Genomic DNA, 139,821 nt, shown 5'->3' with positions numbered 1-139,821 from the left:
GGCCGGGCCAGTGGCTCACATCTGTAATCCCAACACTTTGGGAGGCCAAGATGGGTGGATCACGTGATATCAGGAGTCCAAGACCAGCCTGGCCGACATAGTGATACCCCATCTCTTCTAAAAATACAAAAATCCAATGGACGTGGTGGCAGATGCCTGTAATCCCAGCTACTCAGGAGGATGAGGCAGGAGAATCACTGAAGGTGGAGCTGAGATCAGGTCACTGCACCCCAGCGTGGGCGACAAGAGCGAGACTCCATCTCGAAAGAAAGAAAGCATTAAACACATAGTGATGTCCTTTCCCTCCCTCAAAGCGATAAGCAAACTGTGGACCCAGGTGGTGAGAACCGCTGCCGCTGGCGCCATGGAAACCTCAGAGAAACCCACAGACAGTGAGTGCCTGGGCTGAGGCAGTGACCAGACTCGGGACATCCCAAGGGGCCAGTCTGCCCCGGAACTCTTTCAGCCTTGCAAAAGGTCTGCCCAAGAGAAACGGCAACCCCACTGCCAGCTGACCTGACGTCTCAAGAAATCTGGGACCGGCTACCTGCATCGCGGGGGCACCCCTTTCTATACCTGCATCGCGGGGGCACCCCTGTCTATACCCGCATCGCGGGGGCACCCCTGTCTATACCCACATCGCGGGGGCACCCCTGTCTACACCCGCATCGCGGGGGCACCCCTTTCTATACCCGCATCGCGGGGGCACCCCTGTCTATACCCGCATCGCGGGGGCACCCCTGTCTATACCCGCATTGCGGGGGCACCCCTTTCTATACCCGCATCGTGGGGGCACCCCTGTCTATGAATTGCCTGCATGTGTGGAATATTAGTTGCGTGATTGGGGGTTATGAAGGCTTCGCCATAAAACGTGAATTCACACATTGATAACTGGCCACTGAGTCACTGTGAAACCTCCTCCTGGAGGGAGTCAGCGGAAGAAGACCCCAGGACAGACCCAATTAACAGAGACTGAGACAGGAGACAGAGGCACAGATGGAGAGGGGAGAGGGAGAGACAGACAAGAAGCCAGAAACAAAGAGAGACACAGCGAGAGGTAGACACTGGGGTTGGAGAGACAGACTGAGAGACAGAGAGAATGGGAGACGGGAACAGAGACAGACTGAGAAAGGGAAGAGCAAGATGGCGGTGGGGCAGGGGCACTGTGATAAGTGCCTCCATTCTGAGGGGCTCCTGCGCTTTGGCTCCCTTCTGCTGCCTGATTCTGAGCCCGAAGTAAGGCCACCCGTGCCGGCTCCCGCCTTTCTCTTCGGCTGGCTCAGTTTACTCTCAAGCCACCCAGTGAAGTTCCCTACAGCGATCCACCTCTCCCGGGAAAGGCTCTAACTCACTGGCACTCCCTCGCATCTCTGTCTCTCTCCTCTTCTCTCTGTCTCTGTCTCTGTCTCCACCGCCCCTCCCTCCCCCCGCCCCGCACCCCCCCCCCCTCGCTTCCCCCCTGTCCCGTCCAGCACCTGGAGGCTCTGCCTCTGAGCCCTGGGAATTCTTTCTCCCAGGCCGGTATCTCTCCTCCGGTCACCGCACCAGACTCCATCCAACATTTACACTTTCAGAACAGGAAGAGAAGCCCACAGGCAGGCAGAGGCCACACGGCCCCAGAGAGACCTCTGGAGTTGGGACCATCTAACTCAGGAGACAGAGGTGGGGGCCAGGAGCGGAGCAGAAAGGGACCCCTGCGGCTCCCTCACCCGATGTGCCCGGCAGCGCCTTGGAAGGGTTCTCTGACTGGTGTTTTTGCCTCGGAGGGGCCTCGAGGCCACATCCATAAAGCCAGGCAGCGGTGCTCCTCACTGCAGAGCTGCCAGGACCCGCCACAGGGCAGGCTGGCCTCTGGCAGACAGTGGCAAACACCCAGAAGAGGCCGACCTGCGGGACGGGGGTGGGGCTGGAGAGTGGGAAGGGCGCGTCTAGACTGGTGAGAGCCGCTCGGATTCGCACAAGCCCCCGCTTGTTTGCCTGTGTGTTGGGAAGAAGGAGGTTGGATCGGCAGGGCAGGGAGGGAAGACCTGGGCGGGACCCCTGACCACACCACCGCGAACTGGGCCCCAAACTGTCACTGCCAGGAAGACAGCCAGGCCCTGCCCTCCTCTGGCACTCAGCCCTGTGCCCCACGGGCACTCCTCAGCCCTGCGCCGCTTTGGCATCCCTCAGGCCCGCGCCCCTCTGGCGCCCCTCAGCCCTGCGCCCCTCGGGCACTCCTCAGCCCTGCGCCCCTGGCGCCCCTCAGCCCCGCGCCCCACGGGCACTCCTCAGCCCCGTGCCCCTCTGGCACTGTGCCCTGCCACTCTGCTTCCTCGAAGGCTCCCAGAGGACACACCCTTCCTGGACAGGGCCGGACTGACCCCGGAAACTCAGAAAGGGCGGAGGCCGAAGGGCCCGCTTTGCATTCCCCGGGTGGGGGAAGCGAGGGAGGTTCAGTACAAATGCTTGGGCCCACTGGGGAACAGGCTCCAGAGTCGGGTGCACTGGGGCCAGGCTGCAGCCAGTCAGAGGCCACGGGGTGGGAGCTGCGGGCTGGAGGAGCGCGCTGGGAGCTGGGCCGCGCTGCGGGAGCCGCCCGGAGCCATGAAAGCGGCCTGTCTCTTCCTGCTGGCGTCCCTGCTGTGCTCCAGGCGGGGTGAGTGCGGCGGGACGGGAGCAGTCCTGGGAGCTGGGGCTGCCTTGGGGACGGACTCCGGCTCGTGAGGTCGTGAGGGGCCAGTCCTCCGGGATCCGGGTGGCAGGGAGAGGCCACAGCCCCTGAGGAGGGGCCTGGAGGGGGCTGCCCGGCCGGTCCGGGTCTGGACCCAGCCTGTGTCTGCACCCCCAGCCCTGAGCCTGCAGTGCTACAACTGCGCTAACGTCCAGGGAACCAGCCAGTGCCAGACCAGCCAGTGCGTTGGGGTCTGCTTTGCTAGCGACTTGGTCTTCACTGTGAATGATGGCGGTGGTGAGTGCTGGCAGGCCCGGGGCGCGCGGATCTGGGAAGAGCCCTTTGGGGACCGCTTCGGGGGCTGTGCCCCAGGGCTCCCCGGCCTCCTGGAAGGAGAGGGGCTGTGGCAGAGGCCGGTATGCGTCACCCCGCCCGCCTCGGTGTCACCAGGCGTACCGAGGGGGTCCCCCCCCGAGCAGGGACTTGGGGCTGGGTGGGTGGGCCTCTGATAGGGCCGGCAGCCGAGAACCAAGGGCCAAGCCCGGGTGGAGAGGGTGGAGGAGAGGCCGGACGGGAGGGCAGCGGGACCGGGGCTGCCAGGCCAGGCACCTTCTCTCTGGCCCACAGAGAAGAAGATTACCATGGGAATCAAGAGCTGTGCTCCCTCCTGCGAGGACGCCTCAAAGACCCTACAGTCGCTCCGGCCGGAGAGTCTGCCCCAGATCCCCGGGGGTGTGGGGAACCTTCTGACTTCGGAGGTGAAGAACCTGGCCTGCTGCAACAGGGACCTTTGCAACGGGGCAGCCAGAGCCAGGCGCAGCCTCGGGGCGCTGGCCGGGGGTCTCCTGCTCAGCTTGGGGCCCCTCCTCTTGGCGCTGCTGTGAGGACTGTCCTGTAACTCAGGCACCACGGGCTCCTCCAGGAGCTTGACAGGGGCCTTGCCACGGTAGTGAATTCCACCCGGCACGCACAGTTGTGTTGGCCTCACACTAGCTCTCTCTTGCGTGCACGCACACTCGCACACACACCGGGTGCCCACGGTGTCCACAGCCTCAGACCCCAGAGTGCTCAGCAAACACGGGCTGTGCTGGAGTTCATCCCGCTCTGCTGCCCAGCGCAGGCTGGGGAGGGGCAGGCAGTCCAGGCCACTGTGCTGACCCCAGCCGCTCCTGCCACCCACCTGCCCAGTGCCCTGCCACCTGCCAACAAGCGCGCCAATCACCCAAGATCCAGAGCCCACAAGACCTGGCTGGACAGAGGCCTCTAGGAGAGCCCGGCGTCCAGCCCCTCCAGCCCAGCTCCTGGCAACGGCACCCGGCACCGCAGGCGAGGACAACAGAAAATAAACACTTTCCAGCAGCGAGCTTCCTGCTCTGTGAATGTCTTTCAGGTGGAAGGGTGGGGGGGGCGGGGGGGGGGAGTGGGGGCAGTGGAAGCAGTGGGGTGGGGAGTGCAAGGGTCTTCACCTGTGGCTACATCCAGCTTTTCCTTCAGCCAGACAATCCCGAATGGCTACTTCTTGGGGAGGGAAAGGAAAGGTAAGTGCATGGCCCCCTGCCAGGACCCAGTCTGGGAGGTGGCCCAACTCCTCCCACCAAGAAGCATCATCTTCCTCTACGCATGCTCTCTGCAGTCCCTCGCAGGAGCCCCACCCAGCACCTCCACAGGCCAGGCATCTATCCAGGTCTCCCCAGGTGGTGGCTGCAGTGCTAGGAGCCCCCTCGACAGAGGCAGGTACGCGGCCCAGGAGGGGTCTCTAGCCTGGTTCCCTTCCTCATCCTCCTTCACACTTTCTTCCCCTCCAAGCCTCTGCCCTGTGGCCCACACTCTGGGTCTAGAAACTCCCCCAGCCCACAGGAGCCACTCTTCCCTGCAGGACACAGGTGACAAGAGCATTTCCCCCACAGCACCTTCCCAGGGAGAAGAGCTCCCTCTCTTCCCTCCTTATGGCCCCTTGCCCTTCCAACCCCCTGAATGTGACCCCAGAAGCTCCAAGGGATTACCAGAGGCGGGGTCTGTAGGTCCTTGGGGAAACCGAGCCCTGCCCTCGGGCTGATGGCGTGTGACCACTGACCACTGCGCATCCAGATTAACTGTCCTCAGCCAGACACATATCCCAGCCAACCACGGCAGGTCAGAGGACGGACGAAGCCACCAGAGCAAGGGTGGCTGTCTCCCACACCCCAGGCAGTGGCTGGGAGGCGGGCACAGAGCCTGGGTTGGGGCTGTGAGGGGGCACAGCTCCCAGGGTGGGGGCCTTGGCGGTAGGGAGTGCCTAGTCCCAGGCTGGGTTGTGACCCAAACTCCTCTGGGCCCAGCCTTCACTCCCAGGCCCTGCCCTGCCCTGCCCATGAGGAGTCCGAGGAGCGAGAAGGCTGGGGCTGGGGCCTCAGGGTTGTGGGCACCCAGGCCCAGGAGCCTCCCAAGGACAAGGAGCCCCTGCTGTCATCCCCTGGGATGCAGGAGAAGGCCCGGCCCTCCTGTTTCTGGTTCTCTCCAGGGTCTCCTGGTGGTTCTAAGGAAGAGCAGCTGGGTCCTAGGGGACCACCTATGCTGGAGTTTCCATGTCCAGCCCTGATCCTTTTAAGAAAACCAAAACAGCACTTTGGGAGGCGGGGGTAGGTGGATCACTAGGTCAGGAGTTTGAGACCAGCCTGGCCAACATAGTGAAATCCCATCTCTACTAAAAAAAAAAAAAAAAAAAAAATTAGCCAGGTATGGTGGCGCATGTCTGTAATCTCAGCTACTCTGGAGGCCAAGGCAGGAGAATCGCTTGAATCTGGGAGGCGGAGGTTGCAGTAAGTAAGATCGCACCACGACAGAGCAAGCCTCTGTCTCAGGGGAAAAAAAGAAAGACAAGAAAACCAAAACAGACAGTTTCCAAAACCCAACCCCACAGGCCAAGTACTGGATTTCTCACATTTCTGAAGGTGGTGCCTGCCCGAACCACCTCTGTGGGGAGCAACCTTCAGGGGCCTGATCCAGCCAGGGCACCCCCTTATGCCATGGCACCCCCCCATGCCACGGCACCCCTTTATGCTGAGGCACTCCCCTATGCCGGGGCACTTTCCCTATGCCATGGCACTCCCCCATGCCCTATGCCAGGGCACCCCCCCATGCCACGGCACTCCCCCTATGCCAGGGCACTCCCCCTATGCCACGGCACTCCCCCTATGCCACGGCACTCCCCCCTGCCACGGCACTCCCCTATGCCAGAGCACTCCCCCTATGCCAAGACACTCCTCTATGCCAGGGTACTCCCCTATGCCGGGGCACCCCCCATGCCACAGCACTCCCCCTATGCCAGGGCACTCCCCCATGTCAGGGCACTCCCTCTATGCCAGGGCACTCCCCCATGCCATGACACACCCCTATGCCACGGCACTCCCCCATGCCAGGACACTCCCCCTATGCCACCGCACTCCCCTTATGCCAGGATACTCCCCTATGCTGGGGCACTCCCCTATGCCGGGGCACTCACCCTATGTACAGACGGACACCAGGGAGCCAGGGCCACCAGGACCTCTCAGACCAGCAGCAACTAACTGGCAGTTCCATCTACAGGTATGGGGTTCTGCAATAGTGCATGTGGAGCATGTGTGTGTGTGCTGTGTGTGGTCGTGTGAGTGCATGTGGAGTGTGTGTGTGCTGCGTGTGCCATGTGGGTGCATGTGGAGTGTGTGTGTGTGCTGTGTGTGCTCGTCTGGGTGCATGTGAAGTGTGTGTGTGCTGTGTGTGTTCGTCTGGGTGCATGTGGAGTGTGTGTGCTGTGTGTGTTCGTCTGGGTGCATGTGGAGTGTGTGTGCTGTGTGTGTTCGTCTGGGTGCATGTGAAGTGTGTGTGTGCTGTGTGCACTCGTCTGGGTGCATGTGAAGTGTGTGTGTGCTCATCTGAGTGCATGTGGAGTGTGTGTGCTGTGTGTGCTCGTGTGGGTGCATGTGGAGTGTGTGTGTGTGCAGTGTGGTCGTGTGGGTGCATGTGGAGTGTGTGTGTGTGTGCTCGTCTGGGTGCATTTGAAGTGTGTGTGTGCTCGTGTGGGTGCATGTGGAGTGTGTGTGTGCTGTGTGTAGTCGTGCAAGTGCATGTGGAGTGTGTGTGCTGTCTGTGCTCATGTGGGTGCATGTGGAGTGTGTGTGCTGTGTGTGCTCATGTGTGTGCATGTGGAGTGTGTGTGTGTGCAGTGTGGTCGTGTGGGTGCATGTGGAGTGTGTGTGTGTGCTCGTCTGGGTGCATTTGAAGTGTGTGTGTGCTCGTGTGGGTGCATGTGGAGTGTGTGTGTGCTGTGTGTAGTCGTGCAAGTGCATGTGGAGTGTGTGTGCTGTCTGTGCTCATGTGGGTGCATGTGGAGTGTGTGTGTGCTGTCTGTGCTCATGTGTGTGCATGTGGAGTGTGTGTGTGCAGTGTGGTCGTGTGGGTGCATGTGGAATGTGTGTGTGTGCTGTGTGTGGTTGTGTGGGTGCATGTGGAGTGTGTGTGTGCTGTGTGTGCTCATGTGGGTGCATGTGGAGTGTGTGTGTGCTGTGTGTGCTCGTGTGGGTGCATGTGGAGTGTGTGTGCTGTGTGTCATGTGAGTGCATGTGAAGTGTATGTGTGCTGTGTGTGGTCGTGTGAGTGCATATGGAGTGTGTGTGTGTGTGTGGTTGTGGGTGCATGTGGAGTGTGTGTGTGCTGTGTCTGGTCGTGTGAGTGCATGTGGAGTGTGTGTGTGTGCTGTGTGTGGTTGTGAGTGCATGTGGAGTGTGTGTGTGTACTGTGTGTGGTCGTGTGAGTGCATGTGGAGTGTGTGTGTGTACTGTGTGTGGTTGTGTGAGTGCATGTGGAGTGTGTGTGTGTCCTGTGTGTGGTCGTGTCAGTGCATGTGGAGTGTGTGTGTGCTGTGGTCTTGTGAATGCATGTGGAGTGTGTGTGCTGTGTGTCATCGTGTGAGTGCATGTGGAGTGTGTGCATGCTGTGGGTACAGGATACATGAATGCATGCATGTTGTATGCATGGCTGTGATGTGTGTTCATACTGTGGGTTTAGTGTGTGCATGCTCTGAGTGATGTATGTGCATGTACGTGGTGTTTGCATGTGGTGTGTGTGCATGTGGTGTGAGCACATGCATGTAGTTTCTGTGTGCATGAAGTATGTGTGCATGCATGTGCTGTGTTTGCATTTGGTGTGTGCACATGCTGTGGATGGCATGGGCATGGGGAGGAGACACGCAGACAGGCAGAGCAAGCACAGACCAGTGGAAGGTGTGCTCTGGCAGCCTTCTGATTGCTTTTTCCCCAGAACTGGCCTTTGCACCTCCTCCACTGGCCGCCCCACTTCCTGGGACCTGGAGCCGTGGCAGCAGAGGAAAGGCAAAGGTCCCACTGGTACCCATCCAGAGGGCCAGGATGGGACGGGGGCTTCAGAGGCACCCAGATTCTGCTGAAGGTGCCAGGCCCCTGACGGCAGCACAGGCGAGGGGGCTGGGGACACAGTGGGTGTCGAGTTTCCACCCAGCCCATAGTTCATAGATGTGAGTTAAAAGGCCCCCTCCCTCCACACCTTGGTGTTTACAAGAGAAAGCTCTTCCTGTGGGCCTGGGAGAGGCTGCTGGCCACACACAAGAGGAGATAAAAGTCTGTCAGGAAGGGAGTGCAGATTCCTGGAAAACAGGCAAAGCTCAGAGGTCATCTAAGGACCCTGGCCTCTGTCAACTCACCTCAGCCTCCTCTTTCTACATGGTTTGCAGCCCCAGAACCCCTCCTGCTCCAGGCAGTTCCAGGAAGACAGAAGTGAGGACCCAGGAGAGGGTGGAGCAGGGTAGGCAAGCTGGGCAAAGACCCCCTGACACCAGGGACCCTGTGTACAATGGGAGAGAAGACACCAGCGGACCACCTTCTCCCAACAAAGGCTCTGACCTCAACCAAAGGAGAAAAAGCAGTAACGCACTAAAGAGGGGTGCAGGGAAAAAGAAAGTGCCTTCAGACAGTGGGAATTGAGTGTGCCAGGGTCCTGAGACAAGCTTGGAGTACCAGGACCCCCATAAATCAAGATTAGCACCTTGTGCCTACCTGGGTTCCCTGTTCTGTTCCTTGGTCTATGTGCCTGTGTCTATGTTCCTTGGTCTTTATGCCAATACCATGCTGTTTCAATTACTGTGGCTTTGCAGTGTATTTTGAACTCAGGTAGTATGATGCTTCCAGCCTATTGTTTGTTTGTTTTGTTCTGTTTTGTTGAAGGCTGCTTTGGCCATTTGAGGTCTTTTGTGGTTCTATATGAATTTTAGGATTTTTTTTTTTTCTATTTTCTATTTCCATGGAGAATGTCACTGGTATTTTACATAAGAATGTCATTGGTCATTTTCTATTTCTACTTCTTCTGTTTTCTATTTCTGTGAAGAATGTCATCGGTATTTTGATAGGGATTGCGTTGAATCTGTAGATCACTTTATGTAGTATAGAGATGTTAGCAACATCAGCTCTTCCAGTCTGTAAACAGGGGTTAGCTTTCCATCCTGTGTCTTCTTCAGTTTCTTTCATGAGTGTTCCAGTTTTCAATGTACAGATCTTTCATCTTTTTGGTTAAATGTATTCCTAAGTATTTTATTTTTTATAGCTATTGTAAATGGAATTTTTAAATTTCTTTTTTAGGTAGTTATCTGTTAGTGTATAGAAATGCTACCAATTTTTGGATATTGGTTTCATTTCATTTTGTTCTGTTTTTTAGAGATAGGGTCTCACTCTATCACCCAGGTTGGAGTCATGGCAGCCTTAGACTCCTGGACTAAAGTGATCCTCCTGCCTCAGCCTCCCAAGCAGCTGGGACTACAGGCAAATGCCACCATACCCAGCTATGTACGTTGATTTTGTAGTCTACAACTTTGCTGAATTTGCTTTTTAGTTCTAACAGTTTTTTATTTGAGTCTTTAAGATTTTTTGTATCTAAGATCATGTTGACTGGAAACAATGATAATTCCACTTCTTCCTTTCTACTTTGGATGCCTTTTTATTCTTTCTCTTGCCTAATTCCTCTGGCTAGGATGTCCCGTACTATGTTAAATACAAATGGTGACAGTTGCCACCCTTGTCTTGTACCAGATCTTAGAGAAAAATCTCAACTTTCCTTTTCCCCATTTGACATTATATATATATATATATATATATATATATATATATATATATATATATTTTTTTTTTTTTTTTTTTTTTTTTTTTTTTTACAGAAAACCCCCCCCTCCCCCAAGATAATATTAACTATAGATTTGTCCTATGTGGCCTTGGTGAAGTTGAGGTTCATTCCTTCTACCCTTAGTTTGTTGAGAGTTCTTTGGGAGGCCGAGGCGGGTGGAGTAGGAGGTCAAGAGATCGAGACCATTCTGGTCAACATGGTGAAACCCCATCTCTACTAAAAATACAAAAAATTAGCTGGGCATGGTGGTGCGTGCTTGTAATCCCAGCTACTCAGGAGGCTGAGGTGGGAGAATTGCCTGAACCCAGGAGGCGGAGGTTGCAGTGAGCCGAGATCACACCATTGCACTCCAGCCTGGGCGACAAGAGCGAAACTCCATCTCAAAAAAAAAAAATTTGTTGAGAGTTTTATGATAAAGGGATGTTGGATTTTGTCAAGTGCCTTTTCTACCTCTGTTGAGATAATGATGGGGTTTTTGTCCTTGATTCTGCTGATGAGATGCATCACGCTTATAGATTTGTGAACGTCGAGACTCCCTCGCTTCCCTGGGAGGGACACCACTCGATCTTGGTGAATGATCTTTTCAATGTGCTGTTGAATTTGGTTTGCTAATACCTGGCTGAGAATTTCTGCCTCTGTATTCATCAAGAATGTGGGCCTGTAGCTTTTGTTGTTTGGTCTAGCTTGGTACTGGAACAGTGCTGGCCTCATAGAATGAGTTTGGAAGTATTCTCTCCTATTCCATTTTTGGGAAGCGTTTGAAAATAATCGATACTGTATCTTCTTTAAATCTTTGGTAGAATTCAGCAGGGAAGCCACTGGGTCTTGGGATTTTATTTATTTATTTTGAGACGGAGTTTCGTGCTTGTTACCGAGGCTGGAGTGCAATGGTGCGATCTCGGCTCACCGCAACCTCCGCCTCCTGCGTTCAGGCAATTCTCCTGCCTCAGCCTCCTGAGTAGCTGGGATTACAGGCACACGCCACCATGCCCAGCTAATTTTTTGTATTTTTTTAGTAGAGACGGGGTTTCACCATGTTGACCAGGATGGTCTCGATCTCCTGACCTTGTGATCCACCCGCCTCGGCCTCCCAAAGTGCTAGGATTACAGGCTTGAGCCACCATGCCCGGTCTGGGCTTTTATTTTTGATGGGAGACTTTATTAGTGACTCAGTCTCCTCACTCATTATTAATCTGTTTGGATTTTCTGCTTCTTCATAACTTAATCTTGGTTGGCTGCATTTCCAGGAATTTATCCATTTTTTCTAGGTTATCAGATTTGTTCATGGATAATCGTCCGTGGTAGTCTCTTATGATTCTTTTTGTTTCTGTTCTGTCAGGTGTAATGCCTCCTTTTTCATCTCTGATTTTTGTTTATAGTTAGTCTGGCTAAAGATTTCTCAATTTGTTTATATATTTTAAAAACCAACTCTTGATTTCATTGGGTGTTTGGTTCTTTAGACAGGGCCTCCCTCTGTCGCCCAGACTGGAGCGCAGTGGCATGATCACAGCTCACTGCAACCTTAACCTCCTGGGCTCCAGCAATCCTGCCTCAGCCTCCTGAATCGCTGGGACTACAGGTGCATGCCACCATGCCCGGATAATTTTTGTATTTTTTGTAGAGGCAGAGTTTCACCGTGTTGCCCAGACTGATCTCAAACTCCTGGGCTCAAGGGATCTGCCTGTGTGAGCCACCCAGAATGCTGGGATTACAGGAGTGAGCCACTATGCCTGGCCACATGGGTCTTCTCTGTGGTTTTTACGGTCTCTATTTTATTTATTTCGGCTTCTGATCTTTATTGTTTCCTTTTTTTGTCAATTTTGAGCTTTGTTTTGTTTTTTTAGTTCCTTAAGGTGCAAAACTGGTTATTTATTTGAGATCTTTCTTCTTTTTTGACGTAAGCAATTTCTATAAACTTCCCTCTTAGAACCGCTTTTGCTGTATTCCGTCTGTTGTGTTCCCATTTTTATTTGTCTTAAGAAATGTTTAAATGTCTCCTTTAATTTTGTCATTGATTCCTTGGTTTCATGTATTTGTGAATTTTCCAAGGTTTCTCCTGTTACTCTTTCCAGTTTTATACCCTTGTGAACAGAAAAGATACTTGTATGATTTCACTCTTCCTAAATGTACTAAGACTTGTGTCGCGGCCTAACACATTTTCTGTCTTGGAGAATGTTTCATTTGCAATCGAGAAGAATGTGTGTTTGTTGCTGTTGCACAGAACGTTCTGTACCTGTCCCTCATGCCCATTTGCTGTACACTGTAGTTCAAGTCCAGTGTTATGTTGATTTTCCTTCTAGATGATCCCCCCGTTGCTGAAGGTGGGATACTGCAGTTCCCTGCTATTACCGTATTGCTACCAATCTGTCCCTTCAGATCTGCTTTATGTATTTAGGTGCTCTCATGTTGGGCGCATATATATTCACAATTGTTATATCCTCTTGATGAAATGATCCCATTATCATTGTATCAGGACCGTCTTTGTCTGTTTCTACAATTTTGACTTAAAGTCTATTTTTCAATAGTTTTTTTTCTCAGATTCTGCAGGGATGAAAAGGTATTTTATCTGATATAAGTATAGGTCTTGCTACTCTCTTGGGTTTCCATTTGCATAGATTATCTTTTTCTTTTTTCTTTTTCCTTTTATTTATTTATTTTTTTGAGACAGAGCCTCATTCTGTCGCCCAGGCTGGAGTGCAATAGTGCAATCTTGGCTCACTGCAACCTCCGCCTCCCAGGTCCAAGTGATTCTCCTGCCTCAGCCTCCCAAGTAGCTGGGACCACAGGCGTGTGCCACCACACCCGGCTAATTTTTTGTATTTTTAGTAGAGATGGTATTTCACCGTGTTAGCCAGGATGGTCTCGATCTCCTGATCTTGCGATTCACCTGCCTCAGCCTCCCAAAATGCTGGGATTACAGGCGTGAGCCACCACACCTGGCCAGCTGAAGAAGTTTCTAAGCAAAGCACGAAGGTGCAGCTTGGTGCTCTTGAAAGCTTGTAGTGAAATTCATGAAGAGAAAAATGGTTTAAAGATGATGTTTTTCGTCAAAGGGGAATCAAAACTTAAAAGTTTGAAAACTTCTCAGCTGGCCCGTGCCGAAAGGAATGAGAAAACGTGTTCAGGAGAGAATCAGGGTGTAGCCAAGCCACCGCTGGATGAGATCAGCACAGCTCAGCCACCTCTGCGGAAGCCAGGTGCTGACGGTGAAAGAATGAGCCCGAGGCTGATGGTTTGGAGCCCGTGGGACTGCCCCATTCATCACAGATGCGGAGTGCAAGGGGCCTGGAAACAGAGTGGTTTCAAAGGCAGGCTCTGCCCGGCCTGGTGGGGTGCCCTCCCTGGACTTCCTCACAGCCCTCCTCACCGCCCAGGTGGGGTCCAGCAGGTGCTGGTGGGCTGTGCACTCAGCAGAGGTGTGGGGCATGTCTACCTCCACCTAGATGTCAAGGGGTGCCTCAGAAGGCTGGGAGGCCAGAGAACCACCATGGGACAGAGCCGCCGCAGAAAGGCCCCACGAGGGCAATGCCGAACAGAGCTTGGAGTCAGGGCCGCCTCTAAGACCTCAGAGCAAGGGGGCAGCTGGCTTAGGATTTCACACCTCCAGACTCAGACACAGAAGGGTGCAGAGCTAGGGCCGCCACAGAACAGCCACAGGGGCTGGCCTAGGCACAGCGCCATGGGCAGGGCTGCGCCTACCATCTCTGAAAGGCAGATCCCTCGACTGTCCCAGTGGGATGGGAGAGAAGTGAATCAGGCCAAAGAAAGACTCCTGGTGAGCCTTTCGATCTAATGCTGTTTGCCTGTTGCCTTTGTCCTTGCTCAGGACCTGCCACGCTTTCCTCTTTCCCATCTCTCCCTTTCGGAACAGGCTCGTGTGTCCTCTGCCCGCCCCACCCCTGCGTTCAGGAAGCACGGCCTCTCGCTTGCCTCTGCAGGCTCACAGCTGGAGGAGAACCGCCTCTGGGTGAATCGTACCTTGAGTCTCACCCAGCTCTGATTTACACCATGTTTCGATGAGACGCTCAGACTCCCACTATCGAGTTGATGCTGGAATGAGTGACAACCCTTGGTCTGTTAGGATGCAGTGAACGTATTTTGCATGTGAGGAAGACAGGAATTTTGCAGGGCGGAATGCTATGGCTGGAATGTCTGTGTCCTCCCAAAATTCCTGTGCTGAAATCCTAGCTCCAAGGAGAAAGTATCAAGAAGTGGGGTCTTTGGGGAGGTGATTAGGTCCTGGTGTCAGAGCCCTCATGAATGGCACTTGTGCTCTGATGAAAGAGGCCCCAAGGGAGTTCATTCACCCTTTCCCCAGGTGAGGTCACAGTCAGAGTGCGACATCTGTGAACCAGAAGGCAGGGGCTAGCCAGACAGAGTCCGCCAGTGCCTTCACCTTGCACTTCCAGCCTCCGGAGCGGTGAGACATTGGTGTCTGTTGTCGATAAGACACCCATGCTGTGGTATTGTGTCGTAGCAACCCCAACAGACTAAGACACCTTCCTTCCCCTTCCCCTTCCCCTTCCCCTTTTCTTCCCTCCTCTTCCAGCATGGAAGATATGGCCAAGGGGTTGAAGACATGAAGTCATGGAGATTGGGAAGCCACACTGAGGCACAGGCTGGAGCCTGGGAGCTGCACAAAGGTGTGGACCAGCGGCTCTGGCTTTCTAGGACATGCAGGTGGCAGGAGTAGAGGGGAGCCCCTCAGAATGCAGACCAGTAGGCCCCATTGCTGAGGGTGTCAGGGAAGGAGCACAAAGGGAGTGGACGGAGGCCGTGAGTGCGACAGGGAGATCAGTCATGTGAAGCAAACAAAACAAGTAAACACATTGAGGATAAAGGGGATGGAGTTCTCCCTGCTGGGAAAGACGAGTCTGAGAGGCTGGAGTTCTCCCTGCTGGGGAAGACGAGTCTGAGACGCTGGAAGGAGCCCTGCTGGGGAAGACTAGTCTGAGAGGCTGGAAGGAGCCCTGCTGGGGAAGACGAGTCTGAGACGCTGGAAGGAGTCCTGGGGTGCTGAGTTGGAACAGAGAGTGTTGGTGAGAACTCTTGGCTGTTGACTGGATGCACAGGTAGATACAGAGATACGGATGTGTGTCACGTATGGCGAGGCACACACGTCCTTCCCAGGCTGTCCACTGGGAGGACCCAGCGGCATCAACACTCTCACAGCAACGAGCATGCCTAGTGCCCACACCTTGGTTTCCAAACACCGTCCTTCACTGAAAGCAATGATTCCAGGGCTGGGAATCACTCATCAGAGCACAAGTGCCAGGGAAAGAACAAAATGAGCCTGGGACATCTTTTTGTGCCATAAAGTACAGACTTGGTCAATGAAGGATATGGGCACGTCCAAGGGTCACAGGGGCCGGCCCAAGGGGGCTCCCATGCCTACATCAGAAACCATTTTGCCATCAAAAATAAATAATTGGCCAAGTCTAGTGGCTCACACCTGTAATCACAGCACTTTGGGAAGCCGAGGCAGGTGGCTCCGTAAGGTCAGGAGTTCAAAACCAGCCTGGCCAACATGGCAAAACCCCATCTCTACTAAAACACAAATATTCACTAGGTGTGGTAATGCATGTCTGTGGTCCCAGCTACTCGGGAGGCTGAGGCAGGAGAATCGCTTGAACCCGGGAGGCGGAGGTTGCAGTGAGCTGAGATTGTGCCACTGCACTCCAGGCTGGGCGACAGAGTAAGATTCACTCTCTAAACAAATACATAAATAAATACATGTAATTCATGGATTACAGCCCTCTGAACACAGTAGGAACCCGCAAGCTGACAGTGTACATGAATGAACAAGGAAGATGAGAAAACTCACATTTTTTAATAGTCACGTACCAGCTAATGAATGCAGAAGGAATTACAGATATGAAGGTTGGTCCATGGGTAGCTCTCCTGGAGGAGGCTAATTTGGGGTGGTGAGCTGTGAGGCTGCTGGGTAGACACTTAAGGAACAGGAAATTGGTGCGATGCTGGAAGACCAATCAATTACAGGGGGAAAAAGGAGAATCTCAGGTGGAGAATCCTGGCCGACCCCCCAGGACCAGGGGCCCGGGCTGGCATGGGAGAAAGAATGAAGGTAGGGAGTGCATGTCTGCAGCATGTGGGGCAAAGGCAGTGACCACTTCCTGGAGAGGCAGAGGGGACGTGGGGGCTCTTAGTACTGCTCTGGAAGCTTTTAAGTAAGTGTTGCTTAACATTACTCAGACAGATTAGATAGGTAAGTGATATAGATAGATGGATGGATGGATAGATAGACAGAATAACATAACAAGCACTTGTAAAATCACCACCCGCATATGTCCTATTTTAACATTTTAGTTGCTTCTAATTCATTTAAAAACATGATCTGCTGGGTGTGGTGGCTCACGGCTGTAATCCCACGCTTTGGGAGGCCAAGGTGGGCGGATCACCTGAGGTCAGGAGTTCAAGACCAGCCTGGCCAACATGGCGAAACCCCATCTCTACTAAAAATACAAAAATTAGCTGGGCATGGTGGTGGGTGCCTGTAATCCCAGCTACTCGGGAGGCTGAGGCAGGAGAATCACTTGAACCCTGGAGGTGGAGGTTGCAGTGAGCTGAGATGGTGCCACCGCACTCTAGCCTGGGTGACAGAGCGAGACAGGGAGGTAACCCCATCCTTCACATGGGGCTGTCCTTGCCCTCAGTGTGTCTGTGTCTTTGCTAAACGTGCTTCACACACGGTGTCTGTCACATCCGTTTGAAATTTTACATCATGGCATCTCCCCACATGTGCCTTTGCTGTCGCTTTCTCTCTCGCCACTGTTTTGGGCACATGCTGGCAGGGATGGTGGTGCAGCTGGCATGTGACCCTCACATGGATGTTAACCTGCCGGTAGAGTCCACGCCTCATGGATCTGGGCTGGGCCTGGGTTGTAGTTCTGGGTCTGAGTCTCATAAGGGCTGGGCAACTTGGTCTTATGCCTCTTGGAAGCCCGAGGCAGCCATGTATGAAGTCCAGCTGCCCCTCTAAAGACACCAGGTGGAGAAGCCACATGCACAGGGAGAGACCCCGAGGGCGTACGGAGGAAAATCGGGGAACCCAGCTGATAGCAGGATCGAGGCCCCAGAAATTTGACTCCAGTGGAGCTGCTCCTGCTGGCCCGCCCTCCCCACCGCCATCCGGGCCACAGAGCTGCGAGGGAGGAATAGCGCCACACAGATGTCCCAGCCCTGCAGCCTTGCAGGCAATGGGAGGAGCCTCCCCACAAGCCCCCCACGGCTGCGTACGGGAGTTCTCTTCACCCCGCCACCTCCCCAGCGCTCGGTGGGGTTGGGCTCCTCAATGTCACACATGCGATGAACATGCTGATGTGCCTTGCATTGCACTTCCCTCATGTTAATGACGCTGGACGCCATTTCACGCTTACTGGCCATGGGACATCTTCTGTGAAGTGTTTGTTCGATTCCACACACATTGCCTCCTAGTCTGCCCGCCAGTTTTTCACTGGTTTGTAGAAATATGCGTGCGCATGCGCACGCGCACACACACACACACACATATACACGCACACACACACACATATACACATACACATACATGCACACACACATACACACATACACACACAGGCAGACACATACACACACATATATATACACACACAGACACACATACACACACAGAGACACATACACACACATATACACATACACATACATGCACACACACACACATATACACATATACATGCACACACACATACACACAGACACACACACATATACACACAGACACATACACACAGAGAGAGACATACACACACATACATGCACACACATACACACACATATACACATACTCATACACGCGCACACACATACACACAGACACATATACACACATACACGCACACATGCACACACACACAGACACACATATACACGCACACGCACACACACATACACATACATGCACACACACATACACACATACAGAGACACACATACACACACATATACACGCACACACACAGACACACACATATACACATACACATACATGCACACACACAGAGACACACAGACACACACATATACACATATACACACAGAGACACACATACACACATATACACGCACACACACAGACACACAGACACACACATATACACATACACAGACATATACACGCACATGCACACACATACACACAGACACACATATACACATACACATATATGCACACACACAGACACACATACACATATACACACACAGAGACACACATGCACACACATACACACACACACACACAGAGGCAGGAGGAGAGAGTGACGTGTCTCAGTTGGACATGGCTGCCACATACTGCCAGGCTTTCCATGCGAAGATTTGTTGAGGATTTCTGCGTTCATGTTCGTGAGCAAGACTGGTCTGTAATTTTACTTTTCTTTGTTCGGTTTGGGTATCGTGTTTTCCAGGAACTGAATCACGGCAGGTGGAGTTGCTGTTCCCATCACGCCTCGGCTGCGGAAGAGCTCGTGTGAGATGGCGTCATTTATTCCTTCCATGTTCGGTGGAATTCCCTGGCAAAGCCACCTGTGACTGGAGGTCCCACTGTGGGAAACATTTTAATGACAGATCCAGTGTCTTTAACAAATGTATCCAGTGTCTTTAACAAATAACAAATAATTGAGAAGCAGATCCAAGATGGCCGACCACTAACAGCTCAGGACTGTAGCTCCCAGTGAAAGCCCAGAGAACGAGACGACGCCACACTTTTAGAAAAATTTTCGTCACTCACCGATCAGCCGATTCCCAGTGGAGGAGCCCCACAGGTCGCCAGCGCGACTCTTGTGGCCGCCGCAGCGGTTTTGCCGTCTAGGCGCAGCAGCTCTTCATGCAGAGCCAACGGGACTGCTTCCCCTACTGACCGGAGTTTGGAGCTCTGGGAAGTCAGAGCCACTTGTTGCGGACTCAAGAGGGAAGCCAGACCAGAGATTCCCGGGCAGAAGAGCACCATCAGTCTTACCGCTGCTATTTAGGCCGCCACAGTGGGTTGCTCGGATCCCAGCACTGGGAATCAATAAGTCGGACGTCGACTCAGAAAAATAATTAGAAAGGAGGTTCATCTACAATGAAGGGAAAAAAACAGCCTAAGAAGGCCGAGTATACTCAAAATCAGAACCCATCAGCAACAGAACAAGCCCTGATGGAAAAGGACTCATCAGCAACCGAACAAGCCCTGATGGAAAAGGACTCATCAGTAACGGAACAAGCCCTGATGGAAAAGGACTGTGTTCCATTATCTGAAGTAGGCTTTAAAAGGTGGATGATAAGAAACTTCTGGGAGTTAAAGGAACTTGTTCTAACCCAATGTAAAGAAACTAAGAACTTGGAAAAAAGGTTCGATGAAATGTTGAAAAGAATAGACAATATAGAGAGAAATACAAATGAACTTATGGAGTTGAAAAATACAACACGAGAACTTAGTGAAATTTGTACAAGCTTAAACAGCCGAATGGATCAAGCAGAAGAAAGGGTATCAGAGGTCGAAGATCAACTTAATGAAACAAAACAACAAGACAAGAATAGAGAAAAAAGGATAAAAAGGAATGAGCAAAGTCTCCAAGAAATATGGGACTATGTGAAAAGACCTAATATACGCTTGATTGGTGTACCTGAATGTGACGGAGAGAATGAATTCAAGCTGGAAAATACTCTCCAGGACATTATCCAGGAAAATTTTCCTAATTTAGCAAAGCAGGACACTATTCAACCCCAGGCAATAGAGAGAACACCACAAAGATATTCCTCAAGAAGACCAACCCCAAGGCACATAATCGTTAGATTCACCAAGATCGAAACGAAGGAGAAAATATTAAGGGCAGCCAGAGAGAAAGATCAAGTTACCCATAAAGGTAAGCCTGTTAGGCTTACAGCAGATCTCTCAATGGAAACCCTACAAGCTAGAAGAGAGTGGGGGCCAATATTCAATATACTTAATCAACAGAACTTTCATCCCAGAATATCATATCCTGCCAATTTAAGCTTTACATTTCAAGGAAAAATAAAATCTTTCAGGAACAAGCAAGTACTCAGAGATTTTATTACCACCAGGCCTGCTCTACAAGAACTTCTAAAAGAAGCATTATACACAGAAAGGAACAACCAGTATAACCCTTTCTAAAAATACACCAAAAAGTAAAGAGCATTAACATAAAGAAGAATTTTTATAAACGAAAGGACAAAATAGCCAGTTAATATCAAATGGCAGCAACCCTAAATTTAAATTGACCAAATCTCCCAATTAAAAGATACAGACAAAATCTAACGGTATATCCAAAGATATACATAGACTCAAAATTAAGGGTTGGAAAAAAAAATGTACCAACCAAATGGAGAGCAAAAATAAATAAATAAAAAGCAGGAGTTGCAATTTTCACATTTGACAAAATAGATTTCAAAGTTACAAGGATACAAGGGTAAAAGGATTAATGTAATAATAAGAGATCTTAACACCCAGATACATAAGACCCATAATGAGATTTAGATTCAACGAGACAAAAAATTGATAACGATATCCGGGACTGGAACTAAGATCCAGAACAAATAAACTCAATAGAGCTCTCCATTTTAAACATACAAAATATATATTATCCACAAAATCTAACGATATATCTAAAGATATACAAAGACTCAAAACAAGGGGATGGAAAAAAAACTCACCAACCAAATGAAGAGCAAAAATAAATAAATAAAAAGCAGGAGTTGCAATTCTCACATTTAATAAAATAGATTTCAAAGCTACAAGGATGCAAGGGTAAAAGGATTAATGCAACAATAAGAGATCTTAACACCCAGATACATAAGACACATAAAGAGATTTAGAGTCAACGAGACAACAAATTGATAACGATATCCAGGACTTGAACTCAGAGCCAGAACAAATGAACACAATAGAGGTCTCCATTTTAAACACATAAAATATGCATTAACCACTTTAAACACTCAAAATATTGATCGGCCATCATTGAAACCCATTTTAGGAATGAAGTAATATTCCTTTTTCCCTCTTTTTCTTTTTTTTTCCTTCTTTAAAAAAAAAAAAAAAACAAATAACAAATAATTAAATGTCTTTAATAAAGATGTCTTTAACATCTTTCTTCTTATTTTAGTTTTGATAAGTTGTACTTTTCCAGGGATTTTCCCGTCTCATCTAAACTTCCTTTAGCATGTTCCTTGCGACCTAGTTTTAACGTCCACAGGTCTCCAGCGCAGTCCCCTTTCCTTCTCCCGCGCAGGTGCCCCCTTCACTGTGTTTTCGGTCAGCATGATCAGAGATTTACAAGTTTGGGACATTTTCTTTTTTTTCTTTTTTTTTGAGATGGAGTTTCGCTCTTGTCACCCGGGCTGGAGTGCAATGGCGCAATCTCGGCTCACCGCAACCTCCGCCTCCTGGGTTCAGGCAATTCTCCTGCCTCAGCCTCCTGAGTAGCTGGGATTACAGGCACACGCCACCGTGCCCAGCTAATTTTTGTGTTTTTAGTAGAGACGGGGTTTCACCATGTTGACCAGGATGGTCTCGATCTCTTGACCTCCTGATTCACCCGCCTCGGCCTCCCAAAGTGCTGGGATTACAGGTGTGAGCCACCACACCCGGCGGGACATTTTCAAAGAATTGGGAGCTGGCTTTTCTGGCCGTCAGTGGCAGGTGTGTTCTGAAGGTTTCTCCTCCCTGTGGCTCTAGCCCCTCTCTAAGAATGCTGCAGACACCTCTTCTCAGGTCTCCCGAGGAAGAACACTCTCCATTTCTCTTGTTCGAGTCTGTGTTTATTGCACCTGTATCCTTGGAGGGTATTTCCACTAGGAGTCGAGTTTAGCTTGGCAGTGAATCATTTCACTTCGCAATTAAATTCTTTCGCCATTTTGAAGATGCCGTTCCCTTGTGACTCGGCTGTTTGTTACATTTCGACGTGAAAGTCAGGTGTTGGTATGATCGCCGTCCTTTTGAAGGCAATGTGGCTTTTTCTTCTCCCGTTATTAAGTGTCCTGTTCTCCTTGGTTTTCGGCATTTGTACTGTGCTGCGCCTGGGTGCAGGTTTCTGGCATCCGCCCAGCTTGGGTTTGGAACGCTTCTGGGGCCAGCACTTTTTATCTGTTTTATTATTTTATTTATTTTATTATTTATTTACCTCAACATCTTGAGACGTGCCATAAAATCTATCATAACCTGGTGGCAGGATCCAGGAATTCAATCACAGAAAATAGGGAGGGTCCCGTTACTGTGAGGCTAGTGAGAAACGGTGTTTTCAGCTACTGATCCAGCCACACGTGGCCAGGGCCTGGGCACGGCGCTGCCGGTGTGTTGGCCAGTGGTCCACAGCGATCGAGTGAGGCTGGAAGGCTGCATGGAGCAGGAAGCAGGTGCAGCCTGAGGTCATCACGTGGCAGAGTCTGGGGCTAGGTGAGTGGGGAGTGAGAGGACTCTGAGGGTCTGAACAGGGTGGGCAACTGGTGCCAGCTGCAGCCAACAGCTGGCTGTTTCTTTCACTCTCCTGCCTTCCTGTTCAAGATGCTGCAGCCCTGAGCTTGGATGGGTTAAGGAAGCCCTCAGCGGCTGTGATGCACAGAAAATAAAAATTTAGCTTTTAATGCAAGAACTCAAGTGATGGTTTGCTTTTTCTTTCAAATGTTCCTGCTATTATACCTTGGATTTTGTCTATTTTATCTAGTTCCCAATTTATTTCTTTTTTCTTTATTTTTTTTGAGATGGAGTCTTGCTCTGTTGCCCAAGCTGGAATGCAGTGGCACCATCTCGGCTCACCAAAACCTCCACCTCCCTGCCTCAAGCAATTCCCCTGCCTCAGCCTCCCAAGCATCTGGGATTACAGGCAGGCACCACCATGTCCCACTAATTTCTATTTTTACCGGAGATGGGATTTCAGCATGTTGGTGAGACTGGTCTTGAACTCCTGACCTCAGGCAATCTGCTCACCTAAGCCTCCCAAAGTGCTGGGATTACAGGTGTGAGCCACTGCACCAAGCCTCCCCCAGTTTATTCTTTTACATCTCCAATTATTTTAAACTATGCATCACACCACGCCTCTCCAAAGTGCTATTGTTCCAAGGTCTCATGGAGCGAATTCTGCCCTTTGCTGCCTACGAGGGGTTGCCCTCAGTGGGTGTGTTACCTGATGAGTTTTGAAACAGTGAATCCTGAAACTGTCTTCTGGGAGCCATATTTCAGGGGATTCCTTTCCCTTCATATCCAGGTCCCATCCTCTTTCCCTGGGGGCCCCAGGGATGTCACTAAGGCCAGACCACACTTTGCTGTAATGTGTTGGCTCAGCACCTCTGCAGTTAACAGACAGTGTCTGTTCCAGCCCCAAAGCCAGCTGAAGGTCAGGCCACTGTGTGCATCTCAGGCAGGATGTTTTTCTTCCTACCCAGAACCCAGGCTGAGACAGGCAAAATCCCTTTTCATTCCCTGTCCCGCCGGGCAGAGGTTTCTGTTTCCCCCCTGCACAGAGAGCATGGCCCGCCCAGCGTCTTGCCTCCCCCAGGGTCTCAGTTTTATGCACCCCCTCCCCGCCCCGCCGCCCCGTGGCCAGAGCTTGTCCCGGAGACCTGCAGCTAAGCACAGCAGACCCCCGCAGCGCTGCAGCCCCTCAGTTCTGGATCCCAGCGCTCTCTTCGTTGGCGGCGCCAATTCACCCCCCAGAGATTCCCTCTTGCTTGTTGTCAATTCGACGTACTTTTCCAAGAATTCAACTTGGAATTCTTGTAGCTCAAACTTTTGTCAAAAATAAAAGCCTCTTCAAATTCTCTCTTATCTTTTATTTCAAAGGGTATTAAATGATGGTACTCAAGGCTGGGCGTGGTGGCTCCCACCTGTAATCCTGGCACTTTGGGAGGCCAAGGCGGGTGAATCACGAGGTCAGGAGTTTGAGACCAACCTGGCCAACATGGTGAAATTCTGTCTCTACTAAAAAAAAATACACACACACACACACACATATATATATATATAATTAGCTGCGTGTGGGGGTGCACGCCTGTAATCCCAGCTATTTGGGAGGCTGAGGCAGGGGAATTCCTTGAACCCAGGAGATGGAGGTTGCAGTGAGCTGAGATTGCACCATTGCACTCCAGCCTGGGCAACAAGAGTGAAACTCCGTCTCAATCAATCAATCAATCAAAGCAGTACTCAAGATAAAATCTGGAACTTGCCTTAGTCTCTCTGCCCTCTGCTGGTGAGGCCTCACCCTCTGAATTGTTTCAAAAGCCCAAGTTCACCCTGCATGGCCTCTCCCATCTCAGAAGGGACAGGGACAGCATGGTGCTCTCTAGCACTGGCAGCTCCTCCATTCTTCATCCCCAGGGACTGGGGATGAGGACGGGCCGGCCGACTTCCTCCTTTCCCACTTGGGATGCTGAGAGGCGAACTGTCTGCATTCCCTAGGAGAGATTTGACAGGTATGTTAGCATGCAAGGAGGCATGAAGGCGGCAGAGACTCCACATGAATCCCCGTGACTGCAGCTCACGGCTGCTCCCTGCTGGCTGCGTGTGGCCACCGAGGAGGTGTGCCAGCCGGACCCTCTTCCATGGAGTGCATGGAGGAGCCTCCTTGGTTCTCTTGAGCCTGGGGCTTCCTCAGGCTGCTCCCGACAGGGACAGGGCAGGAGAGGGCACTCGGGCTGGCTGTTTTTCTGCCCATGCAAGAGCCCTCGGAGGGCAGCTTTGACTTGAAGGCAACCTGCTGGCTGGCTGAGGCTTTTTCAGGACAGTACTGACGTTGGAAACTCTTTCTATGCAACATCCTTCTCCTGTCCTTCTCTCCAAGAGGACCCAAGCAGGCTGTGAGCCAAGAAAACAGACAGCAAATGGGATTTTGAGACCAGCCAGCCGCAGCCTGCCTGGAGTGGGAGGGCCACCTGGAGTGCAGCAGGGGGCCTATATAGTCCCCGGCTTGAGGCAAGGGCTGGTCACAGAGGGTTCCCTGATGGTGGCCTGAGTGAGCATCCCAGGGAGGACTACACCTTAGCCCGTGTGATGGCTCAGCGGACTGGAGGGTCTTGGGGGCGAATGCCTACAGGGACAGCCGCGTGCTAGCCATCACCAAGTCACAGTAACCCCACAGGGGATGATGAGGACTCCAGGAGGTGCATGAGCAGTCAGGTCAAGGCTGAAGCAAGGGGCCCTGCGGAGGACGGGCAAAGCTGCAGGGAAGCTGTGATGCTCAGCCACGGCAGGTCCAGTCCCTGAGGGGAGACCCAGTGACACAGGAGTGGGCATCAGGCAGTGCCTGCAGACCCCTCAGCCCACATCTGCAGGTGCATCTGTGCAGGTGGCAGTCACCCCACTCTGGGACACACTCCGCCCTTCTGGTCTTGGGGGGTGATGCAGCATGGGTTTTATTATTTCTGATGTGCTGTCTTGACCCAGTTTTGAGCCCCCAGAGGCCGGTCAGTTCCCTCCTTGAGCAACCAGCTAAGTCCAACCCAACCACTTCCTGATCGGCCCCTCATGCTGCCGGGCGGCGGTCGCAGCCGGCTGCTCCCCGTTCCTGGGTGTTTCACGTGGCACTGCACTGCAGCAGCCTTCCTCATTTGGAGCTGTAAGTGACAAAGCACTCTGCCTTTCATCTCTAGAGTGTCAGTGTGCCGTGCCATGCCTTACATCAATAGGACTTTCAGATCCTATGTAACGGATGCCCAGGCCAGCCCCAGGAGGACTAGGCAGGGTGTCCTTCTGCCATCATGCACGGTTGATCCGGGGCGAGGGTCCGGTGGCCAGTGCTGGCTCGTCATCTTGCCATGGATTAAACATTTTCTTAGGCACAATTTTACTGCTTTTGACTCGTTACACGTAGAACTCATTGTTATTATTTCAGTTTCTGTGATAACTGGTGGTTGCCAGCACATAAAACCAGTTTTATGTCCAATCACTTACCCAAAGCATCTTACTGGTTCTGTAGGTTATTAGGTGAACAAAGCCTTTGGATCTTCTCCGTGGGCACCCCTGTCTCCTGCAGGGATGGGGAGAACGTCAGCCCTTCTGGCCTAACGTGCACAGCCTTGACTGCACCTGCCTGCCCTCACCCGCCATGAGACTCCCCAAATGCAGGCTGACTGGTAGCAGCGAGATAGGCACCCCTGGCTTTTTCCTGACTTGAATGCTGATTGTTGCTATTTCGTCAATTAATATGCTATTTGTCCTTTGCATAAAGTAGGTGTGATTTTTTAGGTGCATTATTTTAGTTCCATATTTTATTTTACTTTATTTTTTTGAGACAGAGTCTCACTGTGTCACTCAGGCCGGAGTGCAGTGGCGTGATCTCAGCTCACTGGAACCTCTACCTCCCGGGTTCAAGCGATTCTCCCGCCTCCGCCTCCCGAGTAGCTGGGACTACAGACGTGCACCACCACACCCAGCTAATTTTTGTATTTTTAGTAGATACGGGGTTTCACCATGTTGGCCAGACTGGTCTCGAACTCCTGACCTCAAGTGATCCTCCCACCTCGGCCTCTCAAAGTGCTGGGATTACAGGTGTGAGCCACCACACCCGGCCCCCTTTTATTTTAAGTACAAGATTTTATGAGAAATGGATGCTAAATTTTGTCAAGTACTTTTTTCACGAATCACAACATAATTACATGATGTTTATACTTCAGTGTTTTGATGTAATATATTATATTATACTTCCAAATATTAAGTCATGATGGCATGTTGATCTTTAATAAATGACTGCATGAATTTATGGTATTTTATTTGGATTTTTGCATCCATTTTACTAAATAAATTGGAGTATTTTTTCTATGCTATATCAAAATTTGATATGAAGTTACATTAGCTATAAATGTGAATTGGAAATTTTTTCATCTTTTTCTATTTCCTGGAATATTTTATAAAATACTAGAAGCAACTGTTTCTTACCAATTAGGAAGAAGTCAGCTTGAAAACCGTTTGGTCTTGGCATACTTTGCACTGACAAACGCTGAACGGACTTGCCAATTTCTTCCCTTTTTATTGATTTACCCAAGTTTCCTCTCAAATGTTCAGATTTCTTGCCATAAAAGAGTACATAATATTACATAACTCACTTAATCTTTTTATTTTCTTATAGGCATGTCTGTGTTAAAATATGTTCCTCCTTTCTAGAGGCAGAATCAGCCTTAGAGGCTCGAAGCTCACATCCCACAAATGGAATGTGGCACAGTGACACCGTGTGACTTTAGACAGGAGGTTGCAAGGAGCACTGCAGCTTACGTAGTGCTCTCCGAGATCCCGTGTGGAGGGAGAGGCCACACGCCAGGATACCCAGCGAAGACCTGCAGAGGGTTCCACACACGTGCCGAGAACCCAAGGCCTCCTGCACCACTGTGGCAACGGGTCCTCCAGCCCCCGCTGAGCCTGCAGACCGCTTCACCCCAGACAACATCACTCAGCGGGACCACCTGTGCTGAAGGCCAAAATGACTCCATCTGGGATGCTAAGCCACCACGTGGGCTCCCGATGAACCCTAGTTCTGGGCCCTTAGGTCAAAACAACCTTCACGTTATTATAAACACAGAATCCTGCCCTTAAGCCAATTACTGAGTCAAGGCTGCAGAGCAGGTGACATTCTTGCCTTTTCCTGAGGGGGGGACCAGCCATCCTATGCACCCCTTCTGAAGCTCCTGCTTCCTTCCCCTCTGCTACCTAAGCCCCGGGTCCGAGGGTAGCAATGCGTGGATCTCACGGCTGCCCACACCAGGGCTTCTGTTTCCCACACACAATGGAATGATTTTTTCCTGAGAAACAGGGTTTGCCGGCTGGTCGCTTTGGCCTCTCAGCTCCCTGAGCCTTTGTGGGTAAGTGGCTTAGACCTGCTGGCCACCGAGCACCACCCAGCAGGCGTTTCTGAACGACCCATGGAAACTGTGATCATAAGCCACAGGGCTCCCGAGGGACGTCAGAAACACCCTGCAGCCCCCACCTGGTGCCTTGGGAGGCTCCACCGGAGGAGGTCAGCGCCACATGGAGAAGTCAGCACCCTGTGAACGCCACTCAGGAGACGCCATGTATGCTGTGCAGGTGACAGCCCCACAGAGCTCCAGCCTCGGGGGTCCCCATCTTGGACCTGCAGCCCAGTGACTTCTGAACACTCATATGACACACTCAGAAGAGAATTACCCCAAAGAGCTCTTCCCGGACTCTTGACCCTATAACGTGCCAAAATGTGGCAGCTGTGTTTGGCTGTAAGGTGGGGAACGTGCTGTGTCCACAGAGGCGGGAGCACCTCCTTCCAAACCACAAACCTAGCGTTCGCCACAGAACCCACGCCACCGCCAGGCACTGCTGCAAGCAGTCTGGGAAATGCACTTGGCTTTCTAGTCTCTGCGGGAGGGCAAGGTGCGCCCACAGAGGACAGAACGGATGTGGCGGGGCCAGCGTGGGGACATCCCAGTCCCTGAGTCTCTGCTGAGCCAGCATGCGCAGGTGGGCTAGCCCAGGCAGGGCTCCTTGCTGTCTCGGGGAGAGCTGGCCTTTCCACAGCACTAAGGACTGAACACATGACCCATGCACAGGAGGGCTCTGGAATGGCACCTGTGTGTCTAATTCAAAAACCGTTTCACTTTACACACCCTGTACACAGTGCACCAAGAGCCTGGCTCCCAGGCTCACAGCACATCCGTGCATATGAGGAGCATGTATACACATGCATGCATGCGATGTGCTGTGATGTGTTGTGTGCATGTGCACAAATGTGTGTATTTGTGTCTATGATGTGTGTGCATGTGTGGTGTGTGTGTGGTGTGAATGTGTGCACATGTGGTAGGTGTTCATGTATGTGTAGTGTGTGGGTGTGTGGTAGGTGTGCACGTGTGTGAGGGTGTTCATGTGTGTATAGTGTGTGGGTGTGTGGTAGGTGTTCGTGTGTGTCCGTGTGGCTGTGTGGTAGGTGTGCATATGCGTGGTGTCTATGGGTGTGTGGTAGGTGTGCGTATGTGTGGTGTCTTTGGGTGTGTGGTAGGTGTGTGTGGTCTCTGTGGTAAGTGTGCATGTGTGTGGGTGTGTGATAAGTGAGCATGTGTGTGATGTGTGTGTGCTAGGTGTGCATTTGCAGTGTGTCTGTGTGTTTGGTAAGGATGTATGTGGTGTGTGTTTGGCTTTGGTAGGTCTGCATGCATGTGTGTTTGGAAGATGTGCACTTGTGGTGTATGTCTATGTGTTTGGCAGGTGTGTTTGTGTGTATGTGTTTGGTGTGTGTATGTAAGGAGGGGTTCACAGTGCACTGGCATGGCCTGGTGAAACCCATGTTTGGAATATGGGGTTCCAGGCTGAGTGTGATCTGGGCAGGCCCGCCTCCCACCTCAGCCAGCGGGTCCTGAGACCCCGGTCTCCCTGGATTCTGGCATCATGAAGCCCTTATTAGGGAGACCATCTATGCTCTGTGTGGCTCCCCAGAGGGGCTACACCCGCCAGCCAGTGGGCTTCTTCAGAGCTCAGGACTGGCCCCTGCCAACCCGACCCTGGGACCTGTGGCCCACAGCACCCCTTTCCTAGGCCCCCCACTGTAGCCACACTGGATCCAAGGGAGGTGCCCTGCAGGGCCAATGAGGCTTATCTGGGAAAGGGACTGGGACACGCTGCCTGCGGTTACTGGAGACTTCTCTTTGTGCCTCAGTTTCCCCATCTGAGCAGGCTTCTGGTAGCTGCGCAGTGTGTGTGGAGAGTTTCTGCTGCACTGGGCCTGGGAAACCGGGCAGTGACTCGAGCAGCAGAAGGCAGGAGGCACCCAGGCTGCCCCCAGCCCCAAGGATGAAGCCAGAGTCCCCACTGCTCCATTCCAGGACACTCATGAAGGCATGCTGAGGAAGACTTTTCTTCAGGACCACTCCATCAGTGTGGGCCCCACTGACACACATCTTGCAGTGGGGCAGAGTGTGGGCTCAACTCTGAATATGGCCCCAGCTCGTGCAGATTCTCAGCCAAGGCTCAGGATGAAAACCGCCAAGAGGAGCCTTGGGGGGCGAGGGTTCTGGCTAAACCCTCCTGAGGACTCCTTGAAGACAAGGCCAGGTGATCAGCCAGGAGGTTAGTGATGGGAAAAGTCCCAGGGCCCTCACCCAGTTATGCTTTCGGGAGAGCTGAGGTTGAGCCTGGCGAAGGGTCCTGCCCACAGCCACTGCTGCAACCCTGCATCTTAGCGGGTGGTGCTGGGCCACAGCCCCCAAGGCAGAAGGGGCTGGGCTTGCATGGCTGCCCCCAGGGACTGGACCGCTGCCCTCACTGCCTTCCAGCACATTCTTTCCCGCCCAACCTTCCAAGATGTTTATCTTTCTGTAAACAGGAAAAGAACACGTCAATTGCAACTTTAATCAGCAACACCTGGTCCCTAATGCGAGTCTGTTAGAATGCACACAACAAGGTGGATTCCAAGCGGATCTTCCCAAGTGCAGAACAAAGGCCAGGTGAGATCAGCCATTCCTCGGCCCACCTGAGACCTGACGTCAGCAGGATTAGCTCTCCCTTCCCTCCCGTCGCCCCTGGCAATGTTTGCCCTCAGATCACTGCCGGCCACTCCTTAAAGAAACCAATCTGCCTAAACCCCTGCCCCTCTTCCCACGATCCTTCTCTGGGTTAAAGAACCGTGTTTACCACATGTTCTCACTCATAGGTGGGTGTTGAACGATGAAAACACATGGACACAGGGAGGGGAGCCTCACACACTGGGGTCTGTTGTGGGGGGCAAGGGGAGGGACAGCGGGGAGTGGGGAGGGTGAGGAGGAATAGCATGGGGAGAAATGCCAGGCATAGGTGATGGGGGATGGAGGCGGCAACCCACCTTGCCATGTACGTACCTGTGCAACAATCCTGCATGAACTGCACATGTACCCCAGATCCTAAAGTACAATAAAAGAAAAAAGAAAGAAACATGTTTATACTGAGCCCCCCGCCAAGACCTCTTCAGAGGACTTGGGCCATGGAAGCCTCTAGCCCCACGTTTTTCCCGGCCCCGCCCTCAAGCTGTGGCTCAACAACTTCCAGCTGACAGAGACCCCGTTTAGTCTCCACTCGGCTGATGGCCTTGGGTAGGGGCTGAGAAGCCCCATCGGATGTGAGAGGAATCAGACATTCAGGCTGCAGGTTTTGAGCTAAATCGACTGAGCAGGATTCTTGCTAAAACTGAATATGGAGGAAATGCACAGATAGACCCCCAGCGAGGTTCAGGAGCTTGACTACAGATTGGCCAAGCAAACCATCCTCATCAGGTGCTGGATGCGGTACTGTGGGGAGGGGCAGCCACCTGAAGCATTCAGGGTCTTCCCACGGCCAGAGTGGACCCGGAGGAGCCACCCTGAGCCACAGCAGAGTCCAGCTGGCGTGGGTGGTGGCAAGGAAAAGGGAATGGCAGGGACTCTGTGGCCCAGGAGGCAGGAAGGAAGGGCTGGGGCTCGATGGACCAGAGTCAACAGAGGCTCCTGCCCCAAAGGCAGGGTCCTCTCCCCTCCAATTGGCTGTGTGCCAAGGGTGGCTGGGAAGCAGGCTGGCACTCACCCTGCTGGGACTGAGAAAACAAGCATTTTATCTGAAAAATGTGAGTCCTTTCTATTATCAGGCTCAGAGAGCGCTGACGGGAGAGAGCAGGTGCATCCTGCTACCGCCTTGTCCCGGGAGTGCCACGGCCTGCAGCGATGAATTTGCCTGAGAATGCCGCACTACATGACAGAACCCACACCCTCGAGCTTAACCAGTCCAGCCAGTCACTCAGCAATGTCACTTCTGTGAACCAATCAGAATTCCTGACAAACAGCTTTTAGCAGCCACACCCTGCCCCCCTTGTTGCCTTTAAAAATTCACTTGTAAGGCCGGGCACAATGGCTCACACCTATGATCACAGCACTTTGGGAGGCCAAGGCAGGTGGATCACCTGAGGTCAGGAGTTTGAGACCAGCCTGGCCACCATGATTAAGCCCCCATCTCTACCAAAGTTACAAAAATTAGCCAGGTGTGGTGGCGGGCAACTGTAATCCCAGCTACTTGGGAGGCTGAGGCAGGATAATCGCTTGAACCCAGGAGATGGAGGCTGCAGTGAGCCAAGATCATACTATTGCACTCCAGCTTGAGTGACTGAGCGAGACTCCAACTAAAAAAAAAAAAAAATTCATGGGTAGCTGGGCTCAGTGGCTAATGACTGTGATCCTAGCATTTTGGGAGGCAAAACAGGAGGATCTTTTCAGCTCAGGAGTTTTAAACTGTCCTGGGCAACACAGGAAGACCCTGTCTCTACAAAAAAAAAAAATGTTTTAATTAGCTGGACATGTGGTGCACACATGGAATCCCAGCTACTCAGGGGGCTGAGGTGGAGGATCACTTGAGCCCAGGAGGTCGAGGCTGCAGTGAGCTATGTTGTACAACTGCACTCCAGCCTGGGCAACAGAGTGAGACCCCATCTCAAAAAAAATCCACTGTAGCTGCCGTCAACTGCACTGTAACTATTCAACTCAAGCTTGGCCCAATTGCCAGTCAGAAAACCTGTGACTCCAGGCGGGCTGCCGTGGCTCATGCCTGTGATCCCAGCACTTTGGGAGGCCAAGGCAGGCAGATCACCTGAGGTCAGGAGTTCAAGACCAGCCTGGCCAACATGGTGACACCCCATGTTGAAGTTTTTGTAGAAATCTTTACAAAAATATGAAAATTAGCTGGGTGTAGTGGCACATGCCTGTAATCCTTGAACCCGGGAGGTGGAGGTTACAGTGAGCTGAGGTCACTCCATTGCACTCCAGCCTGGGCAACAGAGCAAGACTCCATTAAAAAAAAAAAAAAAAAAAAAGGCCTGGAATCCATAGAAAGGAATGTCTGGGTTAAGGGATTTCCACACCAAGGTTCTCATGCAGGTAGCAGGTTTCAGGGAAAAGGGAATGTAAAGTTTCCTTAAAAGGTGTTAGTCTCTTAGCTGATTCTCTCTTGGGTCAGGACAAAGGCCTCCGAAAGGGAAGGGGTTTCTCTACGAAATGCAGACATTTCCCACAAGAGGCAGCTTCGCAGGGCTACTTCAAGATACGGCAAAGAAACGTATATGAAGTTAAAATATCTGGTTTCCTTCCTCATCTGTCATGAGATGCTGTACCACAGCCGGGCTGGAAAGGGAGCCAGGTGATACAGGGTTAAATAAAACCCATCTGAGAGACGGCACTGTTTGTAGGGCAGACTCCCCAGGCCCCTTAGGTAGGAACTTGGGCCAAAGAAGAAAAAAGGCCAGAGTTTAGTTCTCAGAACACTGATGTGGGACCCCTGCCCTCAGCCTGCCTGCCCTGTGGGAGCACCACAGACCAGACACACAAGCCAGAAGTGCCTGAGGGTGGAGGCAGCTGGGGGCAGGCCCTGGAGCGGTGGGCAGCCCTCCCAGCCTCCTGACCCAGGCTCGGACAGGTGACCACTGGCAGGCCCAGCTCCAGGCTAGCCCCAGGGACAGAGAGATCAGCACCCCCTCAACAAGAGTCTGAAAGGGTGGCAACACCAACCACTGGTGTGGAGGACCCCAGCATGGCAGAGGGGGCCACAGAGCAGGTGCGTGAGGCTGCTGGGAAGAAAGGACCTTGTGCCAAATGGGAGGTGCTATCTTCTTCAGGTGCATCTGGGTGGGAGGCTCCCACTCTGTGTCTCATCTACCATCAAAAAAGGTAGCCCCAGGTCCGCAGTGTCCAGCCGGCCTCTCTGGGACCTCTCTGTGCAGATAAGACTTTGTAACCACCCAAGGGGCTCTGCCTGCCCGCTGCATAAAGAAAGACCGTGGCATTGCGGTAAGGAAGGAGTTTAGCAGACCGAGGCCGGCCATGCTGCAGAGATGGAGCCACACAAACACCCTCATGCAAAGCTCCCAGGTTAGGGGTTTTCAAAGGCAGTTTCAGGGGAAGCGGTGGGGGAGGCCAGGTAACGGGTGCTTGCTGCTGATTGCTTGGAGCAGAGATGAAATCACGTGAAACCACAGGACTCAAAGCTGAGTCTGAGGGTGGAGTTACTTCTGAGTGAGGTCACAGATGCGGGACTGGCAGGTCCAGCTGGGTCCTGTTGGAGCCATGGTATGTCAGACATGCAAAAACACTGGGAAAGATTTCTCAGAAAGCCAACCTACTATAGTGGTGTTATCTGCAGGAATAACTGGGGAAGTTGCATATCTTATAACCTCCAGAAAAATGACCGACAATCCTTCCTGTCTGTGCCTTAGCAGGACTCAGGCAACCTCTACCTCCCGGGTTCAAGCAATTCTCATGCCTCAGCCTCCTGGGTAGCTGGGATTACAGACACATGCCACCACACCTGGTTACTTTTTTATTTTTTGGTACAGATGGGGTTTCACCATGTTGGCCAGGCTGGTCTTGAACTCCTGACCTCAATCAATCTGCCTGCCTTGGCCTCCCAAAGTGCTGGGATTACAGCTGTGAGCCACCATGCCCAGCCTAGTACCTGTTTTTACTAAAGACAAGTCATAGTAGGACAAATTTATTTAAAACAATTGTGAGTCTTGTTACACTTGCCCTGAGTGTGTACATTGTCAGCAAGAATAGTTATTTGCCATATGGGCCCTTCTTAAAAGGGGCTTTGCCAGAACTTTATTCCATAAGGAATCTCAGATTTGACTTTTTTTAAAGCCTTGAACCCAGCCATGATTTATTGGTGCCAGAAAATGCCTATATAAATTGGGCAACATCCTCTCCTCAAGGTCCCAAGATAATCTGGGGCTCCTGAGCCTGTTAGAAAGTGACATTCTTGGCCGGGCGTGGTGGCTCACGCCTGTAATCCCAGCACTTTGGGAGGCTGAGGCGGGTGGATCACGAGGTCAAGAGATCGAGACCATCCTGGTCAACTTGGTGAGACCCCATCTCTACTGAAAAAATACAAAAAATTAGCTGGGCGTGATGGTGTGCACCTGTAGTCCCAGCTACTCAGGAGGCTGAGGCAGGAGAATTGCCTGAACCCAGGAGGCAGAGGTTGCGGTGAGCCGAGATTGCGCCATTGCACTCCAGCCTGGGTAACAAGAGCAAAACTCCGTCTCAAAAAAAAAAAGATAGAAAGTGACATTCTTTACATACTACAGGCCAGAACTCTGTACAGTGACTGTGTTCACAAAGGATGAGGCCAACTTTATAATCAGCTTTGACTCCTTAAAGCAGTCTGCCTGTAGCTGAAAGCATGTCATTCCACTCAAAGCCTTGGTAAAATAACCAGTATCACCAGTTATGTCCTGCTACAAAAGGAAATGCACTCTTATTGAACTTATGCAAATAACTATACTGCTATAAATTAAGTATACTTGCAAATAGTTTCCAAATTCTAAAGAAATCAGGTAGACAGAAATGTACTTCACAGCTTACTCACAGGAGTGCACTTTACCCAATTATTAAAAGCTGTAAAAAGCTCAAAATAAAAAAAAAAGGTTTTCTAGACTCTGAAAAACAAAAGAATTAGCAGTATTTCAAACAAAAAGCGATGAAAAGATTACTCCAGTCTTCCATTTCTTCAGTCTATGTAATTTACTTCTGTTCTGCTCAGTATTCATGAACACATTAGTTCTCCATGGGAGTCTTGGAAGTTTTTCCTCTATTCTAATGTCACAATCGCCAAAATTACCAGAAACTTGCCTTCAAGAGCACCTGTCAGAGTCCTATAGCTGATTATAAAACCTCCTTGAAAATAAAGTAAAACAATTGTGGATAATGAAATCTCAGAACAGCCCCAGTTAAATTCTGGTCATCTCTGTGGCACATAATAATTTAACATAACAATCCTAATTATTACTGATAACATATACTGAGACATACCAGAATTACAGGAATCTTATCCAATTTTGGAACACCTACTATTAACACATTCATACAAATATAGCCCAAATAAAGCCAAATACCATTTCATACTTGACAATGCTTCCTGTATGATTTTAATATACCAAATAAACCAAATATGCTTCTTTTGGATGTTTATCAGATTTTTTTAAAGGCCAGTCTTAGAATTTGACTTTGGAAAGCTTGTCAGATATCAAAGGTTTGATTAAACACTAAACACTTGATATTACAACATGAAAGTCCAGGTCACTATAAGTAAAGGGGAAATTACTCATTGAGTAATTTCTTGGGAGACTCTGCTTTCCAAATAGGACCCAAAAAAGATGGCATGCGGCCAACTGAGTATCTTCACTTTCCCCTGCCTTTTTTTCCTGCTGTTATTCAAAAGGCAAACAAAAATCTTTCATCCTCTTTTAGTACTACATGAAAATCTTGTCCAAAAAAGAAACCCAAATTTCACCTTTCCATTAGTGTACTATTAACGTTAAATCTACTTCTTAATGAAATCTTACGAACAAGTTCTATCCAATCTTAGTTTGAACATAAGACAAAATTTCCATAAATGTTTTATAACACTTTATAATTTTCTGTTAAACGACAGATCAGCTGTCTAAGAAAGCCCTGTCATTCAAACACGTGGGCCCAGATTCTGGCCCTGCATCAGTGTGCTTTACTTCCAATGTTCAACCTATGAGAAAACGAAATAATCCCCTTTAAATCCCAGCCAACTTGCTCATATCCGCACCACATTCTCTACAAGATCCGCCCTTCACCAACCCTTCACGACTTGCTTCAACCTGCAGTGTGGTCCCTCTTTTAGTTTCCAGCAACCCTTAAAAATCTCTGCACTAGACAAAATTACATTCTGTTTAACAAAAAACGTATTTCCAACACATTCTACTTTCCTTTACACCTTGCATGTCAATCTGTTTCTGCGGTAGTCTCAAGTACGTTACACTGTTAACTCTTAGCAACTTTTATTTTTGGTGACAAGCCTGGTAAGCAAGCAGTTTTCACCATGTATAAGACTGGAGAGCCCAGGACAAGAAGAGAGCTGCAGATAATATCATATGACTCTTCCCAGCCTCAGCAGGGGACCTAGCTAAGCCCATGTGCCGCAGGCCCTCCTAGAATCCAATGGCTATGAAACAGACAAGTCAAATACTTAATAAAAGTCATAGAAGCAGTTTATGGCCTTAAAGCATCCAGCAAACAGAACTAAGCATTCCTAATTTAGACCAAATGTCTACACTTCTAAGACACTCATTTTATTTTAGCAATAATCTTTTAACTGTCTTTATTTTTCAAAGATTATTAGAGTCACATGACCAAAAAGGCATTTATAAAGTTTCTATTTTTCTGACAGTGTTTGATTTAAGCACTTACTTTTCTTCTTCTTAAATAATTTAACTTACATTTTAAGTTCGGGGGTACATGTTTAGGTTTATTATCCAGGTAAACGTGTCACAGGGGTTTGTTGTACAGATGATCTCATCACCCAGGTACTGAGCCTAGTACCCATGACTCATTTTTCCTGACCCTCTCCCTCCTCCCACCCTCCACCCTCCAGCTGGCCCCAGTGTGTGTTGTTCCCTCTGTGTCCGTGTGTCCTCATCATTTAGCTGCCACTTGTAAGTGAGAACACGCAGTATTTGGTTGTCTGTTCCTGCCTAAGTTTGCTAAGGATGATGGCTCCATCCGTGTCCCTGCAAAAGAAATGATCTCATTCTTTTGTGTGGCTGCATAATATTCCATGGTGTACATGTACCGTGTTTTCTTTATCCAGTCTACCACTGATGGGAGTTAGGGTGGATTCCATGTCTTCGCTATTGTGAATAGTGCTGCAGTGAACATACACATGTATCTTTACGACAGAATAATTTACATTCCTTTGGGTGTATACTCGGTAATGGGATTGTTGGGTCGAACACTATTTCTGTTTTTAAGTCCTTCAGGAATCGCCACACTGTTTTCTACAGTGGTTGAACTAATTTACAGTCCCACCAACAGTGTATAAGCATTCCTTTCTCTACAACCTTGTCAGCATCTGATATTTTTCGGCTTTTTAATAATGGCCATTCTGACTAGTGTGAGATGGCATTTCACTGTGATTTTGATTTGCGTTGCTCTAATGACCAGTGATGTTGAGCTTTTTTAAATATGCTTGTTGGCCTCATGTGTGCCTTATTTTGAAAGGTGTCTGTTCATATCCTTTGCCCACTTTTTCATGGGTTGTTTTTTCTTGTAAAGTTGTTTTAGTTCCTTATAGATGCTGGATATTAGACCTTTGTCAAATGCATATTTTGCAAAAACTTTCTCCCATTCTGTACGTTGTGTGTGTACTCAGCTGATAGTTTCTTCTGCTATGCAGAAGCTCTTTAATTTAATTAGGTCCCATTTGTCCATTTTGGCTTTTGTTGCTATTGCTTTAAGTGTCTTCGTCATAAAATCTTTGCCATTTCCCATGTCCGGGATGGTATTGCCTAAGTTGTCTTCCAGGGTTTTTATAGTTTGGGATTTTACATTTAAGACTCTGGTCCATCTTAAGTTAATTTTTGTATGTGGTAAAAGATAGGGGGCCAATTTCATCCTTCCACATATGGCTAGCCAGTTAGCCCAGCACCACTGATCGAATAGGGAGTTCTTTCCCCATTGCTTGTTCTTATTGACTCTGTTGAAGATCAGTTGATTGTAGGTGTGTGGCCCTATTTCTGGGGTCTCTATTCTGTTCCTTTGGTCTATATGTCTGGTTTTGTACCAATATCATGCTGTTTTGGTTACTGTAGTCCTGTAGTATAGTCTGAAGCTGGGTAGCATGATTCCTCCAGCTTTGTTCCCAGCACTTTGGGAGGCTAGTGATTTTTGTAAACTTATTTTGTATCCTGAGACTTTGCTGAAGTTGTTTATCAGCTTAAGGAGCTTCTGGGCCAAGACTATGGGCTTTTCTAGATATAGGATCATGTTGTCTGCAAACAGGGATAGTGTGACCTCCTCTCCTGTTTGGATGCCCTTTTTAATTATTATCTTTTTTTTTTTTTTTTTTGAGACAGGGTCTCACTCTGTCACCCAGGCTGGAGTGCAATGGTGCAATCACAGCTCACTGTAACCTCCACTTCCTGGGCTCAAGTGATCCTCCTGGCTCAGACTCCTGAGGAGCTGGGACTCCAGCTGCAAGTCACCATGCCCAGCTAAGTTTTTGCTTGCGTGTGTGTGTGTGTGTGTGTGTGTGTGTGTGTGTGTGTGTAGCAACAAGGTCTCACTGTGTTGCCCAGGCTGATTTCAAACTCCTGAACTCAAAGAGATCCACATGCTTCAACCCTCAGCTTCCCAAAGGGCTGAGATTACAGGAGTAAGCCACCGTGCCTGGACAGGAAGCCTTTTATTTATTTCTCTTGCCTGATTGCTCTGGCTGGGACTTCCAATACTATGTTGAACAAGAATGGTGAGAGAGAGAATTCTTATCTCATGCTGGTTTTTAAGAGGAATGCTTCCAGCTTTTGCCCATTCAGTATGATGTGGGCTGTGGGTTTACCAGAGATGCCTCTTATTATTTTGAAGTATGTTCCTTCAATGCCCAGTTTATTGAGAGTTTTTAACGTGAAGGGGTATTGAATCTTATGAAAAGCTTTTTCTGAATCTATTGAGGTTTTTGTCTCTAGTTATGTTTATGTGATGAACCACACGTACTGAGTGCATGTCTTCAACCAACTTTTTATCCCAGGGATAAAGCCTACTTGATCGTGATGGACAAGCTTTTTGAGATGCCGCTGGATTCAGTTTGCCAGCATTTTCTTGAGGGCTTTTGTATCGATTTTCACCAGGGATATTGGCCTGAAGATTTTGCTGTTGTTGTGCCTCTGCCAGGTTTTGGTATCAGGATGATGATGGCCTCATAGAATGAGTTGGGCAGAAGACGCTCCTCCTCCAGTTTTTTGAAATAGTTTCAGCCACAATGATACCAGCTCTTCTTTGTACGTCTGATACACTTCAGCTGAGAATCCATCTGCTCCTGGGCTGTTTCTCATTGGTAGGCTATTTATTACTGGTTCCATTTTGGAGCTCGTTATTGGTCTGTTCAGGGATTCAATTTCTTCCTGGAACAGTTTTTTTTGTTTTTCGTTTTTTGTTTTATAGAGTCTTGCTCGGTCACCCAGGCTGCAATCTCAGCTCACTGCAATCTCCGCCTCCCAGGTTCAAGCAATTCTCCTGCCTGAGCCTCCCAAGTAGGTGGGATTACAGGCAGGCATCACCATGCCCAGCTAATTTTTATATTTTTAGTGGAGACGGGGTTTCACCATGTTGGCCAGGCTGGCCTCGAACTCCTTATCTTAAGTGATCCGCCCACCTTGGGCTCCTAAAGTGCTGGGATTATAGGTGTGAGCCTCCACACCTGGCCCTGGCTCAGTCTTGAGAGGGTGTATATGTCCAGGAATGTACCCATTTCTTCCGGATTTTCTAGTTTGTGTGCACGGAGGTGTTCGTAATATTCTCTGATGCTTTACATTTCTATGGGTCAGTGGTAATATCTCCTCTGTCATCTCTAATTGTGTTCATTTGGATCTTCTCTTTTCTTCTGTATGAGTCTTGCTAGTGATCTATCTATTTTATTAACATTTTCAAAAAACCAACTCCTGAATTTGTTGATCTCTCTAATGGTTTTTCGTGTCTCAGAACTTTCATTTCTGCTCTGATTCCGGTTATTTCCTGTATTCTGCCGGCTTTGGGGTTGGTCTTCTCTTGGTTCTCCAGTTCTTTTCGTTGTGATGTTTGGTGGCTAAATGGAGATCTTTCTAACTTTTTGATGTGGGCCTTTGGTGCTATAAATTCCCCTCTTAACACTGTCTCAGCTGTGTCCCAGAGACTCTGGTATGTTGTATCTTTGTTCTTATTAGCTTGAAAACACTTCTTGATTTCTGCCTTAATTTCATTATCTACCCAAAAGTCAATCAGGAGCAGGTTATTCAATTTCCATGTAGTTGCATGTTTTTGAGTGAATTTCTTAGTCCTTTTTTTTCTTTTTTCTTTTTTTTGAAAGGGGTAGAGGGGAGAGGAAAGGGAGCATGAGGAAGGTTCTCTTAGTCTTGGTTTCTAATTTGGTTGTGCTGTGGTCTGAGAGATTGCTTGTTATGATTTCAGTTCTTTTGCATTTGCTGAGGAGTGTTTTTGTCCAATCATGTGACCTATTTTAGAGTACCTGCCATGTGGCAATGAGAAGAATGCACATTCTGTTGTCTGGGGTGGAGAGCTCTGTAGATGTCGATCAGGTCCATTTGATCCAGTGCTGAGTTCAGCTCCTGAATATTTTTGTTAATTTTCTGCCTTGATGATCTGTCTAATATTGTCAGTGGGTTGTTAAAGTCTCCCACTCTTATTGTGTGTGAGTCTAAGTCTCCTTGAAGTGTTTAAGAACTTGCTTTATAAATGGGGGTGCTGCAGTGTTGGGTGCATATATACTTAGGATAGTTAGGTGTTCTTGTTGAATTGAACCCTGTGCCATGATGTAATGCCCCTCTTTGTCTTTTTCAATCTTTGTTGATTTAATGATTGTTTTGTCTGAAATTAGGATTGCAACCCCTGATTTATTGTTTTCCGTTTGCTTGGTAGATTTTTCTCCATCCTTTTATTTTGAGCCTATGGGAGTCACTGCATGTGAAATGGTTCTCTTAAAGACAACATACCAACGGATCTTGGTTCTTTATCCAGCTTGCAACTCTGTGCCTTTTAATTGGGGCATTTAGCCCATTTATATTCATTTTTTTTTTTTTTTTCTATTTTTAATTTTGAGATAGAGTCTTGCTCTGTTGCCCAGGCTGGAGTGCAGTGGTGCGATCTTGGCTCACTGTAGTCTCCACCTCCCAGCTTCTGATGCAGCTGAGAGTACAGGAATGCACCACTATGCCTGGCTAATTTTTGTATTTTTTTAAAATTAGAGATAGGGTTTCATCATATTGGACAGACTGGTCTCGAACTCCTGACCTGGTGATCCGCCCACCTCGGCCTCCCAAAGTGCTGGGATTGCAGGCGTGAGCCACCGTGCCTGGCCAGCCCATTTACGTTCAAGGTTAGTACTGATATATGTGGATTTGGTCCTGCATCACGATGCTAGCTGATTAGAATGCACATCTGTCTGTGGTTGCTTCATAGTGTCACTTGTCTGTGTACTTTGGTACGTTTTTGTAGCAGCTGGTAACAGTCTGTCTTTTCCATATTTAGCGCTTCCTTCAGGAGCTCTTGTGAGGTAGGTCTGCTGGTAACCAATTCCCTCAGCATTTACTTGTCTGAAAAGGATCCTATTTCTCCTTCACTTATGAAGCTTAGTTTGGCTGGATATGAAATTCTGGGTTGGAATTTCTTTAGGAATGTTGACTATTGGCCCCCAGTCTCTTCTGGCTTGTAGGGTTTCTACTGAGAGGTCTGCTGTTAGTCTGATAGGTGTTCCTTTGTAGGTGACCTGGCCTTTCTCTCTGGCTGCCTCTAACATTTTTTTCTTTAATTTCAACCTTGCAGAATTTCATGATTATTTGTCTTGGGGATGATCTTCTCATGGAGTATCTTACTCTGCCTTTCCTGGATTTGAATATCAACCTCTCTAGCTAGGATGGTGAAGTTTTCATGGATATCCTGAAATCTGCTTCCAAGTTGCTTACACTCTCCCAATGTCTTTCAGGGACACCAGTGAGTCATAGATTTGGATTACAGGATTCCGTATTTCTTAGAGGTTGTGTTCACTCCTTTTCATTCTTTTATTCTCCATTCTTGTCTGACAGTCTTATTTCAGAAAGCTAGTCTTTTTTCTTTTTCTTTTTTATTGAGACAGAGTTTCACTCTCGTTACCCAGGCTGGAGTGCAATGGAGCGATCTCGGCTCACCACAACCTCGGCTCACCACAACCTCTGCCTCCTGGGTTCAGGCAATTCTCCTGCCTCAGCCTCCTGAGTAGCTGGGATTACAGGCATGCGCCACCATGCCCAGCTAATTTTTTGTATTTTTTTTTTTTTAGTAGAGACGGGGTTTCACCATGTTGACCAGGATGGTCGTGATCCACCCACCTCGGCCTCCCAAAGTGCTGGGATTACAGGCATGAGCCACCGCGCCCGGCCTTCAGAAAGCTAGTCTTATAGTGTGGTTTTTGGTTCTACCAGGTCAGTTACATTCTTTTCTATACTTGCTGTTTTGTCTGTCCACCCCTGCATCATTTTATTGTGACTCTCAGCTTCCTTGCATTGGATGCACCCCTGAACCTCAACTATCTTTGCCCCTGTCCATGTTCTGAATTCTATTCTGTCACATCAGCCACGTCAGCCTGGCTCACAGCCCTTGTTGGAGAGGCGGGGCAGTCATTTGGCAGAAAGATGGCGTTCTGCCTTGTGCTGTCTGGGTTCTTGCCCTAGTTCTGTCTTGTCTTTTGGGCTGATGTTCCTGTGCTCTTTGAAGTTAACCTTTGGATGATTTTCTTTTCTTCATCCTATTTGATGACCTTGAGAATTTGATTGTAGTATAAGGTGGATTCAGCTGACTGGCTTTGTTTCTGGAAGATTTTAGGGTGCCAAGGCTCAGTTCCCAACTCCTGGGACTGTGTGCTGTAACTCTGGGGGACTTGTATCAGGCCCCAACTTTGTTCTCTGGCTCCCGGAGGTTAGGAATCAACTGCACTGAGGGACCGAGGTGCTCCTGGATACCAGTCACTACACTCTGATAGGCGGTGCCAGCCAACACATTTTGTAGTGCAGTGGGAGCATGATCCATTCCTGTTTGCACGTGCCAGCAGCTGTGGTGGCAGCAGCACAGGGTGCACACTCATTGGCTGCAGCAGGGTGCTACCAGGGGCTGGGTGCCTGCTTCCAAGCAGGTTCACCACAGTGGCAGAAGCAAGCACCCGGGGAGCAGGTGGTAGTGTTGGCATGGAGGGGGGCACTGGTAGGCCTAGGCCTATGGCATTCTTTGTGCCCCACAGGCAGGGGTGGTCACTCTGGGCAGGGCGGGGCCACTGTTCTCTGTGCCTAGTTTCACTCTCGCAGCAGCGGTGGTACAAGAGTGGGGTGCAAGGGAGTTGGGGCTGGCTCTGTGTCTGCGAAGGCTCCAACTGCAGTGGCAGTTGGCAGGGGGCATAGGGCAAACTGCACTCCTGCCACGGCAATGGCAGGGCAGGGTGCGAACACACAGGTATACTGGTGGGCAAGGAAAGCAAAACCCACCTGCACAGACATGCAACAGCAAAGCAACGTGGGGGTGGCGGTGGCCCCCAAAGAAGCTGCAGTGTGGGGAGGGAGTGGGCAGGCTGCACATAGCCATGGGGGCTGCCCTGCTGGAGCTCTCCACCAAACAGGCATGGCCTCCCCAGTGCAGAAGCTGTGCTGCAGACCCCCAGGGCACCCAGAGCTGCAAGCAGGCATGGCCAGGCTGGGGCCGTGGGAGAGAAGGCGTGCTCCGGTCAGACTGGCCCCATCTGATGGGTAAGACTGCCCTGCAAAGATCATATCCATCAGTTTCCCCAGAGCTAAACTCTCCTATGGGAGGAACTAGAGCCTGGGGGATGCCTCCCTCCCCGGCCATGCTCCGCTGTGGACTCCTGCACCAAATCCTCTGGGCCATGCCTCAGCGGGCTGCTGCCCCTGAAGCCTCTCAGCAGCTCTCCCTGCCACCTGAGTGTCCATGGCAGTTAACGGGTCTCCCCCAGCCAGGATTCCAGGACTCTCCTTCCACCTGTAGTGAGAGCAGGCTGCTCCTTGCCAGTTCAACTCACCCATTCTCCCGGAGTCTTGGGGACCAGTAAGGAGTCCCGGTGTGTGGTAGCCCCGGGCAGGGCTCCCACATCCTCCCGCCTGAGCACAGCTTCTGTGTTCCCCCACAGTCCACTCCCGGTGCCTCCCTCTGAGACCCACTGGGAGCAGCCAGTCATCCCGGCCCCGCAGCAGCAGCCACTCCACCTGGCCATGTTGCCAGCCATCTTCCAGCTTTTAGCCTATTTTTCTTTAAGCCGATTAATTAGAGCTCTTTTATAGAAACACCACACATGACACATTAAATAGACAGAAACGAAGAATCAACACAGACTTCCATCGACTGAGAAGGGATGGAAGAGGGAGAGCAGGGGCTTTAAAACAGTCTCTGCACAAACACAGCCCAAATATCAGCTTTAATGAAGTCAGGTTCTAACTATAGAGCTCTCAAGAAAAATCCTTTTAAAATCTTTTTTCTTTTTTTAATTTTTAAAAACGGGGTTTCACCATGTCGGTCAGGCTGATCTTGAATTCCCGACCTCAGGTGACCTGCCCGCCTTGGCCTCCAGGGTGCTTGGATTACAGGCGTGAGCCACCACACCCAGCCTAAAATCTTTTATTACCAGATTTCAGCCAGGACAAAAGGCCAGTATTTCTGGCTGTTGAATTTTTTCACTAAGAGTAAATCGGTGAGCCTTACCTAAGAGGATAACCCAAACACGGACATGCAAAGTGACTCCAAAGAGATCAAAGTGACCTTTACGAGATCTAGAACCTCCCCAAAGGCAGTTCAAGACAGAAAATCAGAAGCTGTCCACGGAGAGGAAAATGATCACCGAGCAGCGAAAGTCCAACAAGTGTTAGACCACGAAGGACTCACCCCAAAGCCGGGAACGGAACCCAGGCCACTATTGTGAAGAACCGCCAAAGCCTCAGTGAGCTGACCTCCAGCATGAGGTGACGGCTGCTGTCTCTCCCAGGAGCCAGCTGCAAGAGCAACTCAGTCCAAAAGGCCTCTTAAAGTCCAGATGGCACTTTTCCAGGTTTTTACCAAATCAGCAAAAGGGATTTCCGGAAAGGGGGTAAAGTAGGCATCTCCACGATCCCCAAGAATTCACTCTCAGGAATGAGTTTAAGAAAGCAAAAGAGGCCGGGCGCGGTGGCTCACGCCTATAATCCCAGCACTTCGGGAGGCCGAGGTGGGTGGATCACGAGGTCAAGAGATCGAGACCATCCTGGTCAACAAGGTGAAACCCCGTCTCTACTAAAAACACAAAATTTAGCTGGGCATGGTGGTGCATGCCTGTAATCCCAGCTACTCAGGAGGCTGAGGCAGAAGAATTGCCTGAACCCAGGAGGCGGAGGTTGCAGTGAGCCGAGATCGCGCCATTGCACTCCAGCCTGGGTAACAAGAGCAAAACTCCGTCTCAAAAAAAAAAAAAAGAAAGCAAAAGATGATAAAAGGCCTGTAGGAATGCGACCTTTTAAGAGAAAACTCTCGCCAAGGCTCCACTCAGGGGAAGAGCATGCTGCTCGTGGCTGACCCATGGTTGTCTTGGACTGGCCACCTGACATGAACTTGAAGATCCCTGCCGTCAGGATGGTGGACAGCAGGAGAGAACGCCCACACATAGTCACAAAGTTCACTCTCAAGGATGTAAACCAAGACAAGAGGGAAACTTCCTCCAGTGTCTGCTCCAGGGACCTGCAGCAAAGCCTGTGGGTGACAGCCTGTTGGACCGGCTTGAGCAGTGGGTGTCTAGGGGTCCCAAGCTCGTGTTTGTCCTGGGGTGCCCTCCTTGTGACAGAACAGCACAGAAAGACAGGTTCGTCGCCCATGGTGCTCAGATTTGCTGCCGCCTTAGACTAGCCTCACAAATCCTAGTTCTCGTTAATACGCAGTGGTTTTTACCATTCCTTCAACCAGTACACACAGGGGGGCCAGAAGCCTGTGTGTTGTTATTGTTGTTTTGAGACTGAGTTTCGCTCTTTCCCAGGCTGCAGTGCAATGGTGCAATATCTCGGCTAGCTGCAACCTCTGCCTCCCGGGATCCAGTGATTCCCCTGCCTCAACCTCCCAAGTAGCTGAGATTACAGATGCCCGCCACCACGCCCAGCTAATTTTTTGTATTTTTAGTAGAGACGGGGATTTCACCGTGTTGGCCAGGCTGGTATCGAACTCCTGACCTCAGGTAATCTGCCCACCTTGGCCTCCAGAAGTGCTGGGATGACAGGCGTGAATCACCACACCCGGCCCAGTAAGACATTCTTACCCTGTTGCTGGCATGCCCGGTTTTTGGGTTCCCTTTCCCTGAGCTGCCCTGGTGACCCTGCTCGAAGCCGCAACCACAGCTGTGGGGGATAAGCCACATAGCAAAGGAAAATCACCTTTTTCCACTTCATGGAACCACAGGGGAAAAAATTTTCAGTTTTGCAAGATGCTGCCCATCGAGCTGCATGGGGAAAACCAGTAAAATTAGCATTTTTCCATCCCAGCCAACGCAAAATACACACAACGAAATAGACGCTGGTGACCTCACTCAGCACCCAACGTCACCCTCGCAAGGTACCACTGCTGTCTTTAATCCACTCAAGGTGGGGAGGGGTGACCTATGACCGGGAAGGCAATGGGTGGCTTTTGGGCCAGATGGACGAGCAGACGGTCACCCCCAGTCAGGCCTGTTGAGCTTCCACGAGCAGTTCCCTCAGGGCTCACCAACTGTGACCACACAAATAAGAAGGCTTCCCTGGGTGGGGTTTGCTGGACTTCCGTCGGGCACTCCTTCAGAGATCCCCCTCCACGTCTTCACACACACGCAATGCCACCCACCAGCGTTTCCATCCAGAGGCACTCATCACACAGAAGCTGGCTCCAGCTGTCATGGAGCCCAAAACCAAGTGGGGTGGCAGAAAGGAAAATAAGATCTTCGGACCCCAAACTCACTATGCCGAAGGGAAAACTTAAGCTTAGAAACTGAGTTCACACACACGCGTGCACACACATACACACATACACACACACAAAACCTGCCTTTCCTTTTGTCCTTAAGCAAACAGCTACAAGTCACCCCAGGGGGCCTCCCTCACCTGGCAATGTAAATGAACAACAAATCAGCCAGCCACAGCGGCTCACGTCTGTCATCCCAGCACTTTGGGAGGCCGAGGCAGGAGGATCACCTGAGGTCAGGAGTTCGAGACCTGCCTGGCCAACATGGTGAAACCCCACCTCTACTAAAAACACAAAAATTAGCCGGGTGTGGTGGCACATGCCTGAAATACCAGCTACTCAGGAGGCTGAGGCAGGAGAATCACTTGAACCCGGGAGGGGGAGGTTGCAGTGAGTTGAGATTGAGCCACTGCACTCCAGCCTGGGCAACAGAGTGAGGCTCCATCTCAAAAAAACAAAAACAAAGAAACACAAATGAACTGTTCCTCTGCCCCCGGCTTTCACCTGCAACCTGGAGAGCAGTGGGCACTGGTCACAGCCTCACAGGAAGATGACCCTCCTTCCTTTCTTCCTTTCCTCCTTCCCCTCTGGCCACTTCTTTATGTAAATATTGAAGCCCCAAAACCATCTTTGGAAAAGGAGTGGGCTGCACATCCTGCTGTGGCTTGTCTCCGTTTTCCCGGCATGGCTTCCACCTCGGCAAAGGAAACCTCTGAACTGCGTGAGAGCGGTCTCAGTCACTCCGTGGGAAGGGTCTCCCGTGGGCTTGGGGAAGATCTCCCAAGAGGAGCCGCCAGGGAGCAACACAGGGAGGCCTGGAGCCAACTTCAGTTCCGGACTTGCGCCAGGACAGAGGGCACGGTAGCAGTGGAAGTTAGAGGAGGAGCCTAAGGCCCCGGTGGTGGGAGCAGATGCTAAAGACCCCGGGAGCACTGTGGACTGTGCTCTGGGAGAGGCGGGAACCAGGCCTGAGAGCAGAGGACCAGCTGCACATCGGAATGTGGAGCCAGGCAGTGAGCTCATGGCAGCCCAGCCAGAGAGTCGGCCTGCTCTCCCCGCATGGAGCCAAGGCTGGGAGACAGCCTACCTCCCACCAGAGCCAGCAGCCAGGTCCTGTCCAGCCTGCCCTGTCCCGGCCCAGCCTGCCCCATGCTGCCATTTTCACTCCCCGTCAGGCCTCCTGAGGCTGGTTCGAGGGTCCCTGCCTTCCAAGAGACACAGGCAGCAGCAGCAGGGGCTGGATGGAGGAGTGGGGGCAAGAATCAGGGACGCTTCTGACAGGACCCCTGAATAGTGGCCAGAGAAAGGTCAGGCCAGGACAGGGCCCACGCCCACGGCCACTGGCAGATGTCAGGTGGCTGATCCGTCCTAGGAGCACACAGGACAGGTGAGGCTGCTTCCTCTTGAACCCAGAAGCCAGCGTACAGCTCATCTGTGGCCTCAACTCCCGGCCCCAGTAAGTGAGGGGCTCCGTGAGGCCACCGGCCCAGATTTCATGGGGCAGCAGCGTCTGGCTTTCTGGCTCCTGATGCTGCCTGCTGGGACAGGCCTTCACCCAGGTCCCTCCTGACGGCACTCACGCCTGAGTCCGGACCCGAGACAGAACTGGGCAGCACCCCACAGCAAAGGTGCCCCCCAAACTCCTCGCGTGCCTAACCCAGTCTTGAAGGGAATGTTCTCTTGAGTGTGGCTGGGAGGAGCGGGCATCATGAACGTTGCACCCTCTCCCTCTAGGGCCACCACTGGCTTGGCCCTTCTGTCCCAAGGAACTTCTCCCCACAGACCCCACCAGCCTCCTCCTGTCATCTCAGAGAAGCTACCAGGACAAAAGTCTTCCACAGCTGGGCCAAAGCCCTCTTAGGCATGGGAGTGTCTCTGCACCTGTTCTGGATCGGAGGTTGCCTGATTTAAAAACTTAAGCATTAAAAAACAAAGGCCTCCACGTCGCAGCAGGCCTGCCTAGTCTTATGACCGCTGTGCTCCTGTGCTCCGGGAGGGCTGCTGTGTGAGGAGGAGGGAGTGGTGTGGGGTTAGAGAGTTGGTGCTGGTCCAGCCCAGGCTTATGACTCCCTCGGCCCTTGTTACAGTTATGGGTAGAAACAGACTCTCTCTGACGTCCCCTGCTCCCCTTTCACCTGCCCCAAGGCAGGACTCATCCTCCCCGTCTTCCTGATCACTGGCCAGAAGAACCACCTTCGTAGCGACCTGTGCCACGCCCTGGGGGAAGGAATGCTGAGCACACAGGGGTTCCTGGCAGGGCCCTCCCGGGAACCTCGCCCAGTGCCTCTTCATCTGTGCCCCTTTATAATTCACCATAAATGTGCTTCCCTGAGTTCCCCAAGCCACTCTTGCAAACCATTTGAATGCAAAGTGGGGAGGGGTTGCAGTATTGCTGGGAAAGAGGATCCCGATCCAGACCCTAAGGGCGAGCTGACCCTAAAGGGGAGTTCTTGGATGTCCAGCAGGAAGGAATTTGGGGTGAGCCACAGAGCACAGTGGGAGAAGCAGGTTTATTAGAAATGACTCCGCCACAGAGTGGGCATGCTTGGAAAGCAGGAGGAGGCGCGCCCGTCGTCTGTTAGTGGGAGCTGCGGTCACACCTGGAACGTGCAGACGCACTCACCAAAGACAGGGGCTGTGGGCGCCATCAGGGTGGTCCATCCTCCAGCCTCAGCCTCATTGACATGATCTCTGAGGAGAGTGGGCTGCGCTCTCGGGACATCTGGACAGTCTGCAGGCTCGCTGGGAGATGCCCCATATGGCCGTAATGTTCTGTTATAATTGGTGGCCAGCTTGAGGCGTGGCTGTTCTTAGACCATAAGCATTAACCTCACAGGTGCTGCAGGATGCAGTCACTCTGGTCATGCTGCATTAAACCAGAGGCCTGGTGAGCAGGGGTTCCTCTGAACCTCACCATGGAACCAGCTGGTGAAAAGCTCTCAGCTGGTGTGTGGAGGGGGAGGTGTCTTGGGGCTGAGCCCTCACCCTGTGGGACCTGAGGCTATCTCCAGGTACTGTGTTGAAATGGTGTTGGAGGACACCCGGCCCATGTCCACCGCAGAGATGATGGCTCGCTCGAGGTGGGGAAACACCCACCCCCACATTTGGCCCCAGCAGTCTTGAGAGTCTTCTGTGTTGATGTCTTTTCTGTGTTGTGTTGGGTGAGAGACAGGAAGAAAATGATTTGAGAGTTTTTTCCAAACAGCCCCCCTCCTAATGCAGCTTCTTTTCTAATCCAGGAGTCCTGTCCTGAAGGGGGCAAAGCCCACCCATGCTCTCATCCCACAGCTCTTACTGAGCCCCTGCCACAGCAGGGATGGTAGCAGGTGGTGGCTGCACAGATGGAACCCCGTGCCCTCACCACCAGCATTCCAGAGGGGAGGATACTCCGGAATCAAAAGAGAACGTAGGTGGGATGTGTGCGCCTGTCAGGACAGAAATCTACCAAATTTCCTTCCAGGTGTGGGAGGGTGGGGTGGGGCTGGAACTCCCTGACAGTCAGGAAGAGCTCTGAGCTCCCCATTCAGGGCCAGCCTAAAGTTCAGGACAGGCACAAGAAAAAAATGGGTTCCCAGGACGGAAACAGACAGCCCAGCCTGGACCCCAGGTAAGACTCAGAGGCGGGGAGCCCCCAGGCCACAGCCTTACTGGATGCCTCCTGTCCCCAGAGACAGCTGGGGCATCTCCCCCAAAGCTAAGGAAGTCCCACCCACAACGCCATCATAACACAGCTAGGACATCTCGTGACACAGAGCCCCAGCCTCAGCCTCCATACACACACGCACCACACTCACTCATGCAAAACAAACACAGCCACACTGAAGGCACCCCTAGATTTGAGACAAGGTGTGGCAGGTGTCTCTTCGCCCCAGCCCTCTCCTGGCCACCTGGCCACCTACCCTCCCTCGCATCTCCCCACACCCTCCCCCCTAATATCCCCCCACATCCTCACCCCACCCCCATGTGGGGTTCAGAAGCCCCCTGCCTGACACTCGCCCTCACTGTCACCCAGAAAGGAAATGCACTGTCAACTGGAGAACAGAGAGGTGCAGAACTCCAAGGCCCACAACCCCTCAGAGAGGGCCTGGCGGTAGGAGAGGCACCCACAAGCCGGTCAGGCCAGGCAGGGAAGGGCCGTCTGCCTAGAAGGCGCCCCAGCCTGTGAAGATGGACTGGAGGGTGATACCGCCGGAATGTCCTGCCCAAGTTAGTATCTGGCAGAAGCCAAAACCCACCACCTCCCAACCCTTGCCGGTCTCACCCCTCTCGCCTGGGGGATGACCAAGGAACAGCCAGCCCGGGGCGGGAGCAGGGACAAGATGACCTCAGGAAGCCCAGGGTGCGGGGGTGCTGGCGCCCTCCCCTCCCCCGGCCCACTCTGCAGGCGAGACCCCCAACCAACATTGCTCCATCGATCCTCTCCGAGGCTCACATCCCAAACACGTCTGCTCACCCGTGGGCCTCCGGCCCCTGACCTCAACCAGGACTGACCTCAAGTCCAGGTGTCAGCGACTGTCACCCGACCTGGTCCCCGGCCCGGCCTCGCCAGGTCTGCCCCGCCGCGCGCACAGCAGGGCCGGGTGGAAGGAGGCCGGGCCTGGCCGTGGCTCAGGCGCCACCTTTCTGGGGGGCTTGGGGGGTGGTCTCAGCCCCTCTCTGGGCTTGGGCCTCCCTATCAGTCCCCCGGAGCCGGGGCAGGCCTGGTGACGCCCACCGCGGGCTCCAACCCCGCCCCCTCACAGGAGGCCCCGCCCGGCCCCGCCCCCTCACCGGAGGCCCCTCCCCGCCCCCGGCCGCGCGGGCTGCCTGGGAGTCGCGGGTCCAGCCGCGTTCAGAGCGCGCGAGGCTCCGGAGCTCAGCGAGGCTGCGGGCGCCTGCGTCCACCGGCGGTGAGTACAGGGCCTCCGTCACCTGCCCGCACGCGCTCCGACCGGCGGCCTCGGCTGCGGTGCTCCCTGCGGGGACCGGGGCGGGCGGAGGAGGGAGCGGGCGGAAGGGGCGCGGGGAGGCGCCGGAGAGGGGCTGGCGGCTGCGGGTGGGCCCGACCCCGGGGAGCTGGGCTTCTCCTCCCATCCCCACCCCCAGGCCTCCCCGAATTTTTCCAAAGATCTGGGGCGGGAGCCGGCGGAGGCTGCCGCCAGGAGCCTCCCGGCCGGCCCAGGGCTGCGCAGCCACCCGGGCCCATTGCCCAACTCCAGACGCCCCTGGCCCCCGACGTGGGCCGGGAGGGACAGCCTCGAGGACTCGGGGAGCGGGCATGGGGTGTCGCGGATCTCCTGGCCGGAAAGGGAGGACTCACGCCCCCGCGGATCACCCCGGGGCGCTGGAACTCACCGCCGCTTCCTGTTCTTGCACCGGTGGTACCTGCAGTGAGGTCCTAGGAGTCCGGCCTTCTGGGGGGACCGCCGGGCCCCTCCCCATTACGGGACACAGGAGAGGCTCCCGCCTCTGGGCTGGGCAGCTCCTAGATACCTGGCCCCAGGGGCAGCCTTCCCTGAGCCTGGGGTTGAGCCTGCAGCCTGGGCCCCAGGGGCGCCCGCCACGGTCTGCCCGCTCCCTCGGGGCTCCCTGAACCAGCCAACCTTCCTAACTGCCTTCCGCTCCCACCGGTGCCTTAGCTCAGCCTCGTGGCCCGGTGGGTTGGGTGCCACCCAGTGGGCAGGTGGCGGCACCAGCTGGACCTGTTTGTGGCCCTGCATGCCAGGACTTCCTCAGAGACACAGGTTACCCCACACCAGAACCTCACTTCATGGGGGGAGAAATTGGAGATTCAGCCTCCTCGGACTCCTCCCTGGAAGTGGGGACTGGCCCCAGCAAGACTTGGCACTGTTCTTGGCCATCTGGGGCTCACACTCGCACCCCAGGATGACAGTCCAGGTCTCAGGGGCCTCACCTGCTGCTTTCTCCTTAAAGCCTCTGCTGGACCCACTCCAGATCTGTTCTCTGAGGTATCTTCCTTTCCCTTTTCCCCCAGTGCCCAGCACTAGCTCCTCAGGCCCCAGAATGTCCCTCCCCCTCCTCTGCCCACGGCCATCTCTGGCAGAAGGCAGCAGCCTCCCCCTCCAACACCAGGCACTCACGAAATAGAGAATCACGACCCTAGCTGGGCATGTTCCAGATTCTTTGCCCAACAGTGCCATGGGCCCCTGGCCACGGGAGGGTCCTGTGCAGAGGCCAAGGGGCAGTACTCAGACCCATCTGGCCCCTTCCTGCTGGTCTCTCAGTACCGAGTCACATTTGGAATGTGGAGTGCTTTCCCAGGTCTCCATTGCAGGGTCTTGCCCTACTAGGGTCGTGGGGTGTCCCCTATCACTGTGCTGAGGTGCTGGATAGGCGAAATAAGGAGACAACACACCAAAGGACTGGATGAGAGCAGCGGGGCTCCGGGGCCAACGCCACTTACAAGTGGAGTCAGGGGGGCCCTGAGCGTCCAGGCACGACTGTATTTGTTAGGTTTAGGTTGAGGGGAAGGGTCGTGAGTGAGGTCATCTTAAGGATAGTGATAGGGTCAAGACAATCACGTGAGCAATAAACAAGGGGCCCATCCCCGTTAGGTCACCGAGGCTGGGAGGCGGGCAGTGTGCAGTGTGCCACATCTCTTACCCAGGGGCAGGCAGCTTCTAAGGCTTTCTATAGGATGATGTCTTCAGTCAGCACAGTAGCCAGAGGGCTGACAGGGTCTACAGCCACCGAGGTGGGACTATCCCGGAGGGCCAGCCTGAGGCCAGCTTTTCATGACACTGAACGCTGCCGCCTGGGCGGGTCTGCCGTGTAGCACATGCCCTTTCAGGCAAGGGCACTACCGCCTGAGCCATTGGTTCTCACCCTAGTGTGGCTGTTTTTCCCTGGTCCATGCTGTGCTCGGACCACAGGTGTCAAGACCAGTCTGCTCTTGACACTCCTCCCACCACAAACTAAGATGGGATTATATTGTAGTACCCGAGCAAGCCAAGGAATGCGCCACGCTCTGAGATTCAATTATGAGTCCTTTATTATGCCGGCCACCAAGAGTGGCTAATGCCCAAAATTCTCTCAGCCCCCAAGAAAAAGTGAGGTGGTCTTTTATACCCTAGTTTTAAAAGGGAAGGGAAACCTAGCTGAAGCCAATTTTTCACAAAAGCAGAGTAAGCAAAAAGTTAAAAGATAAACTAGCACATGAGAAATAAAACAGTGCCGGGTGCGGGGGTGAAGCCGTCATGAAAGACATAACTTACAGATAATGGGGGCTCTGGGGGCTCTGGGCGCTCGGCGGCACCTGCATTCCCAGGCTCTGCTGGTCCCACTTAACTCGGCCTCTTATCAGCAAACGCATTCCTGGAGGTGCCCAGGGTCAGCCCGCCGCAGCCACATACTGCAGTTACATGCTCAACGATGGGAAATAACTAAAATGGAGACGCTAAGATGGAGTCTGTCTGGCTCAGCAAGCTAAAGCCTGAACAGCTTTTAGTCTGAGAAAGAGAGTTCGTTTTAACTGGCAAAAAGCAGGTTATCACAGTATACAAGGATTATATGAAAGGAAATGAATGAGCAGTAAGTTATTCTTCAGGCACTAATTGTGCCAGGGGTCTGCTTAGCTCTCCTTCCTCGGTGCCTAGAAGGGGGGTTACCCACACTTCATGTCAGGGAAGCTGCCTGGGCTCGAGACACTGAGCCGCCTCATGTAAAGTTCTAGATACAGATTAGCTGATATACGCAGAAACACCTATGGGTGTGTGTTTGTGTATGTCTATGTGTGTATCTTTTTTTCCGAGACGGTCTCACTCTGTTGCCCAGGCCGCAGTGCAGTGGCATGATCCTAGTTCACTGCAGCCTTGACCTCCCTGGCTCAAGAGAGCGTCCCACCTCAGCCTCCCAAGTAGCTGACCACAGGCACATACCACCATACCCAGCTAATTTTTCTATTTTTTGCAGAAACAGGGGGTCTTACTATGTTGCCCAGGCTGGTCTCAAACCCCTGGCCTCGTGATCCTCCTGCCGTGGCCTCACATAGCATGGAGATTACAGGGGTGAGCCACTGTCCCAAGTGTTGAAAAAGGCACACTTTGAATGAAGAGACCCCCCAAACAGGCTTTGTGTGAGCAACGTGGCTGTTTATTCACCTGGGTGCAGGTGGGCTAAGGCCGAAAAGGGCATTAGAAAAGGGCAGTGGGACAGGAGGTGGTTTTATAGGTTTGGGGTGCGCAGTGGAAAGTTAGAGGAAGATCGGTTACAGTGGTGGGGGCAGGGACAGGGAGTGCACATTACCATAAGTTCAGGTACAATGGCGGGTGGGGTGAGGCGGAAGAGTAGTTAAGATGGCGGGGTGGGGTGAGGAGTATTCGTATTATCATAGTAACCGTTAGGATGGCAGGGTGGGCCGGGAGCGGTGGCTCACTCCTGTAATCCCAGCACTTTGGGAGGCTGAGGCGGGTGGATCACGAGGTCAACAGATCGAGACCATCCTGGTCATGGTGAAACCCCGTCTCTACTAAAAAAAAAAAAATACAAAAAATTAGCTGGGCATGGTGGCGCGTGCCTGTAATCCCAGCTACTCGGGAGGCTGAGGCAGGAGAATTGCCTGAACCCAGGAGGCGGAGGTTGCGGTGAGCCGAGATCGCGCCATTGCACTCCAGCCTGGGTAACAAGAGCGAAACTCCGTCTCAAAAAAAAAAAAAAAAAAAAAAGATGGCAGGGTGGGTGAGGGGCTTGTCTGGGAAACCTGCTGGGCCAGCTTCTCCTGGGTGATTAGAGACAATGGTGAATGCAGGTGGGGGATGCTCAGCCAAGGCAAGCAGGTTTTCTGTGAAGGCTGGTGACTTTCCTCCTCTTGCCTGCTCGGCCCCTCCCGCCAGGTCTTGGGAGGGGTGTAACCTAGATCATGGCTACCCTGAATGAGGGGTGGGTCAGGAGCCAGCAGGGAAGCCCTGGGTGCTGGCTCTGCGCAGGCGGGTCCCCACCCCGCTCTGCTGTCTGTGTCCTCGTCTACAACATGGGGGTGCGTGGTCCTGGGGAGCAGCAAGGCCCCCCCTGGCCCCTGACCAGCTGTGTCTCTCCAGAGCAGGACGGGCTGCTCTGGCTTGGGACCCCTAGGCAGGACCACCTTCCTCTCCAGAATGAAGACCTTGCTGGTGCTGCTGGCTGCCCTTCTGGGTGTTGAGCGAGGTGAGGTGCCCTCGGGGACCCCAGACCTTTGTCCGGCTGCTCCCTGCTCAGCTCCCTCTCCTCCCTTCTCCCCTGAGCAGACGCCCCAGGGGTCCTTCCAGGCCGCTCCCATCAGGCTCACCCACCTGGCCACGCTGTCTCACTGTGGGTTTGCGTGTCACTGGAGCTGCTCCAGGGCCAGGAAGGGTGTCACTGTCCTTGCTCTGTCTCTAGCCCGGAGCCTGGTATACAGTAATTTCTCAGTAAATGTCCACGGGGGTCAGGCCTTGGAGGGACCCTGGAGGCGTCCCTGAGACAGGTGTGTCCTTCCACAGCCGGCTCGCTGATGTGCTTCTCCTGCCAGAACCAGAAGAGCAATCTGTACTGCCTGAAGCCCACCATCTGCTCCGACCAGGACAGCTACTGCCTGACGGTGACTGCGTCTGCCGGCATCGGTGAGTGCCAGGCCTCAGACGGCGCCTTCCTCCCCACCGTATCCGCAGAGGCCATTGCTGCTGCCTGCGGCCGCCTGTCTCCCCTCACAACCTCTCTTCCCTTGCAGGAAAGATCGTCACATTTGGCCACACCCTGAGCAAGTCCTGTTCCCCGGTCTGTCCCCTCCCAGGAAACGTCAATGCTGGCATAGCTTCCATGGGCATCCGCTGCTGCCAGGGCTTCCTGTGCAATTTCAGCGCGGCCAACGGCGGGCTGCGGGCCAGCGCCACCCTGCTGGGTGCCGGACTGCTGCTGAGCCTGTTGCCTGCCCTGCTGCGTTTTGGCCCCTGACCGCCCAGACCCTGTCCCCAGCCCCCTAGCTCAGGAAGGAAAGCCCAGCCCTTTCTGGGTCCCACAAGGGTATGAGAGCCCCTGACTCCTCACGTGCCTGATTCATGCCCTTGGTCCCAGGTCAGGCCCATCCCCTGCACCTCCACCTGCCCCAGCCCTGCCTCTGCCCCAGGTGGGGCCATCTGCCCTCACTTCTGGGGTCGATGATGTGACCTTCCTTGGGGGACTGTCGAAGGGATGAGAGCTCCCCTGGAGCCTTAGGTTCCGGCGTCAGGACCAAGTCTCGTGGACACACAGAGGGCCCCCAGAGAGGCTGTGCCCATGGGGGTACGTGGGTGTGCTGTGCAGGTGTGAACCCGTGGCAGTTTCTGGGGCCTGTGTTTGGGGAGGGTGGGGTGCCAGCAGCCTGCAGATCCCCAGTCCCTATAACCCCCTGCCCTTGCACAGCCTCACGCCCTTCAAGGGCAGCCTTTCGGGGGTGGGGTTTCTGCCACTTCCAGGTCTAGGCCCCTGCCCCAAATCCAGCCAGCCCAGCCCCACATTGGAGTCCTACTGCTTCGGTGCCTCAAATAAATACAGATGCCCCCCACTTCCTGCTCTGTGTGCTGCCCTTAGGGGGAGAGACTATTGAAGGTCTTGGTGTCTTCTGTGGTACAGCCCAGGGGATGGTGGGGGAGGAGCAGGAGCCCCTTGAGCTGCAGCCAGCTGCTTGCCTGGCTCCGAGGAAGCCCCTCCCCTGTGCTCTGCCCTTTCTCCTGTGCCAGGCTCAGCAGGTCAAGTGAGTTCAGCCTCCCGCAGCAGAAGGAAGTTGGAGGCATGGAGGAGGGAAAGCGGGTACAGGAAGGAGCACACTCAGGCTGGGGCAGCACCCTGGGCTCTGGGACTTGGGAACGGAGGGTGTCTGTCTGGACCCACTGGTGCAGAGGGCACAAAAGCTGGGCTGGGGCAGGACCTGATGGGCCGGGACTTAGTGAATGGCCTGTGGGAGGGGCTGGGGGCTCCCACACAGAAGCTCGGGGCAGCAGTCTTGACCCGTCCATGCCTGGGACTGCAGCGCTACCCACTTCCCCCTGGCAGACACAGTGTCACCTCCTGACAGAGGAAGCTGGCCTGGCCCCGGGCACCATCTGCAGGTGGGTGCCGTGTGCATCCCAGGGGCCCCTGGGGCTGGGAGGGGAAATGAACAGACACCAAATGGCAGTGCGTTTGTTCATTTCTCTGGGACAGTGTGGGGAGCGGCCAGGGCCTCAGCCACTCAGCACCAACCCTGGTTGTCCCCAGCTGGCTGGAGGCTGTGGTGTGTGTCAGGATCCCTGAGGTAATGATTCATGTCTGAAACATGAATCATTATTGCCACCCAAGAGGGCCATGAGGCCCCCATTGTTGCCCAGCGGGAGGGCCCAGAAGGGGTCAGCGGGAGGAGGGGCCAGCCACAGATCAGTCCTCCCTGGGGAAGAGCAGCCTCAGGATGAGCCAGAGATTCTGTAGGGAGTTTGGATTCGCCAAGTGGGTAGGCCTGAGAAATGCAAGCAGAGAACAGGGTGGAAAGCAGAAGGTCCAGGAGCCCTGGGCACTGTAGCCAGGAGGACACGGGTCCCAGTGCGCAGTGCACTCACGGCGTGGTCCGCTCAGAATGACAGGTGGCTTTGCTGGAGGGAAAGAAGCCAGTTCATCACAGTGGAGCTGGCAGGAGGAGGCTGCCCCCAGAAACCTGGATCTGATCCAGGGACACGAGTGTGGCGGGCACTGGGCAATGACAGAATTTCCAATAAATGCTTGGTTTCTGCTAAGGCTAGTTTACGCCTCCGTCTCTGGGAACCTCCACTTCCCCGGTGAGCTCACAGGTTTCTAAGTCTCACAACCACACTGAGAGCAGGGCGTGGACATCCCCACGTTTCCCAAGGGAAGACAGGATCAGAGGGCCTCCTGGGATCTGGGACTGGGCCCAGCGTTCCCTCTGCTCTGGGTTTAGGCTGAGGTCAGAGGCAGCCCTGATCCCCTTTGGGTGGTGGGGAGAACGGTCCTGTGGGGTTCCTGCTGCCCAGGGACAGGTGGCTTCACTGAGCGGAAGGTGGGAGCCTGCCTTGTGCCCTGAGCCTGGGGCAGAGTGGGAGGAGCCCAGCGCACTGAGTTTCAATTTCCTGAAGTCTGGGGGAGGGAGACTGGGTGGTGAGAGATGCCGTGGGGAGGCCTGCAGGGGAGGGGAGGGAGAGGGAGAGAGGCCCATCTCAGGGCTCTGGATCTAAGCCTCCCACCCAGGGCCCACCCACACCCTGCTGGGAGCTGGGATTTCCCATGCCCCGCCAGAGCTGGGTGCCCTCCTCTGCAGCCTCATCCAGCCACCGCTTCCAGGCTTCCAGGCATCTGCCCAAGGATGAGCCTCTGGAGGGCAGGCAGCCGCTCAGTCCCTGTGGGGACTTTGGGCGGTGAGGCCAGGCAGGATCCTGCGCCATCCACTGCGTCTGCCCCTTTGACACCACCCACTCTGCCGTACCTCACACAGGTGGCCAGCCTGTGGGCCCGGGACCCTCTCACACGCTGTCCATAGTCGTGGAAACCCAGCAGCCACGCCAAGCCTGGGCCCACCGTGTCTCCACCCCTCCACTCCCTCCATCAACCCCAGCATGTCTTCCTGGGGGGGCCCAGACCCGAGTTCGAGACCCTCCAGGCTGCTCCTAGACCTTGGACTGGGGCTGAGCCTGGCTGGAAATGCGCTCAGGCTGGGCCACCTGGGGAAGGCCCTCCCGTCTCTGAACCCCATCCTGGGGAATTTGCTGGGACCCCTTGAAGGCCACAGGCCAGACCCCCAAGGGTTAATAATGAGACAAAATCCTTGGACTGAGCATGTACATTTTCTATTTGGGCCAGCAAGCAGCTAGGCTTCGGGGTGAGGGGTTCTTTAGGCTTTGGGGCAAGGGGGTCTCTGGGATGCTGGGCGGCCAGGCAGGGGCATCAGGGTGGGGGGCTGAGGGCTGCGCTGGGAAACCACCCTGCCCTCCTCTAATTTATCCACAGGGCAGTGCCAGGGTGGGCTGGGCTCACAGCAGGGCCCAGAGGAGGGTGCCCAGGCTAAGCAGGAGCCCCCTGACAGCCAGGCCCCAGAGGCCAGGCCGAACTTGGGTAGCCTTGTTACAGAGGTTTCCTTCACAGCAGGTGGTTTTTATCTTTTCAATCTTCAAGTTAATCTGTCGTCCATCCTCAGTTTCTATGGGGTAAGACTCTCCAGGGACCCCAGGACTGGCAAATTTCATAACGTGGACACAGGGAGCACCACAGCCCTTGGTAATGTAGCTGAACTTCTGCCCTGTGGGCGAGAGAGGAGGGCGTCTGGCACAGGAAGCCCCCCGACCCCCTGGGACCTGCCAAGGACCTCCTCCTTCAGGGAACCTGGAAGCCAGTGGGGACACAGATAACCAGAGGAGGACGGGCCACGGCCCCAGGGCTACACAAAGTCTTTGTTCCATCAGATGGAGGTCCCTGAGCTCTGTTCCCAGACCCAAGCTTCCACCAGACCAGGGGCCTCAAGGCTGGCTGAGAGCGCCCTGCCCACCCCTGTCTGCCCCCCAACCCGGACCTCACCATTGATAGTGCCAGTGGCTACAGCAGAGGGGCAGCTTCCAGCCTGCAGGGGACAGAGGACGGGGTGGCACTTGCTGGGGTCCAGGACGTTGACACACTGGAAGCACTGGAGACCCTGGCCTGGGGTGGGGCAGGGAGGGCGCAGGTCAGGGTCAGAGGCTGAAGGGTGGGTTCCAGTCCTGCTTACCCTCTTACCAGCACAGGCAGCACACAGGGCAGGGGGCTCAGGCACCCTTGGCTGCTCAAAATTGTGGGCAGGGGCCTGCTGGCATCTGGAGCCCCCAGCATCGAGAGGGTCTCACACCTATCTTTAGACCTCCTTCCCAACCTCCCACTCAGCCCCCCGACTCACTGGGCTTCACCCACAGCAGTGCCAGCAGCAGCAGCATGGGGCCAGCGACCTCCATGGTCTCGGGCGCAGGTGCACTGAGGGCCGGTGCGGCACAGAGGTTCTGAGCCTGGAGAGAGCCAGGTGAGGCCTCGCACTTCCGAGCTGGGGAACTTCCACCGTTTCTAGTTTTTAATAAGGAGCCCGATTGCTTGTGTAACGTGCACACAGCCTATGACCTCATTCCATCATCTCACAGCACGTGATCTGAGGGATAGAAAACCTTCCTTCCTGACACGGCTGCTCTGGAAGCCAGATGTGACCTGGAGCAAGACCAAGACCCCCCACCCCCCAACCACTGATTCTCTGCCTGGGGCCTCCTGGAGCTCAGTGTGTGAGCAGAACAGACCTGGAAGGAGGAGGGGCTGCGGGGAAGAAGGGAGGGAGAGGGTGTCCCCTGGGGTCGGAGGACACCTTAAAAAGAGAAATTCTGAGGCCGGTCGCGGTGGCTCACACCTGTAATCCCAGCACTTTGGCAGGCCAAGGCTGGTGGATCACCTGAGGCCAGGTGCGGGAGGCCGGGCTGACCAACATAGAGAAACCCCGTCTCTACTAAAAAAAACTCCAAAAAATTAGCTGGGCATGTGGCACATGCGTGTAATCTCAGCTACTCCGGAGGCTGAGGCAGAGAATCACTTAAACCCAGGAGGTGGAGTTTGCAGTGAACCGAGATGGCGCCATTGAACTCCAGCCTGAGCAACAAAAGTAAAACTCCCATCTCCAAAAAAAACAGACAATTTCTGACTCATTAGAGAGCAAGGCCCTGACTTTCAGTTTCAGTTTCCTAGTGCATCAGGGTGTTGGAAGCAGAAAGGAAAGCAGCCCAGGACCAGGCCCCTCCATCTCAGGATGAGGGTCTCCAGCTGAGCCCCCACAGGCAGCCCACTGTGTGACAGAGCCCGGGAGGGGCCAGGGCAGCAGGCTCTGACACAGACCTGGGGCTAGGCACCCCTTGTTTTCTGTGCAGGGAGCAAGGGCCCCTGTAACGGGGTGGGGTGACATGGGGGCTCCCTGAGGAGGCCCAGACCTCTGTCCTATCTGCTCCCAGAGCCACTCTGTCCCTCCCATTCAGTGCCCCTGCCCATCCCCATCACACCCACATCCAAATTTCTTCTTCAGAGAGAATGAGAAGACACAGGAAATGGGGCAGGGGTGACTGCCCTCCGACCCCCAGGTGCTGGGCGGAAGGCAGAGAGGGCAGCCTGGGAGGTGGGGACAGAGCCCTTGATGAAGACAGATAAAGGGGTGTCTACCACCTGCATATGGATGGGTCGCCTCTCTGGTGGGTGGTCCCCTCCAAAAAGCAGAATCCACACTGCGCCCTCAGGGTTCTCTGCTTGGAGACTCTGTGGCTTCTGAGAGGATGGGCCAGTCGGGGTGGCTCCTGAGAGCAGGGAGGACAGGAGCAGAGCTGGAGGCATCAGGCACTGAAGACCCCCATGGTTGTGGGCAAGGTTTGGGCCCCGGAGAACCGACTGCCCGGCCAAGCAGTGATAGGAGCATGGGTCCGTCCCAAAGGGGCAGTGCCAGCAGCACCCGTGGTCCGAGGGTCACTCTGCCGGCCCTGCAGCCACACTGCTCAGGTCCCGTGGCCTGATGATGGCTGAGCCAGATACCATAACACCAAGCCACGGAGAAGCTGGACTGTTGCTAGGGATGCTGACTTGCAGCGTTGTATTTTTGAATCTTAAAACGTTTTTTTAAATCTGACCCTCAGTAAGCAGTTTCTGTTACACACAGTCTGAGCAGGTGCATCCAGAGGGGTGTGCTCTGTTTGAGTGTGTCTGTGGGTAATGGAAGGCGGCTTTCACAGAGCAAGTTCTCCTATTTCATGTGATGAACTCTGATATTTTCTATTTCATTTGACAAAGTATCGATTGTGTCCCATGTGACTTTCACACACCCTATGCACATGATCCCCAGTTTATTGGGGGGTATTTTGTATTTTGTCCTTGTTTTTGAGACGGAGTCTTACTCTGTCACCCAGACTGGAACATATTTGTATGATCTTGGCTCACTGCAACCTCCACACCCCAGGTTCCAGTGATTCTCCTGCCTCAGCCTCCCAAGTAGCTGGGATTACAGGTGCCCACCACCATACCTGGGTAATTTTGTATTTTTAGTGGAAATGGGGTTTTGCCATGTTAGTCAGGCTGGTCGCAAACTCCTGACCTCAAGTGATTCACCTGCCTCAGCTTCCCAAAGTGCTAGGATTACAGGCATGAGCCACTACGCCCAGCCTCTTGCTTTTTGAGATAGAATCTCCCTCCGTCGCCCAGGCTGCAGTGCAGTGGTACAATCACAGCTTATTGTAGCCTCGACCTCCCAGGCTCAAGCTATCCTCCCGCCTCTGTCCCTGAAGTAGCTGGGATGACAAGTACACACCACCACACGCAGCTAATTTTTGTAGAGGCAGGGTTTCACCATGTGGTTCTGGCGAAGAATGTCTTTTAAAAAGTGATCTTTGGCCGGGCATGGTGGTTTACAGCAGTAATCCTGGCACTTTGGGAGGCTGAGGCAGGAAGATCACTTGAGGTCAGGAGTTCGAGACTAGCCTGGCCAACATAGTGAAACCCCATTGCTACTAAAAATACAAAAACTAGCCAAGCATGGTGGCACATGCCTGTAATCCCAGCTACTCAGGAGGCTGAGGCAGAAGAATCACTTGAACCTGGGAGGCAGAGGTTGCAGTGAGCCAAGATTGTACCACTGTACTTCAGCCTGGCAACAGAGCGAGACTGTTTCAAAAATAAAAAAGGCTGGACTCGGTGGCTCACACCTGTAATCCCAGCACTTTGGGAGGCTGAGGTGGGTGGATCCCCTGAGGTCAGGAGTTCAGGACCAACCTGGCCAACATCGTAAAACCCCGTGTCTACTAAAAATACAGAAAAATTAGCCAGGTGTGGTGCCGCATGCCTGTAATCCCAGCTGCTAGGGAGGCTGAGGTGAGAGAATCACTTGAACCCACAAGGCGGAGATCACACCACTGCACTCCAGCCTGGGTGACAGAACTAGACATCATCTCAAAAAAAACAAATAGCTCTGTCTTGTGGGAAATTTAAATGGTACAAAGCCGGAAAGGAGGGAATACAATGAGGTGTCGTAAGGGCTTGGATATCTGAAGAGGCTGAGGGGATTAACTTTCAACTCCGATGTAGCCACCATGGGTGTTTTCATGTCTACACTATTCACTAAAAAGTAGAGGGAGATCAAAGCAACACAACCAGTTATCAGTGGAAAAGGAGAAATTAAAAATGGAGAAATTCAGCTTTCAAACAGGGCAGAGGAATGGCAGGACTTCCCTCTTCCTGCAGATGGAAGCCAGGCTCTTGTCACACGACGAGGAGAGATGAGGCTTGCAGCCACAGTGAAGGGAGAGAAATACGGAATTTATTGGGTGAAAAGGGAAACAGGGACTCTCAGCAAAGCCAGAGTCATGCCAGCTGGTTTCCTGCCTCACAGACTGAATTCCAGGTTCTACCAGAGCAGGAAAGGTCAGGCTCCTCCCCTTCTCCCAGTGTACAGGCCCCACTCCCATCTCCCAGCGCGCAGGCCCCACCCCCGTCTCCCAGTGCGCAGGCCCCACCCCCTTCTCCCAGTGCGCAGGCCCCACCCCCTTCTCCCAGTGCGCAGGCCCCACCCCTTCTCCCAGTGCGCAGGCCCCACCCCCTTCTCCCAGTTCACAGGCCCCACCCCCTTCTCCCAGTGCGCAGGCCCCACCCCCATCTCCCAGTGTGCAACTTGTTGGAGTTCCTCCTGGGAGCCCTTTATACAAGGCTGTCTCAGAATGATAAAAAATACTCAAAATCAAAAAGAAGGCCAAAAAAGAAGGAAAAAAACCACAGACCCAAAAGGAAATATAATACATTATAGTAATATGGTAGCTCTAAACCCAAGTCTATCACTGATGCTTTATGAAATGTAAAATGGTTCAAGTTGCAATTACAAAATAAAGATTCTCTGACATTGGTGCTGTTCACAGAGACACACATAAACCATAGACTACCCAAATTAGGGCACAGTTGAGACTGCCTTTGCAAAATTATGACTGAGGAAATAATGACAGTGAGAGAGCATCTTGCTTGTACCCCTTAGGCTGTCCTTGTTCGTCCCAGGGGTAGGCAGAACTAACTTTGGGAAGGAATTCAGTTTATGGCTTGACTCTGAAACAAAATTGATAACAGCCCTTTCCCTGAAAAGACCCCCTTCTTGCCTGGGGTCCAGTCTGCCTTAGTAGGTCTAATAAATTAGCTACAAGATTAGAAATTACAATTTAGGGGTCATGTAGCCTCTGGCTCCAAGAGTCTGAACCTCCCCAAATTGTTCCTGGGGGCAATAACACTATTGTAAAACCTAAAATCAGTCAGTGCTCCAGATCCTGCAGACCCTTGCTGGATGGCTCAGCTGATGCCACCCAGTCCTGTAATGGGGCCCAACCAGTTCTGCCATCCCACCCAGGAACAGAAGACAGAAAGAAAACCTCACTTCCACCCCTATGATTCCATCTCCAAGCTGACCAATCCGCACTCCCCACTTCCAGAGCCCCTACCTGCCAAATCATCTTTAGAAATGCTGATCCCCAAATGCTCCGGGAGACTGATTCCAGTAATAGTGAAACTCCAGTCTCCCGCTCAGCCGGCTCTGCTTGAGTGACTCTTTCTCTGTTGCCATTCCCCTGTCTTGATAAATTGGCTCTGTCTAGGCTGTGGGGATGTGACCCCACCAGGCAGTTACACAGTGGCCCACGGCTGTCGTCCCACTCAGAAGGCTGAGGCAGGAGGACAGCTGGAGCCCAGGAGTTCAAGACCCACATGGGCAACATAGTGAGATGGGGCAAGGACCCCTCCTGGGTGCCTGCCAGGCTCTCCCAAGCTTGGAAATCAAGTAAAACTCTTGCGTCCCTTCAAGGAAAATTGCAAGCACCTAGCCAGCCTCAAAAAGTAAATGAGCTCCCTGCTGGGCAGGTGATGGTAGCAGGCCACAGCCACAGGTGGTTTGCTTCCCTGTAGAAACTAAAACATTAACATACATTCTCAAGTCTTTCAGAAACCCCTACCCCTAGGTGGAAAATGCCAACTGCTGTCACACAGACCCGAGACTCAAGAACTGAGGACTGAATTCTGACTGAGTTCTCTGTACTGAATTTCTTCTGGAGGGGCCTGGAGGGAGTCACACCTCTGGGCCATTGATGTATGCCTCCATGCATACAGCACCCTGGGCATGACTAACTCCATCTTGGAAAGAGATTCCATTGTATGTCTTACAGGGCACTTTGCCAACAAGGGTGAGATGTTTTGCTTAACTGAGGAAGGAGACCCTTAATCACTCTTAAGCATCTAAGACCACCTCTCTCCCTTGACTTCCACATTGCATTTCAATAGGAGAAGTAAAGGCGGGCAGGCCGAGAACCAGCTTCAATCACCCTCCTATAGAGCACAGGCATGGTATGGAGGAATCCTTCCAGAAGGCATTGTTTTTACTTAAACACGATAAAACCCCGCCTAAGCCACATACCCCACGCCCACTCCATGAACCAAGACCCTTTCACAGGTCGCTTTTGGATTTGTAAGCCCAAGACCCTCTCCTGTGTAATTTCTGGAGTCCTAAGCCTTTATAAGGGCAGGGATTTTCTTTGTTTAGGGCTGCGCTATTCGGGGTGTTCTCTGTCGCTGGGCTCCTGGCAGAATCAGTCACCACTTCCTTCCCAGTTCGGTGTTTGGAGGTTTGTTTTTCAGCCTTTCCTGCTTTATAATAAACAAGTTGAAAATAAAGTCGGCATCCAAACAGATAAGGACCCAAACAGGCGCGCTCTTCCACTGTCACCTCTCATGAGAGGACTCTGCGACTGTAAACGGACCGGCCCCAGCAGAACTCACCATCTGCCGCTGAGACGTCCTTGCGAGATCAACGGACTGGCCCAGACCAGGAGATTTGTGTCTCTTTAAGTCTTCTTCACCCTCCCTGGACGGCTGGTGAACCCTTTCTCCTATCTCTTTTCCTCTTGATGTTAAACGTTACTCTGTTTGCTGTGGAGGCTTTAACCTGTAACATTTATGTACTGATTAAGGACGCCACCATGTTATCACGTGCAGTGTTGGCTTGTGACCGCAGCTCTGATACGGAGGGAACGGGGCACAAAGGAGAAGGCCTCCTTGGGGACACCACGTAGCTCGTGGCTTTGGGGGTTGAACTAGCATCAATAAAATTCTGACACTGTGGGAGGACACGGGGTTCTCTCTCACTGCACTGCCATGACACCCCATGTATTGGTTCATGATTTTGCCTGCAGCTTCTGCTTTCCTGAAACGTTCCCACGCCCTGAAGAACCCCAGTTTGTAAGCCAGCAGGGAGTCTGGGTCTTCAGCGAGAGCTGTCCGTTGCCCTTGCTTGGTACCATGCAATAAATACCATTTTTCCCCTGCTGCAAATGGCAACACCCCTGTTTGACTCTACTGCCCAGGTGAGAGGACCCCGGTTCGGTTCAGGAACAGCAGCAAGAATGTCAGAGGTTCCAAACTGGAGTGACCCCAGCGTGAATAAAAGCCGAATAAAGCCAAAACTGCTGGACGACATTCCCAGGGGTTGGGCACTCTTGGTCACAAGATGCTTATGGCTGAGGGAACAAGTTAATAATGCTAACTAATTAATCAGACACAGACGTAAGGAAATGTCATATATATATATATATCTTTTTATTTAAGACAGAGTCCTGCTCTGTCACCAGGTGCCGGGCTGGAGTGCAGTGGTGCAATCTTGGCTCACTGCAACCTCTGCCTCCCGGGTTCAAGCAGTTCTCCTGCTCAGCCTTCCAAGTAGCTGGGATTATAGAAACGCGCCACCAGGCCCAGCTAATTTTTTGTATTTTTAGAGAGATGGGGTTTCACCTTGTTGACCAGGATGGTCTCGATCTCTTGACCTCGTGATCCACACGCCTCGGCCTCCCAACGTGCTGGGATTACAGGCCTGAGCACCGCACTCAGCCAATGTCCCAATATTTTAAGAACAAAAAGCATTCTTAGTTTGAGAATAAGTTTTGCTTTGAAAAATAGTGGTATAGGGGCCAGGGACAGTGGCTCACGCCTGTAATCCCAGTACTCTGGAAGGCCAAGGCAGGCAGATAACTTAAGGTCAGGGGTTCGAGACCCCAGCCTGGCCAACATGGTCAAGAAATCTCCAAATAAATTGTTTTCTGTTTCTGTTTTTGTTTTGATTTTTTTGGAGACCGGGTCTCATCTCACTCTGTCGCCCAGGCTGGAGTGCCATGGTGCCATCGCGGCTCACTGCAGCCAACTGCAGACTCAAGCAATTCTTCCACCTCAGCCTCCCAAATAGCTGGAACTACAAGCACACACCACCATACCCAGCTAATTTTTGTATTTTTTGTAGAGACAGTGTTTCACCACGTTGCCCAAGCTGGTCTCAAACTCCTGGACTCAAGTGATCCTCCTGCCTCAGCCTCCTGAAGTGCTGGGATTACAGGCGCAAGTCACCGTGCCATGCCTGAAATCCTCTCTAAACAGATTACCAACAGATGAAAGAAAATTTAAGGCATAAAGCATTAACAGCAGTGAAAAGTTTTAATTCAAAATGATAAAAAATGCAGCTAACCAAAAGACAATTCTAAATTTGTTAAAGTCCATTAAATGGTCAGAAAGTAAATAAAACTAAAGTTGAGAGAACTAAAAAGAGAAAAATCATACTCTGAGGCCCTGCGACACACCCTGTGAATAGCAGATGAAAAATCACCCAAGGTAGAGAGTTAAACCAGGATGAAGGAAAGAAATTAACAGAGGCCGGGTGCCATGGCTCACACCTGTAATCCCAGCTCTTTGGGAGGCAGAGGCAGGAGGGCTGCTTGAGCACAGGAGTTCAAAACCAGCCTAGACAACATAGCAAGACCCTGTCTCTTTTAAAGTACATTTTAAGGCCGGGCACAGTAGCTCATGACTGTAATCCCAGCACTTTGGGAGGCCAAGGTGGGTGGATCGCCTGAGGTCGGGAGTTCGAGACCAGACTGGCCAACATAGTGAAACCCTGTTTCTACTAAAAATACAAAAATTAGCGTGGCATGGTGGTGAGCTCCTATAATCCCAGCTACTTGGGGGACTGAGGTGGGAGAACTGCTTAAACCCTGGAGGCAGAGGCTTCAGTGAGCCAAGATCACGCCACTGCACTCCAGTCTGAGCGACAGAGCAAGACCCCATCTCAAAACAAAACAAAACAAAATTTAATTTTAAAAATGTAAAAAATAAAACAAATTTTAAAATTAAAAAAAAGAGGGCCGGGAGCAGTGGCTCACGCCTGTAATCCCAGCACTTTGGGAGGCCGAGGCGGGTTGATCACGAGGTCAAGAGATCGAGACCATCCTGGTCAAAATGGTGAAACCCTGTCTCTACTAAAAAAAATACAAAAATTAGCTGGGCATGGTGGCGCCTGCCTGTAGTCCCAGCTACTTGGGAGGCTGAGGCAGGAGAATTGCCTGAACCCTGGAGGCGGAGGTTGTGGTGAGCCGAGATTGTGCCATTGCACTCCAGCCTGGGTAACAAGAGTGAAACTCCCTCTCAAAAAAAATTAAATTAAATTAAATTTAAAAAAGAATGCTAACACGTAGAAAAGCGGACACAGCAATTCCAGAACACACAAACATTTACAACTACTGATCACATTATGAGCCATGGAAAGTTTTCACAAATTAGCTGAAATCATACAGAGTGGCTTCTGTAATTACAGTTCAATTAGACTGGAAATTATTACCCAAAACAAGAAAATCCTCCTCTGTTTGGAAATGAACAAGTGTATTTATAAATAACCCACATGTCATAGAAGAAATCAAAATGAAAACAGGATTTTGCTCTGTTGCCCAGGCTGGAATGCAGTGGGCAGGACCAAAGCTCACTGCAGCCCTGACCTTCCTGGCTCCTGAGCCTGCTGCCTCAACCTCCTGAGTAGCAGAGACTATAGGCACACGCCTTGACACTTGCTAGCTTTTACTTTTTTTGTTTGTTTGTTTGTTTGTTTTTTGAGACGGAGTTTCGCTCTTGTTACCCAGGCTGGAGTGCAATAGCACGATCTCGGCTCACCGCAACCTCCGCCTCCTGGGTTCAGGCAATTCTCCTGCCTCAGCCTCCCGAGTAGCTGGGATTACAGGCACGCGCCACCGTGCCCAGCTAATTTTTGTATTTTTAGTAGAGACGGGGTTTCATCTTGTTGACCAGGATGGTCTTGATCTCTTGACCTCCTGATCCACCCGCGCCTCAGCCTCCCAAAGTGCTGGGATTATAGGCGTGAGCCACAGCGCCTGGCTTTTTTTTTTTTTTTTAGATGGAGTTTTACTCTTGTTGCCCAGGCTAGAGTGCAGTGGCGTGATCTCGGCTCACTGCAACCTCCACCTCCAGGTTCAAGTGATTCTCCTGTCTCAGCCTCCTGAGTAGCTGGAACAACAGGCGTGCACCACCATGCCGGACTAATTTTTGTATTGTTGGTAGAGACGGGGTTTCACCATGTCGGCCATGGTTGGTCTCAAACTCCTGACCTCAGGTGATCTGCCTGAGCCACCGCGCCCAGCTGTAACTGCATGCTTTGATAGAACTGGGTCCACTGTTAGGTCTCAGAAACCAACACCTCAAAAGATGGCACTTTGACGTGCTGAAGAAACTTCGAGAACTTATGACCTCCCGGACAACCCACGGACTCTCCCAAAGTCGGATGGAGTTGTTCTCAAGTCCCTTTGTCTGCCTAAAGTCTGCACCCACCAAAAAGAAAAAATGCATTTTCTTCCCCTACCCCAAGAGGAAGAATGTCACCGGACCTGAACAGACCCTTTCACAAGATAATCACGTCTGTCCCTCAGGCCCATTCGGATTGCAAAGAGAACTACCTACAAGTTAATCTCTGCTCCACTGCGCTCAGCTGAATTCCTCTTCTCCCCCCAGGCCTGTGTGGCCAGGATGGTCCCTAAGCGTACAAACTCTGCTGGTGGGTGAGGGATATTGTTCTGTGCTTTTCCCTTGTGTACACATTAATACACTTAAGCGCCTCTTCTGCAGCTAATCTGCCTTTTCAGAGTTTTCATAACAAGTCAGGGATTAAAAAAGAAGTTTTCCCATTGGCCCTTACCTTCATACATTAAAAAAAGATTGAGGCCAGGCGTGGTTGCTCGAGCCTGTAATGCCAGCACTTTGGGAAACCAAGGTAGGAGGATCACTTCAGATCAGGAGTTTGAGACCAGCCTGACCAACATGGTGAAACCCTGTCTCTACTAAAAATACAAAAATTAGCCAGACATCGTGGCACGTGACTGTAATCCCAGCTACTTGCGAGGCTGAGACACGTGAATTGCTGAAACCCAGGAGGTGGAGGTTGCGGTCGTGACACGGTAAAAACCCCATAACCCTACACAGCTCAACCACACCTCAGCTCTGTAGAAACTGCTCTCTGTAACCCAAATGTGAATAAGTAATTAAGGACTGTGATCCCCACCCTCCCCAGACAGTGTGTAAACGAACGCTCATCTTGGCTTTTGTGAACCACTTAAGTAACAATCAGAATGTCAAATAGTCCCCTGGCCCTCGGAATGTCCGGAAGCCCCTCACCCTCATCTCCGCCCAGAAGGTGATTTGCAGAATCCACTAAGCCCTCGAAATGTCTGAGGCCTTTCATCCCCATCCCCGCTCCTCACCCCCACGCCCAACGTGGTTTTACGGGTATAAAAAGGTCTTGTCACCCTTCCTTCTCTGCCACGGGTTGGAGAGACGTGAGTGTCCCATGGTCGCCGGCAATAAACCCTGCAATTTTTTTGTCTTGGTGTTGACTTTCTATACTTGGTCCGGAATAACACAGTGAGGCGAGATTGCGCCATTGCACTCCAGCCTGGCAGACAGAACAAGACTTCGTATCAGAAAAATATTGAACATTAATGAATGAAGCATTGATCACGGGAAGTTACAGAAAGAACAGCAAATGGATTTTTTTTTGTCTTTTTGTTTTTTTCCTTTTTGTGGAGAACGGGGTCTCACTATATTGCCCAGGCAGGTCTCAAACTCCTGGGCTTAAGTTATCCTCCCACCTCTGCCTCCCTAAGCCGGGATTGCAGGCATGAGCCACAGCACCCGGCCAGCAAATGGAATTAAAAAAAAAAAAAAACAGAAAAAACTAATAAAAATGACATCAGAAATTAATAATATAGAAATTATGTACACATTAGGTAGGATACACAAGTTAGTTACGTCTGTGGATAAACTTAAAAACTTGGATAACTCTCTTTTCTTTCCTTTTCTTTTCTTTTTTTTTTTTTTTTTCTTTTGAGACGGAGTTTCGCTGTTGTTACCCTGTAGCAGGAGCGGCCTCGGGAAAGGATCTCTCAGACACTGAATACAGGAGGAATTCATTTCAGCTGGGAGCAAGGTGGCATAGGTGTCATTTCAGCTTGGAGCAAAGTGGCATAGGTGCCATTTCAGCTTGGAGCAAGGTGGCATAGGTGCCTAACAGCCAAGCTCGTCTAACAAAGGGAGGTTCAGCCTTTATATAGGCTTATACTTTAGATGTTACACATGGAAGAATCTTAGGTTCATAGTTTTAGGACTCACATATGAAAAGGTTTCTGTTTACAGTTTCAGGAATCACATATGAAAGCGTTCCGGTTTACAGTTTTAGGACTCACAGGTGAAAAGGTTTCTGTTTGATCTTGTTTTAAGTAAAAATAGTGCCTTCTGGAGAGTTTCCCCAAGGCCTAGCCTGTGTTTTCAGGAAAGAGATTCAGGAGGCGCCAGCTGGGCTACTCTCCCTTCTATTGAGAAGCACAGTGGAAGACAGCGGGGAGGGAATCCCAAATGCCTGGGTCTCCCTCCTCAACCCAGGCTGGAGTGTAATGGCTCGATCTCCGCTCACTGCAACCTCCGCCTCCTGGGTTCAGGCAATTCTTCTGCCTCAGCCTCCTGAGTAGCTGGAACTACAGGCACGTGCCACCATGCCCAGCTAATTTTTGTATTTTTAGTAGAGACAGTTTCACCATGTTGACCAGATGGTCTCGATCGCTTGACCTCATGATCCACCCGCCTCGGCCTCGCAAAGTTCTTTTCTTTTCTTTTGAGACAGGGTCTCACTCTATTGCCGGGGCTGGAGTGCAGTGGTGCCATCTCAGCTGACTGCAACCTCTGCCTCTCAGGTTCAAGAGATTCCTGTGCCTCAGCCTCCCAAGTAGCTGAGATTACAGGCTCGCACGGCTGTGTCCAGTTAATTTTTGTATTTTTTGTAGAGATGGGGTTTCACCATGTTGGCCAGCCTGGTCTCAAACCCCAGACCTCAGGTGCTAGGATGACAGGTGTGAATAACTCTTGTGAGAGACCAGTCGAGAAAAGAAGAAAAACAGGCATAATAGCAATGGGTAAAAATCAGAATCAAAGAGGTGTCGCAGGGTGCATGACTCACGCCTGCACTCTGGGTAGGTTGGGAAGGCGAGGCAGGTGGATCCCTTGAGCCCAAGGGAGGAAGAGCGAAGGGGGAAGTAACACACACTTCTAAACGTTAGATCTCCTGAGAACTCAATCACTATCTCGGAACAGCGAGGGGGATCTCTGCCGGCCTGAGCCGCCCACCTCCCGCCTGGCCCCTCCTCCAATGCAGCGTGAGATCTGGGCGGGGACACAAAGCCAAACCAGGTCAGCCTGTAACTTCTTTCTCCCTCAAGTGTATAAAATCGATCTGTACCCCAAACACCTTGGGTACATGCGCTCAGCACCTCCTGAGTCTCTCACAGGTCACAGTCCTCACATTTGGCTCAGAATAAACCTCTTCAAATATTTGAGAGTTTGGCTTTTTTTTCACCAACACACCCATCCTGTGAAATGCAGAGGAAGCCAGCTGAATGGCTCACACCCATCATCTCAACACTTAGGGAGCCCAAGGTGGGAGGATCACCTGAGGCCAGGAGATCAGGAGACCAGCCTGGCCCACGAAGCAAGATCTCATCTCCAAAATAAATGCATAGTGGCTTCAGTCTTCTCTCCCAGGGCTTCCAGTTGTCACTCTTGTTAGTTTCTTCGGGGTCCCCTGAACAGTACTCAGGGTGTCAAGAGGTACAGTCAGGAAGGATGGGAGTCTGAATAAGGGGGTTAGGAGAATCATCTGAGGGAGGCGTGAGGAGGGCAGCAGAGGGGGGGCTGTGGTGTGGCCTTTGCACACGGAAACTCGGGGAGGGGCAGGATGTCCAGACAGTGGACTATGGGTGGAGAAACCTCCAGCCGCCCTGACTCCACCTAGGAGGGGCCCCAAGGCAGAACTAGCAGCTGAGCCTGGCCAGCCCCAGCAACAATGAAACAGTAAGTTTGGGGTGACCAGCAGGGAGCCCCAGGAGGAGACAGAAGCTGGGTATTGACCCTGCCGGCCCCTCCTGCAGCCCCCAGGACTGTCCCCGGCCCTCGCTCCTCTTGAGCAGCTCCCCTGCCTCGGTGGCCCCTCTCCTCCTGCCCACTCCTTTCGGGCCTAGGTTAGGAGTGGCAGGGGTCCTGCCGCTGCACTCAGAGTGGGGGTACGGCACTACCGTCTTGTTTCTGGGAAGCCCACCCCGAGAAGACAGCCTAGGGCTGGGCCCGGTAGCTCACACCTGTCATCTCAGCACTTTGGAAGGCCGAGGCAGGAGGATCGCTTGAGCCCCAGAGTTCCAGACCAGCCTGAGCAACACAGAGAGACCCCATCTCTATGTGAGGAGGGAGAGGGAGAGAGGCTCTTGGTAAAGCTCCTATTTTGTAAACTCTCTTCCTATTTGGTAATTGGGATGCTCCATCCGTTTCTGCCACCAGCTTGTTGGGGACACAGCCTGTCCCAGACGTCTCTCAAAGGATGAAAGGCTCAGTGGCATCCCAGATCCCCTCCTCGGGCAGATGAACTGAGTCCCCGCCCCACTGGCCTTGCCTGGCCCCCGTGAGGGTGGTGTGCAGGCTGACCCTGGAAGAGGGACACTCAAACAGGCGGGCGGCCTTCTCCCTCGTGGTTGGGCTCCGGAGAGTGCTGCCACAGGCCATCAGCAACCGGGCTCTGGAAGCAGGGAGGGCAGAGGCTGGCCCAGCCTAAGGGAGCCCCTGCAGAGACGTGGCCTCCAGGCTCACCCTGCCCCAGTCCCCAGGGCGGGACTTCTTTTTTCCCTTTAATCTCTGTATCTACAGGCTTCGCTGCTTAATGAGCTCCAGATTCTCAGGGATGCCAGGAGAGGGTTAGGATCCCTGCCAAGTACCAGGGACATAAGAAATCACCAGACATGCACAAGCCAGAGCTGGAGGCCCCGTTCCCTTTAAGTCAGTGACATGTCATTACATTGTGTGAGAGTCCCCACCAGAGAGGACAGTCCCAGGGCTGGCTAAGCGCGCGTGTCTTGAAGATGCAGAGGCGCACCGAGACGTTCCTGGGCCGCCTGCCCGCAGAGGACTCATCACAAGCCCGCCCCGGCCTCCCCACAGGGCCCAGCTCAGCTTCCCCACTCTGGGCCAGGTCTGCAGCCCACTTGCCTTCTGTCCAATTGGGTGCTCTTTCTTTGTGACTGACACAAAGTGGGAACAAATTCTGCTTCTGGTGACGCCCGAGTCCCAGGGGGCTGAGGGAGAAACACAAGCACACCAGCCTTCAACCTGAGCTGCTCTGAGCTGCCTACAACACTTCCAAGCCCCGACCCCCGCAGTTCTGAGGTGAGGTGGGGTGGGGCTGCCTGCTGGGAGGGGGCTGCCTGCGGGGAGGGGTGGGGGCTGCCTGCTGGGAGGGGGCTGCTTGCAGGGAGGGGCTGCCTGTAGGGAGGGGCCTGCCTGCGGGGCGGGCCTTGGATCAACAGATTTAGGGTGGTCTGGAATGGCCCTTGACCTCCTCAGGCACTCATGAGTTTTCTAGGTTGAGCAAATACAAAGTCCGAGATCCCCAGTTTAATCTGAATCTCATTTTTACCAATGTTTAGGACATACTTATGCTAAAAATTGTTTATCTGAAATTCAAATTTTACTGGGCATCTGACCCCGTTGACCCTAATTAGCAAACCACAGCCAGGAGCTCAGGGCCAGGGCTGGAAGGCGGCTGTCGCACCGTGTAGTCGGTGGGCATCTGGAATGGACACATCTGACCAGTGTGTCATGAGGCCAGGTCATGAGGTGTGGCTCCTGGCGTGGCAGGGCAAAGCCTCTGCTGGTCATCTGAGCCCAGCCCTGACCCCAGGCTGAGACGGGTGTCCATCCAGGCCGTTCTGAGTCTAGCCCTGACCCCGGGGATGGGCATCCATGCAGGGTGTTTTGAGGCCAGCAGAGCAGGGCGCCCCCACCATGGAGGTGGGCCTCTCCCTGCCTCCGGGTGCCCCTGGCCCACCTCCCCAGCACAGGAAGAGTGCTCTCTGTCCAGAGTGCAGTCCTGAAGGATCCCCTCTTCCACCACGAGGAGAGACCACTCTGCCCTCTGACACGGGGCATCATGGGAGCCCCCAGCCCGGCACAGCAGTGGCAGGTCTGGCCCACACCACAGGTGGCCGGCGGCTGCAGGAGCCCTGCCTCAGATGTGCCGTGGAGCCACATGGCAAAGTTCTTCCAAAAAGCCATGAGCCCAGCATTGTGTGGGCTCTGGTCCCTGGCGGGCACTACCCGTGGCCAGGCGCTAGCAGGATGCTGAAGTGGCAGGTGGTGGCCTCAGGAACAGCAAGGAAGAAGCTGAGTGTGACACTGACTGGGTGAGCAGAGGGTTGTTTATTGCTTAACCTTGAGAGGGGTTCCCTCTCCCTGTGCGGGGGCCTAGGAGGGCCCCCTGGCACCCACATTCCCTCCTTGCTTGGAATCAGGTGTCCCAGAGCGCTGAGGGGTTGGCCTTGGCTCCTCTGCAAGTTAGTGACAAGCAGGGTGGAGCTGGGGACTCCCGCCCTGGCCTGCAGTCTCTCTAGGACCCGGTTCCCACACAGCCAGCTGTGGGGCCCTGGTTCTGACGCCCGGCTCTGAAAAAAGGCGGTGTTGCAGGGAGCCTGGGCTGGAGGGCCTGCGTCCCGGGGACAGGGAGTTTAAGTGGAGTTCCCACCGGGACTCCCGGGCGCCAGTGTCCCCTGACAGGGAAGCCCCCACTGCTGCCCTGCCCACAGCCTTCCCGATCTCAGGGCTGAAAAGCCACACCAGAATTCCTGCAACTTAGTGACCCAGCTGTCCAAAACTTAAGAGCCACTGACCCACAGGGACGGAGGGTCGAGGGGGAGGGGTCAGGAAAGGACCTCACAGCAGCGCCCAGAGGAAGACCGGCCCCAGGCTGAGCAGGAGCTGCACCCACAGGGCCCAGGAGCAGCTGGCTGCCGGGACCTCGGAATTGCAGAGGTCTGCCTTGCAGCAGATGTGGGAGTTCATGAAGATGCTTAGAAATTTCCACAAATGGAATCCGAAGTCATTCAGGGCAGGAGGGGAGGCAGAGCTTTCTCACTTTACCTGCAAGAGAACAGGGTGAGGGATGAGCATGACCCTGCCCTGGGGCCTCAGGGACCTTCTGCCGGGAGAGCTCCTCGCCCCAACCTCCGCTGGCTGACAGCATTGAAGCCACCAGGACCAAGGCCATCGAAGCTCTTTTCCTTAGGGGATGCTGAGGCCACCCAGGGAACCAGGGGTGCGGCAGAAAGGGCAGCAGGGAGTTCTTTCCCAAGGCAGCCCTCCCCCTGCCCCGGCCCTGGGCCCCCTCGATGGGGGCTGGGTGGGTGTGTGTAGTGGGGAAATCCCTTAAGTGCTCAGGCAGGAGCAAAAGTCCTCAGTCTCTTTCTAAATAAATAATGAAGAAGAAAGTAACTAGAAATATAACTGTGTACTGCGATGGCCCACAGGGTGATGGGGTGTGCCTTATGCTGTGCTGAGGCGCAGGATCCACGAAATAAAGAGACAGGACACAGAAATACAAGGAAAACGCAGACAGGACACAGAAATACAAGGAAAACACAGACAGGACACAGAAATACAAGGAAAACGCAGACAGGACACAGAAATACAAGGAAAGCGCAGACAGGACACAGAAATACAAGGAAAGCGCAGACAGGACACAGAAATACAAGGAAAAATCGGGGGGCCACGCCACCTATAAGCGGAGTCAGGCAAGGCCACGAATGTCCAGAAGCCTGAGTATTTATTGTGTATAGGTTAGAGGGCAGGGCAGTGGGTGAAATAATCTTTAAGGATAGTGATAGGGTCGTGAGCAATAAAACAAGGGGTCCACCCCCATTAGGTCACCTAGGCCAGGAGGTGGACAGTGCACAGCAAGGGGCCCGTTCCCATGAAGGCAAGGGCCGTGCGCAGTAAGGGGTCCACCTCCATTAGGTCACCGAGGCTTGAAGGTGGGCCATGCACAGTGAGGAGGGTGCAGTGTGCAAGACTTCTATCTATGGGCAAAATACTTCTAAGAAGATTTATAGGAAGATGCTTTAAGTCACACAGTAGTGACAGAGCGGTCCGCCACCTGCTGGCAGCTTCCAATGGGTTCTATGGGAAGACGCTTTTTGGGCAGCACAGCAGCAAGAGCTGATAAAGTTCACAGTCACCAAGGTGGATTGCTGGTCTGAGGGCGGCCCTCCACAAGAACTGGAGCAGGGTCCTACAACTCCTTCAGCAGGAGGAGTGGCTCTCGCCCCAAGCCTGCCACACAGCTGAACGCTGCCGCCTGGGCCGTGGATTCTTGTCCTGGCATAACTGTTTTCCCTTAAATCATGCTCTGCGCTGTGTCTGCTCCAGGCATTCCTCTGATTATAAGCTGCTTATTCCTTAATTCATGCTCTGTACTGTGTCCACTCTAGGCATTCCTCCGATATGGACTAAGATATAATTATAGGTATATATGTAGGGAAATATTCTTTAGGCACTCACACTATCAACCATTATATGATTATATATAGAGGATTATATAAAGGGATTCTTCAAGCCCTAATTCTATAAACTAATATATGATTATGTAAAGGATTATATAAAAGGAAATAGCTGAGTCGTAACACTATAAAGTGGGATATTCTTCAAGCCCTAACGGTGCCAGGGTTCTGCTTAGCTCTCATTCCTCGGTGCCTATATCGGGGGGGTTACCCACATAACTGCAGTATTTATTAGCTATTCATAGGTGATCTTAGTTATTCGTAGGTGATCTTAATTCCTTTACTAATGCCTCTCAGGTCGGAACTGTGAACCTGGGGTGACATTATGAAATGAATGACACTAAGGCAGGCTGCTCTAAACCCTCTGTGACGCCTGCGTAAGGGCTCCTGGAGGGCGCCTCGGCCGTGCGGCAGTGCCAGCGCTGGGAAAGCCTCGCTGTTTAGCCAGCTAGGGGAGGAGATGTCCAAGATGGCTGAGACGTCTCCTTCCTGGGGAAGTTAGGGGAAAACTCCGCTTCTCCACGCTCTTGTGATGGGCCTGATGCTGTCAGGGGGCCGCAGACCTCCGGGGCTCAACTGTCTCTGTGTAAGGCTGTGCCTCAGCGGTCATGTTCCAGGTCCACTCTCGCATTCTGCTTCTGCACCTGGTTCTGTTCTGCTTCTGCTCCTTTTGTCTTAGAAAAGATAATTAGTAATTGTAATACAAATCCTAATGTTTCAGTTCTTTCTCGGTAAGATGGAAAAGGCGCTGATGCATTATGCTCCTTGCCTGGCTTCCGGGGCCAGAAATTCCTGAGCCTCTACCTGAATGACACGTGATGTGCTTGACCCTATCACTGCCATGCACTATCCACCCTGCCCCCAGTCTCGGACCACCAAGGCCACGTCCTACCTACCTTGCCCCCAGATTTGCAACTCAGTCAAAGTGAGAGCTTCTGGCATTCCAGGCCACTGCAGGTCTCTGCGATCTGGGTAGCGGTGGAGCCCTGGGCCCAAACTCTCTTTTCTCCATCTCTGTGTCTTTTATTTCTACAATTTCTCATCTCCGCACCAGCCCGGAGGGGCTCGCAGAACCCTGTAGGGCTGGACTCTATAGGTGTGGAGGGAGCTGGGTGGGTGTGGAGGGGGCTGGGTGGGCTGTGGAGGGGGCTGGGTGGGTGTGGGTGGGCTGTGGAGTGGGCTGGGTGGGTGTGGGTGGGCTGTGGAGGGGGCTGGGTGGGTGTGGGTGGGCTGTGGAGGGGGCTGGGTGGATGTGGGTGGACTGTGGAGGGGGCTGATTGGGTGTGGAGGGGGCTGGGTGGTCTGTGGAGGGGACTGGGTGGGTGTGGGAGGGCTGGGTGGGCTGTGGAGGGGGCTGACTGGGTGTGGAGGGGGCTGGGTGGTCTGTGGAGGGGACTGGGTGGGCTGTAGAGGGGGTGGGGTGAGTGTGGAGGGGGCTGGGTTGGTGTGGAGGGGGCAGGGTGGGTGTGGAGGGGGCTGTCTATGGGGAGAGGTGGGTGGGTGTAGAGGGGGCTGGGTAGGTGGAGGGGTCTGGGTGTAGCTGGGTGCTGCTTTTGGGGAACAACTCCAGGCTGGCTTTTTCTGCCTCCCCTCACTGAAGAGTGTGGCCTGGGGACAGACACGCTCTGGGAGTGGAGGGTGCAGCGGGTGGTAGCCCCTCCCCAGTCCTCCCAGCGCTGGCTGATGGGCCACCATTCCAGAGTCATTCCTTTAGGTTGGAGCTAGCTGTCTCCAGGCTCTCCTGGCAGGTGCAGTGACTCACTGAATGCTCACAGCCTGCCCTGTCCTTCACAGAGTTAGAGAGACCCATGGCATGAAGTGGGGACCAGGGGCAGAGTTCACTGGGGTCCCCGAAGTAGCTGCAGCAGCCGGCAAGGGGAGGAGCTGGGAGGTTGGCGTGGGCTCCATGGCTGCACACCAGGAGGGGCTGGGATAGCTTCCCAGTTATGAGGGCTCTGTGGGTGCCCCTGCTCTAGAACCCGGAGCATCCCCGTCCCTGCACACCCCAAGCCCTTAGGCTCCTCAGCCCTGCACCTCTTCCACCCTTCCGGGCTCAGACCCTGCCTCCCACGCCTACCCCACCTTTACTTCCCACCTCAGGAGCCCTCAAAGTGCTGAGGACTTGTAGGGGGACCTTGGTTCCCCCAAACCACTATGTCTCTAAGAAGTGCTCCTTCCTCCCTGGAGCCTGCCCCTTGCCCCGAATCCTAGGACTCACTGCCAAAGATGTTCACTTTCTGGGAGACGCAGACCACGTCCAGGAAGGGGCACAAGGCCAGTCTGCAGGAGTCCCCTTCTGAGACCGTCCAGCACCTGTAGCAGCGCAGATCCTGAGCTGGGAGAGAGGGCAAGCACATGCCAGGACACACACCCACACCCTGGTGAGCACCTCATGCCCACAGGGGCACCCTAGTCTCACCACCACCTTGTCCCACACCTGCCACCTGGACATGCCCTTTGCAACAGCCCCACACACCTGCATGCCACCCATGCCTGCCACCCTCCAGCACAACCTCCTGGTCCAAGAGGCACCAGCGGCCGCTGCCCAGAGCCAAAGTGCCCAGGATCCAGCGTGGCTTCGGATATGAATGCAGCCGGCACGTGTGGTAACAAGCACAGAGCAGGCACCAAACACACATCAGCCACCTCTGCCACCGGAACACCGAGGCCCACCACCCCAGCAGGCACGCCGTCCGGGCACACCCACCGAAATGAGCCCCAGCTCTCGGGGAAGCAGAAGCGCTCTGGAAGGAACTCCGCAGAAGACCCCTCTGCCTCTCACCTCTCTCTGCACTCAGCATGGCCACCAGCAGGACCAGGGACAAGGTCTTCATGGCGTGGAGACTGCTCATTCTAAGGTACTGGTGCACAGACAAACCTCTTTGAGTCGGAGCCGCCCCCGCCACCTCACCCTCCAGGGCTGCATGAGTCCCGCCCAGCAGCAAGTCCAGAAGAGCCAGTTCTCCAACCACCCAGTCCTCACACGGCCACCCAAAGGAGAACTCTCTCTGCCTCACCCCCACATCCTCGCCCTGAATTCTCACCCAGAGCCCCACACCTGCACCGCACCTCCTCTCCTTAGCGCCCCCACCCAGCACCCTCCCAGGCCTGGCCCACCTGTCCTCACCTTCCTCCCTCTGGCTGATTCTCAGCCACTTGCCCCGCAGGCCTCCAGAGAGAGGAAGGTGGGGCATGGGGAGCACCTGCCCTCAGCGGCTCCTCCCTCTGGCACTTGTTGATTGGCCCACAACGAGGGTGGGTGCCTGAATTTTCATTTCACAGGACCTTTATTTCTCCACCCCTCACCCCGCCCCTGCAACCCCCCAAAGGACTCTCACTCTGTCACCCAGGCTGGAGTGCAGTGGTAGAATCTTGGCTCACTGCAACCTCGGCCTCCCGGGTTCAGGCGATTCTCCTGCCTCAGCCTCCCAAGTAGCTGGGATTACAGGCGCCCACAACCATGCCCAGGAAATTTTTATATTTTATTAGAGACAGGGTTTCACCATGTTGTCCAGGCTGGTCTCAAACTCCTGACCTCAAGTGATCCACCCACTTCAGCCTCCCAAAGTGCTGGGATTACAGGCGTGAGCCACAGCCCCCAGCCCAATTTGCTCTTTGCACTAGAATTGACAGTGGGCAGGCCTGCTGGCTCACACCTGTAACCTCATCACTTTGAGAGGCCAAGGCAGGAAGATCGCTTGAGGCCAAGAGTGAAACAACTTTTGCAAGATTATAACAATGAGAGGAATGTAACATAACTGACTCCATCTTGCTTCTAATCTCACAAGCTAACTGCCTTCGCTCATTCCCAGGCACAAGCCAACCTAACTACGGGAGAAATTCAGTTCATCATTTAAAGTAAGGATGGGCCAGGTACGGTGGCTGGGGCCTGTAATCCCAGCACTTTGGGAGGCTGAGGCGGGTGGGTCACCTGAGGTCAGGAGCTCCAGACCAGCCTGGCCAACATGGCAAAAACGTGTCTCTACTAATTTTTTTTTTTTTTTTTAATTAGCCAGTGTAGTGGTGGGCGCCCGTAATCCCGGCTACTGGGGAGGCTGAGGCAGGAGAATCACTTGAACCCAGGAGGTGGAGTTTGCAGTGAGCTGAGACAGCACCATTGTACTCCAGCGTGGGTGACAAGAGCAAAACTCCACCTCAAAACAAACATAAATAAAAACCAAACATAAAGTAAGGGCGTTAACAGTCCCTTCCCAAACTACTCCCCTCCCTGTTGGAGACCAAAGCCACCTCTGAAAAGTAATGGAAGACCACAGGGTAGCATTACGGTAGGGGCTTCACTTCTTTTTTTTTTTTTTTTGAGACGAAGTCTCGATCTGTCGCCCAGGCTGGAGTGCAGTGGTGCAATCTCAGCTCACTGCAACCTCCGCCTCCCGGGTTCAAGTGATTCTCCTGCCTCAGTCTCCCAAGTAGCTGGGATCACAGGCACCCCCCAGCACAACTGGCTAATTTCTTTTTTTTATTTTTTAATTTTACTAGAGACAGGGTTTCACCATGTTGGCCAGGCTGGTATCAAACTCCTGAGCTCAGGTGATCCACCCGCTTCGGCCTCCCAAAGTGCTGGGATTACAGGCGTGAGCCCCATGCCCGGCCCAGGAGCTTGACTTCTGCTAATGCGCCAGGATGGGCAGTCAAGGAAGCGGCCACGTCCTCGGGATGCAGCAGCTGTGGCCGCCATACAGTCAACACAAGTGTTGCATCGGACTGAGCACAGAAAGTCAACACCAGGACAAAAGTATGCCAAATTGCAGGGTTTACTGCCGGCAACCACGGAGGACTCACATCTCTCCAACCCGTGACCCCGAAAGAAGAGAGACAAGACCTTTTTATACCCGCAAAAACCACCTTGGGAGTGGGGGTGGAGATGGGAATGAAAGCTGTCAATCACCTCCCAGGCTAAGACGAGGGTGAGGGGCTTCAGACATTCCGAGGGCCAGTGGATTCAAATCACCTTCTGGGCAGAGAGGAGGGTGAGGGGGTTCCGGACATTTCGAGGGCCAGGGGACTATTTGACATTCTGATTGTCATTTAAGGGGTTCACAGATGCTGAGATTAGCATTCGTTTACACGTCGTCTGGGTAGGGGTGGGATCCATAGACTTTCAGTTGCTTGGCGCCAGGATGGAGTTATCTGGGGTGCTTACTCTGGGAAACAAAGGCCATCAATTCTGGCAGATAAGAGAAGGTAGGCAGCTTTACCTCTCTTTGCATCCTGCAAATAATCTAGCAGGTTACAGAAACCAAGGTTAGCAGTCCTTGAGGAGAGTGGAAACATTTTTGTCTTTTATAAGATGGCAGTGTACAGGTTCCAACTCTAAGTTAGCTATATCACACAAGAAGCCTTTCCGTTTGCACCACGGTCCGGCTCATCCAGGCAATGCTATCTCCAGGAGGGACAGTCCCCGCCCCCAGCTAGACAGCAGGCACACTGGATTTTACCTGTCCTCAGACTGACCCTTCGCCCGTTTTAACAGTAGAAAGCACACCCCAGGGAGGAGGTTTCAGAGACTAATGAGACATGCGACGTAGGAACAAGCCTGTGCACCCAGAGGACCCCCTGGAACGAGCTTCCGAGCAACGCCTCTCCCACCTCGAGAGAGGAATCAGGGAAGACTCCCATCAGGAGCCTCCCGGTGCCAATCTCCCCTGTCCCGCCTGTAGAGGCAGCCGGCCCTGGACCCTCCCTCTCCGGGCGTCCTGTCTCTTCCGCACTGAACTTTAAAAACATTCTTTCTCCTTTGCAATGCACCCCTCTGCGCTGCATCTCTGCGTCTCCTGTTTAAATTCTCTCAAGCTAAGAAGCGTGGAGGCCTAGCAGCAGCCCTCAGTGTTTCCGACGTCCTGCCTGATGGAGGTTTGTCTGGGCATCCACTCCCGTTGCCCTTCCCTGTGGTGGGTACCATGGCACTGCCAGGCTGCCTGGTTGGCTGCCACTGCGTCTCCCAGGCTGTTTCAGTAAAGGTTTTTAAGTGGCCTGTGCCCTTTCTGTGGATACGTGCGGCCTCCTCTGCGCCTCCAACATTATCCCACCCACGTGGGTTGTTCTCAGCACGGGGCATTCGCTGTTTTGCGCTGAGTTTCACACCTTTCTGGGCTCCTGTCCCACCTGTTCCTCTGGCAGCACTTGGCCGCCACCTTGTGGCCACTGTGATTTACAGTCTGATCGTGTTTTTTGTTTACAATTTTTTCTTTTCTTTTCTTTTTTTCTGAGACAGAGTTTCTATTGCCCAGGCTAGAGGCAATGACACCATCTTGGCTCACCGCAACCTCCGCCTCCTGGGTTCAAGCAATTCTCCTGCCTCAGCCTTCTGAGTAGCTGGGACTACAGGCACCCACCACCACATCTGGCTAATGTTTTGTATTTTTAGTAGGGATGGGGTTTCACCGTGTTGGCCAGGCTGGTCTCGAACTCCTGACCTTGAGTGATCTGCCCACCTCGGCCTCCCAAAGTGCTGGGATTACAGCCATGAGCCACCAGGCCCGCCCAACATGTTCTGTTTTGAGGGACACACTAAGAGTGCCCCATCCCTCCAGACTTTATGCATTTTCCAACTCCTTGTCCTTCCACTGGCTTTCTTTGCTGAATAAAAAATGCTCAGTCATGTAGATTCCAGGTCGTGAGGATCACATCCGGCCATTCCAGGCATTATGATCAGACATCACAAATGGTCAACCAGAGAGGCAGGGAAAGGCTTGGTGGAGACACATCAGGACCCCCAGCCAGCAAGGGGGCCACCTTGGTGGGCCTGGAGACTTTCCAGCACTGCTGAGACCCAGTCAGTGCCCGGCAAATGCCCGTGACCTCCTAGGGTCCTGGTTTCATGGGGACTCAAGGGGATGTCCCAGACCCTGTCATGGTCCAGCTTGAGGAGGCTGAGGCGGGAGGATCACCTGAGCCTGGGAGATCGAGGCTGCAGTGAGCCATGATAGTGCCGCTACACTCCAGCCTGGGCAACAGAGTAAGACCCTGTCTTGACAAAAAAACAGAGGAGGGGCCGGGCACGGTGGCTCAAGCCTGTAATCCCAGCACTTTGGGAGGCCGAGGCGGGTGGATCACGAGGTCAAGAGATCAAGACCATCCTGGTCAACATGGTGAAACCCCGTCTCTACTAAAAATACAAAAAATTAGCTGGGCATGATGGCGCGTGCCTGTAATCCCAGCTACTCAGGAGGCTGGGGCAGGAGAATTGCCTGAACCCAGGAGGCAGAGATTGCGGTGATCCGAGATTGCCATTGCACTCCAGCCTGGGTAACAACAGCGAAACTCCATCTCAAAAAAAAAAAAAAAAAAAAAAAAACAGAGAGGAAAGACAATTGTCTTTCCTTTGGTCCCCTCTGGCTCTAGGATGTCTCAACCCAGGCTGCCCAAGACCAGTCTTGCCTTCATTCCTCTTCTTGGAATATTTGTGCACTGCACAGCTGGAGAACTGTTAGGGGTGTGTGTCCACGGTGCGTGGGGTCTCAGCATCTGTAGGGGATGTGCCCAGGGTGTGAGTGGTGTCAGCATCTGTTGGGGGGGTGTGTCCTTTGTACCACTAAGTACAGAGCGTGTGAAGTTGTGAAATATACATCAGGTCCTTTTAATTGTTCTTTTAAGATGGAATTTCGCTTTTGTTGCCCAGGCTGGAGTACAGTGGCACTATCTCAGCTCACTGCAACCTCCGCCTCCCAGATTCAAGTGATTCTCCTGCCTCAGCCTCCCCAGTAGCTGGGATTACAGGTGTGCACCACCATGCCTGGCTAATTTTTGTATTTTTAGTAGAGACACAGTTTCCCCATGTTGGCCAGGCCCGTCTCGAATTCCTGACCTCAGGTGATCTGTCTGACTTGGCCTCCCAAAGTGCTGGGATTACAGGTGTGAGCCACTGCACCCAGCCCCTTTGTAATATCCTTTATAATAAAGCAGTAGATGTGTTTCCCTGAATTCTGTCACCCATGAGAAAAGGAAAGAACTTTTATCTATGGAATGTGATTCCTTTTAAATTATCAGGCCCAGGCCAGGCACGATGGCTCACACCTGTAGTCCCAGCACTTTGAGAGGCCAAGGTAGGTGGATTGCTTTAGGCCAGGAGTTCAAGACCAGCCTGGGCAACACAGTGAGACCCCATCTCTACAAATAAATAAATTAGCCAGTAGTGGTGGTACATGCCTGTAGTCCCAGCTATTTGGGAAGCTGAGGTTGGAGAATCACCAGAGCTCGGGAGGCGGAGGCTGCAGTGAGCCGTGATCGCACCACTGCACTCCAGCCTGGGTGACAGAGTAAGACCCTACCTGAGAAAAGCAGAACATAAATTATCAGGCCCAGAGAGATTAAAATTAAACAGCAATCCCACCCTTCTTCCCCCGGAGCTGAGCTTTCATCCCTTGGAACTCTTGCTACTGCTGCGAGGCGCTGTGAATTAACCCCACCGTTCCACACTGACATTGGAACCCACACCCAAGATCTTAACGACGTAGAGCCAATCACGGATCAATGCGATTTCTGTGAACCAATTAGAATTAGAATTAGAATTAGTATCAGCCAACACCCTTCCCACCTTTTTGCCTTCAAAAAATTCACTTGTAACTGTTGCAGCCCTCATGATGGCCCAAGTGAAGTTTCTTCTTGTATTAAAGTTTCTTCTTGTATTAAAGTTTCTTCTTGTATTAAAGTTTCTTCTTGTATTAAAATCATTAATTTTGCTCCTTACCCTGACAGCTCCTCCAGCAAACTGAACCCTAGAGGGAGCTGTGGGAACCCCGACTCGAAGCCGGTTGGTCAGAGCTCTGGAGGCTGTGGTTTGCAGCTGGAGTCTGCAGCGGGGGCAGCTGGGGACTGCCCTCAGCCTGCAGGATCTGACGCTACTTCCCGGTAGATGCTGTGAGAACTTAATGACAGGACCCCCAGCTGGTGTCCACCAAAGAACTATTGCTTGTTAGTTGGTGGGGAGAACCATCACCTGCCCACAATTTCGTCTGTGCTGACTGTTGTTTTGAGTGGGAGAACAGGAAAAACATGTTGAGTGTTTTTTTTCCCCACACGCAGAGGGGCAAAGCAGACCTGGTGGCAAGTGGGGCTGAGCCATCACCCTGAGGGAGTGAGGGCGGGAGGCCCCGGTGACCTGCGTTTCTCCTGGGCGAGGATCTGGGAAGGCTTTGGAGGATGGAGGGAGAGGGCTTTCCCAGTGCAGGTGCTGTGAAGAGGCTCACCCGGCAGGACATCCAGCTGGCTGAGAGCATCCTCTGGCCAAACACAGGCAGGGAGAGAGAGGACCTCACGGGGCCCATCAGCTCGTACAGTGGGAAGACCGTTGAGCCCTCAATTTACTGCCCTACAAGATGAGGAAAAGAGAAAAGCCCCGCAGGTGCAGAAGCTACCAGTGGAAAGGCAAACTGGGCTCTGGATGAGCTCAGGTTCCTGCAGCCGGCCTGATGGGCTACCTGTGTCGGGTGCCATGTGATAGATTTCAACCAGCCCACCCACAACCAGAGGGATTCGGCCCACGGTGCAGGGGGTCTCAGCATCTGTGTGGGGGGTGTCCACAGTGCAGGGGGTCTCAGCATCTTTGGGGGATGTGCCCATGGTGTGAGTGTCTCAGCATCTGTGGGGGATGTGCCCACGGTGCAGGGGGTCTCAGCATCTGTGTGGGGGGTGTCCACGGTGCAGGGGGTCTCAGCATCTTTGGGGGGGGTGTCCATGGTGCAGTGGGTCTCAGCATCTGTGGGGGATGTGCCCACGGTGTGAGTGTCTCAGCATCTGTGGAGTGGGTGTGCCCATGGTGCAGGGGGTCTCAGCATCTGTGTGGGGGGTGTCCACGGTGCAGGGGGTCTCAGCATCTGTGGGGGATGTGCCCATGGTGTGAGTTTCTCAGCATCTGTGGGGGATGTGCCCACGGTGCAGGGGGTCTCAGCATCTGTGTGGGGGGTGTCCACGGTGCAGGGGGTCTCAGCATCTTTGGGGGGGGTGTCCATGGTGCAGTGGGTCTCAGCATCTGTGGGGGATGTGCCCACGGTGTGAGTGTCTCAGCATCTGTGGAGTGGGTGTGCCCATGGTGCAGGGGGTCTCAGCATCTGTGGGGGATGTGCCCATGGTGTGAGTGTCTCAGCATCTGTGGGGGGGGTGTCCACGGTGCAGGGGGTCTCAGCATCTGTGGGGGATGTGCCCACGGTGTGAGTGGTCTCAGCATCTGTGAGGGGGGTGTCCACAGTGTGGGTGATCTCAGCATCTGTGGCGGGGGTGTTCATGGCTATAGGGGATACGTCCATGGTGTGAGTGGTCTCAGCAGCTCTGGGAGAATTCGGCCCACGGTGCGGAAGTCACAGCATCTGCCTCTGTTCGACTCTCTCTCCCTCTGCGTTTCTCCCAATTCTTGTCAGCCCACAGACTGGGTCAAATGAGAAGAAAGTGGAGGCAAGTTCATTGATGTCAGTGCAATTAATTTAACTGTACTCGATTACAAACAAATAAATAGAGCATTTCAGATAGTGATGAGACTTCTGAGGATGAGCAAATGGGGTGGGGACAGGGAGTGACCAGGGCCAGCTCAGAAAGGACAGGCAGCAAGGGGGCAGGTGAATGATTAGGCGGGCATGTCCTCCCTATTCGTAATATCTTTTAAAAAATAAAATAGAGACAAGGTTTCCGCATGTGGGCCAGGCTGGCCTCAAACTCCTGGGCTCAAGTGATCTGCCCACCTCAGCCTCCCAGAGTGCAGGATTATGGTCCTGAGCCACTGCATGCCGCCAAGTCTTATGAATGTTAGCTGGGCGCAGTGGCTCATGCTTGTAATCCAAGCACTTTGGGAGACCGAGGCGGGCAGATCACCTAAGGTTGGGAGTTCGAAACCAGCCTGACCAACAGGAGAAACCCCGTCTCTACTGAAAATATAAAATTAGGTGGGTGTGGTGGTGCACGCCTGTAGTCCCAGCTACTCGGGAGGCTGAGGCAGGAGAATCGCTTGAACCTGGAAGGTGGAGGTTTCGGTGAGCTGATTGCACCCCAGCCTGGGCAACAAGAGTAAAACTCCATCTCAAAAAAAAAAAAAAAGGCATTCTCAATGTGAATGAGGTCAAATTCATGTATATTTACTCCGATCGTGCTTTTGTAGGGTGGACAGAGGTTTCTTAAACCAGTTTCACGTGTTGACTTCTAAATGGTTTATTGTTTTCAGTCTTACATTCAGGGCTGTGATGGTTTTGGGTAGGCTGTGACATTTGAGGTTGCGATTTACTGAAGGTTTTTTTTAGATGAATATCCAATTATCTAGCACAGTTCTTCAAGGTAACTTATAATGATCTTAAATGAGAGTACTGAACTCTAAGAAGGCAAGAGAAGCATAAATAATAACTATTTAGATAAATATAAAATAATATCAATGATATAAAACAAGAATAAAATTTTGTAGGCTTATAACATATATGCAAGTAAATCTATATGGGACTATAGGAACGCACAACCACACCCAGCTAATTTTTAATTTTTTTTGTAGAAATGGTATAGTCATATGTTAGAATCGTCAAGAGTTCAAGACCAGCCTGGGCAAAATAGCAAGACCCTGTCTCTACGGTGAAAAAAGGATATAGAATCACTGAATGAAAAGACTGGGAAAAGATACATGATGCTAACAGTATCAGAAAGGAGATGCAGCTGAAATAAAAAGATGTTTATGGTGATAAAACGGCCAGCACAGCAGCACAATATTTTAATCCTACCTTTGCCCATATCTAATAACATAGTGGGCAAAATACGACAGAGCTGAACATCAAGGCAAATCCACAATCACACCTAGTTTTTTTTTTTTGGCAAAAATACAATCAGGAGAAACTTAGGTATTTTAATACAAATCTTTAAGTAACTGATAGAACAAGCAGATAAAAAAATAGAATACATGAATGTGCACAAGATTATAAACATTCTCACTCTGAGCATACACGGAATGCTGTTCCAAACACCTAGAGATTCCATGTTTCTTTAAGTGAATGTACAACATTTTCCAACAATGTCACATTCTCAACCATGCAATTGATCTGGAATTATAACTAAAGCATATAAAGGTTGGAAAGAAGTCAATGCAATATGGCAAGGAAAATAAAGATATGCTTAGAAAGGAAATGGAAATGTCATTATTTGCAAATGACGTATTTGCGTGTGGGGAGAAACCAGAAGAATTTGCAAACAAAACATACACACGTTTAACAGGGTTCCGAAGGTCAAGGTCCGGAAACCAAGTGCGTTCTGCAGACTGGCAAGGTGAAGCGAAATGTAAAAGACAGTGTCGTTTATATTCTCATATAGTACGTTTAAAATAAAACAGCACGAGATCCAGAGGACCTCTACTCAGGAAACTACGAGAATACACAAGAGGCTAGGCAAAGTGGCTCAGGCCTGTAATCCCAGCACTTTGGGAGGCTGAGGCGGGTGGATCATCTGAGGTCAGGAGTTCAAGACCAGCCTGGCCAACATGGCAAAACCCCATCTCTACTAAAAATGCAAAAACTTAGCCAGGCATGGTGGCGGGCACCTGTAATCCCAGCTGCTCGGGAGGCTGAGGCAGGAGAATCGCTTGAGCTGGGAGGCAGAGGTGGCAGTGAGCCGAGATTTCGCCGCTTCGCTCCAGCCTGGGTGTCAGTGAGACTCCACCTTGAAAAAATAAAAAACAAAAATACGTCTGAGAAAAAAATTGGAGATCTATTAAGGAAGGATACACAAAGGCATCTGATGGAAGACTTAGTGCTTTCAAGTTGATGTATAGAGCTGAGGCAATCCTGAGAAAAGGGTATCAGGATTAAAGATGATGGTGACAAAATCGGCCTGCTGAGTCTATACACTACCTGGAAATCCTAACGTTTTACAACAGCCGGGGCAGCCTCGGAGAAGAACAGTGGCTTTCGAATCACGTGTTGAGACGTACTGGAACTTTCCATTGTTATGTCAGCTTGGTATTGGCGAAGCGGACACACAGCAGCTGAGTTGGGCCCATTCCCCTCCATTCTTTAGCAGCTCCTGATCACCAGGCTGGAAGAAGTGGAGCAGTTCTGCTCAGTCCACAGTGCTCCTGTCCCAAGAAGCTCATGCAATACACAAAGAACTTGTCCCACCTGAGTATCATCATGTTTAATATGACTTTCTACTAAGGGGCACCCCCGTAACCTGAGATTAGCAGCAAAGGGTCTCCCATATAGAACTTCATAGGGACTCAACCTGATCCCACTTCTGGGCGTGACTCCTACCCAGAGCAGTGCAAGGCCAAAGCCCTAAATCCATTTCGGTTGAGTTTCCTGGCACGGTTTGGCAAGAACTCTTTTTAGGGTCTGAATTTCCCTTTCCATCGGTCCAGAGGGTTGGGGTCTCCAGGCTGAGTGCTGCTCCCAGTTTATTCCAAGCACCCTGTGTACTTGGAACAACTGCAGGGCTCTCATGAGGGCGATCCGTTCTGCCATCTGTGCAGCGGTTCCTGCTGGTAAAGTCCAGGCTTCTGTTGCCCCGGAAACCGTTACCATGGCATATGCACCATTTCTTTTTCCGCTGGTCACCAGGCTGCTCCCATCCACGAACAATGTCCAGTCTGCACGTGGCAGGACTGTGTCCTTTAAATCAGGGCAACTGGAGAACGCCTGGCCGATAATTTCCAAACGACTGTGCGTAGGTTCTTGGGCTCTTCGGTAGAGGAAAGCACAGTTTCCGGGTTTAAGGCTCCAGCAGTCTGCACTTTTACTGCAGGGTCTGGGAGTGTGGCCCGGCGTCTGCTCAGCCTGCCCACTGTCAGCCAGTCAGTCACCTGCCTTCTCTTCTGGTAACACTAGCACTTGGTGAGGCTTGTGGGTCACAACTCTTCAGCTTCCTTTCACCGCAGGCAGGTGGCAGCAACAACCCTTAACCAAGGGGCCAGCCTTTGGCCACAGTGTCCAGCAAGCCACGGGCTGCAACATGCTTCCTAATTTCTCTGTAAGGACCCTAGTGTTCGACCCAGCCCCTCAGGCACCTGCAGGGCTCGTGAAAGGGCTTCCGAGAACGTGGGAGCCCCAGGGCTGGGGCAGAGGTCAACTCAGGCTTCAGTTGTTCAGATGTGTGCGGGTGTTTTGTTTGCCGACGAAGGGACACTGTTAGCTCCCTTCAACGGTTTGTCTAGTGGCTTTGCCAGTAGTTCATAGGAGGCCAGACAAACAAAGCAGGGTTATGCCTAGAAATCCTCTTAGCTGCCCTCGGGTAGCGGCGGCTGAGATGGAAGCGCCTGCATTTCACCTTTCCACCGTTAGAGCTCTGCTTCTCTCCTGTAAGAGAAAGTCTAAATATTCCAGTTTGTTGGCATAGTCGGGCCTTTTTACCTGAAACCTTATATCCACAGGTTGATAGACAGTGTCGAGTTTTAACGGCGTTATTCTGATAGCCCCATTCAGAGGGGTAGATATTAGTAAATCATCCACATATTGTAACTACACCCCATTTTTCCTCAAATCTTGAGCCAAGGCTGTGAAATCCCGGTGGGATTTCACACAGTCCAATGATACTGAAATTGTGTGTGGCTTTAGGCTCTGTCTACCCAAAGGCGAACAACAATCGACTTTCTGTGTCTATGGGAATGCAAAAGAAAGCATCTTTTTTTTTTGAGATGGAGTCTTGCAATGTCGTCCAGGCTGGAGTGCAGTGGCATGATCTCAGCTCACTGCAACCTCCAACTACCTGCTTCAAGCGATTTTCCTGCCTCGGCCTCCCAAGTAGCTGGGATTACAGGAATGCACCACTATGCCCCACTAATTTTTGTATTTTTAATAGAGACAGCGTTTCACCATGTTGGCCAGGCTGGTCTTGATCTGACCTCAGGTGATCTGCCTGCCTCGGCCTCCCAAAGTGCTGGAATTACAGGCATGAGGCGCCACGCCCGGCCAAGGAAGCATCTTTTAAATCCAATACTGCAAACTGTTAGAAGTAGATGTAGTATACAGGTTAGCTACAGTGGGACGTATGTCCCCTACAATATCCCGGTTGGGTCCGTGCCAGGAACTGCCCAGTCAGGACCTGGAGTGTTGTCTGGATTTGCACCACGAAAGCGCTGTGCCTCTTCCTTTGCTTTATTTAAAACCAGCTGTGGCTCACCTGCGGTCAGCGTAACGTCCCGTCCAGGAGACCCGGCACATCTGCCCAGGTGAGATGGTGTGCAGCGAATAGTGGCAAATAACTTAGCCATCTCTTGGGGATCCCCCCGTAGGGAGGGTTAGAGTTCTTTCCATTTAACAAGTTTGAGATGGAGCAGAGATTACAGGCTCAACAGCATCGGGCGGAGCTGCTTGCTGACGATGTTGTCACCATGGCAACGCTACACAGTGCTCCACTCTGGACGCCGTGACTCCCTGCCGAGTCCGAGAGGGAGACAGCAGCCCCATCCCGCTGCTTCCCCGTACTCTGGGGGTGACATTCCCTCTCTTTCCTGAGCCGGGGCAGGAGCTGCTATGGGTTTTGGGGTACCCTCTGTGGGTTTTGGGGTGCCCGCTGTGGGGTTTGGGGTGCCCACTGTGGGGTATGGGGTACCCACTATGGGTTTTGGGGTACCCGCTGTGGGGTTTGGGGTACCTGCTGTGGGGTTTGGGGTGCCCACTGTGGGGTTTGGGGTACCCGCTGTGGGGTTTGGGGTGCCCACTGTGGGGTTTGGGGTACCTGCTGTGGGGTTTGGGGTACCCGCTGTGGGGTTTGAGGTACCCGCTATGGGTTTGGGGTACCCGCTGTGGGGTTTGGGGTACCTGCTGTGGGGTTTGGGGTACCCGCTGTGGGTTTTGGGGTGCCTGCTGTGGGTTTTGGGGTGCCCGCTGTGGGGTTTGGGGTACCCGCTGTGGGGTTTGGGAGGTTTTCTCTTCCTCCCCTGACAGTGGCTCCCATCATGAGCTCATTCCCGTTCCTTCAGCCTCCTCGTTATGCAGCGACACCTGTGCCTGGACGCAGTGCCTGCCACCTTTGCCTGACCGCTGCCAGAACAATGTTAATGGATACATGGTATGAAATTTTGAAGATCCAAAAACTGGCCACCATTTCTCAGACCCCCAAACAAACATTGGCCAACCCATGTGACGACAGATTATTTTTAGTCATGAGTGGATAACCTAAGTGCTCCCAGTCCGCCAACGTTCTCCCTAAACGTGTGGGGACAGACGCGGTACTGGCTGTACCGTGCAGCTCCCCTGCTGGGTGCAGGACTTGGGTGTGGCTGGTTGTCCCTTTCTTTTCTTTTCTTTTCTTTTCTTTTTTTTTTTTTGAGACGGAGTTTCGCTCTTTACCCAGGCTGGAGTGCAATGGCGCAATCTCGGCTCACCACAACCTCCGCCTCCTGGGTTCAGGCAATTCTCCTGCCTCAGCCTCTCGAGTGGCTGGGATTACAGGTGCACACCACCATGCCTGGCTCATTTTTGTATTTTTAGTAGAGACAGGGTTTTACCATCTTGGCCAGGCTAGTCCTGAACTCCTGACCTTGTGATCTATCCATCTCCACCTCCCAAAGTGCTGGGATTCCAGGCCTTCTTTCCATTTTATTTTTCTCACAAGAATGGTCCGTCTTCAGTCTTTCATGATTCAGCTCCTCATGCTGAGTGTGGCACCTGCAGCTCTAAATCGGGGTGGGGCGTTTGGTCCTTGCAGGCTTCACGAGATGGATTCCTGACTACTTTGCTGCCAATTGCACAACTCACACAAGAATGCAGCTTCACATACAGCTTATTTTTATTTATTTATTTTTGATATGGAGTCGCACCCTGTCCCCCAGGCTGGGGTGCAGTGGCACAATCTCAGCTCACTGCAACCTCTGCTTCCTGGGTTCAAGCAATTCTCCTGCCTCAGCCTCTTGAGTAGGGATTACAGGTATCCGCCATCACACTTGGCTAATTTTTGTAGTTTTAGTAGAGATGGTGTTTCACCATTTGGACCAGGCTGGTCTCGAACTCCTGACCTCAGGTGATCTGCCTGCCTCAGCCTCCCAAAGTGCTGGGATTACAGGTGTGAACCACTGTGCCCGGTCTATTTTATTTAATTTTAATAACAAACAGTAAGCCCTTATTTTCATGGCTTCCATCTCTCTGTTGAAATGCTCCATCTTTTGATCCATTTTGTCCATCCTTTCCTCCATCTCTTTTGTATATTTACAGCAGTACCATAAAGCACTTGTCTGCCGGTCCTTACATCATCTGTGTGTCTGCTTCTATTGCATAGCCTTTCTCTTGGTTGAAAATCACACTCTCCTGTCATTCTTATAATTTTTGGTAATATGCTAGAAATTATGTGCAAAATAACGAAGAAACATCATTCTCTACCGCAAATAGAGCTCCTGCCAACAACTAACCTGCCGTCAGTACCATTCAGCTCCACTGCAAGGAAGGGCCCCCCAAGACTGGCAGTTACTTCAGATTTGCACCCACCATTTTCCAATGCATTTGAAAGCCATGCTAATTTCTGTCCACAATTCCATTTTTTCTCACTGCTGAAATAGAAAGGATGGCTTCACACTCTTTCTTCATGCTTACTAGAAGTGAAACTCTTGTCTTTTTGTTTTATAAAGTCTGGGAGTTGTTTGTCGTTATGATCCATTTTTTTCATTGACATTATTCATCTGTGGATTTTTTTTCTTATTGAGTCTTGCTAGAGAGTTGTCTAATTTTGGTTCCCTCAAAGACGCAGCTGTGGCCACGCTGATTTTATGTTGGTTCTGTTTTGTAAACAGGCGTTCTTAGTCCTGTCTCTTCTCTTTAGCTGAGTTGTGAAATGCTGAGGTTGGAGCCTGAGCTTGCCAACTTCAGGCTTCCTACCAGTTTCCCCCTGGTAACTCCAGCATTAAGAAAAAAGTGTCCCTCCTTCTCACCAAATATCACTCTAATGCCCGAGAAAATTATTAATTCAAATTATTAATTCAAATTAATTCAGATGCGGTGGCTCACACCTGTAATCTAGCACTTTGGGAGGCTGAGGAGGGTGGATTATTTGAGGTCAGGAGTTCGAGACCAGCCTGGGCAACACAATGAAATCCTGTCTGTACTAAAAAAACAAAAAGTAGCCGGGCGTGGTGATGGGTGCCTGTACTCCCAGCTACTTGGGAAGCTGAGGCAGGAGAATCACTTGAGTCTGGGAGGCAGAAGTTGCAGTGAGCCAAGATCACACCACTGCACTCCAGCTTGGGCAACAGAGCAAGAATCCAACTTAAAAAAAAAAAAAAAAGAACCTTTCTTATCTCCCAGTGCAAGTATACAGGGTTAGGGTTTTCTCAGGTACCACAGCTTTGGCTGCAGCCCAATAGTCCTGACAGTAATATCTGAGTTTTAATCATTTCTAGATATTTTAGTTTCCAGTAAGACTTCTTCTTTAACTGGTTTATTAGAATGCTTACCAAGCTTTTAATATGTGTCACTATGTCATTGATGCTTTTGCTATGGACTCCTATGCTGGGGCAGAGTATACTGTCAGTGTGGTAAACGTGCCAGTTTGAAGATGATAAAATCCTTGCTCACTCACTGTTGCCTTGAAAAAAATAAAAATGATAGCCATCTGTACATTTTGAACTCAGTGAAACTCTGCACTCTCCGGTTCACGGTGAAACTCTGCACTCTCCGGTTCAAGGGCTCCCTGTTGCGTGTGTGCTGGACTGATTTTGCAGAGTGAACAGGAAGGCTGGTGTACCTGGGGGAGGCTGTTCAGGCTTACAGATGTCACTCTACCTGAAGTCACGCAGAGCGCAGTCCCACACACCTGTCCGCCTTAAGGAGAGCACTGGATGCACCGCACAGGCACAGGGAGTGAGGGGCCAGAGTGTGGGGCCTCCACTGCCCACCCAGCTCCCTGCACCCTCACAGCTCTCTGGGGTGCCACTGTTTTTCCTTCTGGAAGCTTTGTCAGCAGCAGAGAGGGGTCTCACTGGGGACGCCCAGACAGCTGTCCCCAGATTGACAGAGCAAGGCAGGGACCTGTTCCCAGGGAGAGCTGTCATGGAGCCCCCAAGGCAGGGCCAGTAACTGAAGCGTGAAAGAAGCCCAGTCACCAAAAGTACATACAATCAAAAGGGCTAGAGCTCCATGACCCTAAGAATCACTCAAACTAGGGTCCCATGTGGCAAGGGGAGGAGAAAGGCAAGCAAGGCGTGACCTGGGCAGAGCAAGAAAGTTGCTAGGCCCTTCATGTGTGCCTGGGGGCAAATGGCTAGGATCTGAGCTTCCCAACAGCCAAGGTGAAAAGGAAAAAGGGTCAGAGGTATAAGTATAGTGGAAGCACAGTGATCTTGAGTGTTGAACATTCAGCCTGGCATTCCACAGCAAGAGCACAGGGATGGAGACTGTGGGACTGGCTTCAGGACGCCACTCGGGGAGGCCTCTGGACATCACACCATGATCCTCATCACTGGAAAAATCCCATAGTGTGTTTCTGCCCGTGCCTGCGTTGGGGTTGGAGACACACCCACGCAGGGGCTTCCCGGCACCCAGCTCTGTGACGGTGAATGCAATCGGGGAAGGAAGGAAGGAAAGTCACCCACCTCATCTAAACAGGAAGCTTTCACATTTTCCTGATTGCGATCTACAGTTAAAATAGTTAAATAAATATATACACACCCAAAACACTGAAACAGATGACATTTATATAACATATTCACTTAGATTTATAACCGATAAACATAACACTTATATAAAACCTAAATATAAAATACGAAATAAAATATAAAACATTCACAACCTACACATTTGTATATCTAAATCATTATGTACACACATACGTATACACAAGCAAAAATACATGACACATGCATAAAATATCTCAAACACTTTTTTGTTTAAATTACATTCTTCATTAAAATATGTGTCCTAATTGTGTGTAATGTACTTTGATGTTTGTTATTTCATTCGATTCTATTCTTTCCTCTTCTAGAACATACAAACATGGCTGCTAGTCTCCAGCTGGGTTTTATGGCGTGGGCTCCCCGGACAGCACTGCTCCCGACACCACTCAGAGGCAATGCGGAGTGCAGGCCGAGGCTCCCTGCGGCTGAGCCAGGCTTGAATTCAGCCCTCTACCTGTTACCTGGGTGATCCTGAATCAGGGCACCAACCATCCTGGTTTGCCCAGCGCCGAGGGCTTCCCAGGTCACAGGACTTTGGTGCTAAAACTGGGACATTGGTCCCCACCATGAAGCCAGCGCCTCAGGTCTCTGTTCCACGTTATTTATTATTTTTAGAATTGGACTCTTCATGGTACCCACCTCCTAGAATTGAAGTCAGGCCAGAAAAGAAGAATTTTTGTAGAATAACACTCAGCAGGCGTCACAGGGGACCTGTGGGTTGTGCTCCTCTGGGCGTCTCTGCTGCCGGGTGTGCACTGACTCACTCACCTGGGCAGGTGTTGGAGTCTGCAGCCAGGGTCCCAACAGAGACCGCCAGGGACAAGCAAGCTCTTGACAAGGCGGAGGCCCTGCCTCTCCTGAGCAACTGAGGAACCAATCAGGGAACCGCAGAGGCGAGGACCCCAGAGCCTGCCCCTGCCCTCAGACACAAGTCTTCACTCTGGGCTGTTTTGAAGTCTATCCGAGAACTGTGCTAAGTCCAGGTGTGCCCCCTGGAACAGCAACGGGCCATGCCAGCCCAAGAGCTGGAGTGATTCATGATGGCGTAACTGCGTGGCGCAGTCAGGGTCCCGGGAACACCAGGCCTGCACCCACCTGCCCTGCTGATCGCAGGCTGACTGACCCTTTCCCGTCCCCGCCACTCCCCACCACCTGCAGGGGCTGCCATGTCTGGGAGAGAAGAAATGAGGCCAGGAACACCTCTGGACAGAGTATCGAGGAACTGGGTCATGTGGAAGGGTGCCCCGGTGCCACGGCAAGAGGCTGAAGGCACAGTCTGTGCCAGTGTCATAAACAACCGATTACTCGGTTACAGCAACGAGACCAAACAGATTTGGAAACAATCACATAACTCTATAATCTTATTAAATCATATTCTTGATTGATCTTTGCTTTATTATTATAGCATAGAATCATTTTAGTCTCACAGTATAGGCATAATTGGGTGAAATATAATTAGGAACCAAAGGGACATTGTGAGAAGTGATCAGGAGGTAAGAGCGAGAGCCTTGCGGTAGCGCCAGCGCCTGGGAAGGCGCCCGCTACTTAGCAGGCAGTGAAGGGGGGTTTCCCTTTCACTGGGGGAGTTCAGAGAACACTCTGCTCTGCCCGACTCCTGAGGAAGGCCGGACATTAGCCAGGCCGGCCCGCAGACATCCAGGGGCGTAAAAGCCTCTCCGTGGTGCTCTCTCCGACGGTCACCATCCTTGTCCACTTTCTCACCTGGAGCTCCTTTTACGTTCTTACAAGTTGTGAGAAGTAAGAGTAGGGGAAGCCTTTGGTCGTTCTGCTAAGTGTGTAGAAAGATGCTGACATATGTGCCTCTCTCCCTTGCAGTGGCCACCTGGAAGGGAAGGGCCCCCTGTGCTGTAGGCACGTGATTTGCTTGATCCTGTCAATCATGTCAGATGAGTCACTCTCCTGCCCCTGCCCCTTGCCTTGTAAACACTAAGTATCAGCTCTTCCAGGCATTCGGGGCCACTGCTGGACTCTGCCTTGGTGGCAGTGGGCCCCGGGGCCCAGCTGAATTCTTCTCTTATCTCTGCATCTTGTGTCTTCCTTTCTGTGATCTATCATCTCTGCACACAAAAAACACCCACTAGACCCTGCGGGGCTGCCCTGAGGAGGGCCAGTCCCTGCTTGTGGGCACGGAAAGCTGTGTGGCTCCAAGCCTGGCCCTCTCAACCATGGCTGCCCAGACACTCCAGGGTCAGCCACAGGCTCAGGCAAGTCTCTGCAGGTCCCTCAGCCACATCCTTTGACATCTGCCTGTTCCTTCGGCCTCTGACCGCCAACCTCCACCTGGACTCCTCTATTGCTCGTGCCTCCAATGCCACCGTTCTTTTGATTTCTTTTCTTTCTGAGATGGAGTCTTGCTCTGTCGCCAGGCTGGAGTGCAGTGGTGAGATCTCAGCTTACTACAGCCTCCAACTCCCTGGTTCCTGCCTCAGCCTCCTGAGTAACTGGGATTACAGGCACGCACCACCACACCCAGCTAATTTATTTGTATTTTTAGTAGAGATGGGGTTTCACTATGTTGGTCAGGCTGGTCTCAAATGCCTGATCTCAGATGATCCACCTGCCTTGGCCTCCCAAAGTGCTGGGATTACAAGTGTGAGCCACTGCGCCCGGCCTTGATTTTTCTCTTTGATTTTTGACTTTGCAGATTTCACAGTGCCAAATTCATTCAAATGAATCACAGTGTAAATGGCAAGTGAAAAAATGCACGACAAACCAAGTGCATATAACCCCTCCCCTCCAAACTTCTTCCATCCCGTGCCCTCTAAGCCCACCCCCAAAACACACCCCCCAACACAGGCTGGGTGGCAGAAAGGGCTGGAGCATCAGAGGACAAAGGGAGCAAAGGATGCTGAGACTGGACAGGCAGGGGTCAGAGGGCAGGGCCTGTCTGGGGCATCCCTAGAGCATGCACCAGGGAAAGCAGGGAATGAGGACAGGCATCCTGCATGGGCCACTGTGTGGACACAGGGGAAATGGCCACACCTGGCTGCACACTCTCAGGGCCAGCACCTTCTCTCCCAGCTGCCATTATGGGAAAGCCACCACAGGGGAGGGGGCTTGCTGGGCTGAGGTGCAGAGAGGATGTGGAGGCCCCCGGAGGTGGTGGGCAGCAGTCCCACTGGGGCAGGGGCAGGGGCAGCCCTTCCCAGCCACCTAATGGGTAGCAGTTACCCCTTCCGTCTTCCCACCACTCACCTCCTGCAAGACCCCGGAGGGCAGGTAACTGGGCGGGCTCCCTGATGCAGCCCCAGGTCCAGCCCTGCCTGGTCATCATACATGCTCAAAAGGATGTGGTTAAGGCACATCCTTCTGAAGGCAGGAACGAGCAAAGAATGAACCTGACACGGGCGAAAGCTGTGTGACCACCTGGGCTGGAGGGGAGGGCGTGGGGCCATGGGGAGCTGCCCTTAGAGGGACAGCGTCGAGAGACTGGGGTACCAGCGAGGGGCTCTGAGGAGGACAGGGGGTCCTCGCATTGAGGACAGCACTGAGGACCACACCTGGGTCCGGCAGGGCCCGGGGTCCCCTGTTGAGGTGGGGGAGGGGAGACCTGGGTACCCACCAACCCGGACATCCATGCTGTTGAGTTCCAGTGGCCCATTGAGAACATGGGTAGGCTCCCTTGGAATAAAAGAATAAAGAATGGGACAAAGGTGAGTCTGGGGGGGAGGGTGCAGGTCTGCACTGTAAGGGGGCTCCCCCCACTCTGCCTCCTGGAGCTACGTAGGGCGAGGCAGATGCTGCAAAAGGAATTGGAAGCACAGCCCAGACAGGCCTGGCGGGTCCCAGCCTCACCTGTGGGGGAAGGGGGAGTGTGTGAAGACAGGGCTGGGAGGCAGGAGTCTCACCTGTGGGGGTGGAGTGTGTGAGGACAGAGCTGGGAGGCAGGAGTCTCACCTGTGGGGGTGGAGTGTGTGAGGACACAGCTGGGAGGCAGGAGTCTCACCTGTGGGGGTGGAGTGTGTGAGGACAGAGCTGGGAGGCAGGAGTCTCACCTGTGGGGGTGGAGTGTGTGAGGACACAGCTGGGAGGCAGGAGTCTCACCTGTGGGGGTGGAGTGTGTGAGGACAGAGCTGGGAGGCAGGAGTCTCACCTGTGGGGGTGGAGTGTGTGAGGACAGAGCTGGGAGGCAGGAGTCTCACCTGTGGGGGTGGAGTGTGTGAGGACAGAGCTGGGAGGCAGGAGTCTCACCTGTGGGGGTGGAGTGTGTGAGGACAGAGCTGGGAGGCAGGAGTCTCACCTGTGGGGGTGGAGTGTGTGAGGACACAGCTGGGAGGCAGGAGTCTCACCTGTGGGGGTGGAGTGTGTGAGGACACAGCTGGGAGGCAGGAGTCTCACCTGTGGGGGTGGAGTGTGTGAGGACACAGCTGGGAGGCAGGAGTCTCACCTGTGGGGGTGGAGTGTTTGAGGACACAGCTGGGAGGCAGGAGTCTCACCTGTGGGGGTGGAGTGTGTGAGGACACAGCTGGGAGGCAGGAGTCTCACCTGTGGGGGTGGAGTGTGTGAGGACAGAGCTGGGAGGCAGGAGTCTCACCTGTGGGGGTGGAGTGTGTGAGGACACAGCTGGGAGGCAGGAGTCTCACCTGTGGGGGTGGAGTGTGTGAGGACACAGCTGGGAGGCAGGAGTCTCACCTGTGGGGGTGGAGTGTGTGAGGACAGAGCTGGGAGGCAGGAGTCTCACCTGTGGGGGTGGAGTGTGTGAGGACACAGCTGGGAGGCAGGAGTCTCACCTGTGGGGGTGGAGTGTGTGAGGACAGAGCTGGGAGGCAGGAGTCTCACCTGTGGGGGTGGAGTGTGTGAGGACAGAGCTGGGAGGCAGGAGTCTCACCTGTGGGGGTGGAGTGTGTGAGGACACAGCTGGGAGGCAGGAGTCTCACCTGTGGGGGTGGAGTGTGTGAGGACAGAGCTGGGAGGCAGGAGTCTCACCTGTGGGGGTGGAGTGTGTGAGGACAGAGCTGGGAGGCAGGAGTCTCACCTGTGGGGGTGGAGTGTGTGAGGACACAGCTGGGAGGCAGCCTGCACAGGAGCTGTGTTTCCAGGACACTCATTTTCAAAGGCCGGAACTCAGGCCCCAGCTGCTGCCAGGCTGCAGCCCCTGCAGGTCCCAGAAACTTGGCTGGGGTCCTGGGGCTGCAGCCTCAATCCCTGTGCCAGATCCAGGCTCTGGTAGGGCTGTGGGAGCAGTGGACTCAGGACATGGCAGCCCTGCTGTCCTCTGGACCACTGAGCCTGCCTCAGGGCCCCTTGGAGGTACCTGCCCTTCTCCTCCTTCTCCCCTCCCCGAAGGCCACTCCTGCCCGGGGAAAGCCTCCACGAACTCTAGAAAGAATGAAGATTCTGTGCCTGCAGCCTAACTATCCACCCCAGCTGCACTTGCCCTTAACCCGGCTCCTTCCTGGCTCTGCCTGGCCGGCTCCAGCTCCCTCCCTTTCCATCTCTGCTTGTCCAAACCTCCCGGGGTCCCTCCTTCGCCTCCTTCCTCTTCCTCCTCTTCTGCCTTGAAGCCTCCTCTCTCCCTCTCCTTCCAACTCCAGACCACCTGCACCCCACCCCAGGGAAAGGTTCGCCCGCCCTCAGCACCCTTGGAGGAGTTCAGGACCCTCTGGGTCTCCATCAGCCTCCACGGGTCTCCTAGTCAGGAGCCAGTTCTGGCCCCTTGTTTTCCCACAGCGTGGAGCCCAGGGTCTGTGATGGTGGCTGAGTTCGGCCTTGGAGGGACCCGCAGGCGTCCCCCTCTCTATGGGGCTGTGTTCGGCAGGGGGCGACTGGGGCAGACCCGGGAGCAGACCCCACCCACGCAGGAGCCCAGAGGATGGGCTGGCCGGCCCCGCCCCCTCAGCCCTGGGCTGACTCCTCCAAGGCGCAGCTCCCCGACACAGCCGGATGGGAGACAAGGTGCCGGGAGAGGGGTCCGGACCATGGGCCAGGGCCGAGATGAGGGTCGGGTGAGAGCGGGGCTTAGAGGGTTTAGGAAGAGAGAGTGGAAGGGGGGCCAAAGACAGAAGGACCAGGGAGAGGGGATGCTGGCAAGGGAGGAGAGCGAGCGTCCCGAAGCAGGAGGCTGGGGCTGGGGTTGCCCTGGGTGAAGCCTCCCCCAACACACACCTCACCCCCCTCAGGCCGTGCCCTCTGGCATCATGGAGGGGTTCCTCCCAGCCCTGTGGGCCCTCCTGCTGGCTGCTGCGTCTGCTGGCTGCGCCACGACACCAGGTAAGGAGCGGGCTGGGAGGGGCTGGGGGGCAGCCGGGACGGGGCCAGGGGTCCGTGTTCCACACACCCCTCGTGCTGCCCACAGCTGGGAACCTGAGCTGCTACCAGTGCTTCAAGGTCAGCAGCGGGAAGGAGTGCCCACCCACCCGGTGCCGCCCACTGGACCAGGTCTGCGTCTCCAACAAGGTGGCCTTCTCGCTGGGTAAGTCCCCGCCAGGCAGAGGACAGGTGCCAGGTCCCAGGAAGGGACGGTGCCCCCGCCTCTCCGCGACTCGGCGCGGCGTCCTCGTCCTCGCGCTCCAGGGTTTGGGGCCTGTGGGTCCCACTGTGTCTTGCTGTCCCTCCCGCGTTGGGCTGGGGCGCGCATCCAGAGTCTGACATTTGACTTAACTTTTCTCCGTCTGAAGTGTCACTAGGAACTGTCAGCGGTTCAAAGGCTCTGATGTCACTGAATTTACAAAGACAGCGGGAACACACGGAAGTGGGGAGCGGCAGCTGTTGGGGTGTAGGGATATCTGACAGCGGTGCCGCCCAGCCGGCCCTTCGGGGTCTGTGATGCGCTGGAACACAGCGGTACACCTGCCAAGGACCCAGCACTGCACACCCGCTGGAACACAGCACACCTGCCGACAACCCAGCACCGTGCAGGCAGCGCTGGAATCTAATACAGTGTATGACAGTGTCGGGTAGTATAATACAACATAATGAATATAATGTGTGTATTGCGACTTAATACGATGCAATACAAGACAATGGAATATAATAAAATATAATGCAACACGACGGACCATAACATAGCATGATGCATAAAGGCGATTCCGCCCACGCTCTTTTCTCTACAGTTTGGTTTTTGAATGCTGTGCATCCCTTCAGTGGCTCCGTGGTTGTTGACAGACATGTCCGTCAGAAGTCTCTGCCATGTCTTTCAATGAGCAGTACAGAGAAATAAGCCCAGGGCTGGGCACCCAGCCTGGCAGGCTCTCTGTGACGAGCAGCCCCTTTCCACTGCTCCAAGTCACCCCATCTCCCCACGAGGCAAATGCCCCAGGGCTGGGTGTCCAGGCTGTGCCTGGTTCAGGGCACAGCCTCTTATGGCCAGTTGCCCCGGAGTCTGTATTTGCTGTGCGGAGGGGTGGAGGTGGCCTAGGCAGCCAGTCTCCCCAGCTCTGCAGCACCTCGCCCAGGAAAGGACAGGAGACGGAGGTCTCTTGGCCCCCCTCACAGGCCCAGGTTCCATGCTCTGGTTCTTTCTGGTCCCAGCTGCCCATGTGGAAATCATCCTTGCTCTTCCCCAATAACGGTGGATACCTCCTTGCTAGGGGCTCTGGGGCCACCTGCCTCTCCCCTTTTCTGCAGAATCAAGTGTGGAGGTCCTGCTCAGCAAACGCTGTGCTCCCAGATGTCCCAACACCAACATGGAATTTGAATGGTCGCTGGTTCCTGGGGTGCAGGCTGTGATCACCAGGCGCTGCTGTTCCAGGGCTCTCTGCAACAGCGCACCCACCCCACAGGAGGGACAACACTGGGCCCTGTGCGGGGGGCTCCTGCTCCAGGTGGGCCTTGGCCTCCTCTGGGCCCTGTTGTGAGGCTTCCCTCCGCACCCCTCCAGCCCTGCTGGCCCATCCTGTCTCCTGCCTTCAGCTGCCATCCTGCCTCCACCCCTTCCAGGACACTGGGGGGGACCCTCCCTCTCTGAGGTGGTGGGGAGGGTGCCATCGCCTCCACCCTGGATCTAGCCACCTCACTCCTCCCCAGCAGGGGCCCCATTGGTGGGGAACCCCATGGATTCAGCAACCGCTCCTCCTGGGGAAGACAGTGCCCTCAATGTGGGTGATGGGGAAGGACGGTGCCCCCAGTGTGGGTGATGGGGAAGGACGGTGTCCCTGGTGGGCAATGGTTCCCCATATGAGGCCCCTTACCCTGAAAGCTGTCTGTCCAGGACTTTTTGAGGGGCAGGAGAGCCTGGGTATGGCCACAGCTGGTGCTCCCACTCTGCCTTCCCATTTCCAGCCCCCTCTGCCCAAGGGAACCCAGGAAGGGTAACACTGTGGGTGCCCTGACCTGTGCATTGATACCACGATCTTCACCCTCTCAGAGACAATAAACTCTTGTGCCCACATGGTGTCCATTCCTTCCTTCCTGCTCCTCCCTGTCTACCTGCCCTGCCCAGTCCTCAGCAAAGGCCTCTGTGGGTGGGTACCGGCGGCCACTGGAGAAGCCAGATCTGCAGAAAGCCTCCCAGCTGGGAGGTTGAGGATAAGGACTGTCCCTGCAGCCTAGGGCCCAGTACTGGGTAAGCGATATGTCACAGGCTCAGGGCTGGGATCCTAGAACGGCTGGGGCCTCTGAGTGGAGGTGGGGAGGGGCCTGGAGAAGGAGGTCTGTGACATGTGACCAGGGTTGGGGTGCCCATCTGTGCAGCCACAGTAGGATCCAGAAGGCCAGGACTGATGGACAGTGCCAGCAATGGTAGGGTGGGAATGGGAGGGCTGCCAGGTTAGGCGCTGGTGGAGTGCAGGCTGGGGCAGAGGGGGTCAACGCTGAGCTCAGGACTGGCCAGACTAAGCTGGGCACCATGGGACCTCCCGGTGCTGTCCTGGGGCAGGGGTGGCTGAGAAGGAGAGCTTCTGCATCAGGAGTGGGGTGGCCTCCCCAGGTAGCAAAGCCCCAGATGAAGGACAATGCTGGGTCTGCTGCCTGCTGCCTGAGCACAGGTCCTCACAGCACCCCTCCAGCCTGCACCCCTGCGCCTGGGCACTGCCCCTCCAGCCTGCACCCCTGTGCCTGGGCACTGCCCCTCCAGCTGCCTTCTGGCCTGTCATTGTTTTCCCTGTGGACCCAAGTGGCCCTGGCAGTCCCTTCAGGTAGGCCCAGGGGGCCCTGGATCCCCTGTCCTCTGCAGGCTGCAGGCTCTCCAGAGGAGGGTCCTAAGGTTCCAGATAGAGAAGGACCTGCTCCCCTCCCCTTGTGGTTATGAATTTTTAGGGTGAAATGTAACCCTACCTGCTAGGGCGGCTCCTTGGGCAGGGCACCTGGTGCCTGTAAACTCAGGAATCTGGGGTTCTGCGCCTTGGGGAAGCCAGCAAGACCAGTGCTGGGAAGAGATTCTCCAGGACCCTGGCCCAAAAGCATCTGTTTTTCTGCCAGGAGGGTGCTGGGAAGTGACCTGGCCACAGTCTTCCCTGATGCATTTTCCTAGGAAATCTGTGTGAATCTAATCTCACCACCTGAGTTTGAGACCAGCCTGGCCAACATGGTGAAACCCCATCTCTAATAAAAATACAAAAATTAGCTGCGCTGGGTGGCAGGTGCCTGTAATCCCAGCTACTCAGGAGGCTGAGGCAGGAGAATCACTTGAACTCGAGAGGCAGAGGGTGCAGTGAACCAAAATCGCACCACTGCACTCCAGCCTGGGCGACAGAGAGAGAGACTCTGTCTCAAAAGAAAAAAAAAAAAAGAACAGCGCCTCAGGAACGATATTAAAACATCCAATAGCTATATAATCAGTGTCCCAGAAAGTGAAGAGAAAGACTGGAGTACAGAAAGGAGATTTGAAGAACTAATGACTGATGATGCTTCAATTTTGAAAATGGACATAGGCCGGGCACGGTGGCTCAAGCCTGTAATCCCAGCACTTTGGGAGGCCGAGACGGGTGGATCACGAGGTCAAGAGATCGAGACCATCCTGGTCAACATGGTGAAACCCCGTCTCTACTAAAGATACAAAACAAAAAAAAAATTAGCTGGGTATGGTGGCGCGTGCCTGTAATCCCAGCTACTCAGGAGGCTGAGGTAGGAGAATTGCCTGAACCCAGGAGGCAGAGGTTGCAGTGAGCAAGATTACGCCATTGCACTCCAGCCTGGGTAACAAGAGCAAAACTTTGTCTCAAAAAAAAAAAAAAGAAAGAAAAAAGAAAAAGGACATAAACCTAAATCTTATAGATTCAAAACCCCAGTGAATCAAATAGGATAAATACAGACGCAGATACATTATCATTAAACTGCTGAAATAAACTGATGTTGTCACAAGTCAGCATTGTCACCGTGGGAGAAAAGAAGGAAGGATATACAGAATATTGTGGAGGTGGGAAAGAGGCATCAGTGTGAACACACAGAACAGCACACATAAGCAGCAATCCCAAATGATGGGGCTTTCTACAAAACAGTTGGCCTTTACTCTTCAAAAGTGTCAGGTCACAAAGGAAAGGCATGCTGAGGACCCGTCCAGGTTAAAGCCATGAGTGAGCCAAAAGTGCACCACTGCCCTCTCTCCTCTCCTTCCGGGACGCCACTCACACAGCTGTTGGACTTTTTGGTATCGTTCCTGAAGTGCTGTCCCTTTTCTTTCCTTTTTCTCTGTTGTTGTGTTGTTGTTCGTTGTTTTTTGAGACGGAGTCTCCCTCTGTCACCACACTAAAGGGGCTGCAGAACCAAGTGAAGGATGTGAGCTTGGCTTGGATGCTAGACTGGAGAAGACTCTGAGGGAAACAGCAGCTGGAATTTGGGTGAGGTGTGTAGGTTAGATTACACTGTTGTATCAGCACTGATTCTGTGGTTTTGATCCTTGTACTATAGTTATGAAAAGTGTTAAGACTTGGGAAATCTGGGCCGGGCGCGGTGGCTCACGCTGGTAATCCCAGCACTTTGGGAGGCCGAGGCGGGTGGATCACGAGGTCAAGAGATCAAGACCATCCTGGTAAACATGGTGAAACCCCATCTCTACTAAAAATTAAAAAAATTAGCTGGGCATGATGGTGTGCGCCTGTAGTCCCAGCTACTCAGGAGGCTGAGGCAGGAGAATTGCTTGAACGCAGGAGGCGGAGGTAGCAGTGAGCTGAGATGGCGCCATTGCACTCCAGCCTGGGTAACAAGAGTGAAACTCCATCAAAAAAAAAAAAAAAAAAACTTGGAAAATCTGTATAAAGCAGACAGAATAATTCTCATACCTTTTTTTTTGCAACTTTTTGGTAAGTCTAAAACTATTTCAAAATGAAAAGTTAACCCAAGCTATCTTGAATAGAGGTTAAAAAAAAAAAAAAGAAAATTGAAAAGTGAAAACTGACCTCCCCTCAAAACATCCGCCTTCATTCTTCTTTCACCTAAGGGTGTAGGACACCAGCTCTGCGCAGCGACCACCACCCTTTGCTGCGTCCCACTTTCAGAAGCAGTATTGTCCTCAGTCATCTGCTCTAGGTTTTTAAAAAAATAGTTAAAATCTCTCTTTTTAAAGAATCTGTTCATTTGGAATGTGCTTTTTGCATTTTTACTTGTGAAAATATGTATTTATCCTTTTTGTAATCAATGTATGACTTTATTGTATCAGAGAATATGGTCCTAAGACATGAGATACGGAGGAGGTTTAAGAATGATAAGATCTGGACACGTTGGGCGAAGTCAGAGCCCTGGAAGTCCTTGTTCAAGCTTCCAGGGTTGAGTGCCTGAGCGCCAGGGGCGTGCGGTGTCCGTCATGCTCGCAGGGCAAGAGCCGAGGGAGCCCGAGGGGCCAGTTTGTTTCACTGAACATGAACTTGATAAACAAACTGTCCTCTCCATGTGTTCTCAGCCTTGGCCCCTTGTCTTTTCAGGAGCTCAGAGACTTCTGGGTCTGCTCCCAGCCTTCATGTCCCTGGTGTCCCCAAGGTGTGGAGCCCACTGCCCTGCTTTGTGGGGTCTGTTACACAAAGTGAGGATGCATTGGACTGAGGCTGGGGCTGATGCTGGCTGGGGGTGCACCTGCAGGGAAAAGACTGGGTCTCTCCCCCGGGCTCTGACGGCTGCATCCTCCTCCCTGGGCCACTGAGGCTGCTGCATAAGAATCTCAGGAATCCTCCCCAGTACCCCTGTTCTCTGTCAGGCCCAGCCCAGGTCTAAGCCCTGTCCAGGGCAGGAGGGGGGTTCAGGCAAGGGTCCCTGGGAATGCAGACCCCCATGAGGATAGGGCCGGAGGGACCAGGAGGACACATCCCAGTGGGCACAGAGGGGGCGTCCAACAGCAGGACCAGGGGTTGAGGGGTGACAGCAGGAGTCAGGTCCCTGGCGAGGTGCTCCCTCTGCTCCCAGCCTAGGCCTGCCACCTGTGTAATGGATGGGGTCCTCCCAATCCTGGGGCCCACGCTGGTGTGTGCAGAGAAAGGGGAAGACACCAGGGTGGGGTGGAAGGAAGGGCCAGTGTGTCTCTGGTGTGCGGCACATGTTTCCTTGAGGACATCTCTGGCCTGCTGTGCCGAGTGCGTTTCACCCTGAGACTCTGCAGGGAGGTAGGGTGCCATGTGGCTTCACCCCCACAGCTGTAAGTGCTGGTGCCCGGGCAGAGAATGCCTGTGTGCTCAGGGTTGAGAGTGCCACCTGAGCTCCTGTGAGCTGGGGATTGCTGGGCATCTTCACAGGAGAGTGGCTGGTCCCAGACCCAGGTGTGCTCAGAGCCCTCGGTCTGCCCTCACCCCTCCTCCTGCAGACCAAGACCTGCCATGCTCCCACTGCCTCCATACCAAAGCCAGCCGGCCTGCCAGCCAGTCTCCTGCAGCGCCCAGGAGGGCCAAGGTTTCTTCCAGCATGTGGTGGTCCAGGCAGGGCGGGGCCAGCCTGGACAGTCCCTGGAGAGGGTGTGGGTGCACTTCTGAGCTCAGTGGCTCCCTCCACAGTCTCCTGCTCAGCTGTGAGCAGGACCTGGGGGTCCAGGGTGGGGGACCTAGACTTCAAGTTCCAGCCTGGACAGCCTCTCCTTCCTCCATCCTCCTGGTATACTAACCCACGACTCCATCCTGGGCCTCTGGAGCACTTGGGAAAGGAGACCCTGGAATACCACATAGGCCTGGAGGGAGGGGAGCATCCAGGCATCCAGAGAGCCAATGAGACTCCTCTTCTGGAGGGACCAGATAGATAATTGACGTTCATTCCAATTCCATGGGAAGACCCTAGGTAACAGGAAGTCCCCTCTCTGCTGTGGTTCCAAAGGGGGTAAGTTGCAGTGCAGGTCACCTCTCCATGCTGCAGCAGGCACCAGCGGGCATGCCTGGGTCGCTCTCTTCTTTCTTTTCTATGTGTTTGTTTATCATTTTTATTTTGTAGAGATGGGTTCTCACTATGTTGCTCTGGCTGGTCTCAAACCTCTGGGCTCAAGCAATCCTCTGCCTCAGCCTCCCAAACTGCTGGGATCACAGGCATGAGCTGCTGTGACAGCAGCCTCCTCTCTCTTTGTGAATAATTTCCGAGAATGCTGGGGGCCAGCAGGTGCAGAGTGGCTTGTTACTTTCGAAGGCTTCAAAGCCCCGCCTGGCCAGGCTGCCACCCTGGTGCACGTGGTTCCACATCCTCCATCACCAGTCTAGGGAAGAGAAGCACAGTTTGAATTTTGGCTTCGAGCCACCTTCCCTCGAAAATGCCCTCACTGATGTGCCAAGGGGCACCCAGCCCTCGGCTCATCCATGGCCCTCCCAGTACCATGTCCTCTCTTCCCAGTGGTTTGGGGCGATGACTGGTGGCTTTTTATTCATCATATTTGAGATAGGGTCTTGCTCTGTCACCCAGTCTGGAGTTCAGTGGCACGATCATGGGTCACTGCACTGCAGCCTCGACCTCGTAGACTCAAGTGATCCTCCTATCTCAGCCTCCCGAGTAGGTGGAACAAGAGACACTTGCCACCACACCCAACGAATTTATTTTTGAGACACAGCGTTGCTCTGTCACCAGGCTGGAGTGCAGTGGTGCAATCTCTGCTCACTGCAACCTGCACATCCCAAGTTCAAGCGATTCTCCTGCCTCAGCCTCCCAAGTAGCTGGGACTATAGGCGCATGCCACCACACCCAGCTAATTTTTATATTTTTAGTAGAGATGGGGTTTCACCATGTTGGCCAAGATGGTCTTGATCTCTTGACTTTGTGAGCTGACCTCCTCGGCCTCCCAAAGTGCTGGGATTGCAATCATGCGCCACCGTGCCCAGCCCCAACTAATTAAAAAAAATTTTTTTTTGTAGAGTGGGGGGGTCTCACTATATTGCCCAGGCTGATCTCCAATTACTGGCCACAGGTGATCATCCCACCTCAGCCTCCCAGAACGCCAGGATTACAAGCATGAGCCACTGTGCCAGGCGGGCCAGCCGAGGCTTTCACAAGCACTGAATTCCAGCCTCTCGGGGGGGCGCCATTCCTGGTCTGACATGACCGCCTTCTTAGGCAGCCGCCTCAGGGCCCCTTCAGCACCTGCTCCTCAGGAGGTAGGCTCAGGGGCGGCTCAGCCCTTGGGACTTGGGACAGACTCAGACTCCGAAGATCCTGTTTCTTCTCCCTCCAACTGGGCGGTGCTTCCTGGGGACAGGGACAGCAGAACCCCAGGCCTCCTTCAGCTGGAAAACATTCTTCGGAGTGTGGGATGTGATGTTGGCACCTCCTGCCATACCCAAATGAGGCTTCCTTCTCTTTCAGGGCCGTTCCAGGCTTTCCTCTGTACCTTGTCAGGAGGGTCCCCTGTAAACAGACACAGTGGCAGAGGCCTCTCCAGACGTCACGTCTGTGCACACAAGCAGGACCCAGCCAGGCCTGGGCTGGACACCTACATGTGCTGGGAGGCCACCTGCTGCTCAGAATTTTGCCCCCTGGTCCAGGGAGGCCCAGGGAGGCCCAGGGAGGAATTCTGTCCTCCCTGGTCCCCACCGCCTCCGGGAAAGCCGGCTTCTGTGTGAGCCCAGCCTCCTCTCTCCCCACGTTCAGAGCAAGTGGCAGAGGTCACAGGGGCTGCACCAACAGCCACATCATCTGGGCCCCTCCCGGCTGGGTGTCTCCCCTGAGACAGCGGCCTCCATGACAGCATCTTGGGTAACCGGGAAGCCACATCGGGCAGCACTGCCCAGGCCCTGCGAGGGGGCTCCAGCTTGCCCAGTGGCTGGCACCTTCCTCCCTGATGCCCGCCTCCCTGTCTGCATGGTCCCTCCATGACCGTCTCCGTGTCTCATCCCCCATCTGTTTGGACCGGCCGTGGGGCCTGTCCTCTGAGGGGAGGGTCCCTTGACGCAATGCCTCCCCTGACAGTGAAGGGAGACATTTACTGCTGAGCCTGGAAGTCTGGGCAGGTCTAGCCCCTGTCCCCTGCCCTAGGGCCAAGGAGTGGCCGGTACCCCAGGGTGTGCTTTCTGTTCCAGCCCAGGAGGGTGTCACCTGACAAAGCCACCCCTCTGTGCTGTGAGGTGGGAGGAGCCTCTGCCCGTCCACCAGCCCCAGATTGCATGTCCATTGGGGAAGCCCAGGAAAGGCACCAGCAGGCCACGGGGAATGGTCATGGCAGACAGTGAGCAACAGGAAGGTGAGGAAGAGGAGGAAGGCGGCCGAGACCCAGTGGCAGTGCGGACGCCAACGGCCTGATTGAGAGCACCCGAGTGCTGTTCTTGTGACAGAGTTCTCACTCGATCTGGGCCTTCAGAAGTGTGTGGCACCTTCCCCTCCCCACGCCCACTCCCTCCTGCTCCCCCACTGCCTCCTGCCATGGTTGCGAGTTTCCTCAGGCCTCTCAGCCTCTTTTCTTTAGAAATTTCCCAATCTTGTGTTTGGTTTGCTTTGGTTTGGTTTGGTTTGCTTGGGTTGGGCGGGGTTGGATGGGGTTGGGTTTCGTTTTTTGAGACAGAGTCTCGCTCTGTCGCGCAGGCGGGAATGCAGTGGTGCAATCGCGGCTCGCTGCACGCTCCACCTCCCAGGTTCAAGCAATTCTCCTCCCTCAGCCTCCCGAGTAGCTGGAAGTACCAGCACCTGCCACCACACTTGGCTAATTTTTGTATTTTTAGTAGAGATGGGGTTTCACCATGTTGGCCAGGCTGGTCAAACTCCTGACCTCAAGTGATCCACCCACCTCAGCCTCCCAAAGTGCTGGGATTACAGATTACATGCACGAGCCACCGTGCCCAGCCAGGTATTTATGACTATATGAGAACAGCCTGATACAGACATTATATAAAGAGAAAACTACACACCAATGTTCTTTTTGGATACATGAAAATCCTTCACAAAATACTTGCAAAGAGAATTCAGCAATATATAAAATAATTAAAGACCATGACCAAGTGGGGTTATTCCAGGGATGCAAGCCTGTTTCCATATTCAAAAGTAATCAGTGTACTTCATCATGTTCACAGGCTAAAGAAGGAAAATCCCATGACCATGTCAAAATGCAGAAGAAACAGCGGACAAAATTCAACATCCTTCATGATTAAAAAAAAAAAAACTCTGCTGAGTGCAGTGCACAGGCCTGTAATCCCAGCACTTGGGGAAGCCTAGGTGGGTGGACCAGGCACATGCTGGAGGCGTGAGGCAGAGAGGTCCTAAAGGGTCAAAGGCGTTTCTCTTAGTGGTGTCAGCCGTGCCCTCTTGGGGTCCTGCTGTGACTACTCGAAGCTGTCTCGTGTCCATCCAGGAACTCTGGAACCCAAAGACCACCCAGCTAGTCCAGGATCTCAATGTCCAGAATCTTCACTGGCCACGGCAGTGAATGTGCCATTCCCCTGGCTGAGGAGAAGCGCCAACCCAGAGAGAGGTGTGCGTGTGTGCAGCAGAGTTCAAAGTTTCTCTTCTGGGCACCCAGACTTGGGTCTGGCCCCTGAGGAACCCCTTGGGCTCTGCTGCAGCAGATGCCAGGAAAGAGCTAGACTCACATGGCAGTAGCCATGTCAGCACTGGCAGATGGCATCGCCGTGTGGACGCACATCCCCGACCCCACTGTGGAGGCCACCTGCACCATCAGGGACTGGATGGTCCACTGTGGGGGCTCCTTGGGCAGTTGACTGGCAGTAGAGTCCTCTGCTGACGCTGCACGTACTGAGCATGTAGTTGGGACACAAATATCTCCACATTTGGGCTCCTATAGTAACATCCACCCACCAGCTATTCCCTGAGACCTTCCAGCCTGCAGGGTTCCTTCCCAGGCCCTGGTTGTCCAGGCCGACCCCTTCTAATGCTGAATCAACGTAGAGCTGCAGCTCTGTCCCCTTCTCCCTCCAGGCAAAGCCACAGCAGGTGAGCACCACAGGTTCTGCTCCTAAGGTGGACTTTCTCCTCCCCCCATAATCACCTGATCAAGGATAGTGATAGCTGGGGTTTTCCAAGGTTTTCTTCATACATTTCCAGGATATCTTGGTGGGTAGGGGACTAGGGGAATGGGTGCTGCTGATTGGCTGGGGATGCAATGAGAGGCGTTTGGGTGATGGTCTTTGTGCACTGAGTCTGCCTCTGGGTGAGGCCCATGGGACCAGCTGAGCCAAGAGTCAAGGGTCCAGGTGGGGCCATTTGGTCATCAGAAATGCAAAGCCTGGAAACACATCTCAAAAGGCCACCTTTGGGTCTACAGTAGTGAGGTGACCTTCAGGAGGAACTGGGGAAGTTGCAAATCCTGAGGTCTCTGGAACAATGGCTGGAATCGTGCAACTCTGCCTACATGTTAGCAGAACTCAGGCCCCTCTCACCCTCCCAACCCGCAGTCTTTCCTATTACATCTTACATCTTTCAAAGGTGACTTAGTCTCTGGGGAAAGGGCTGGTGCAATGGTGATGGCATTACTTTTAATGGCAAAAACTATAATCACTTTTGCAGAACCCAATAACTTCAACTGGAAGCCACATTTTCCCCAAAGTTAGCTTGGCCCAAGCCTAGGAATGACCAAGGGCAGTCTGGAGGCTGAAGGCGAGATGGGGTTGGTCCGGGTAGATCTCTTTTCTTTGCATCAATGTTCTCACTTGTCAATTTTGCAAAGGCAGTTCCACCCTCGGCATCATTTAGGGCGGATGGGGACGGGTGTGGCCATGCACGTTTGGGTAATGCTGGTATTTCATTAAAAAACATCCAGAAATGAGGCCCAGTTATTTTCTTCTCTCTGGAGCTGGTCAGAGGGAACAAACTGTGAGAGACCAGGAAGCACTAGAGAAGTCAGCCACGAGTGAGCCTGAGCACATCCCTCACCCCGCTGGCCGGCAGGTTCGGCCGTGTACACCCGGGGCATAAGCTCCAGGTGACCCTCGCTCATGGCAGGAGGTGCAGGTGCTTGATGTTTGGGTCGTCTGTTGTAAGCATGCATCCTGAGTGGAATATCCGCTACACAGTGTCACCGCTTCCGACAGGTGACGCAATCGGAAGATGCAATTCTCCTGTCTCAGCTCCTGAGTAGCTGGGACTACAGGTGTGCGCCACCACCCCTAGTCAGTGGTGAACCTCCACTTCAGCCCAGTTGAAAGCCAGACTTTTTTTTAAAAAAAAGAACAGTTTTCTGCCAAAGACTGTTCTGCCCCCAAAATCCAGAACCCCCTGCCTGGCATTGCGCCTTCTCTTAGTGACGGGAGGTGCCAGTGCAGTGATGTTCTTTCCCTTGGGGGAACATGGGAAGATGCCACTGGATCCTGGAGAGCCCCCCAAGGTGGAAGACGCCCGGGTTTTGTGTGGCTTATTTTCCAAGCTTGTGGCAAACATTTCTCTGTTGGAAGCATGGATTCTGAAGTGGAATATTCGTCACATGGTGGTTCCTGGGCTTGCTATGAGCAGTTCCCCTGTAAGATGGAGCTGCTCTGAAGCGTTCTTTGCCATCTCACTGGCTTACCCTCACCCACACCCCCCTGGACTGAATGAACGGTGTCGTGTAAGTCTCCAGGAATCATCAGTGTCCAGTCATCCTGAAAATCCTGAAAACTCTGGTCATTTCTCCTCCTCCGATGCACAGTCATCCTGGCGAGAGCCTGGTGAGGAAGGCTTACAACACGAACCTGCATGCATGTGGTGGAGTTCTCCTCCAATGCAACCTGCCTAGGCTTGACTGAGGGAGCTCCGGCTGAAATACGGGAGTCAGGGCTGGACGGCGGGTTCTCATCCGACTGTTTCATTTATGATATAAGCTGCCTAGGCCAGGATTCAGGAGGTTTTTTTTGAGATGGAGTCTCGTTCTGTCGCCCAGGCTGGAGTGCAGTGGCCCAATCTCGGCTCACTGCAGCCTCTGCCTCCTAGGTTCAAGTGATTCTCCTGCCACAGCCTCTGGAATAGCTGAGACTACAGGTGCCCACCATGATGCCCTGCTAATTTTTGTATTTTTAGTAGAGATGGGGTTTCACCATGTTGGCCAGGCTGGTCTCGAGAGCCTGACCTCAAGCAATCTGCCCGCCACAGCCTCCCAAAGTGCTGGGATTACAGGTGTGAGCCACCGTGCCTGGCCAGAGCAGGATTTTGTTTTAATTGTTGCTTATACAAATCAAGTTAGACTGTCTCCCACTGAATTCAGGAAGACAGAGGAAGCAACGTTTCTGCAGGTCTAAAATACTCTTGTTGTACTTTTTTGAGGGTCAAGGACACAGAGTCTCACTCTGTTGCCCAGGCTGGAATGCAGTGGCATGATCTCGGCTCACTGCAACATGTGCTTCAAAAGCAGCATGAAGAAAACTCAAACCTGAGTTGGACAGTGAGAACACATGGACACAGGGAGGGGAACAGCACACACCAGGGCTTGCTGGGGTGGGGGTCGAGGGGAGGGAACTTAGAGGACCGGTTAGTAGGTGCAGGAGACCACCACGGCTCGCATGGCCCTATGCAACAAACCTGCACTTACTGCAAACTATGCCAGAACTTACAGTAAAATTATTTTCTAAAATGTACCGTTTTTTTTTTTGAGATGGAGTTTCGCTCTTGCTACCCAGGGTGGAGTGCAATGGCGTGATCTCCACTCACCGCAACCTCCGCCTCCTGGGTTCAGGCAATTCTTCTGCCTCAGCCTCCTGAGAAGCTGGGATTACAGGCACGCACCACCATGCCCAGCTAATTTTTTGTATTTTTAGTAGAGACGGGGTTTCACCATGTTGACCAGGATGGTCTCGATCTCTTGACCTCGTGATCCACCCACCTCGGCCTCCCAAAGTGCTGGGATTACAGGCTTGAGCCACCGTGCCTGGCCACAATGTACCATTTTAATCATTTTAAAGTGTACAATTCAGTGGCATTAAGTACACTCATTAGGTGTGGCCATGACCACCATCTTGTTCCAGAGCATTCTCATCACTCCAAACAGAAATCCCACGCCCCTCTAAGCCATCAGTCCCGGTTTTTTCCTCCCCCAGGTCCTAAGCAACCACTCTCCATCTCTTGGACTTGTCTCTTCTGGACTTTCATGTGAATGGAACCACGTGGCATGTGGCCTTTGGTGCCCGGCTCCCAAGGGCATCCACGCGTGTCACGTACCAGATGCCACAAGTGCTGTCGCCAGGAGAATGAAAACCCCAACCACAATGGGATACCGCTTCACACCCACTAGGGTGGTCATGATCAAAACTGCAGAAAGTGACAAGTGTTGGGAGAAGGCGGGGAACCCTCAGACACTCCTGGCAGGAATGTCACATGCCATTTCCTATAAAGCCAAGCGTGCAAGTCCTGTGGGCACAGCAAGGGCACTCCCGGAAATACACCCAAAGAAACTGAAAACAGGCATTCAGACGGAAACTTGTCCAGAACGTTCACAGCAGCTGATATGGTTTGGATGTTTGTTCCTCTAAATATCATGCTGAAACGTGATCCCGAGGATTTGGGGGTGCAAGGGTAGGAAGGGACTGGATCACGGGGGTGGTCCTTCACGGACGGCTTGGCAGCAGCCCTGGGTACCTAAGCTTTCTCACTGTGAGCTTCGGGACACGCGTGGCTGTTGAAAAGTGTGCGTGTCTCCCCCACTGTCTGTTCCTCCCGCTCCCATCACACTATGCGCCATCGCCCACTTCCACCATCAGTAAAAGCCCCTCAGGCCCCCCGGGAAGCCAAGCCAGCGCCAGCTTCCTGTACAGCCTTTAGAGCTGAGAGCCAGACACACTTCCTTCTTACACATTACCCAGTCTCAGGCATTTCTTAACAGCAATGCAAGACCAGCCTAATACAGTGGCAATAGTCACAAGTACCAAAAGGTAGAAGCGGGCCAAATACCCATCCACAAAGTACAGATAAACAAAACGTGTAAGCACATAAACAGAACACTGTCCAGCGCTGTCTCCCAGTGAGCAAGTCCAAACACACGTACCCCAAAGTCCAGGGCAGCTGACAGGCCAAAGAAAGAGGCTAACAAACCCGGTTTCTTAGACAGAAACATTTATTAGTGACTTAGAAACAGAAGCCGCGTCTGTCTCACAGTTTGGTGAGTCAAGATGGTAGATCCGTCACCGCCATTACCACCCAGACCCAGGGCTCACATGCCACAGTGCAGGAGCACACACGCTTCAGAGGGCTGGGTAGGAATTTCCCTAAGGTCAGGACTTGCGGTAAGGACATGCTCTCGATGAACGGGAAAGCTCAGAGGCATTCCGGAACTGAGGTTCATCAGAAGCCAACACGGTGAACTAGCATCCCAGGTGGAGCTGCTTTGGCCTCACCCTCCACCCCACGAATCCAGCTCCTACAGTCTCGCCTGCCCTCCTCTTCCGCGATGGTCCCTGCGCCTTAGGGACGGTGTTTGGGATTATCTAGCTGTAGCAGGGGTGCCTTGGCAACGGAAAACAGATCGGGCCCGTGAGATTCCCAGTGATGGAGGGTCACAGGCTGTTGAATCGCCTCTAATCTTCAGAACATCCTGACGTCTGTTTTCTTAGAGAAAGTAAAACAAGAGATACATGACATTAATAACGTGCACACAAGGATGACAATAAAGGGAATGTGGACGCCAGAACAGTAACAAAAAAAAGCCCATTTCACTGAGGAGTCGGCCAAACGAAGCATGAAGAAAACTCAAACCTGATATTCCTTTAGACACTTGTAGCCAGTGAATGACTCAGGATTAGCCAAATTTGCAAGCTAATAATAAAAACTCAAAAGCAATGGTCAGGGCTGGAATCCAAATTTTTCTCTCTCCAGTTTGGTTTCCCCATTTCTACCAAGGATAAATCATAATAGGACAGGTTTATTTGTACAATAAATGCTGGTCTCACTATACTTGGCCCAGTTATTTGCGTAAAGTGTGCAAGAATAGTAACCAGCCCTATAGGCTTTTTTTTTTCCCTGAGATAGGGTCTTGCTCCATCAGCCATGCTGGAGTACAGTTGTGCAGTCAGAGCTCACTGCAGCCTCAGCCTCTCAGCTCAAAGGATCCTCCTGCCTCAGCCTCCAGCCTCAGCTTCTCAGCTCAAACAATCCTCCTGCCTCAGCCTCCAGCCTCAGCCTCTCAGCTCAAACAATCCTCCTGCCTCAGCCTCCCGAGTCACCGGGACCCTCGGCACGCCCCACCAGACCGGCTCATTTTTCATTTTGTACAGACAGGGTCTCAGCATGCTGCCTAAGCTGGTCGGCTCTTTGTAGGTTGGCTTTGCTGGGATGTTTTTAGGGAATTTTGGATTCAACTTATTAAAAGCCTCAAGGCTAGAAGCCAGCCCAAGGAGTCACTGAATGAAACTGAAGTCTTTCACCACAAACTATGTTTCCTTGCCATGTCTTGAAATAGCCCTGCAAAGCTGCCTCTTGTGGGGAAAATCTGCATTCCAAAGAGAATCCTTTTCCTTTTTCAGCCCTTTCCCCTGATGCAGGAAAGTCAACTCTGGGGAGAAACATTTACCATCTGTTCTCTCTGACGCCACCTGGAGGCTTCCTCTCTGTCACGGGAACTTGGTCTCCACAACCCCTCGCCTTAACCCAGACACCCCCTCTATGGATTCCAGGTCTTTAGACAATAACTCTTTCAATCAATTGTCAATCAGAAAGCCTCTGAATCTGCCTGTGACCGGAAGTCCCCGTTTCAAGTCGTCCCAGCTCTCTGGACGGAGCCTATGTCTATCTTACCTGTATTCACTGATGTTTCCCTAAAATTCATAAAACCAGGTCGTGGCCCAACGCCTTGAGCACACGTCCTTAGGATCTCCCGAGGGCCGTGTCACGGGCCACAGTCTCTCATGTTTGGCTCAGAATAAATCTCTTTAAATATTTTACAGAGTTTGACTCTTTTCATGGACACGTTCATACCTTTGGTTCTGCAGCTGTGGGTAGGAGTTTCCCCATTTTTCATTTTCTGTTTTTTTGTTTTTTTGTTTGTTGTTTAGAGTCTCCTTCTGTTGCCCAGGCTGGAGTGCAGTGGCGTAATCTCAGCTCACTGCAGCCTCTGCTTCCTGGGTTCAAACAGCCCTCCTGCCTCAGCCTCCCCACAGCTGAGATGACAGGCGTGTGCCACCACACCCTGCTAGTTTTTGTATTTTTGGTAGTGATGAGGTTTCATCGTGTTGGTCAGGTTGGTCTTGAACTCCTAACCTCAAGTGATCCACCCACCTCAGCCTCCCAAAGTGCTAGGATTACAGGCGTGAGCCACCGCACCAGCTTCAATATCCATTTTTCCTAAAGCATTTAGATAAAGGATGTTTAAACATTTTGACTTTCACAATTCTACATTTTTCTGTTCTGCTCCCAAGAACTTCTTTTTTCCAGCCCCAGACCATTTTAACCCTCTCTTGTGAAAACCAGTTTTGGTTCCCCACGGGGGCTGACCCAAGGGGCCCTGGCCCTTTTGTCAATCTCATCTGATTAACCAACCTCAACATTGCCCCCGGCAACTGTTGGTTGGTTAGCTCAGTGTACATTTTGCCTCCTAATTGTTAGAATTAGATTGCCTTCTCTAATCTGGGGGGCTCCTTTTGCTCACCAACCTTCGATAGTGTCATTTTATGACCTTCGTGTTAAGACCTTCCATTTCTCTGCTGTTCATTCCATGCTGAACAGCCATTGACAGATCCCGCCTGCCAGGATGCATCCATCATTCTCTCCTTTCCTTTTTCCACTTTTTACCTTTCTTGTTTGTTTTTTGAGACAGAGTCTCACTCTGTCGCCCAGGCTGGAGTACAGTGGCATGATCTTGACTCACTGCAACCTCCATCTCCCAGGTCCAAGCAATTCTCCTGCCTCAGTCTCCACAGTAGCTGGGATTACAGACACATGCCACCACACCTGGCTAATCTTTGTATTTTTATTAGAGACGGGGTTTTGCCATGATGGCCAGGCTGGTCTCGAACTCCTGATCTCAGATTATCTGCCCATCATGGCCTCCCAAAGTGCTGGGATTCCAAGGCATGAGCCACCGTGCCCAGTCCATTTTTACCTTATTTAAAAATAGCCGTTTAAAAATGTTCCCCTTCGTAGGATGAGTCCTCGGACTCCCTTTTGCCTTTCCCAATGCTCTTATTAACTAGCCTAATGTTTTTATCAGCAGCTGGATAACCCATGAGGGGAAGTCGAGACCCAGTCAGGTTGCCAGGCCAATGGCCCCCCAACCATGGCATTTACCAGGACCTGGGCATACTCAGAGGTGGATGCCCCAGTCATCATAAAGTCAGTCCCACACGGCTTGCTTACGAACCACATCGGGGTGCTCCACTTGGCGATTATGGGGAGAACTGGGCAGTCCCCTTCTCGTTCAGTGCCTTTTATCCAGCCCACCAGGCCGGCTGTTCCCTCAGGAAGAACCTGTGTGCTGGATCACACACCCATCTGCCATTGTTCAGCAGTGAACAATGGGGTGAGGCTGCTCACTGCTCGAAGAGAGAAGCCAAAATAATAACGAGGTATGACAGAAAGAGAGCGAGACTTCGTCGTCCGTGCCAGCAAGGGACGAGCAGAAAGCAACTCCACTCTTCCATTTGTGGAGGGAACGCGGTGGGGTTTCAAGAGAGGGTTTGCAATGCGGAAGAGGCAGGGGTGAGGAGGTGTCGGGTGGCAGGACCCAGCCCCCCACTGCTCGTCTGGAATCATCGCTCCCTTCGGTGAAGCGGCCGGCAGCATCGTGACTGGAAGTGTCTGGTCCATATCAGGATCTGGCCTCTGACACTTCTAAGGAAACATCTCACCAGCTAAGTGAGCACGGTGTGAGCTTAACAAGCATCCAGGTAAAATCAACGTGTGTGATGCGTGAGAGCGTGGGACGGAAAAGGAGAGGGACGGGAGGTCACAGCAGCTGCGCAGGCTGTGTATCAAGAGGAAAGGAAGTACGTCTGCAGCTGGCCTCACAGCTACGTCTTGAGACTGCGGAGAACGGAGAGAAAAAGCAAAGTTTTAAAACACGGTTTGAAGCCAAGCTGCTCGGTTACACATTTAAAACCAAAAACGCTGTTCCCAAATTAGTCATTCTCATAATTCCCTTCGGTAGACGTTCCCCAGGAAGCTGATGGACGGACCGAAGCAGTTCCTCCGCATCAGGCCCGCTGGCTTTCTGGCCCCCACGCTACTGGACACTGCCCCTCACCGCCTTCCTGGTAAGCACGGGCCTCAGAGGTGCTTTCTTTTATCCCGGGCACAATGTTCCCGTTTGCAGGAACTGTAATCGAAGGTGGCAGGCAACTGTAATCCCAGCTACTCGGGAGGCTGAGGCAGGAGAATCGCTTGAACCCAGAGGGCAGAGGTTGCAGTGAGCCGAGATCGTGCCATTGTACTTGAGCCTGGGTGTTAGAATGAGAGTCTTTGTCTCAAAGGAAGAAACGACACCACTTGTTACTCTTCGTACATGCGTGGAAGAGTCCCGCCTGTATCTAGCAGTTTACCTGCGTATATGAACTCTTACTTTAACCCTTAGTGACCCTCATTTCTAGCAAATCTCAGGCTTAATTTAGCACCACATGACTTTTAGATTTTATGTTATAAAGAGAATTTTGAAACTGAAGATTACGAAATCATGTGAATTAAAGCCATTTGAGCTAGCCTCTATTTTCCTCAGAAGATATTTAAGTCTTTAAATTTCCTTTAAGCCAATTAGAGTTCTTTTTTTTTTTTATACTTGTGCATGTATCTTTATAATAGAATAATTTACATTCATTCGGGTTTATACCTGGTAATAGGATTACTGTGTCAAGTGTTATTTCTGCATCTAGGTCTTTGAGGAATCGCCACACTTTCTTCCACAATGGATGAACTAATGTACACTCCCACTAAGAGTGTAAATGTTTTCATTTTTCTCTACAATCTTGCCAGCATCTGTTGCTTTTTGATTTTTTAATAATAGTCTTAGGCAAATCCCTACCCCTCCAAGGATTTTGGTTTTTATTTTTTAATTTTTTTTTAGAGGGAAAAAGAGAAAAAGAAGGGGAAAAAAAGAAAAAGAAGGAAAAAGAAATATTACTTCATTCCTAAAATGGGTTTCAATAATGGCCGATCAATATTTTTTTTTTTTTTTTTTTGGAAAGCAGCCTCAGAAAGGGAGGTTTTTCTTTATTGGGAACTCAGGTGGGCAGGGATCCTACGACTCCAGTGATATACTGAGGCTGAAGGAATATGCCACAGCATTACCTCTGCAATCTATGTCCTCTCCCAAAGTAGAGGAAACCATGAGCCCCAACTTCTGTCCCTCCCCATTGACACTCTTAAGGACTTTACCATTACCCAAAAAGAAATTACCCACCACCACAAACACACACACAAAGTTAGGTCCAGCATAGGCCAAAGTTAGGCCAAGCATAGAAAGCCTCAGTAACTCTTCTTGGTGGAACCAAAGTCAGAGAAGCCCATCACAGCTGCCATCTCATCATCCTCCTCAAATGTCAAGTCCTCCTCAGCCCTCCTTTTCTTCTCCTTCTGTTTCTCTTTCTTGTATGCTTTGGCCTTTTCCTCCTCTTCTCCGAGCTCCTTCATCCTTTCCTCAAAATCATAATCCTTCTGCTTTTCTTCCATCTTCTTCTTGTTGACCTCAAAACGTTTCTTCACCTGATCCAGGGTGGAACGTTCCACACGCATACACATGCCCAGGTTTCTCTGATGTTTCTTTCCATTAATGTGATCCAGAAAGTTGATGGAGTCCTTCACCACACAGTCACAGACATTGCAATAATATCCTCCCATCTCAGATTGAGGTGTGGTCTTGGTAATAACAATTGTCTTCCCAAGTTTGGATTCCAAGTCCACCTTGTAGTCCCTATGCCGTAGAAGCTCTCGCTTGACAGGCTGCACTGGTTTTCCATCCTTCTTTTCTCTCTCTTCCGTGAGCCTCTTCTCGGCGAGCTTCTCGTACTCATCTTTGTCCCACTTTCGGCGAAAGTCCAAGTTTTTTGTCCCGCTGCCCGACGCCATCTTCACAGCAAAGTCCCGATCAATATTTTGAGTGTTTAAAGTGGTTAGTGCATATTTTATGTGTTTAAAATGGAGACCTCTATTGTGTTTATTTGTTCTGGCTCTGAGTTCAAGTCCTGGATATCGTTATCAATTTGTTGTCTCGTTGAGTCTAAATCTCATTATGTGTCTTATGTATCTGGGTGTTAAGATCTCTTATTGTTACATTAATCCTTTTACCCTTGCATCCTTGTAGCTTTGAAATCTATTTTATTAAGTGTGAGAATTGCAACTCCTGCTTTTTAGTATTTATTTTTGCTCTCCATTTGGTTGGTGAGTTTTTTTCCATCCCCTTGTTTTGAGTCTTTGTATATCTTTAGATATATCATTAGATTTTGTGGATAATGTATATTTTGTGTGTTTAAAATGGAGAGCTCTATTGAGTTTATATGTTCTGGATCTTAGTTCCAGTCCCGGATATCGTTATCAATTTTCTGTCTCATTGAATCTAAATCTCATTATGGGTCTTATGTATCTGGGTGTTAAGATCTCTTATTATTACATTAATCCTTTTACCCTTGTATCCTTGTAGCTTTGAAATCTATTTTGTCAAATGTGAAAATTGCAACTCCTGCTTTTTATTTATTTATTTTTGCTCTCCATTTGGTTGGTATGTTTTTTTTTTCCAACCCTTTATTTTGAGTCTATGTATATCTTTGGATATACCGTTAGATTTTGTCTGTATCTTTTGATTGGGAGATTTGGTCGATTTAAATTTAGGGTTGCTGCCATTTGATATTAACTGACTATTTTGTCCTTTCGTTGATAAAAATTCTTTATGTTAATGCTCTTTACTTTTTGGTGTATTTTTAGAAAGGGTCATACTAGTTGTTCCTTTCTGTGTATAATGCTTCTTTTAGAAATTCTTGTAAAGCAGGCCTGGTGGTAATAAAATCTCTGAGTACTTGCTTGTTCCTAAAAGATTTTATTTTTCCTTCAAATGCAAAGCTTAAATTGGCAGGATATGAAATTCTGGGCTGAAAGTTCTGTTCTTTAAGTATATTGAATATTGGCCCCCACTCTCTTCCAGCTTGTAGGGTTTCCATTGAGAGATCTGCTGTAAGCCTAATAGGCTTACCTTTATGGGTAACTTGATCTTTCTGGCTGCCCTTAATATTTTCTCCTTCGTTTCGATCTTGGTGAATCTAACGATTATGTGCCTTGGGGTTGGTCTTCTTGAGGAATATCTTTGTGGTGTTCTCTGTATTGCCTGGGATTGAATAGTGTCCTGCTTTGCTAAATTAGGAAAATTTTCCTGGATAATGTCCTGGAGAGTATTTTCCAGCTTGAATTCATTCTCTCCGTCACATTCAGGTACACCAATCAAGCGTATATTAGGTCTTTTCACATAGTCCCATATTGCTTGGAGACTTTGCTCATTCCTTTTTATCCTTTTTTCTCTATTCTTGTCTCGTCATTTTGTTTCATTAAGTTGGTCTTCGACCTCTGATACCCTTTCTTCTGCTTGATCCATTCGGCTGTTTAAGCTTGTACATATTTCACTAAGTTCTCGTGTTGTATTTTTCAACTCCTTAAGTTCATTTGTATTCCTCTCTATATTGTCTATTCTTTTCAACATTTCATCTAACCTTTTTTCCAAGTTCTTAGTTTCTTTACATTGGGTTAGAACAAGTTCCTTTAACTCCCAGAAGTTTCTTATCATCCACCTTTTAAAGCTTACTTCAGATAATGGAACACAGTCCTTTTCCATCAGGGCTTGTTCTGTTACTGATGAGTCCTTTTCCATCAGGGCTTGTTCGGTTGCTGATGAGTCCTTTTCCATCAGGGCTTGTTCCGTTGCTGATGGGTTCTGATTTTGAGTATACTCGGCCTTTTTAGGCTGTTTTTTTCCCTTCATTGTAGATGAACCGCCTTTCTAATTAGGTTTCTGAGTCGACGTCCGACTTATTGATTCCCAGTGCTGGGATCCAAGCAACCCACTGTGGCAGCCTAAATAGCAGCGATAAGACTGATGGTGCTCTTCTGCCCGGGAATCTCTGGTCTGGCTTCCCTCTTGAGTCTGTAACAAGCGGCTCTGACTTCCCAGAGCTCCAAACTCCGGTCAGTAGAAGAAGCGGTCCCGTTGGCTCTGCATGAAGAGCTGCTGTGCCGAGACACCAGCAAAACCGCTGCGGCGGCCACAAGAGTCGCGCTGGCGACCCGTGGGGCTCCTCCACTGGGAATCGGCTAATCGGTGAGTGACGAAAATTTGTCTAAAGATGTGGCGTTGTCTCGTTCTCTGAGCTTTCACTGGGAGCTACAATCCTGAGCTGTTAGTGGTTGGCCATCTTGGATCGATCTCTAGAGTTCTTTTATATAATCTGGTAGTGACCGACCGTGCACACATGACCCATGTAAATATGTATGAGACAGAACAGGCGTGGGACAGGCCTTCTCCTGCATAATGTCTCACCATGCCCTCCCCTAACCCTGTTCCGGAAGCGCCCGCACTCATTTAATTTTGCATAAACATGCTCTTTGAGGCTGAAGCAAATCTGACTGCTTTTCAACGTGAAAATAAAGATAAAAACTGTTCTTGGAGTTATTTCCAAACAGAACTAACATCGCAGTCATCTGAAGCATCAGAATCGTCTATTTCAGAAAAATTGGATTCACCAAATGAATCTTCAGCCAACAACTGTTCGAAATGGTGTTGACATCACAGGGATGCTACATTTTCTAAGATCTGACATTTTCAATGGTTGATAATTACTATATTTTGCAACTGGAAATGCCACTATGAAAAACAGAACGTATAAATAGAGCAATGTCTTTTGTTTCCAAAGTTGATATACTAGAGCAATGCAAAAATAGTAATGAAAGTGAGACATTTTGTGGCAAAGTTGTCTCGGGGTGAACGCTGCAGCCACAGTGCCACCGGCGAGTATTCTTGGGGCAAATGGGAAATGGGCTAAAGAATTCCAGGATCTGGCCTTAAGAAATCCAAATATCACACCAAGGTTGTGGTTTGATCTCATTTATTCAGCCTGAATAGGTTTCTTTAGCATTTCTCATAGTGCCTATGTGATGATAATAAATTCTTATGGCTTTATTTTTAAAAGTATTTACTGCCGGGCACAGTGGCTCAAGCCTGTAATTCCAGCACTTTGGGAAGGCAAGACAGGCAGATCACCTAAGATCAGGAGTCCGAGACCAGCCTGACCAACATGGTGAAACCTCGTCTCTACTAAAAATACAAAAGTTAGCCGGGTATGGTGGTGTGTGCCTGTAGTCCCAGCTACTCAGGAGGCTGAGGCAGGAGAATTGCTTGAACCCAGGAGGCAGAGGTTGCAGTGAGCTGAGACCACACCATTGCACTCCAGCCTGGGTGACAGAGTGAGACTCCATCTCAGAAAAAAAAAAAAAAAAAAAAGAGTATTTACTTCACCTTCCTTGTTGAAGAATATTTTCACTGGATGTAGAATGCTGGGTGGATCTTTATCTTTCCTTCAGCTCTTCAGACACACTTCTCCACTGTCTTCTGGCCCCCATCGTTTCTGATGAGAAGTCAGCTCACGGATGTTCTAATATCTCATGGGAATGTGTGTTTTCCTCTGGCTGCCTTCGAAATGCATCTTTGACCGCCAGCAGCTTGACTATGATGTGCCTACACGTGGTTTTCTTTGTATTTATACTGGATGGGGTTTGTCGAGTTTCTTAAATCTGTGATTTTATGCCTTACCTGAAATATGGAGGTGTTTTGGCAATTGTTTCTCTAGAGAATGTTTTCTGCACTATTTTTTCTCTCCTCTTCCTCAGGAGCTCCTATGACACTCATCTGAGGCCCTTTCACACGGTGCCTCACTTGCCCGACCTCTGTATGCGTTTTCCTTTTCCTCTGCATTCTTCTAATGGGTTAATTTCTATTAATTTATCCCCAAGCTCCTCTTTCTTCTGTCACCTCCAATCTTCTTTTAAGTCCAACTGGGACATTTTTACCTCAGATATTTTAAATTTTTTGGTCTAGATTATTCTTAGTTTCTACTTCTCTGTTGAGATTTTCTATCTTTTCGTCATTAAAAGCTCATTTTCCTTTACATCCTTAAACGTAGATGTAATTCCTGCTCAAAGCGTTGATGTGGTCGCTACAAAATCTGAGTTTTCTCAGAGATGATCTCCCTTCATTAACTTTTCTCTAATGTATGGGTCATACTTTACTGTTTCTTCTTGTGTCAAATAATTTTATTTTATTTATTTTTTTGAGACAGGGTCTTGCCCTGTCATCCAGACGGGAGGGCAGTGGCGTAATCTCACCTTACTGCAAACTCTGCCTCCCAGGGTCAAGCAATCCTCCTGTCTTAGCCTCCCGAGTAGCTGGGATTAATCATCCACTCCCACGCTCAGCTAATTTTTTTGTATTTTATTTATTTATTTGTTTTTTTACTATCTCCAGTAATGGGCGAAAGCAAGTATTTTATTTTTTTTAAGTAGAGATGGGGCTTCACCATGTTGGCCAGGCTGGTCTTGAACTCCTGACCTCAGGAGAGTGATGAGCGTGGAAACCCTGCCCTCATCGTGTTGCTCTGAAGGGCGTTGCTTTTATCATCAGCCTTTTTAACCTGGCTGAACTCGGCCTGTAAACTCTGTCATCCGAGCGTGGAGGGAGCTGAAATCTCAGTTCAGTTCTGCTCAGTTCGATTCAGCCTGAGCGGGGCTACTCGGAGTCCACCCTTGATGAATATTGTTCAGAGAGAAGCTGAAAAGCAGGTTCACCGCTCACTGCACACAGAGTCCAATTTACAAGAGCGAGTTCCGCCTCCAGAGAAGGGAGGTTACAGCAAAGCTAGCTCGGGGGAAGCGTCCTGCCTTTAAACGTGCTGCTTCCCGTTTGGAGCAGAATGTGGGCATTTCTATAAGGTAGGGGAAATGAGCAAGGCCGGGGTGCCCCAGCTACTGGGCAGCTGGTATCTACTGGGCAGGAGCAGGATGTGAAAGTGGCCCCATGCGCATGTTTCTGACATGCCCTCTCAGTGGGTGTGCATTCCGGTTTCCAGGCAGCGCTCTGGAGGTGAGAGCTCCGTCCTGGAGCACACAGGCAGAGGGGCTTGCTCCATACGGGATGTCCGGAGAGGGGAGGTGAAAGGTTATGTTTGCATTTCTAAAGGGCTAAATAGGAAACAGGGAAGGGGAAGGAGAAAGGAGAAAATAATTTTTAAAAGTTTATCTCTTAGAAATATGGGGACACTAGGTTACAAAAGGCTAACCAGAAATAGGACACTTTGTGCACAGAACACAAAGTGACAGAGGCTCCCCTCTCTGTCACTGTCCTGGCTTTTCTCCCTCACTTTCCAGGCTCTGCTGTTGCCCGGAACTCTGTCCTCTGGTTCTTCAAGTCCATGAGGCTGTGGGTTTTTAGCTGATTTTTACCCTCTCTTCATGGTGCAGACTGGAATCCATCCTCAGGCTAAAATCCATGACAGGAACGCCTGGTGGTCCTCAGGTCCCAGCTGATGACTGTCCCCCAGACCACCCCACTTCTGCCACTCTCCAGTGATGATCCTCAGATTGCTGTTCATCGTTCGTCTGGAATTTAGAGTTGTTACCCAGGGGAAGGCTGGTATAATAGAAGATTTTCAGCCATCACCAGATGTAAGTCCCAGGAAATAGAGCTCAAAGTTCTAAGATTCTGGAAGTACTAGAAATACGAAAAAAGGTAATAGCGGCCGGGCAAGGTGGCTCACGCCTGTGATCCCAGCACTTTGGGAGGCCAAGGCGGGTGGATCACGAGGTCAAGAGATTGAGACCATCCTGGTCAACAAGGTGAAACCCCATCTCTACTAAAAATACAAAAATTAGCTGGGCATGGTGGTGCGCACCTGTAGTCCCAGCTACTCGGGAGGCTGAGGCAGAAGAATTGCCTGAACCCAGGAGGCGGAGGTTGCGGTGAGCCAAGATCGCGCCATTGCACTCCAGCCTGGGTAACAAACAAGAGCGAAACTCCGTCTCACACACACACAAAAAAAGTAATTGCACATACTTCCAATAAGTCAAATTTTACACTGCAATTTCTAGGGCAACTACTTAGAAGTAAAAGCCATGTGCCTGAGTCAGTAGCCATAAAAGTGGAATAAAAATACTTGATTGATCTAAAAAAATGGAAGGTGGGAAAAGAAGCATAAAACAGACAAAAGAAAGAAAACGCAAGTACAAAGGGAGATGCTGCGCTACTGTCTGTAATGTCATCGACTCTACAGAAACAAAGCACCGGGAGCAGAAGAATGAAACCTTCCAAGCTGCTTATGAGCAAACATAAGACCTCAAGGAGGAGCAAGAGCAAAGCCACAGAGAAAAGCAAACCACGTAAACCAAGAGAAAACTAGCTCAGCCTCACGCACACCACACGCAGCACACGCCTACAGCACAGAACTGCTGCAATCCCTGTTTTTTCTCACTAATAAATATTCTCTAAAGTTATAACAAAGGAGCCCTTTAAAAATTATATATATAATATATAAATATATATGTGTGTGTGTATATTTTTTTCTTTTTTTGAGATGGAGTCTCACTCTATTGCCCAGGCTGGAGTGTAGTGGCACTATCTCAGTTCACTGCAACTTCCGCTTCCCGGGTTCAAGCAGTTCTCCTGTCTCAGCCCCAGTAGCTGGGATTACAGGCGTGCACCACCATGCCTGGCTAATTTCGAATTTTCGAGTAGAGATGTGGTTTCACCATGTTGGCCAGGCTGGTCTCCTGACCTTAAGTGATCCGCCCACCTCGGCCTCCCAAAGTGCTGGGATTATAGGAATGAGCCACTGCACCCAGACGGAAAATTCTGTATTTGAATGACTTTTGTCTGGCATATGAAATGCAAATGACTTCTATGATTTACTCTTCTCTCCTGTCATTTATAATAATGTCTCTGCAGTTTTCTTTGTCTTTTTGGTATAGATGATCCTATAATCAGGAGTTAGCAAGCTTTTTCTGCAAAAGGGCTAATAGTAAATGTATTCCACTTTCCCAGCCGTACACTCACTGTTGCAAGATCTCAGCTCTGTCCTGGTAACATGAAAGCAGCCAGAGACAAGATGTGAACAGGTAGGTGTAGCCGGCTTTCATCCCGATGGGTCAGATTTCGCCTACAGTGGGCAGTTTGCCAACCCCTTCTATAACCGGCAAATAATGACATTTTAATTTCCTTTTTCCCAATCTTCATGTCTTTATTTTTATTTTCTTACTTTATTATACTGCCTTATTCTGTTGTTGAATAGAAATGGTGAGCATAAATTTCTTTTTCTTTTGAGACAGAGTTTCTCTCTTGTTACCCAGGCTGGAGTGCAATGGCATGATCTCTGCTCACTGCAACCTCCGCCTCCTGGGTTCAGGCAATTCTCCTGCCTCAGCCTCCTGAGTAGCTGGGATTATAGGCACGCGCCACCATGCCCAGCTAATTTTTTTTATTTTTAGTAGAGATGGGGTTTCACCATGTTGACCAGGATGGTCTCGATCTCTTGACCTCGTGATCCACCCACCTCGGCCTCCCAAAGTGCTGGGATTACAGGCTTGAGCCACCGCGCCCAGCCTAAATTTTTTTTCAAAAGGGTTTTCATTAAATTGACCAGGTGACTTTTCTCATTTAGTCTGCTTCCAAGGTGATATTTGCTTACAGATTTCAAGTCTTCCTCGCATTCCTGGGTTAAGCCTGCCTTGGTCTACAGAGAGGTGGGCTCCAGTGACTGTTCTTGGATAGGCCTCTCAACACCACACCCTCATCCAACTAGTGAAAGGAGCCCCACGGCTGCTGTGCTGGGGAATGGCGGGGCGTGGGGGGCACAGAGATCAGGTTGCTTTGCTGCCCAGAGCGGTCCCCGAGGACCTCCTGGCCCCGGCATCAGGTGGTCTCCCAGCAGGCAGAGCAGGCTGCCTGGCCCGGACACCTCCTATGCTGGAGGCCCTTCTGCTGCATAATCAGCTTCCCACGCACACAGGCGCTAGAGCACGTGGAGGCAGCACAGGCAACCTCCCTAATGCAGGAGCAGAAGAGGAGGGAAAAGGGAGTCAGGCCCTGCTCTGGGGCATTTAGGGATTTACCAACTTGGGCTGGACAACGGCCCCACAGGACACCAAGCAAATGTGCCCCAGGGAACTGGACAATTGGAAAACCCTCCTCGGTGTCCTTAGGAATGGGAATCCCTGACAAAAACTCCCATTGCCAGCTGAGAAGGGGTTATATGCATGGCTGGTACCTTAGTCAGATCCTGGGACGTGCCCAGTGGGTTAGGGAAGGAGCCACAGGAAAGGAGGACCGGGTCCCCTTGTGTCCAGCACAACAGCTAGTGCGAGAAGAAAGAGATCCTGCAGTCTGACTCAGATCCTGGACTAAGGCCTGAGGCTGGCTGAGTTCCATGCGAGGACCCCACTTCCAATGCCAATCGCAAGCCCCAGGTGTGGTCTGCGCTCCTGACCCACCTGACATGAATCAGGCTCCCTGTGTCCCCTGCCCTGTGTTTGATGAATTGCTAGAGCGGCTCACAGGATGCAGGGACACACTGAGCTGTAACCCTCACCCTAACCCATTTATGACCCAGGCTGTGCTGAAGGTGTGGATGCACAGCACGGGGAGGAGACTTGCAGGCAGGCACACACTCCAGACAGCCTCGGGCCTCCACCCAGCCTCTGCACATTAGAGCTGGAAGCTCCTTGAGTTTTGCAAGGCACAGAGGAGAAATGCACAGCTCCCATTCCCTCCCTGGGGAGAAGCGGGGAGCTCCCTTGCCCTCCCAGGTGTAGTCCTCCAGGCACCTGTGTGTATTCAGCTGTTGAAAGCTCTTTTTGGGTTTTTATGGAAGCTTCATTATATAAACATGATTGATTATATCATTGACTACTGATGATCAACCCAACCTTTAGTGCCCTCTCCTCTCTGAAGTTTGAGGGTGGGGCTGAAAGTCCCTCTAATCCTGCCATGGGCTTTCCAGTGACCAGCTCCATCCTGAAGCTACATGGGGCCCCCAGCCACCAATCATCACACTTGCTACAAAAGAGACTCTTGTCACTCCAGAGATTCCAGGAGGAGGCAAAGATATACCACACACTCTCAGGACTCTCTATTCTGGACTTGGCTTATCTATAACCGAAGCACCCGGGAACAGTGTGAGGTGTTTGGAATGGCGAGTCCTCTGTCATTCAGCCAACTCGGACCTATGTCTTCTGATTCAGGACCACTCTTGCTGGCACCAGGGCACTGAGATGGTCCAGGAAACACGGCAAGCATGAGTATGGGCCAGCCCGGGAAACACAGCAAGCATGCGTGTGCGCCAGCCCGGGAAACACGGCAGCATATGTATGTGCGCCAGCCCGGGAAACACGGCAGCATATGTATGTGCGCCAGCCCGGGAAACACGGCAGCATATGTATGTGCGCCAGCCCGGGAAACACGGCAGCATATGTATGTGCGCCAGCCCGGGAAACACGGCAGCATATGTATGTGCGCCAGCCCGGGAAACACAGCAAGCATGTGTGTGCGCCAGCCCGGGAAACACAGCAAGCATGTATGTGCGCCAGCCCGGGAAACACGGCAAGCATGTGTGTGCGCCAGCCCGGGAAACACGGCAGCATATGTGTGTGCGCCAGCCCGGGAAACACAGCAAGCATGCGTGTGCGCCAGCCCGGGAAACACGGCAGCATATGTATGTGCGCCAGCCCGGGAAACACGGCAGCATATGTATGTGCACCAGCCCGGGAAACACGGCAAGCATGTGTGTGCGCCAGCCCGGGAAACACAGCAAGCATGCGTGTGCGCCAGCCCAGGAAACATGGCAGCATATGTATGTGCGCCAGCCCGGGAAACACAGCAAGCATGTGTGTGCGCCAGCCCGGGAAACACAGCAAGCATGTGTGTGCGCCAGCCCGGGAAACACGGCAGCATATGTATGTGCACCAGCCCGGGAAACACGGCAGCATATGTATGTGCACCAGCCCGGGAAACACGGCAGCATATGTATGTGCGCCAGCCCGGGAAACACGGCAGCATATGTATGTGCGCCAGCCCGGGAAACACGGCAGCATATGTATGTGCGCCAGCCCGGGAAACACAGCAAGCATGTGTGTGCGCCAGCCCGGGAAACACAGCAAGCATGCGTGTGCGCCAGCCCAGCAAACACAGCAGCATATGTGTGTGCCACACTGCTCATTGCTGTCCAGCAGTGGCCATGATGAAAATTGCAATGGACAACTGGAAGACAGGTTAATCAGGCAGGTGTGAGAAACGTGACCAATTGGTGGAGTCGCTTAACTGGGTGTCCTCAGACCGAGCCTGAGGGGAAGGAAGGCAGGCCACTCCCAGACTTCTGGGCTAGAGGAAGGAGGAGGGCCTGGGGAGGGGGTGCAATTGGACCCTCTGTACCTTCCCCACCTCCCAAATGTTTCTTATTCTGCCTGAGCCAGTGGTGCCAGGACCCCAGGCCCATGTCACTAAGGTGGGCAGCACAGGCTCCAGAAGGGACCTTAGACTGGTCAAGACTGGACTCCACGGCGGGACGTCCTGCAAATGTGGCCAGCAGGAGGGCCGCCCCGTGGCCCTCACCAGCAAGTCCCATGGCAGCAGCAGCCCAAGAAGCAGCATTGCAGGGCTGTGCCGGGCACCTGCTCGAAGGCAGAGCTGGAGGGGGGATCCAACGGGAACCATGGAAATGGGGGAAGCTCCTGCAGGCAGAGGAACACTCACCAGAGCCAAGGCCCCGCGTAGGCGCTAGCTTTCCACCCTGCACGCCAGCCGCATGTCCGCTCTGCCGTGTGCAAGGCACGGAGGCCAGTCAGGACTGCAAGGGCCCCCCAAGCGCACTGCCACTCTTGAGCTGCAGAATCACCCCTCCTGTGTCCTCAGCTGGGGGTCTGCGTTTCCGAGTTGCCACTCACTCTTGGCTCAGAATAAAATGCATTTTGACTTCCGTAAGTCTGCAGTGCCCCGTAGTTTGGCCTCCAGTCGTCACTGCCATCTGCCCCTCCTGGAGGACCCACGAGCATGGTGCAAGGAGCTGAGGGTGGGGAAGCCCAGGAGTCTGGTCTCCGCTCTGGGGTGGCCCCGGTCCTGCCAGGCACTGCCTGTGTGTGTGTGGGGGGCATTTCTGCCTCCTCCCCACCTCAGAGCTTGATTTGCACACCCAAATGTGCCAATGAGAAGGTGAACACCTTGTAGGAACGCAGAGAGGCAGCCCAATGGTCCCAAGGTGCGTGGGTGTGACTCCGTGGCCTGACAGGTCGGGGACTCAGTTCAGGGGTGCAGCCAGGACCCCACAGGAGCCTCAGACTTGAGCAGCACCACTGTTCTCAGGGACAGTACGCCCAGCAGCCTGCGCCTCGTGGGTCACACCGTATTTCCCCACTGAAGCAGCTCCAGCCATCTCTGGGCAGAAGCAGATGCGTTGGCTTCACAAGGGTTGGCCCACCCTGCTGAGGGTTTGGCGGAATTTTAGCATTTGGTCTTGGGACCCTGAGTCGGGCAGAAACAGTCCCTGGACCTCGGCGTGAAGAGCAGGCGCGCTACCCCAAGTAGGGACAGCAGAGGGCGAGCTCTTCCAGGATCCGGACATGGGCCTGGCTGGCTGAGACGGCTGCTGGTGTGGGGGCCGATGGAAATCCAACACCTGTCCACAGACCCAGGCCGGGGCGCGTCCTTCCTCACTGGTAGGGGCTGCTGACGCTCTTGTCCCCGCATGTCATCCCTTAGAGCTCTGTCAGAGGCCAGGTCGGGGGCGGGCAGTGGCCTGAGGCCTGGAGGAACAGCGCTGACAACGGCCCGAATCCATCGCTGCCCTCCTGCGGCTGGGTGCCGCCAGTGGGGAAGGACGCGTGCGTGTGCCCGGAAAGGACACCTGTGCGTGCCCGGAAAGGATGCCTGCGCGTGCCCGGAAAGGACGCCTGCGTGTGCCCGGAAAGGACGCCTGTGCGTGCCTGGAAAGGACACTTGTGCGTGCCACATGTACCCGGAAAGGACACCTGTGCGTGCCTGGAAAGGACACCTGTGTGTGCCGTGTGTGCCCGGAATGAGGGCCTTGCTCCCTCATTTTCGTTGGCACACTCTGGTTGGCAAATAAAGACCTCAATGGAACCCACCTGAGCCCTGAGCCGGCTGCACTGGATGATCCTCACTATGCATGGATAGTTAGAGCCGGGATCATTCCCCCTAAATACTCCCGTTCCCGCTGGCAGTTCTGATTCTCTTTGGACAAGTGTAAGGAAGCTGAAAAGCCTGACAGCATGTCCTCCTCTCCTGGCCAAGGAAGAACCACCGTTGAGCTGCTTGATGCCCCAACCAAACAGTGGGTGGCGGAGGCCCAGAAAACGCACCCCCCACTCCACGGCTCTCGAGCCCCGGCCGTCCAAGGCTGCTGTTCAGGGGCCCTCCTGGGCTGCACCTGCCACCGCTACCCACACCCACCTTAGCTGTAATGGCAGAGCCGCTGCGAAGGCTCTGTTTAGAGAACGCCGAGCCCCTGCTGCGAGCAGACACCGGGGTTGGGTCCCAAGAGCTCTGGCTACATTCTCATCGACCCAGCAGTACATAACCCCATTCTGTGTGTTTCTATTGAAAGATTCCTTACTGAGTGTGCTTGGTGGCTTCATTAACACTGAAATGGCTGCCAGCAGCGCCGTCGGCAGGCCTGGACGAGGCTTCTCTGACCTGGGCATTCCTTGTGTAGGACGTGAGGCAGCACCCGGGGGCTGTGCTCAGTGGCAGCAAACAGCAGGGTTGCCCACGAAAGCACAAGGATGCAGAAAGACATAAAAAGGGCCCTTGATTGCAGCACAGGCTGGAGCAGGAAGGCCGCCCCGCCCGACCCCAGCCAAGAACGCAAGGAAGTGCAAGGAAGTGTTGACTTGGGGATTACAGCAAGTGAGAGAATCACATACGGGCTCTGAGAATGATGAGGGTGGACTGTTAAGGAAATCTCAGTGGGGCATAGCACAGAGGCACCCGGGCACCTCCGAGTCACCAGCCAGGCCTGCACATCAAAGTCACAAAGATAATTAACATTTGGAGTAATAATTAATATCCAGAAAATAATTAGGAGCATTTACCAACATTAGAGTCTTGATTTTTTTTTCTTTCTTTCTTTCTTTTTTTTTGAGACGGAGTTTCGCTCTTGTTACCCAGGCTGGAGTGCAATGGCGCGATCTCAGCTCACCGCAACCTCCGCCTCCTGGGTTCAGGCAATTCTCCTGCCTCAGCCTCCTGAGTAGCTGGGATTACAGGCACGTGCCACCATGCCCAGCTAATTTTTTGTATTTTTAGTAGAGACGGGGTTTCACCATGTTGATCAGGATGGTCTCGATCTCTTGACCTCGTGATCCACCACCTCAGCCTCCTAAAGTGCTGGGATTACAGGCGTGAGCCACCGTGCCCGGCACGATTTTTTTTTCTTATTTAACTCACATCCCTTCTTTCCGGACACTCAGCTGCACCAGCTGTCCCTGCTGACACTTCTGGATCAGGACTCCGCGTCTATCTTGTGTCCATCATGATTTTACGAAACGCACCTGTGCAGCCCTGCTGAGCCCCACCCTCACCCGGCATCAGCACCCAGGGGCCCCAGTCCACTCCACTCCCCAGACCGGATCCTCGGGGACCTTTCTGAAATACAGAGCAAGTCACACGCTGACTGCAACCCTTTGGTGGCTTCCCAGAGCCTCCTTTAGTCCGCAGACAGCCCATCCGCCCTGTGAAGCAGCCAGCACTGGGGACCCCGTGGCTCTGTGCTCCAAATCCACCTGCTGCCTCCAGTCCAGCCACATCCCCCAGCACTGCTCCTGCCGAGCGCTTCCTCAGAGAGGGGACGCTTCAGGCAGCCACCTCCCAATCCCACGCTATTGCTTTGCTTCCCACCTGCCCCTACGGCGCTCACGGGCCTGGCCCTCAGGACACCCAGAGGGGCCCCCCCAGCCCACAGTTCCAGTGGTGCCCAGTGAACAGCTCCTAGTGGCCTCTGAGGGCCTTGCCAGTGTGGATGGCTCCTTGCCAGTGTGGACGGCTCCTG

General features: G+C 52.2%; 4 protein-coding genes, 5 long non-coding RNA genes and 1 pseudogene across 30 annotated transcripts; 6 read left to right on the top strand and 4 right to left on the bottom strand.

Moving 5' to 3' along the window:
• Positions 1 to 1,143: 1,143 nt before the first annotated feature.
• Positions 1,144 to 4,016, top strand: LOC103788602 (uncharacterized). The gene is made up of 4 exons (XM_035276796.2): positions 1,144 to 1,236; positions 1,933 to 2,638; positions 2,831 to 2,950; positions 3,281 to 4,016. The coding sequence occupies exons 1-4, from the start codon at positions 1,144 to 1,146 to the stop codon at positions 3,535 to 3,537; spliced, it is 1,176 nt and encodes a 391-aa protein (XP_035132687.1). The 3' UTR covers positions 3,538 to 4,016.
• A 39-nt stretch (positions 4,017 to 4,055) lies between these two features.
• LOC128929891 (uncharacterized) lies at positions 4,056 to 8,781 on the top strand. The gene is made up of 2 exons (XR_008477135.2): positions 4,056 to 4,191; positions 4,287 to 8,781. It is a non-coding gene; the product is annotated as an uncharacterized LOC128929891 (long non-coding RNA).
• A 14,818-nt stretch (positions 8,782 to 23,599) lies between these two features.
• On the bottom strand, positions 23,600 to 53,286 carry LOC108588690 (uncharacterized). Its single transcript, XR_013528288.1, has 5 exons — positions 53,175 to 53,286; positions 30,632 to 30,673; positions 25,737 to 25,812; positions 24,014 to 24,241; positions 23,600 to 23,768 (listed from the first exon to the last, which is right to left on the bottom strand). It is a non-coding gene; the product is annotated as an uncharacterized LOC108588690 (long non-coding RNA).
• On the top strand, positions 52,092 to 57,776 carry LY6E (lymphocyte antigen 6 family member E). 20 transcript variants are annotated; one of them, XM_054246560.2, is made up of 6 exons: positions 52,092 to 52,170; positions 53,195 to 53,229; positions 55,193 to 55,287; positions 56,322 to 56,422; positions 56,737 to 56,856; positions 56,964 to 57,776. In XM_054246560.2, exons 4-6 carry the CDS (start codon positions 56,374 to 56,376, stop codon positions 57,185 to 57,187), a joined length of 393 nt encoding a protein of 130 aa, XP_054102535.1. In that variant the 5' UTR covers positions 52,092 to 52,170; positions 53,195 to 53,229; positions 55,193 to 55,287; positions 56,322 to 56,373; the 3' UTR covers positions 57,188 to 57,776. The 20 variants fall into 20 exon arrangements, with proteins under 20 accessions (XP_054102535.1, XP_078209771.1, XP_078209776.1 ...); XM_078353645.1 differs by having other exon boundaries at positions 56,317 to 56,422; XM_078353650.1 differs by lacking the exon at positions 53,195 to 53,229 and having other exon boundaries at positions 55,199 to 55,287; positions 56,373 to 56,422.
• A 418-nt stretch (positions 57,777 to 58,194) lies between these two features.
• On the top strand, positions 58,195 to 58,977 carry LOC144579839 (uncharacterized). The gene is made up of 2 exons (XR_013528289.1): positions 58,195 to 58,320; positions 58,820 to 58,977. It is a non-coding gene; the product is annotated as an uncharacterized LOC144579839 (long non-coding RNA).
• Positions 58,978 to 60,026: 1,049 nt separating this feature from the next.
• Positions 60,027 to 61,304, bottom strand: LOC103788601 (lymphocyte antigen 6S-like). The gene is made up of 3 exons (XM_017965546.4): positions 61,119 to 61,304; positions 60,767 to 60,886; positions 60,027 to 60,491 (listed from the first exon to the last, which is right to left on the bottom strand). Exons 1-3 carry the CDS (start codon positions 61,171 to 61,173, stop codon positions 60,226 to 60,228), a joined length of 441 nt encoding a protein of 146 aa, XP_017821035.1. The 5' UTR covers positions 61,174 to 61,304; the 3' UTR covers positions 60,027 to 60,225.
• A 14,428-nt stretch (positions 61,305 to 75,732) lies between these two features.
• LOC108588687 (uncharacterized) lies at positions 75,733 to 84,984 on the top strand. 2 transcript variants are annotated; one of them, XR_008477134.2, is made up of 4 exons: positions 75,733 to 75,829; positions 81,205 to 81,374; positions 81,501 to 81,851; positions 83,491 to 84,984. It is a non-coding gene; the product is annotated as an uncharacterized LOC108588687 (long non-coding RNA). The 2 variants fall into 2 exon arrangements; XR_013528287.1 differs by having other exon boundaries at positions 81,205 to 81,851.
• On the bottom strand, positions 76,849 to 81,847 carry LOC128929890 (lymphocyte antigen 6S-like). The gene is given in 4 exon segments (XM_054246555.1): positions 76,849 to 77,539; positions 77,541 to 77,578; positions 81,212 to 81,328; positions 81,776 to 81,847. Coding segments are annotated over 4 exon segments (393 nt in total). The 5' UTR covers positions 81,846 to 81,847; the 3' UTR covers positions 76,849 to 77,371.
• A 9,333-nt stretch (positions 84,985 to 94,317) lies between the features above and the next one.
• LOC118148543 (uncharacterized) lies at positions 94,318 to 99,997 on the top strand. Its single transcript, XR_004735383.2, has 3 exons — positions 94,318 to 94,448; positions 94,886 to 94,974; positions 98,875 to 99,997. It is a non-coding gene; the product is annotated as an uncharacterized LOC118148543 (long non-coding RNA).
• Positions 99,998 to 125,063: 25,066 nt separating this feature from the next.
• On the bottom strand, positions 125,064 to 125,823 carry LOC100409565 (zinc finger matrin-type protein 2 pseudogene; annotated as a pseudogene). The gene has a single exon (XR_013528057.1). The product of XR_013528057.1 is annotated as a zinc finger matrin-type protein 2 pseudogene (transcript).
• Positions 125,824 to 139,821: the final 13,998 nt, after the last annotated feature.

This window comes from Callithrix jacchus, chromosome 16 (assembly GCF_049354715.1).
Source record: "Callithrix jacchus isolate 240 chromosome 16, calJac240_pri, whole genome shotgun sequence".
Lineage (NCBI taxonomy): Eukaryota > Metazoa > Chordata > Mammalia > Primates > Cebidae > Callithrix > Callithrix jacchus.
The sequence above is the reverse complement of the archived record's forward strand: the minus strand, read 5'-3'. Positions and strand labels throughout refer to the sequence as shown.

Coding starts and splice junctions, on each gene's coding strand:
- LOC103788602 (XM_035276796.2), top strand. CDS start 1,144: ATGGCGGTGGGGCAGGGGCACTGTGATAAGTGCCTCCATTCTGAGGGG. Junction 2,639..2,830: donor CCTGCTGTGCTCCAGGCGGG/GTGAGTGCGGCG, acceptor CTGCACCCCCAG/CCCTGAGCCTGCAGTGCTAC. Junction 2,951..3,280: donor CACTGTGAATGATGGCGGTG/GTGAGTGCTGGC, acceptor TCTGGCCCACAG/AGAAGAAGATTACCATGGGA.
- LOC103788601 (XM_017965546.4), bottom strand. CDS start 61,173: ATGGAGGTCGCTGGCCCCATGCTGCTGCTGCTGGCACTGCTGTGGGTG. Junction 60,887..61,118: donor ACTGCTGTGGGTGAAGCCCA/GTGAGTCGGGGG, acceptor GCCCCACCCCAG/GCCAGGGTCTCCAGTGCTTC. Junction 60,492..60,766: donor AGCCACTGGCACTATCAATG/GTGAGGTCCGGG, acceptor TCTCGCCCACAG/GGCAGAAGTTCAGCTACATT.
- LY6E (XM_035276579.3), top strand. CDS start 55,210: ATGTTGCCCAGGCTGGTCTCAAACCCCTGGCCTCGTGATCCTCCTGCC. Junction 56,423..56,736: donor CCTTCTGGGTGTTGAGCGAG/GTGAGGTGCCCT, acceptor GTCCTTCCACAG/CCGGCTCGCTGATGTGCTTC. Junction 56,857..56,963: donor GACTGCGTCTGCCGGCATCG/GTGAGTGCCAGG, acceptor CTTCCCTTGCAG/GAAAGATCGTCACATTTGGC.